A 130331-nucleotide genomic window follows, 5' to 3' on the forward strand; every position below is an offset into this window, starting at 1 on the left:
ATTGCTCGGGTGTATGTGACGATGCGAGAGGTCTGGACAGACATTGAGCGCTCAAAGAGGATGTATGGAAAATGAGAAACCTAAATAGAAAATTGCAGAGTGGTAATGAAAGCAGTGCCACAACTAAATGAAGAATTGAATGAGTGCCAGCAGACGGAAAGTCTATAAATTTATGGAAAAGCAAAGCGCACTGATCCTGACAAAGTTGTGGATGAGCTATGGCAATGCGATTTTGCTACGATTAGTTAGACTGATGTTCCCTTCTACCATTGGGTGCAGGCCTTGAAGGCACACACGAAGAATATGGTTGTTCGTTTTGTTCAAAGTAAACTGGATGAGGTTTCTGCCTTGGCGAGAAAAAAAGAAGACGCTCAATACGTCCGCAATGGGCTATCACTGGACGAACGCTGTACTTGTCAATGAGACCTGACACAGGCAAAGAAGAATGTGATTCCTGCAGAGAAACAGAAAAACTGGTGAAACTTCCGCAAAGCCCTGAGCCACGCAAGCCTTGAAGCAGCGAAAATGTACGATTCTGAAGACTAATGTGGTTTCTTCAAGGTTGTTTTTCGGCCTTAGCTAGGTGATGAGGGTTTTTTCTCGGTTGCTTCCAGGCTGTTGCTAGGCTTTAGCTAGGTGATGCTAGGTTGTTTCTAAGTTGATTCAATGCGCATAGAGGCTCGAGTTAAACCACACGCAGTCACAGACACGACAGGGATATCCAAACTCTAGAGACAAAAACTCTCCCTGAAACCAAGCGTTGTAAGTTGTGGGGTTCGGTGGGTCCCCTTAAGGCAGCTGGATCCCGCGGTCCGCCCGAATGACCGATGTTTCTCAGTGAGGAATACGCTATCTTACATGAAGGAATGTAGCTTTATTAACATAGTTACAAGTGAGAGAGATAGAACAAATGAATCAACTCAAGCCAACGTCTTTGCGGCAAAAAGACTTCGGCTTTTATAGCTTCGAGTATGCCACCCCTGAGCCACTCGAAAACCGGTGTCAGCAGCTTCCGCCAATTCGGCGTCTTGCCACCACAGCGCCCCACCGCCAGAAAAGAGGCAATGGGCCACACAATATATTCGTTGATGAGGGGCAAGGGCGAGAAGTTTCATTGGGGAACACCAGTACACGACACAATGAAGATGTTCACGCACCACGCCCCGACGACTCGAAGCTGGAATGTCGGCGAGGAGGTTGAGTCCGAAGGAGGGGTGGGGCTGAAAGGTCGATGACCTCGGCTACCACTGCCTTGAACACCTGCAAGCGCTGATGGCTGCGTTCAGGTGAAAGCATCACCTGGATCGATTAGAGAGCCTCCAGCGGCGCCGCCCCACGCTGACAAACACCACACAAGAAGGGGGTGTTCCTGAAACTTCCGTCGGGTTCCTCGCAAGTGGACTACGGCGCAATGCATGGCCCCCTTGACCACATGAACGTAAGCACACTTCCAGGACAGGGCGGGGCTCCCTGCCTACATCCAAGCGCCAATACTTGGAGACAGCATTTCGGCAGACAGGAGCCCGCACAATAGCGTTTGCCACGAAGAATTCCAGGGGGAAAGGTAACAGCGTTCGCACCTCTCATACAATTACAGACACGACATGGATGTCCAACCAAAGACCAACACGCAGTGAAACCAAGCTATTACACCTCTCAGAGGTCTATGGGCACGTCGTCGTTGGCATCGACATTCCATCGCTGCGGGGTCTTCTCATAGCCGCCGTTGCATTTCCTGTTCCCTAGTGTTGGGGTAACTGTTGCCGTCTTCGTTTTTAGTGGACCAGTGGCGATTAGTGGGATTTACCATTTTGTGTGGCAAATACTCGTTTATGATGATTCCGGTTTTCTAATAGGCCGCACACATTTCTGTTGCACATAGACAGCAGGTGGGCTGCCTGCTTTCTTCAGTTTTAGTGGACCAGTGGTGAGTAGTGCGATTTACCCAATTTCTGTGGCACATACCCGTTTATTTTTGGAGACAGGGTCGGACACGCTACGGCTAGCTTAGAAAGAGTCGGTGTTAAAAGGGAAATAGAAAGGACGTACGTTTGGACGTCAAAAGGCAAAGTAAGCGCATGAAAGGATGACCACACTACCGTTCGGCGCTTTGCTTAACTCGACGGTCTTTCCGAAATGACGCCAGTAGAAGAGAGGGGCACGGTCTGAGATTTTCATAAGAATAACAATTGTTCCGACTTCACGTCCCAAAATCGCGATATCGTTATGAGAGACGCCGTATTGGAGGGTTCCAGAAAGTTCGACCACCTGGGGTTCTTTAACCTTCCGTTAAATCTAGGCACACAGGCCTCTAGCATTTTGCCCACCTCGAAATGCAGCCGCCGCGGCCACGATTCTATCCGGCGACCTTAGAAGAAACTTTTCTTAAAGGCAGTCGAATAAGATGAGGGTGGATATTGCACGGCATATAGACTTGCCAAAGCAATGAAGAGAATGCTTTCAGAGTGGTACATGGTAACGCAAGGAGCATGATTAATCATATTGGCGATCTGAGCATCTTTTACAGCGACGCTGTAAAACCGAGATGATTGGACCTCAGCGATGTTCGCACTTATGTGCCACAGAAATTGCTTAACTCCATTAGTCACCTCGGGTTCACTAAAAATGAAGAAGCTGTCTATAGCTAGCCTAGCGGATATGTGTGACAGAAATTGCGCAAGCCACACTACTAACCTCCGATTTGCCCACAACGATGTTCGCAGCATAGTACAGTGGGCAGAGGGCAACTGCACAGCGAGGCGAAAGCATAAGATAAGCCAAGTATAGGTCAGAGTGAAGCCTAGGGTACCAAAGAGAGTGAAAGCGAGGCCAGGAGAGAGGAGAAGTGCAGGTGGTCGATCGGAGAGGCGAACCAAGGCAAGGAGGGGAGGAGTGGCGGTAGAGATATGTAAGGCGGAGCCGGGTGAGGGAGAGCCAATGCCCAGCCGCGCCATGCACAGGTAGCATTACGTTGGTGATGATGTCAGGTCTCCTCGGCATTAAGCGAGATGGTGGATGGCGACGTTTGAACATTTGGAACCTTGTTAAACCATAACGTACATTGCCTAGCTTTGCCTCACTTTGCACTCCACTGCTGAGGCTTCCCCTCAGCTGCGCTATGTCCTCGTCTTTACGACGTCAAGTCAGTTAAAGCCATGCGTACTTTTTCTATTCCAAAGTACTAAAATTCTACATTATTTGTATAACTGAAACCAACGAATTTCTCCTAAGATAAGCCAAAACAGCATTGCTGACGCTTTCCACGATCGACAGATTCTGCAATCGGCAGGGGCGTAGCCAGAAATTTTTTTCGGGGGGGGGGGGGGGGGGGTTCAACCATACTTTATGTATGTTCGTGCGTGCGTTTGTATATGTGCGTGTATATATACGGAAGCCAAACTGAAAAATTTCGGGCGGGGGGGGGTTGAACCCCCCAACCCCCCCCCCCCTTGGCTACGCCCCTGGCAATCGGCTCTACGCATGATAGAGACACCCAGTCAGCTCTTCACTCGTTCTGGCTGCTACAAGCACATCATAAAAATATAGCACTACTCCAGGAATTTCGTTCAGAATGTCATTCATGGAGTTTTGAAATATTCCAGGAGCTACACTGACACCAAACTGCAGTTCCTACTTCGATGCAGGAGTAGACAGAAATGCCCCCGGCATAGCCGGCTTGCCAGAAAGGGTGCCTGCCTGGCGGTAATGCCACACAAAAAGGCGATTGCCAGGGTAAGGCTCGGAAAACACATCAGAGGCTATTTTCGGGCAAAATGGCCTTCTACCACTTCCAGACCTGTGTCACCGCACCTTAGCGGTTATTATCCATTCAATACCGTGCCATGTAATAAAGTACAGCTACCTGTTAGCGGGAGAAAGATTGCTCAGGTGAGTCTTCGCAGGTTGTACCGGTGGCGTGACTTGGGGCCAGCCTTCTCATGCTTTTCCTGCGATTGTGTGACCGCCGGCCCCTGTCCCGAATCGCTGCTGTCGGCAACCAAATGTTTGAGGGCGGCTGCATTAGCCCGGGGGCTTGCCCGCACGACACTTCACGCGTTGCCACACATGGAGTGAAGAGCATCACGTTTAATCCTTGGCCAGGTAGTAGCCGCCCAAAGCCGCCCAAACGGAAAAAACATGTCATCGTCCTCTCGTTTATATTTCGTCAGCCACTAATAACGTGACATGAAAAAAAATATAATAAAAATACCAGCTGACGAGCGCAAGGGATTTGTGGCAAAAGCGTGTGATGCTGAAAGCGCCTGCTAGCTACGAACCGCGAATGGGGAGACGGCTGACAGAAGAGAGAGCAAACGCTGGCGCAGGAGGAGGAAAGAGGAGCTGGTGTTACATTTAATATTGCGATATCAATTATATGGACACTCTCTGCTGCTTTTGCTGTCTCCGTTGCCGTTACCGTCATGTCATCGATATGTATACGTATGTATATTGTCACGAGGTCTTGACGTCAGCGAAGGCAGCAGTCGGCGGGTCCAAGATGAAACTTTTAATTTGGCGGAAATTGTGGCCGCGAAAGGAAAAGTCAAACTACAGCAATACACACTGCACACTGATAGCGGCGAACAGAGCGTCGGCCGTCGAGAAACTGAACATCGCTGAGATGCGCCATTTCATTACATCAAGCATCGAACTTTCCAGCCTTATCACTGGTGGTCCCAGAAGATCTGCAATAATCTTGCCTATTCGCGCGACATGTGCGCAACCTTAACAAAATGATTTACTACAATCTGGAATCTTCTCAGACATTCTGGTGCCTTGCGCAACGCACCGGCTACACGTACAATGGGCCGGTAACAGAAAACATAGAAAGAAAAGAGCGTGTGTGTTATTGCCCCCTCTCAAAAGGCATCGTACCGATGGTTGTAACAGAACATGGAAAGGGAAAACAAACGCATACAGAAGTGCAATAATAAAGCAATAACGTACTACAAGCAAAAAGTACAAGCAAAATTACAATAATAAAGCAAAAGGTACAGTCCTCGGGTTCACTAACGCGCATAAAACGGCTTTAGGCGCACGACATGAACGATTTCAGGTCGTGCACGGCGCCTTTGCGAGTTCGTAATGCCGTCCGGGATAAGCTCGTAATCAAAAGTGCCGAGACGTCGAAGCACCTTGTATGGCCCGAACTATCGCTGAAGAAGTTTTTCACTGAGTCCACGTTGGCGTATCGGCGTTCAGTCCCAAACACGGTCGCCGGACTAGTATTCCACGAAGCGACGTCGAAGATTGTAACGGCGGCTGTCGGTCGTCTGCTGATGCTTGATGCGTTGGCGGGCGAGCTGTCGGGCTTCATTGGCGCGCTGAAGGTAAAGAGTTGCGTCGAGGTTTCCTTCGTTGCTGATGTTGCGTAACATGGCGTCGAGCGTCGTTGCCGGGGTCCTTCCGGAGACCAACTTGAAGGGCGTCATCTGCGTCGTTTCTTGCAAGGCCGTATTGTATGCGAAGGTCAATTACGGAAGGATGACATCCCAGGTCTTGCGTTCGACGTCAACGTACATGGCCAGCATGCTATCGATTGTCTTGTTTAGACGCTCAGTGAGGCGATTTGTCTGTGGGTGGTAGGCGGTAGGGCTGGTTGGGCGGCGCTGACTTGTCCAGCTGTATCTCAGAATGGCCTGAGTTAGGTTCGCAGTAAAGGCGGTACCTCTGTCCGTGATGAGGACCAATGGGGCGCCATGACGTAGGACGATGTTCTCAACGAAGACTTTGGCTACCTCGGCGGCACTGCCTTTGGGCAGGGCCCGTGTTTCGGCGTAGCGGGTCAGGTAGTGGATAGCTACGACGATCCACTTTTTACCGCAAGTCCACGTTGGGAACGGCCCCAGGAGCTTCATCCCGATCTGCTGGAACGGTCACCGAGGTGGCTCGATCGAGAAAGCCCGCTGGTTTTGTTGGCGGTGCCTTGCGTCGCTGACAGTCTCTGCACGTCCTTAATTAGCTAGTGACGTCGGCGACAAGGTGCGGCCAGTAGTATTTTTTCTGTATTCTCGCCAGCGTTCGGGAAACACCCAGGTGTCCTGCTGTCGGGTCGTCGTGCAGGGCCTGGAGGACTTCTGGTCGCAATTCTTTCTAACAGGAGGAAACAGGCCCGCCTATGTCTCTTCCACAAAATTTTTTTCATGAATCCTGAAATAAAAGGCACATTGTTCTCGCCACCTTCTTACGTTTCATCTCGCATCGACCATAACTTCAAAGTCCATGTGCCATTCTGCCATACCAACATATACTTCCACTCCTACGTGCCGAAGACTTCATCCGAATGGAACCACCTACCTGCCTCCATCGCCAGCAACCCTGATCCCGCATCATTCAAGACTGCCATCTCTAACTTGTAACCACTCCTCTCTGTAACGCCGCAAATGGCATTGAGAGTATTTAAATAAATAAATAAATAAATTCTGAAGGTACCACGAGAAGGTACTTCGCTCGAAGTGGTGAGAAGTTCTTCTTTTGGAGAACGCAGTTGCGTAAGGAAAACGACGCCAGTGCTCGCTTGAATACTTTCGGAACCACGATGGTCTTCCTTCAAGGTACTTCATAAGGCCCCTGCGTTCCGGGTCAGATCGCTGTCGTTCAGCGAAGTCGTCGGCACTTATGATTCCCAACAAGCATTTATCATCCCGGTCGTCTTGTGGTGGTGGGTCCACGGGGGACGAGACAGGCAGTCGGCGTCAGAGTGTTTCCTTCCGAACTTGTAAACGACCGAAATGCCGAATTCTTGAAGTCTTAGGCTCCACCGTGCAAGGGGACCTGAAGGGCCCTTCTAGTTAGCTAGCCAACACAAGGCGTGGTGGTCGCTCACAACTTTGAAGGGCCTTCCGTAGAGGTAGGTGCGAAACTTGGATGTAGCCCAGATGATGACCAGGCACTACTTTTCTGTTGTGGAATAGTTGATTGCTGCTTTGGATAGCGACCAGCTAGCATAGCTAATAGCCCTATCCAGCCCATCGGTCTTCTGCACAAGGACGGCGCCGAGTCCTACGCTGCTTGCGTCGGTGTGGATTTCCGTATCGGCATGTTCGTCGAAATGCACAAGTATTGGAGGCGTCTGTAGGCATTGTTTCAATTGTTGAAATGCTTGAACTTGCGCCGTTTCCCACCTGAATTCGACGTCGGTCTTCGTAAATTGTGTAAGTGGCTCGGCGATCCGTAAAAATTCCTTGACACACAAGCCCAGAAACGGCGTACGGCCTCCTTGTTGGTGCGCGGCGGGAAGGCAGCAATGGCAGCGGTTTTCCGCGGGTATGGGCGAACTGCGGAGCTGCTGATGACACGGCCCAAGAACAAGAGTTTGTCATGCGCGAAGCGGCACTTTTCTGGGTTTAGAGTGAATCCGGAGGTCTTGATTGCTTGAAGTACAGCTTCAAGGCGCCGGAGGCATTCGTCGAAGTTTCAAGCAAATGCAACGACGTTATCCAAGCACACAAGGCCAGTCTGCCACTCCAATCCTGCGGCAACGGTGTCCTTAACGCGCTGGGCCATCGCAGGTGCCGAGCAAAGACCAAAGGGCATGTCTTTGAACTCGAAAACGCTGTGTGGTGTTGTAAAGGCGGTCTTCTCTCGGTCTCTCTCGCCGACTTTGATTTGCCTGTAGTCGGCCTTGAGGTCCATCGACGTAAAGTACCTCGCGTTGTAGAGTCGATCCAGGGTGTCGTCTATCCGTGGGAGAGGGTAGACGTCCTTCTTCGTGATTTTGTTCAGGCGGCGATAATCGACGCAGAAGCGTAGGGTTCCGTCTTTCTTCTTCACTAACACCACGGGTGACGCCCATGGACTCTACGAGCGCTAGATGATGTCGTCGTGTAGCATTTCTTCGACTTGTTTCTTTGTGGCCTCGCGTTCTCGCGTCGAAACTCTGTACGGGCTCTGGCGGAGTGGTGTGGCACTTTACTGTGTTATGATGCGGTGTTTTGCGACTGGCGTCTGCCGAATTCTTGACGACGACGAAAAGCAGTCCTGGTATTGCAGGATCATGGTTCTGAGCTGTTCTTGCTGATGCTTCGGAAGCCTCGGATTGACGTCAAAAGCCGGTTGAGGAGCTCGGTTCGTCGGAGAAGATTCGGTAGAATCGGTGAGGGCGAAATCACTGGTGGCTTGCATAATTTCTGCAATCTAGGCAACCGTCGTCCCTTTGTTCACGTGTTTGTACTCGTTGCTGAAATTCGTGAGCACCACAGTTGCTTTCTCTCCACGCAGCTCGGCTATTTCTCTTGCGACACAGATCTCGCGGTTGATCAACAAGTGCTGATCTCCTTCAACGACGCCTTCCAGGTTTGCTAGTTTTTGAGTGCCGACGGAAATGATAACGCTTTTTCTGGTAATGCTTTTTCTGTGGTTAGTGTTATCGGCTCGGATCTCAGGTGGATGACTGCACCATGTAAGCTTAAGAAGTCCATACCAAGGATGACGTCTCTGGAGCAAAGGTCATTTTTCGCGCACTACCAACGACGCTTACGTAGACACCGACACCGGAATTTCTGCGAAAGGAGCTTTTAACACCAACGCGTTAAACGAAAAGTTCGGCTGCTCTGCGTTGTCTGTGAAGCGAGTCGAGTACACTTCACCGCCAGCCAACGTTACCGCCAGCATGGCCCCGTCGAATTGAGTGCGTCACGGATTGAAGAAAGAAAGCGACGCCTAGCGCAGAACGCTACATGTAATCACTGGTGCTCTGCAAGCGAGTCAAAAGATATGGCTGCGAAATTGAAAGGACGCGCACGCGCACTCTCCACGTCCGATGGCGCAGCGATGCAGTTTTATCTCAAGCCCCTTGATCTTGAGAAAGTACCGCAATTCATTGTACTCGCCGCCGCGCGCGCGTCCTTCTCTCTCCCTCCTCGCCCCTTTCACGGCCTCCCGTTTTCCGCCGCTTTTTCCGCGCCGACGATTGGTCTCCTTCGCCGTTGCCCTTAGAGGCGCGTGGATCTTGCGTTTTGCTGGTATTTTTCTTTTTCGCTCGCGCCATTTTACGCCGGGGCTCCGCGTAGCGAACGTTGCGCGCGCTTTGTTTTCTGTGCTCTGTGTGGGCGCTATGCCGTGCTGTTGTGCCTATAGGCCTCCAACGCTCAAGTTTGCGCAGCGCCATCCGCCGCCCCAGCGGAGAGAGGGGAAAACTCCGGTAGCTGGGACGGGTCGCTCTTGCTTGGTTTTCCCATCGCGCGCGCGGAGAACGTGCTCCCCGGGGCTTTTATGTCGCATTTTTCACGCTATGGGTGCCGTTCCTTCGTCGTACTCGAAAGCAGGCAGGCAGTCCTGCTGCATTGTGAACTGTCACAAAAGTTTAAAAATGTCGAAGAGCCGAAAACTTCCTGTCATGTTCTACCGTTTCCAATGCAAGCAGTCCGAGGAGCAGAGGCGTCAAGAGTGGATTATGGCAGTTCGCCGCGATGCTTTCGCGGTCTTGTCACCTTGAAGCAGTTTTTGTCGTACACAGTATTACGAACTATTAACGGGGAGAAACGCGATGATCGTGCTCATTTGAAAGGGAAGTGCGTTTGTGAACCGAAGTAGACTAAATAGACAGCCGCTGTACGTTTCGAGATTGCGCGCTGGCTTTCCGAGTCAACCATTTGTAATGTTACAGCAGCGGAGCATTTGGTCTTATTACACCACAGTTTAAATAACGTACCGTGAGTACTAAGTGTTTAATTCAGCTGATTGCGGTACATTTCCCGTCGCCGCTCCCTGTAAACAGAATTAAGCTGTATGTTTGCACTGAGCGTTTATATTGGCCTTGCATGCGACACGCCGTGATTGCTTAGAAGGCTGAAGTGTTGCGCTGCTAAAATCGTGGTCATGGGTTCGATTCACGCATACAGCAGCTGCATTTCGATGGGAGCGAAATGCACTAACACCGGCGTACTTAGATTTACGTACACGTTAAAGAAACCCAGGTGGCCGAAATTAATCCGAATTAATCCACCACGGCGTGCCTCGTATTAATGTCATGCGTTCGGCACGTAATAAAAAGCCTTGCATGCCGCTTTGGAAACGAGCTGAAAAAAGAACCAAGGTGGCAATTAAATTTTCGATGGCTTCGCGAATTCAGATGCGCTTATTATTGGGCACAAATCTCGGCATAATCATAAACATGCGCGATCCCAGTGGGTATTGTATAGTATCAGGAGCGTAGCCAGAAATTTTTTCGGGGGGGGGGGGTCCAACCATACTTTATGTATGTTTGTGCGTGCGTTTGTATGTGTGCGTGTACATATACGCAAGCAAAATTGAAAATTTTCGGGGAGGGTTTGAACCCCCCCCCCCCCCCCCTTGGCTACGCCCCTGTATAGTATGATGCTGACCAAGCGAGCTGTCGAAACAACCAAAGCGACATTCGAATAAGCGAACACGGTGCGTGATCAGACGTCGATATTATTCGAAACGAAACACGCCTCTGCAAGAAACATGCATCGTCGAAGTGGGCATGAAATATCTATTTATTTTTTGTTTCCGTATATTATTATGCTGTCAAAGGGAGCTCTAAAAAAAATCCAAGGCGACAATAAACTTGCGATCCGACGTTGTTATCATTCGATGCAAACCTCGGCAAAAGTGAAACTCCCACGAAACTGAACACTGCGCATTGCGATGCAGCCAGTGACTCAACAGGGCAGATGTAAATTTATGCTCTTCATTCTGAGCTCATAATAAATTTAAAGCCGCACGACAAACTTGGCATCCAAGCAATTGAAAAGTTATCAATAGAAAACGCACGCGAAAGCGTGCTGGATGGTTGCTGACAGCTCCGAGTATACACGACTGCCGCAACGAATGTGCGTTTTACCGGTAACATAATTACAGAACTCGCGCAGTCACCTCCCTACTCATGTCAAAGAAATGTGCCCGTTCAGCATCTGCACGCACGTAGCGCTCGCACAAACAGCATCGCCCTTGACGACCTGCTCGGTCCCGAAAAGGTGGTCGATCAACCGTCCTCCTCTGGTAAGATTCCCACCGTTAAAACGTTTTTTTCCATCTCTGGGATCTTTCTAAACCTTCAGAGCAAGCGACACGTGAAGCTGCACGTGCACGGCGAGCAGAGAACAGCGCGTGCAGGGTGCCTGAACGTGCGGAGACAGCGCAGTCAAAAGGCTGGTGTGGGGACAGGAGCGACCGGTCTTCGCAAGAAAGGCGGCGAAACGCGTGCGACGCAGCGCCCCCTGGCCGAGCTTGGGAGGCCTATAACTGCAACAACGAGAGTGCGAATGGCTATGCACTTTTTACGTTTCCCCAAGGTAAGCGTGATGGCTTGCGCAAGAAGCAGTGGCTGCAAAACATCGGCCGAAGAAACTTTGTTTCGACAAGGAATAGTGTTCTTTGCGAGGTAAAGGTGCCTTTCTTATAGCTTGTGCAAATGCATTGCCAAATGCTGCGTTTTAAATATTCTTCTGGATGCTCATAAACGTTCTTCTTTATCTCGGCTATTTTCACGTTGCATAAAATTGGGGTTGTTCTCACTATGCTGAATAATATGCTGAGACTCCATCACTTCGCATGTCGGCAACTGTTATTCAGTCTGAAATGCGCAACTACAGAAACTGCTTTCCGCTGCGAACAATGCAGCTTCTCGATCGCGCTTGTCGTGATTGTTAGGATCCGCTTAACGTGAATGTTTGGTAAAAAAAAAAACGATTGTACGTTTGTACCATTGTACGATTGTACAATCGTACTATTGTACTGACGTTCGTTTTCATATGAGGATCTTGTTTTCTTTTTCGAGGGGGGGGGGGGGGGGACCACACAGAAAAATTATTTCACAAATGCGATTCGGCGCAAGAAAAAACAAAAGAAAAACAAGCACTGCGCATCACAAAAACATTAACATCATGATAACGAAGGTGAGCGCATGTGAGCCGTTATCTAGCAGGCTGCGGCCGAAATGGCTCGTCTTCTTCACGCCTGCATCAACGCTCTGTCTGTTCACCAAAAAGAAACTACATTATGTTTTGTACCGGCGCCACGCGGGCACTTTTCATTGCGATCAGAGTTAATCCCGATCGAATTTCTTTATCGCAATCAAGAATACGGTACAAACTAATCCGGATTGAGTTTGGCGCAAACGTAAATCACATCGCAATCTGGGAGCCAGATGTCGATGAGTATATCGCGATGGCCTCGAGCCCGATCGCTATTAAAGTGACCGTGTAGCAGCACCTGATCCGGATCGAGCCTAATGCGGGTGCGCCCCGATGACGATCAAAATTGTCCGTGTGACACCTGTATTGATTACGGTGTTGTCTGCTTTATCACCATTCACTTGATGAGTGCCTATGCTTATCGTAAAGGCACTGCAGTTGTCCCTGTTAAGCTGTATACTTTGAATGGACCTCCGAAAACAGCGCTTGTTTGCGTCAAGGGATACCACGTCTACCAATGCTCACCGCATGTATAGACTGTTATTTTCTAAGTGCTTTTTGGGCTGTATCCGACTGTAGAGCTCATAAAAATATTGGCTTGACTGTGAATGCACAGCCAATCTGAACTGCACGAAGCTCCGCATGGAATATTCTTTGCAAAATGTTACGTATCAGCCAACGAGTTGCGCGTTCATGAAAATAAAACGTCCTGCTGATATTGCACTGTGATTTTGGCTCTTATATGTTTTTTGCCTAATGAAAATCATAATTGCAACTCTGTTACGACATATTGCAACGGCATTTTCGTGTGAACTATCATAATACTAAAAAAATAATTAATGTTGGTGTTCCACAAGGCTCAATTCTGGGCCCATTGTTATTTCTACTCTACATTAACGATCTCCCGCAATGTCTAACCACGTCTACTGAATGCATTTTATATGCTGACGACACGACCCTCCTATTTCCAAGTAATTCAATGAGCAACCTAATAACAACCCTTAATGCTGAGCTTCTTAACGTTAGTGCATGGTGTACTAAAAATAGACTTTTGATAAATCCTTCCAAAACTAAGTTTTTAATTTTTAATTCCAGGACAATAAATAATGCCCAAGTTCCTCCGCTTTTTATCGACTCTTATCCCATCCACCTATCAGATCATTGTTCTTTCCTTGGAATTAAACTCGATTCCCGGTTAAAATTCAACTTACACATTCAAGAACTGCAGCGGAAAACATCTTATGGTATTAGGGTATTACTAAAAGCTAGATGTTATTTTGATTTGACTACTTTGATCACTTTATATTATGCATTCATTTACAGTCATCTTAACTATTGCATTGCTTCATGGGGTCAAACTTATAACTGTCATCTATCTTCACTCCAACATGTACAAAATCAAGCCATTCGCATTCTCACCTGGAGCAGCCGACGCTCCAATGTTACTAATTTGTACCATGAACTAAACCTACTTAATATTGACAACCTGAACAAATTTAATGTATACATGTTTGCTTATCGAGTAGTTAAGGACCGCAGACTTCTAAAATTTATTCTCATCCAAAACCTTTCTAATTCGAACATTACCCGTTTTTCCTCAAATAACAACTTTTTACTTCCTAAGGTACGAACTAACTATGGTTCTCAAAGACTAGCTTTTGTTCTAATCAAGCTTTGGAATTCTTTGCCGTATAATATTAAGTGTGCTTTTTCCGTTTCGTCATTCAAACATCAGCTTCGCAAATTCATATTTAATCAATAGCACCATTTACTGAATGTTCTTCAAACAACTTCAATTCTATCGTTATATTTGTTTGCTTCTTATTATGTTATAGTTCTCTAAGCTTATCCTTTTATGTTTTACATTATATTCCTGTTCGCATTGCCGTTTTGTACTATGAATACTTAATACAATGTATGTTCTACCATTTTCATTTCTGCTGTTAAGTAGTGTTATTTTTTTTCTACCATTATAATAAGGTCCCCCTACAGTGTTTACACTATGGGACCTTTTTCTGTACTAAAATGTTTTATTCCGTATATGTACTAAATATTGAATAAACTTCAACTTCAACTTCAAAACTTCAACTTCAACGAAGAAAACCTCGAAAAAAAAAAAAAAACGTTACTAGAGGCGTTTACTTATCCTCAAGGTACGGAATGTCTCCTCTCACAGGTAAACCGAGTGCTAGTTTTTTTTGACACGAAGAAAATGCTATTCTGAACAATCTTTCTACGGCGCTTCTGTTATTGCGGTAGATGCGTTAGCCGACACTGCGCAAGCGTCTTGGTCAGGAGACACCCGCGCAAACCTACTTTCACGTCAAGATAACACATGGATTGACAATGCATTACCCACGAAGTCATTACAAGATGCAACGCTTTAAGCACCTGTGTTGCACATGAGCGCACAGGAAAGCGACAAAAAATCCAGAAACAGGCGGACATGGCGCAAGCAAAACTATATCAGATGCAGATCTAAAGCATGTTATCATGCGGCAGAAACGTCTGCATGATGGAACGCTCCATAAAACTCCTTTTAAATTAGCATGCCCCATTTTCACGGCTTTCGGAAGAAACTAATCTCTTAATGAACGTTGATTTCAGTGTTTTCGATCTTGTTATCACCAATTTGCAAAGTTTTCTACGCCACTGGGGCGCGGAAGTGGTTCGAAATCACGCGCCTCCATTGAATTCTGCGGCGCGTCCGTGGGAGCCCCGGCGTAAAATAGCGCGCGAGAATCGAGGAGGAAACGCGCGCGCGGAGGAGAGTGTCGTTACTTTCCTAGATCAAGGAGCTTTAGTTTTATCTGACTGCGGTCGTCGCTCGCACGTTCCGACTTATTTTGCCGACGGGTGTACGTCAAAATTGCTAAAAATAAGATCCCCTATACTCTGCTTGGCATTCGCGTCTGCTAGATCTAATGAATGTTGTATGTAGCGAAACTCAAACGAGCCCTTGATTTTCGCCTTCTTTCGTGAAAATCGGGCAGAATTTTTTCAAAATAGGTGAATGAGAAAAATAATGAAGCAACGTTCTAAAATAACAAATGCGCAGTCAGTTTGTATGATGTAGCATGCATTGTCTTGTGGTGAGCCACTTGACAAACTTGAGCACACGACACGTGGCGGCGGCCGCTCGTGGCAGCAGGCGGTCACATAAATCCAGTGCCGCTTAGACTTCGAGTGAGCTGGGATTGCTCGTTAAAACGTCGCTCAGAGTGCGAGTGGGATAAAGAATATATATCACTGTGACAAATAAAAGCTCTGAATTGCCAAGGTTGATATTATAGAACTAAAACCGGTGGAACGGGGTTTATTGACGCAAGGAGCACTTGAAGAGGAGGCTTACGGAGGCTAATAGCGGTCGGCGACAATCGACACAACAATAACAGTGCTAGCAAGAACAGCTTGCGCTTGGCTCTTCCAGCTAAGGTAGTGTCTTCATCCTCCTTGCACCGGTAATATTGCGGTGACCGCCTTCTGTAGAGGAGGCATGCATTTGTTCTGCTGTTAGGCCCGAAGCCGCACAATATCGGGAAGCTCACTGGTTATGTTGAATATCATGTCGGCCGGTACAGAAAAGTACAATTCTGTTTCAGAGGTACTTCGACACATTTCGGTTTACGCCCAGCTCAAAACAGCGTTCCGGCACGAGAAGCAGGACAACTGAAGTTTTAGTTGTTTGACCAGCGTGTGTATATATGATCGCTTTCATTAGATGCCACAGGCTCGCTTTCTCTTTCACATGCTGCTGATATAGCCGACCTAATTATGTTTAGGACATCAGAAGAGAGGAAGCAAAACATGCACGCAGCACTGGTGACACTCACTGCAAATTAATGTGGTTAATGTAAGTAACTAAAGTGCTTGGGCGATAGCAAATTTGTATTCCACGTATTATATCAACTATAACAATACCGTGTTTCGCTTGTTTGGTAACGTTCTACTCTTCTTTATTTCTAAAGCGATGTTCGTTATTTCTCTATCTTGTATGTGTATATTAGTCACTACTTCGCCACCTGTGAGATGGGCTACGTCAGTAACATTTATTATGCGGGACCTTTTGGTTCTTCATATACGCCGAAGTCTCGCGTCCACGTACAAGACAGACAAGTCGTGACCTTTTGAAAACTAATTTCTACACCACGAGTTTGTGACGACTGACCTTCCTGTAGCGTCAAGTTAAAGGAAAATATAGACCCCAATGCGAGCAGTTGAAACCTACGCACGTAGTTCCTCTCGATGCCCTATTTATTGAGCAGAATTTATAGCGATGGCAGTCGCCCTCTAGAAAAACATATCGTTAATTGTTCTAGAAGCTACGACATGAGGAGTCCATACATCCTGAGAGTTATTTATTTTGCTTATTTGGCAACTGCGAAAGCGACGTCTAACACGGCTGATTCTGTGCCGGGAGATACTGGTCCTGCGCTTAGCATTAAGCAGGTAACGCGTTCTCTACGATCTGAGTAGTCGTTTCATTTGTTTTATATACAGTACAGCAGTAAGTTATGGCTTTCCATGAATAACTGTGTCTTCTATGAGAGAGAAAATAGGCTAATATTTGATTATTAGCTGTTATGTGCGCATTGAAGGCGTTTTCCTATCATTTTTTGTTTCTTGTTAGGTTTTCTAGAAGATCGAGACAGTAAAAGGTAATTTTTCGACAGTCGTTAATTCGGAAAATTGGAATATTCGGAGGCGTTATCTGGTCCCGGCAAACACATGCTTTGTTCCATGGCATCAAACTCTCTTTTATTCGGATATATTTGGCCCCAACCTGGTTAATTCGGACGATTCTCGGAGCGCGCAGAGCGCGAATCAGCGCAAGTGTGCGACGCAAAGGAGCGGGAGCAGCGTTCGCGCGCTGCGGAACAAAGGCGACGCAGTCTGCATCACCATCGTCATAAGCGCGAACCGTATGGTAACGATGGTCACGACATTTCGGGTTAGTTAAGACTAACCCGAAATTGAACCGCGGTCACTTTGGGACCAAAGTCACGAGTGGCGAAAAATGCGGCTTGTACATCGCTCTTATGCAAGCAAAGCAAGTACAGGACTTACGTATTAATCAAGAAACTAAAAGTGTATTGACATAGTAGACATTTGTTTATTGTGTGCTTGATACTTTTGATAATTAGGAATTCGGTTAACTCGGACATTTTTCCAGGTCCTGTGAAATCCGAATTAACGAGCTTTTACGTTATAGGTGGAGCAACATTTATGAACAGTGGTGCAGTCATCACTCTGCTTCACTAATATTTATTTGTTTTGCCAACCTAAACAAAACTATATTATAAGGCGAGTCACAACCTTATGAGCACTAAAATTTATTTACGCGTATATAACTAAGACTGCATTTTTGGGGGAATAAGGTCACACTTAAAGTGTATCTTGGTTTGTGTATAACCAATTACTTGTTGTGCTTATCGTTTTTCGCGGGTATTCTTAACCAGGACACCTTCCTCTTACTATAAGGGGGTGTCATAGTTTATCATCCACACGTTTCATTGCAGACCCCCGTCAAATGTATGTCGTAGTTTTTCATAGGTAACTCACAGTGACAAGATTAAGGATAGAAGCATGGGACGAGAACTGACTGCAGTGGAAAATTGTTTACCAGAACGCATGCAATATACTACCGTCCGTCGCGCAGTGTGTGGTGGAAGGACAGCAAAGAGCTCGATACACGCCTGTCAGCATATATCACAATACACGAGATTTTTTTTTGTCTAAAAGGAAACCGAGGACTGCGTGGCACATATTTGTGGGGGCGGGGGGGGGGGGTGAATTACGAGCTGCTTCGACAGTTTCTCTTGCTGTGTCTCGTTCCCGAAGGTACTTATGGGAAGCATGCCACGTTGTCCACCTTTCGAGCTTATGTTCTCAAACTGTTTTATACAGCGTAAAGTGCATTCTGCAATGCTATCTCAGCATCCTAATATTGAGAGTTGAAAATTCCTGTAACGGAATGGCCATACCACGTTATGCCTCACGCCAGGCGTCTCAAGCTGACGTCATCGAGCGGGTCGCAGTCACGAAATTCAGTCTTTCGCAAGGGCCCGGTAAGTGAAGATGGTTGGAGTTGGTTGAAGATGGTTGGGGAATTTAGAACAAAATGTCAGGTACAACGTTGGCATTTAAAAGGAGACCTTTCCCATATCTCACACATGTGTCATTTCTGAAGAAAAGATGACGTCATGTTTTGAGAAGCATGTTGATGCCCATCTGAAATGTAGCCGATTCTGAAATAGTTCTGTTCCATGGTTGTTATCAGGGGCGTATGCAGGGGGGGGAGCTTCGGGGGGTTCAACCCCCCCCCCCCCCGATCTTTTTCAGTTTTGCTTGCGTATATATACACGCACGCACGAACGCACGCACGAACGCACGCACGAACATACATAAAGTATGGTTGAACCCCCCCCCCAAAAAAAAAAGAAAATTCTGGCTACCCCCCTGGTTGTTATCACACATGGCGAATACATGGGGTGAATCACGAATAAGAATTCTTTAGAGCAGGGACGTCTGCGCAGCTCACGAACATAATTTTTATGACAATAAAAATGATATATGGCAGAAAGGCAGCCACGTCCTCGCTGGGCTGCTTGGGATACGTGGCAAGCTGAGTTTTAATGCAACACATTGCGCAAAATTGATCGCGTATTGACTATTTCCTGTTATTTGGCATCCCTAGGTTGTGGTCCCCATCACTTATATATGTTTATATGCTGTGGACAAAATGCTGGTCAAAAATCACCCACGATGAGGATGATCCCTAACGCGAAATTGAAGCGCAGCAGGTTTCCGGCATCGGTAGGGCTGAGCTTGTGCTTGAGAAGATCGTTTAGCGGCAGGTGAATGATTTCCACTCGTTGCGCCCAAACTTTGTCTCCACGCGCAGTTTGGGCGCAGGTGAATGATTCCCACTGGTTGCGGCCAAACTTCCTCTCCACGCGAAGTACTGCCAGCTTCAACAATGAAACATTTAAAGTGCAAGGAGACTGCACTTGCAGTACACTCTTAATCATGTCCTGCTTAAAGTGGCAGTCTATAGCCCGGAAACGAGACGAAAAATCTAACGCCTATAGACTGTCTGTTTAGCCGGCACAACCTGTAGGCGGTGCCACCCGTAGCCGTCCCTCGGCGTAGTAGCTTTCTTAGCGGCTCATCTCATAGGCGGGACTCAATATAGGCCGGAGATTTTTCGTCTCGAATCCCGGCTAGTTTAAGGCCGGCTATAGACATCTCCTCGTTCCACGTGACCAGCTGTCCTGGCTACGGAGAGTCCTACCTACGCTGCGTCCCAGCTGCGGCGCGTCCTAGCTATAGGCGGTGTACGAAGCGGCGAAAAAAAAACTTCTATAGGTCACCTTTTAAGCTCCATTTGGGGATTCGGAGGCTTATACCCCTGTCACACTGGACGTTTTAATGTCTTCGAATGGAATGACATTCGCATCTAATGCCATTATGCGGCTGCTACACAGTGATATTTAATGTCATTAGAGTCGAATGACTTAAGCAATCGAATGAGTTCGAAAAACACATTCGCTGTCGAAGTCGAACCGAATGTATAGTCTCTACACCAGAGACTACTTAAAATGTGTCATTTAGTATTCTCAATTCGACACGCATTCGTTCAAACACGCTATTAATGTTGCTTTTTTAAAGGCGTCTGTGATTTTAACGAGCACAGGTGTACGGAAGTCTGTCGCAAAATGTTTTTACTCTCCACCTCAGTGGCGTCTGGCCACCGGCACTGTCGGCCATATTATAAACAAACAGACGCCTGTGTGCATGTGTATCTGCAGCGATGGAATGGACTCCACGAGCGCACTGGACCGAGGTGGAGATGTTTGCTCTCATAAGGCTATGATAAGACAATTGTGCGCAGTTTCGTTGAAAGCTGTTTTCCCTCATGGACGCGTGCTAGACCGCGTTTTGAAAGCGAACAAACGCGTAACGCTCAGAGTTTTCGTCAAATCTCTTCTTCTGGCTTATGCGCGTTCCTTGCAACGCTAAGTACAAAGCAACTAAATGTTTTACTTGCTGCAGCTTAGCGTCGTCGTTCAGCGGTACTACAGTGCCTAGAATAGCGGTACTGCCATGTCAGCCATTCTATCGGCTGTGGCTACTGGCTAAGCGTCGTCTTGGCTTATGGAGGCCAGATATCCTGCGATATGAAATTTTTATCCGTATTTATTGAGCGATGCGACTTCGTACATGCCTTTTGAAATAAAGAACTTCGCTTTCATGCCACTCTACATTTACCTTCCTCAACTTTTCGAGCCATTTTTTTTTCTGAATTATCGACAATGATATCATGAACGAATGACATTACTTTTTCCTGTGTAGCACCGCCACGGATCGAATGGCATTCGTTGCACCGAATGACATTCGAACCTAATGACATTAACACCTCCAGTGTGACAGGGGTATTAGACACACATTTTATGACATACACAATCCATACACACATATTACATTCAGAAGTAAACCACAGAAAATTTCACAGTAAACACACGCGGATTCGAACTCGCGAACACTCGATCGCCAAGCGCGTACGCTACACCACATCACGCTGCGGCCACCGCGGTAAAAGAACGGGGTTTATATGCACCAATGCGTCGCTACGTGCTCTGGCGTATTCGTGCAGTGGAAGTCGTATTAAAATGTAGCGTTCACTGATACGTAAGGAGGCATTTTTTAAAATGACATTCGTGAAAATATATACGGGGTCACTCAAGTTATTTCTGAGAGCATCCTTGAAGCGAATTTGCGTGCTTGGTACAAAAGATAAAACTGTTCCGCATATATTCGCCACTGGCGCCTCAGTGACATTTAAAGAATATTGGTGCGCATAATACCCGAGTTCTATTGATGTTAGCCGTCAGCCTGTTGCCTTTCGTGGATTGAACGAGTTTTCAACGTCAAGATTCGCTTGCCGTGGAACGTGTGCTCGGAATCCATCCGCGGCAACCGCACAGCGATAGCCGATTACCGACGGAGAATCGCCGTGTTCTCAGTAGCGTCGCTGGCCGCTTCACCGCCGACGGTTACCGGGCCGGTAGCCGATATCGTCACTAAGCCTATTCAGTTTATTTCGAAGCCGTAGTCGACCGTGCTTCAGAACAAACCGCTCACGCTCATATGCCAGGATGCTTTACCTGTTACCGTCGTTGGCTCGACCCTCTCCCCGTAATAATTACACACTGAGATGAACATGCGCTGATAATCGTGGTATTGTCAGCCGTATATACAATGTGCGAACACGAACCGCACAGAGACGTAGCCGATTACCGACGGAGAATCGCCGTGTTCTCAGTAACGTCGCTGGCCGCTTCACCGCCGACGGTTACCGGGCCGGTAGCCGATATCGTCACTAAGCCTATTCAGTTTATTTCGAAGCCGTAGTCGACCGTGCTTCAGAACAAACCGCTCACGCTCATATGCCAGGATGCTTTACCTGTTACCGTCGTTGGCTCGACCCTCTCCCCGTAATAATTACACACTGAGATGAACATGCGCCGATAATCGTGGTATTGTCAGCCGTATATACAATATGCGAACACGCCCGAGCAGGTGCGGTACGCCGTGCACGCACTGCAGATGAACTTCACTTGTAAAGGAACTCATCTTGGCTCTAAACGTTGGATAGTGCACGTCGCTACCCCTCAAATGAATGACACTACCAAGTAGACATTATTTTAGCTTCAATAAAAAATGTGGGCGACGTTTCCGTCGATCATGGAAGCGAGGAGCTGGCGCTGATTGCATGCAGCTTCGCAGTCGCTCGGCGGACTGCGCCCCGGAGGAAATGCCGTTTATGTTGGACGCCACTCGCGCGACATACGTGACTCGTGAATTCGGCTGTGCACGCTGGAGACGTGGCTCGCGGTTCGCCGTTCTCAGGCACGCAGTGTGCCGGCAGGAATTTGATGCTAACATAGACTGGATCTTATATCCGGCAGCACTTATCGCAGAAATATTTGTGGCGTTCTGTTAGGACTCTATCAGTGGCCATATTTTTGAGAACATCTGGATTCACGCTGAGCGGTCTCGCCGCGCTATTTAAATCACTTCACACTCATCTCAAAGCTGCTATATTTTTTACATAAGTTTACTGAAACATTTTCTGGAAGCGCGAGTCCATGCAATGTACTAAGTATAGTTTTGGTGCGAAAGGCACTTTCATGGGCATGCAGTGCCTTGTACAAGTTTCACCTTTTGATAAATTTTTGACAAATCTCGCCGTGATTAATATGGCGGAACACGCAAACATTTACGAGCTACATCCACACAGCTGCATTTGCATGCGCACGCGACTGGGCAATGTTTGTTGTGCTAGAGTGCATGGGATAGCCTTCTGGAGTTTTTTACGCATACACGCACCTAATTTTTTATGTGCGGATTACCGAGACGCGTTGCGTACAGCAGCAAACCAGAACGTAGTATTCGCGGCGAGATCGACCTATAGGTGGCAGCACCGTCACCCCGCTAGTGAGGATACTGGTTTCGTGTGGTGTGTGTAGAAGTGCACGGGGCTTCTGTTTTCATATCGTGATTTTGTGTTCCGTACCCGCAGAAAACTCTTCGTTATCGATGGTGAGGTTTCGTTCGGTGCCACAATGCTGCACATACTGCACAGATCCAGGAATAAGCTTCCATTTTTATCCCACCGACGCGGAACGTCGCCGACTGTGGCTCGTTAGGCTTCGTAACGGCAGGACGCCTTCCAAGTACGCGATGGTGTGCAGCAAGCACTTCGACGACGGTGCATTCGCGTTCGCAGACGAGAAAGAATGGTGAGTAGTCAGCGATAACTTCGCTAATGTGTGAATTTATATGCTTGTTGCCGCTGTGCACTATGAGCGTGACGACGGTCGCAGTAAGCGAACGTTCGGGGAAGCTTCCCTGTGCTTTGATTTTCCTACACTTCCGCAGGAACATTAAGCGAGAATCAATCGAGAGAGAAGAAAATTATGGAATTTATTCTTTGTCATTCATGTACCGTCTGCGTTGTGAATGCAAAGTTTGTTCGCGCTTGGCTATGAGTCTGTTTAAACGAGAGTCCCCGAGCCCTTTTGTAGTTCGCGCATGTTCCATTGTGTTTACACGGCCGCGAGAACAGTTCTCAGTATTCCGCAGGGCAAGTACGTGCACCGAAACGCGGCAAGTGTGTATGCATGATCTGGTGCATAGTAAAGGGTATCGTTTTATGAGCCCTCACACGCCACGTATGCGATGAAAATGCGCGAGCGAGTTTATCGCCACTGCTTGTCTTGATGAATATATTTTTCTCGCTCGCTCTCTTTTTTTAAAGGTTGAAGAGATTGAGGCCTGACGCACTTCCAACACTGAACTTGCCACAGCGCAAATTTGACAGGCATAAGCTACCTCGCAAGTACACGGGTGTCTTTGTATACATTTCGCCACAAGTTATAATTGCGCAAGGCAACTCAGTTTTGCGATTTGCGTGTCATTCCATTTTCTGTTCTGTTTAGGGGACAATTTAAGTACCGAAGTGTCAGACGTGACTTGGCAGAAATATTTCTCTGCAGTGGGACCAGGACCGTACACAACTAAAGCTCGTCGCGTAACCTATATACGACAGTCCCGAAGTTGTACACCTAACCACAACGCGCAAGTGCATGAGAGCCTTTTTTTTTACCACCGAGCCGCTAAAAGGCTATATTCACATGAGATTTAATACTTCTCATCTTTAGGACAACGCCAAGTGCACTTTGCAATGCGCTTGAACCACAGAGCGGCACCTACACTGATATGACTCTCGTGAACGGACGGTACGACGATCACACACAGCACTCTCGACAAGTGCACTCAATGATCTTATTACAGTACATATACAGCCGATCAAAGCGAAATGCTTCTTTACATGTTGTTAGGCATACGTACGAGCGGTTAAAGTTGCACCAACGCAACGGAACAAACCGCCTTTTGAGGCCCTGCATGACGTACGCGCACATGCAAACACAACGCGGCTAGCAGACGACGCATGGAGCAATCCACACTAGGCGCGCTTCAGCCAGTAGCCGCCAGGCGGCGACTCCGCTCGATCTCGCGGCCAATAGTGCTGCATTAATAGAAAATTAATTTGCCACCATCGAACAGTAGGTTCTAGTGTTGCAGAGCTATGCGCAGATGCTAAAAGACAAGGTATGGTCTGCGAAGGATGCAACTTTTGGTGCAAGCTGGATTTTTTATTATTTTTTTATTGCGCACATGCAAAGCGGTTGCGCCTCAGTGTGGCAGTCGTCAGGAGGAACTTAAACTGCTCAATTATGACATATCGCAAGAAAGTTAACGTAGACTGGCTATTTGTCGAACATGGAGTGTTTAACGATTTCTGAACTTTTTAAGCCAATGCAGCGATTTTATACGAAGTACACCCACCAGCGTGCGCGCTTCGCCCTGGCACATATGTACGCTTTGATTATGCATTTAATTATGCAAATATTGTTTGCCAGACTTAGGCATTGCTTACCGCGGATTTAGGAGAAAAGGGTGAACGGTTTTGCGAAATCTAGAACACCTCGTGGAAGCTCTACTGCCTGCACTTGATTTCGACAGCATGCCGTTAATAGTAGCAGAACGTTAAATTAGATATGTACATTTCACGGCAAACGATTCAGGCATTTGTCCAAGGAAGCATTTTGTTTTTTATCACTACCAACCTATCTTATGTCCACTTGAGGACGAAGATCTCTACACTAATCCCCCATTGATCCTATCTAGCGTCTTCATTACTATTTTTGTGTGTTTGTGGCATGCACAAGAACGAAGAAAGCAGTCAGGTTGCGGTATCCCTAATGCGGACTCCCTTGACGTCAAGTGGCAGGCCGTGTAGTGGTTGATTGTTGGCTAACAGAGTTTTAGAATTGTGTACGCACACGTTGCGTTGGCTGGGCACGTACGCTATACTGTATTCGGAAAGTAACGTGCGTATACCAGTGTTTAGTCTTTGATAGATGCGCAGTGGCAACAAACACAAGAAATTGTACACACGAAGCTCTGGTTACCGTATGCTAATACTACCTCATTTTAACCACTTGGGATTTTGTTTAACGTGAACCGATTACATCACATAGGAGCGTTTTCGCGCTCAGTTCCCCCTTGATGGGTACCTAGATTAACCATTAAAGGGGCCCTGCAACACCTTTCTTAGCTATATTTGAATAGTCTCATTATTGACGTATGACTCTTCACGAGTCATATGCCGCAAAAGTTTTTCGAATCCGTTAAGTCTAAGTGGTGTTACCAAATTATAGAGATCACGTTCCGCAGCTTTCTCCCTCAACTCAACGCAACGAGCGCGCGGAGGCAGCGAGTCGAGGGAGGGAGCGCAGACGAGCGAGGCTCCGCCCAAGAGCGCCGGCGGAAATTTTTTCTTCATTTTTTTCTCTCTGACGTCTGGGCGCAACCACGTGGTCTGTGCCGCCACTTCCGGTCGGCTTGCGTCGTTCTCGTCGAGCGGAGCCGTATCGCGCGTGCTTGAAAACTGCGCGTCGGTTTGGTAATGTTGGGTGTGCATCACGAACACCGTAGTGTTTTCATCGCTTTGCCAACCATGGAAGCAAAGCTGCGCGCTCGTTTGGAATTAATGACAGCTGAGATCGGTTTCGGCCCATACTCCGATACACCGCCTCGTAAGACGGCACTGGCAGACGACCCCGAAGAGCCGCCATTACCGGACGCCAGCATTGTTATCGGAGACATGCTGCACGGCTGCCTCGGTCGGTCGTGAGAACGTGCCGACGATGCAGTTCCCAGCTGACGAGGCAACACTCGAACGGCTGCCACTCTCAACAGCAACCGGCGATGGTCAAAAGCACAGAAATATTCATGTTTTCGGCACTGCGCATGGCGAAGAAAACGGAACCACGCAACTACGAGCAGACGAGCTGTCGGTGAGACCGGAAGTGCTAATATTAATGTTTGTTCGGTGTTTTTAACGCGATAACAGAATATAAACATACATATTATCTACTTATTGAACTCAAAATTAACAACGAAAGTAATAATGAGGGTGTTATCGTGATTATAACATCAGCCAATGGTGGAACTGCCGACAATCGCGTCATATTTTGCGGACTAATACATCATTTGTCGAGAGAAGAGGGAGCGATTTTCAGCTGACTTTGAGAATTTGTTGTAAATTCCAGGCCGTGCGCATCGCTATAATATTTGGCTCGCGTGTTCTCGGGAGCCTCGACTACCGATCGGCAGCGCTTTTTGAGCATGCTCGAAAAGTGTTGCAGGGCCCCTTTAGCGTGTATCCACACGACGGACTTATCCGCGGAAATCTCGTCCGCGGACGATCGTTCCGCCGCCCGTCCGGCTGCAAAGCACATCCAGACGACGGACGAAGCGAGTAGACGGACGCGCCGCACCAAAAAAACATGGCGGCACTGTCTGAAGTGAGAGCTGCCTGTTTCGAATCTTTAAGCTTTTCGTCGCGCATTGCGCGGGCTGTTAGTCTGAAACTGACGATTGTGTCGGCTTTAGGTTTGTGTCCTCAAGCTTCGCCGGCAACGTATTCATGACAATTTGGTACCGTTTCCGAGCGCCGTACTCGTTTTCTCAGAGCTGTAGGCTTAGCGAGTGCCTCTATTCACAGAACATGAGCTCGGTGATCTGCGGTAGCGCGACTGCTACCAAATCCCAGAGGTCATAATAATGTGCGAATGCTTGCGTGTTCCTCTTTTCTCTAGATGGCGCGAGCAGTCTGAAAGTCGAAAACACATTCATCGCTAGCAAAACTATTGAAGGTTTTTATGTTTCCGTCTATGGCGCAGAGTTTCTTTTAAGTTGAAGATGGAGTTCCATACGAGAAAAAGAAAAAGCAGCGCTTGTTGCCAGACCGATAATGGCACCTTCGGCTAAATCTGTTGTGTTATTCCGCGCGAATCCGAATTCGAAAAAGAGCTTGGCATTTTCCGTCCGCGACGTCCGCGGACGCGGCACGGATGGCACAAATCCGTGACGCGGGTTCACGTGATGCGCCGTCCGCCGCGGAAAAGACGGATTCGGTCCGTCGTGTGGATACACCCTTAACAGTGAGCTTGTAAACGATAGGCATGCAGTGTGTTTAGACACGCGTATAAAAATTCGCATCGTTTTTGTTTTTTTAGTAGCGGCGTTTAAAGCATAGACGCACCGCGTTCCCCATAATGTACCGTTCAGAGGAATCATTTCGGTTGAGAATGACCTCACGGACCAAAGCAGCTTCATAGTTCAAGAGTACCCGCTGTGTCTAGCGTGTATAAGCATGCGAGAAACAGGTACTGCTCAGGTGTAAAAATAATGATTTAGTGTAAGAAAAATTCAAACAGCGCTAAAAGAAATGCTCAGCGCTGAAGGAAACGATAAACGTGCGATCCGATGTTTTTTTGGACAAATATATTTTGGTACTTAACGAATACCTTTCATCTTTTCAATGTGTCTTCAGCAGCTTCCCGCCGGCAAAACACCTGGGAAACAACTGGGTTCATAATACTCTGCACAAGACGAAGTATTGAGCATACCCATTTGGCTATGTGAGGTCCTTAACATAGTACATCGTCAAGCGCCAAAAAAGGGCTTTCTCTAGAAGTGTGCCAACCGAAGGTTTCACATTCCCTTGCACTTGATCGCAGTAGAACGCCTTGTTGTCGTACTCCCTCCAAATTCAGCGGTCAGGTGATGGCCGGGCTGCTGGCATGTCATCCTGACGGAAAAAAAGAAAAGCAGAGGACACATGCGACGTTATGTTCTTAGATCACCTGGTGTTTTCGCCCATCACACAAAAACTTCTACCTAGTAAACGGACGTTTCGAATCTATTATACACCTTGTCGAATTTTGTGTAGACAGCGTCGCAGAAGTTAGAAATAGGAAAGTGTTTTCAGAAGTTGCTAATGAAGCTTTCTAATGGTGTTTTAACCATAATCTTACTACGGTTATGAGAGAAAGCGTAGCATGGTTTCCTCAGATATACTCATCGATCTCCACGAAATACATGCGGGCATTGCACATCTGATCGAGTATGATTTTGACCTTGTTGAACTTCTCCATGAAACTTCCAGTTTTTCTTTAAAATGAAGCTCTGTTTCGAATGTCGGCTGCAAGTCATAACCACAGCACAGCCGCAATTTGATGAGAATCACGTACAAGGAAAGCAGTTTAACAATAGACTCACGATTAATTCGTTAAGTAAATAAAGTGGCAGGTAAACTTGGCTTGAAACTTGGTTGCACACTATTGCACAATATTGCAAACGAATTTACTTTAATACCGGGGGATGCCAGTTACGGCAAATATTTGAATGATAGGAGCCAATGCATGATTAAAAATTAATTCGCTGCGGCAGGTCAATGCTCGGCTTCGATATTTAGATGGGAACGAAACACACACACACAAAAAGAAAATGAATAAAAAACAGAAATGTCGTATGCTCAGTTACGGCATTGTAAAAAACACCACGGCCGGTGTTGCTGCTGCTGCTGCTGCTGGAGACCCTGCAAGGTGTGAGCTCTTGGCCAGTTACTCGATAAAATTGCGCCTGGCTCTTGTGTCAGAAGATTTTGTCGCCTGCAAACGTATTCAAATTCTGTGTATACTAACACGAGGATGAACGAGAATTATATCCCTTATTACGACTGCTGTACGCACTTCACTTCTCTGTAATAACATTTAGAATGAGCAATCCAACATAAATAATAAGCTGCCAACGAAAACAACAGTACTTTTATACAACCACGGTTATATATCGCTGTTGCATCGCATGAAATGATAGATGAGAGAACATAAATGTCATCAATTAGCTAACGCCTAAATTACATATGACGCATTACTTTACCTTCATCGAGATCTGCAGTTTGCACAGGCACCACAGCTGGTGCATGATGCACTGAAGTACTTGCGCACACTTGACTTGGCACTGCATAAGACCAATGGGCAAATGTGACCAGACACCACAGAAATAAGTGAAGGGACACAGTAAATACGCACATGTATTCACGAGCATGAATGAGGCTGGCTTTAAAACTTGTTATAAATTCGGCCGCAAACCGCGTTTTAAAGGCTGTCGCCATTCAGAAAGTGAAATTGCTGATTTTGCCTCCTAAAAACATGACATGTAGCTAGTCGCATCTATGAGCGCCTGATCCAATGAAACCTACTAACGTATTCGGTACTCGTAAGTGCAGTTTCATTACTTTTTGATTGTGGAAAAATTTTTCCGCTTCCCAAAGGTAAAAAAAGAAATGTAAATGCCAAATATAACGACCTACCACGCAAGCAGATCCTAATATCGTTCAACTGCTAGCAAAAATATGCTTCCTTTGATTGATGCACTGTATCATTCACCATAAATGCAGATAACAGTTGCTAGCCGAAAGATAAGAAGCCACGCGAGAGCTAAAATTACACAGCTTGTCAAGCAACACGCATTGATCATCTCGGTGACACCTGTCAAGAGCGACGAAAGCTTCTGAACTGTATGAGAGTTCACAATAAATGCGACCAGCGCGATAACACGTGCGCGACTATAGAGACGGATGACGATTACAACAAAGACAAGCACTCGTATACTCCTAAGTTACTCGTACGCATACTCGTATAGTTATTTCAAAAGCCGTCAAAAGAATATTCTGGCGGTTCAATGCAGTCATTCATATACATAAGCGCAAGCATGCAACAATGTGAACGCTAACAGCACGAACATATATGTGAAGAAAGAACAGCACTCACCCAGGCAGGTATGATGCGCCGGGCTGTGTCCGCAGTGTGCGCACCAGCTAGACAGAAATGGCGCGAAAGCGTCGTGTAATCCTGCGTCAACAGCTTGCGTGCAGCTATTGCACGTCCAAGGGGATGTCGCTATGTCCTCGCAACACCTCCTTAATATTGAGATAAGAGAACTTTTCCATGGCGGCCGAGTACCGGCTCACGCGGCACGCTCAACAAACCACACCAACCTATCAAACATCCGCCGCTGTCGTGGAATGCGCTAGAACTAACCCATGTCGCGCCAAGAATGCAACCCCCTTCCCGTCGCACAATATCTTCGAACTCTCGTTTTTAGCTCCTTCCTTTCTTTTCTCTGCGCAAAACCGCAGAAGCGGAGTGCAACGGAGAGCGTAGCGGCCCGTATTCCCTTTCACGCACGCAAGAGAGAGTGCGTAGTTAGCTCCATGCGTATACCTCCTCGCAGCATTGCTCGCCTTTGCGGCTGACGCTGTCGGCGCATGCGTATACACCGACCTTCGCGCCGACATGTTATAACACGCGGGAGCATACGCTGAGATCACGGTGTAAGATATATATATCTTACACCGTGGCTGAGATGTAGCCAGGATTCTCAATTACGAGGCCCGCACCGACGCGCCACTAATACTGCAGGCCGTCTATAGGCCTGACTGGCTGCCCAGGCGGCGCTGCGAAAACGGTGCTGAAAAGCGCCCCCTACGATAAGTTCTTTGGTTTCGAGTAGTCAGACTGGCGGCCGCATGCAGCACTAAGCTCAGATGCGCAATGGAGCCGCCGCTGTCGGTTGTGCTGCGCTTTCGATCTCGGCCAATTTCTGGCGTGGCTGAGTTCTTCAGGCCAAGCAATCTGCGTAAACGCAAGAAGCTCGTCAACGTCAAGTATGTTTACGACGTGCAGGAGATTGAAGGAACCATTTCGGCTCGCTGCAACTCGCAAGTGCAGCGAATCTCATACGACGTTGAACTCGAGTTAAGTTTTACGAGGCATGCTCGTGCGATTAACGACAGTGCATAAACGAAAAGATTGCTGTTAAGAAAGCCGAATGATTTGCATTACACGACGAAACGGAATCAAGAAAGGTAAAGTGACGAAGGCTAGCCGTCGGCGGCCCGAATGAGCGAATTCGCGCCGTGTGCCGTTTTCTGCCGCATTCAGTCGCAAACACACTTTTTCCCCATGCACGGTCGTAATTTTCAACATTTGCTTCTAGGAATTTCGTCAAATTCTCTCAGCGTGCGGTGGCGGTCGAGAAGCGACGGCGCGCAATGTTTACAGCCGGCCGCTGGAAGCAGCCGGCTGTAAGCTACCGGAAAAATTGTAGGCACATACGCAGGGTGACTCATGGCATCGTTTTTCTCGTTTCCCACGAAATGCCGGCTGCATATCCTCGTGATCGCCGTTGGCAGCCACGGCGTGCCGTGTGGACTGCTCACAGGGAATATATACACATATCCCGTACGAAAAGTAATCAGCACGTTGCGTTGCAAACCACGTTTTGCTCGCGTACTCACTTCACGCGTCGGACGGCACGTATCCAGCGGTTCCGTCGCTCCACTTCGTACGGCTTTCAGGGGAACCAGTAAAACCGCACATCAGGATCCTTACCCCCACTTTCGAGGCAATTAACCACGCAATAACGGCGGCGACCGCGCTTCGGGACCGCGCGCTGCTCAGAGCAGTCGCCCGGACCACCTGCTTTCGGCACGGTTTGTTGAAGCAGGGATCGCTCGTCAAACATGTCAGACTCTGCAGGCATAGCGGACAAGTTCCTGCGTACGTTTTAAGCTCTTTTTGAGCCTGATAACTAGGCGCAAAATTAAGTAAAACGCTCAAAGCAACTGAGAACTGCGTAACTCGCCGGTCAGCGTCCATTTTTGACTACCCAAGCAACTTCGGCGCACGCCACCAGGCTCCGCCACAGTACTCAAAACTCCAGCGCGTCAGCCCTATAAGGCGGCGGTGAAGGGTGCACGTTTTTTATATACACTTGTCACGGCTAATTCCTTTTCGAAGGCCGGGAGTTTTCCTGAGTTTTGAAGCGTCCCGCCTACAGGGCATGCGTTAGCCAGGATTTGATTAAGAGTGTAGTGATCAGGTTCGCAAAGACTCCGCATACCGGATGTCACAGCAGCGCAAGCTCCCGCACCAGGGTCTACTGCATAGAGCTGCAACCACGCCCTGTGTTCGACCAGCTGCGCCCCGTGCTTTTGTCATTGCTACAAGTCTTCGGCAATTGTTCGCTCGCACCCGATCCCACCGCAGGTGCAAGATCTCATGCTCTGCGTTCCCGGAGCTGTGCTGTCCACTCACTGTCTTTCATTTCACCTGTGCTGATTGCTTGTTCCACTACTCACTGGGGCGGCACGAAACTCACTAAAGGGCGCATAAGAGCTCCGTTCTCATATATTACAGTCAAGTTTCAGGTTCAAAGAAATATCAACACAATTTTAGAGGGCAGCTCTTAGGAGCTCGCACCTACGTTGAGCCGCGCCGCCGTCACCATCGCCGTCGGTGGCGTAACCGATAGACATGAAAAAATAAAATCATAAAAATATATGTTCAGGACCACATGGGATTTGAACCCGAGCCATCTGCGTGGCAGTCGAGTATTCTACCACAGAGCTCCTGTGTTTCTTTCTTTATTGCGATATGGACACTCTCGACGGATTTTTGCCGTCCCCGTCATGTCCCGGATATGTATATGTTTGTATATATATAAATAAAAGGCACAAATAAAAATAATTTAGAAGAAAAAATATTCCGAGCACTCGACCTGGGTTTGGAACCTGCGACCGCACGCTGCCTTAGACAATTACGCCATGCCTCATTCGTTATTCAGCATTTTAACGGCAGAACACAAACGCACGTGGCGTAGGGTGAAACGCACGGGACGCCACAAGTGACAAAATTAAAATTATGCGTGACGCGAGCCATGCTACATCGTTGCCCGCGCGGCGCTTGCGTCGTATTGGTGGCGACCCACGCTAGTTTTCCGTTTTGGGGTTGTAGCGCCACGCGACTCGTAGCCAATCGGCTGGGGAAAAAGAAGAGCGTCCCATGGATCGGAACAGAGCGTCCCATGGAACAACGTCATAAACACGTCTCCTTTGGCCGACGGAACCACACTCAACATGACGTCATCTCCGGACCGACTGACTGACTGACTGACTGGCTGCTCGCTGGTCGTCGGTGCACGCTTTTATTCCCTCTCCCGCAGATTCTAGAAGCGGTGGGACTGTTCTTCGGCGTGCAGCACAGCCAAAGCTAGGGAAGGGGCGAGATTGTTCTTGTCGGTTCCAATCGCGGCGGCGTCGCTCGGTGTTGCATCATGCTTTCCTTCGCGATCTCTTGAGGCTTTGCCGGGCGTTTGATCCGAGGCGACTGGTTCTCTACGGCTGCTTCGAGTGGGCAAGGAGGCGCGCCGCGCCGACTCTGTTAATACTTGTTTTTTTTTGTGTTTTTTTTTGTGTGCGCGCTTTTTGAGCGAACGGCTGGCGCCGTGCTTTACCGCTGCCTTTAGGCCGCGCGCGCGCCTTATTGACGCGCTTGTTTGTGACATACACATGCGGCGACTAGCAATTGCTTTATGCTTTCATACGCCAACGTACAGGGTCGTCCACTCTTGGTACGAACACGGCGCCGCGTAGCTGGGCTCCGCGGGGCGCCAGCGCTAACGGTGCGGCCGCGCATCGAAGCTGATCGGCACAGGCGCGCAAGAGCTTGGAGGCGGGGCTTCGTTTCGATTGAAAAGCGCGGGAGCACGCCTTGCGTGTTTTGCCGTGAAGCGAATTTAAAGCACCTGAGGAACCACGACGCGTTGCAGGAAAGCGCGCTTCGCTCAGAGCAACGTGTTATGTATTCACGGTATTTCAGAATTGAGCGGCCCCTCCTTTTGGGAGGGAAGCTCCTTATTCTCTCACGATGCCCGTTGTCGCCGTCGTCGGCGTACGTCCCCGTCGGACCGAAACACAGGTGTTACCAGGCCCGAAGCCAGGGGGGGGGGGGGTTAGCTAGGGGCCCGGGCACCCCACCCCCCCGCAATTTTGGTGAAGTAGGTGTTTTTACCGTAAATAAATAATGAGAATATGTGTTTTTCTGAAATAGTAAACGTTTTCAGCAAGTGCCCCCCCCCCCCCGAAAAAAATTCTTGGCTACGGGCCTGGGTGTTACATATACCGTAGACAGAGCATTCATAGCGCGAATATGGCTTAAAATAGACCGTACTATGTCCGTCCATCTGTCCGTCCAACTGTCCGCGCATCTGTCCGTCCGTTCGTCAATCTGTCCATCTGTCCGTCCGTGCGTCGATGTATACATTAAAAAGGTACTATGGTATTGAAAAAAGAGGGACCGCTCAATTCTCAAATACCGTAACTACACATGTTGCGCTGAGCGAAGCGCGCTTTCCTGCAACGCATCGTGGTTTCTCAGGCGCTTTAAGTTTGCTTCACGGCAAAATACGCACGGCGTGCTCCCGCACTTTTCATTCGAAACGAAGCCCCGCCTCCAAGCTCTTGTGCGCCTGTGCCGATCAGCTTCGATGCGCGGCCGCACCGCTAGCGCCGGCGCCCCGCGGAGCGCAGCCACACGGCGACGTGTTCTTACCAAGAGTGGACGACCCTGTACATTTCAGCCCAACCCAAACTTACCACGCATGCGCACACAACAATTGCTCTAAATCAAAACGTGTAACCAGGATGATAGCGTATTCGATACGTGAAGACATGAAATCATATTAAGATGGGTGCAGGGACGAAGAAGTAAATAAATAAGAAGGACAAAGAAGTGCGTTTGCGCTGCAATTTTAGCATCGGGAATATGTACCAACTAGAGACAAATGAAGTTTTATCTTAGTGACCAGAATCGACACCCTCAGGGAACGCGAGCTGTGGCTCGCGAGCGCCAGGCGCCGTGTTTATTAGATGCGAAGTATCTTAAGGCGGAGCTTGATCCGGTGGTGGTGGTGGTGGTGGTGGTGGTGTGCGGCGTGACCACCCTTACTGCGCATGCGCATACCCTCTCCACACACCTCCTCTCCACTCCTCCTCACCATTCCTCATGTCCTCTACCCCTCTCCCCTTCCCCTTCCCGCTTTCCCTCTCATCTCCCCTCTCCCATACCCCTCTCCCCTCCCCCTCTCCCCTCCCCCTCTCCCCTCCCCTTTCCACTCTTCCTCTGAAACGCGGGCTAGACATGCCGAAATTCTCTCCTGCCCAACGCCGCGATGAGCTCGAGCGCATGCACGTCCCCTCCCCTTCTCTCTCCTCTCCTACGCTGCCCCCCTCTCGCCCGCCTGTCGACCGCGTTCCCCGCTCGCCCTGTGAGAATTAACGGCCAGGCTAGATGGAAGATACGACGCGCGTAGCGTCCCTCTTCGCGTTCCACGACGCCAGGTCGGTAGCATGCCCAACGATCGCCAACGGAACGCGATCGTGCAAGTGCTCCGGCTTCGCATCGCCTCATGGTCCCCTTAGCGGGAGATGGTGGAATTTTTTCCTCTCGTGAGGCCGCGCGCTCTGCGGTTTTGTTTACCGCCCAAAGGAAGGCGCTGCAGCGTGTTGGGACAACGCCAGCACAAGAATCTGAGAGTTGCTTGCATTCTGCGCAGCTGTCTTGCCAGCTTGCAAATTTCTGGGGTCCCCAATTCTAAGTCTATGTAGTGTGTCGCCGGAGTTGGGATGTGCGCTTTCGACTTGTACTTTGACATAAAGGACGTGGTCGACCGTGTTCACGCGATTATCTCTTGTGGGGAAGTTTTGTATGTCTTGTGCTATAACCGCAATGTTTGCGTTGAAGCTATAGACCCCACGAAGGTCACTTTGCTCGCTGCAGCGGCTGCGTTTGCGAAAGGAGTGATCTGCTAGCTAGAAGATTTAAAGTAGAGGCTAGCTGAAGTAACAACTGTGATAGTTAGCGCTCGTCCTATGTATACATGTGCGTTCCCTTCGTGCCTCCATCTTTGTGTTTCAGTAGCGCGATGCAAGTGCCGAGCTTTGACAGTTGTTCGCACTCACCTTGCGTGATTTCTTTTCCGGCGTCGATTGTGCTTGAGCAGCGCAGCAACTTTCTTCTTGCTTGCCGTTCTTGCTGTGACATTCCAATTTCATAATATCGCATTCATTGCTTCGCCTTTGAGGCGAAACATTGACTTTTTTCTTTAATGCGTGGAAAGATGAGATGTTATATCTGTGTACCGCGCACTACATAATTCGTCACATTACAATCACCTTAACATACACAGCACCCACATTGTTCCCTACATTAGGAGGCATTTCAATAGTCAGACAAACAGACATAAGCATAGAATATAACTTATAAGGGTACTTGCTTGGGCCAGTTGGTATATATTAATTGTTACTTATAGCGCACCACTTTGAGGACAAGTTTGCGCTTGTGTTCGTGTGGTTCAGTCTTCGTCCTGAAAGTGGTGCGCAATAAGTAACAATGAACAAGCATAGAGTATTGCGGCCACCCGGGCATTGTACAGGATGTGGAAGTAGTTAACAAGATCCGATGCAGTGACCGTAGAATGGTAAGATCTAGAATTCAACTAGACGTGAAGAAGGAACGGCAAGAAGCCGATACGCAAGAAGACGATTAATGAACTAGCTCTGAGAGGTAAAGTACAGGAATTCAGAGTTTCACTTCAGAATGAGTATGCGGCTTGAACCGAGGAAACCGACCTTAGCGTTGACGCAATAAATGATAATCTGACTAGTATCATTAAGGAGTGTGCAGTGGAAGTCGGGGGTACAGTCGTTAGACAGGACACTGGTAAGCTATCCCAAGAGACGAAAAACCTCATTAAGAAACGTCAAGCTATGAAAGCCTCAAATGCAACAGACAAAATAGAGCTGGCGGAGCTTTCGAAGGTAATCAATAGGCGTAAAGTAGCCGACATAAGAAAGTATATTATGGAGAGAATTGAGCATGCTCTAAAGAACGGAAGAAGTGTCAAAGCTATGAAGACAAAACTGTGCGTAGGCAAAAATCAGATGTATGCATTAAGGGGCAAGGAAGGCAAGGTCACAAACAATATGGATAGAATAGTTGAGGTAGCGGAAGAGTTGTACAGAGATCTGTACAGCAGCCGAGACAGTCAGGATGATAACGTAAGAAGCAGTAATAGCGCAGAGGAATCCGACATCCCACCAGTATTGACAGGAGAAGCAAAGAAAGCCCTAGAGGGAATGCAAAGAGGCAAAGCAGCTGGTGAGGATCAGGTAACATCAGACCTGTTGAAAGACGGTGGAGAGGTTATGTTAGGAAAACTGGCCACCCTGTATACAAAGTGTCTCTCGAGGGGGAGGGTACCAGAATCTTGGAAGAATGTCAACATCATCTTGATCCATAAGAAAGGGGACGTCAAGGACCTGAAAAATTACAGGCCCATAAGCTTACTGTCCGTTGTCTACAAGCTATTTACAAAAGTAATTGCTAACAGAATTAATACGACATTAGAGTTCAATCAACCAAGGGACCAGGCAGGATTTCCTACAGGCTGCTAAACAATAGACCATATTGGTACTATCAATCAGGTGATAGAGAAATGCGCGGAATACAACCAACCCCTATACTTAGCCTTCATAGATTACGAGAAGGCATTTGATTCGGTGGAGACATCAGCAGTCATGCAGGCACTGCGGAATCGGGGCATCGACGAAGCCTATATAAACATAATGGAAGAAATCTACAGCGGATCCACAGCCATCCTTCATAAAGAAAGCGACAGAATCCCAATAAAGAAGGGCGTACGGCAGGAAGACACGATCTCTCCAATGCTATTCACCGTGTGTTTACAGGAGGTTTTCAGGGCCCTAGATTGGGAAGAATTAGGGATAAGAGTTCATGGAGAGTATCTCAGTAACCTGCGATTCGCTGATGACATTGCATTGATGAGTAACGCAGGAGACGAATTACAGCTCATGATTACTCAACTGGATACGGAAAGTAGAAGAGTAGGTCTGAACATTAATATGCATAAAACTAAAGTAATGTGGAACAATCTTGGCAGAGAACAGCGCTTTGCGATAGGTGGCGAGACAGTGGAAGTTGTAAAGGAGTACGTCTACTTAGGACAGGTAGTAACCGCGGAGCCGAACCATGAGAGTGAAATAACTAGAAGAATAAGGATGGGATGGGGCTCATTCGGCAAGCATTATCAAATCATGAATGGTAATCTACCACTGTCCCTCAAGAGTAAGGTATATAACAACTGCATCTTGCCGGTACTTACCTACGGAGCAGAAACCTGGAGACTTACAAAGAGGGTTCAACTTAAATTGAGGACGACGCAGCGAGCGATGGAAAGGAAAATGATAGGTGTAACCTTAAGAGACAGGAAGAGAGCAGAGTGGGTCAGGGAACAAACGGGGGTTAAGGACACCATAGTTGAAATCAAGAAGAAGAAATGGATATGGGCCGGGCATGTAGCACGTCGGCAGGATAACGGGTGGTCATTAAGGGTAACTGACTGGATTCCAAGAGATGGCAAACGCGTGAGGGGGCGACAGAAAATTATGCGGGTAGATGAGATTAAGAAGTTTGTAGGTATAACGTGGCAGCAGAAAGCACAGGACCGGGTTGATTGGCGGAACATGGGAGAGGCCTTTGCCCTGCAGTGGGCGTAGACAGGCTGATGATGATGATGATGATGATGATGATGATGATGATGATTGCAAGCCACTCCGTAACAGGCTCAAAAATCTCAACAACACTGCGCACTTAAGCTGCTTCTTCTCAGAAGACAAACCTCGTCGATCGTGGCTGCTCGGCGTGTCTGTCGATCATGCGACTTTTCCATAACGAATAAAGTCCTAATTACATAAACAAATATTATGGTGTATTATTGGTGGGGATCTTTTCGAAAGCGAGGAACCTAATATCACGAGATGTAACAGGAAGGTCTTTTCTGATTCTTCTCTTTAGAATGTTCCAGAAATAATATGCGTCGCGTCAATGGATAAAACAATGCTCTATCCTCTCAGCTTGATTTCACAGTCTACAATTTACAGCCCAGAGCACATATATTGCTTTTTTATTGAGCCATGTCTTCACTGGGAGAGTGGATGTGTGCAGTTTAGAAAACAACGTTTTCACCATTGGCGATATACACACTCTACGTACACGGAATAATATATCATGACCAGGCAAAATCAAATATGGCAGTCGGTAAACAGGTTCTGGGGAAAGGTTGTTCACAAGAGCTGCGGTTAGCATTGTTCTGTGAATATTATGTAAATACACTAATGTAAATTTGTCTTTCAAAATGTTGTCAGCATTAACAATTTCTTTTAAGAACCCCAACAACTGTAATTCCTCAGGAACACATGCCGGGAAATAAAGAAAAAGAATTAGGTAACTAAGGCGCTTTCGAAACACATTCGCAAGAAAAGCCAATACAGGCGTGATGTCGGGCAAGGAATCGCGTTGACCAAGTTAATATAGCGTGGTAGAAAAGCAAAATAACCTCTCATCACACAATGTTAATTGCGCAACGAGTGTATAGTTCAGTGCTTCCCACCCACTGCAAAGTGCTCAGTCATAATTGTCCACCGTCATCAGCTTAATGCAGCAGGGACCTCGCTCATCCGCAGATAGACGAATAATGGCGTAGTGGATGCTGTCGCACTTAACAAAAATTATTATTTATGGCATAGTGGATAGCTTGCATGTGTAACTGTATTAGCCTCCCCAAGAGAGCTTAGAACGGGCTATAGAAAGGCCGGTCTTCCAGCTTTCGATAGGACTGTGCTGCGCGTTCTGCGCAGGCCTGGCGTTTTAAAGCGCAGTTCTTAGGCGCCCGTTCCTGTGTTAAGCGGCGTCGCCGTCGACGTCGGCGTAACCGATAAAGCCAACGAGGACGAAAAAGAGTGAACGCGTAGCACTCAAGCGCTGGAAGTTTTTGTGGCGAGATGTAACAAATGTTACATTGCTACGATTGCGGAAACCCTAAACTTTAAGCACAGTTGACATGGCCCCAACACGAAGCTGCGCTAGGAATTCGCATTAGGTAGTATCGTAATCATCGGTGAATTTTTTTATCACAAAGTATATCGAATACACAAGGAAGTACCAAAGTAAGAACTGCCAGGGGGACCTCCTCTTATTACAAGTGTGGAGATGCAAAAATCGGTGAAAATGAAGGACTCGAAAAAAAGACTTCACTGAATTTAGATGCACTTGTTTTGACAATGTTGCTGTTCAGCGAATGAAATGCTTGAGTATTATTTTATCACTGTGGTAGAGAAGGAAGGAACAGGAGAGAAAGGAAAGGCGGGGATGTTAAGCACTGTAGAAACACTGATATGGTATGCTGAGGAAAGTAATGGGTGAGCTTGAAAGCCAAAGAAGGAGAGAAATAGAGAGGGGGGTGCACACAGGCTCAAACTCGCACTCCGCACAGTCACGGTATCACCATTGCTGTATAACCGCCGATGCAAGTCCAGTGTCTTCAAGAATTTGAGCACCGCCTGCGTCGATGGTACAATCAGTGCGGCAAGATTTGCTAAGAATCTAGCACGCTATTTTATCTGGTCAGCGTCCAGTAAGGTTAATGATTTCTCTTACGCGTCGGTATTTGTTGGTGGACCTGCCTTTTCGGCATTACAGCACACTGTTCTACTTCTATTTCGTCAATTCCAGTTCTTCCGACGTTGCAACAATATCGTCAAGCTTCGCAGCGTTGTGCATTATAAGTGCTTTGCAAAATTCACTGGGCCTGCAATTACCATATAAGCATGCATCTAGTCATAGCGTATTATAACTTTAATTTTTATTTGCTTTAAGTTATCTCCAAAGAGATCATTTTCGTCGCTATTTTGAAGGAACAAGAATACGCAAGGTGAAGAACTCTGTTGCCTTATCTTAAACTGCAACCGCTTTCCGCCATAGTGCCTACTAGTCGGCCAATCGTCAGCGCCAACATTATGACGGACCAGCATACCTAGGTCAGAAGGCTGCTGACAACAACTCTAATGTAATACGAGGAGCTACAATTACGGCGAACAGAAAACAAAATGTACGGGACAAGTGCTATTAGCAACTGCATTATTAGGCCACCTAGTTTTCACCTGCACATACTGCATAGTACAAAGAAGAAATGAGAACAACCGCAGCGAGGAATGAGAAGCAAAGAAACAAAATAGTGTTTTCGATTTCGATTGCATGCGACTACATTCGTCAAAGCGCTTTTTGACGTGTGTTAGGCGTAAAATGTTTCATTGACACAAGTCTTATCATTTGTTTAGGTGGAAGACCTCTAAACTTTTCCTTGTAATGGGATTCAGAATTAGCGCTCCTCACTATCCTTTTAGTGGTCGAAATTATAGAATGCAATCCAAGTTTCCGAGTATTTAAGCTCCGACTGATACATTGTTTCTTTCATCAAAACACATTCATTATACATACCTATCTGCACTATATCCGCTGTTAAGAAAAAGCTCATCTTTCCTAAAGTAACAATTACGACACACGAACAATACGTCTGATAGCTTTCTTTCCATATTTCAGTGCATTTCTTTTTTAAGTAATGATACTAGACTAATTTACTAAAGAATTAAAAAAAGATATAGCCCACTAATCTAACTATATGTAACAAATTGTGCATGATCTACTTTTGTATTGTGGTCTCTAACTGATTCACTAGTTATATAATTGCTCATTTGGTTATGAAACGGTTGAAACAAACCATAGTTGGGTTGGATTTTTCACATTTATGTATGTGGCCGATTGTGCGCATTTTTTTACTGTGATTATATCGACCATATCTAAATTATCGCGTAGTACTTTAGTCTTCGGCCAAATTACCTTGTTTTCTATGCTATTTTTTGTAAGGACAAGCTTCTTTTACAATCAAATTTGATTCTGGGTTAAACTGATGTTCCAGCGCTTGCGCTGCATGCGTCACCGTTAAGACGCATTGAAGCAATTGAGTGGCCTATTAAGTTTACTCTGCCGCTTAAGGAAGAGCAGAGGGAGGTTATCAACGTGATCTTCATGACAAGCCTCGGGACGAGGGGAACAGCTGGGGGCACATGCTCCATAGAAACATTTGTAAGATACTTCAAAGCGAGAAAAAAAGAAGGATTTCGGGTGAAATGGGGCACGGGCCTTTCGATTGCCCTCCTGAGATAGGCTCCAGCGTCACTAACTGTCTGGTCTTCATAAAAAATTCTAGTCTACTGACAATAATTCATCATACCCAGACGTTGTTTGAGTTCAATTGAGTTGTTGCATTGCACGGGAGCCTGGATCCTAGTATTTTCTGTAGTTTTCAATTAGCAGACGCATGTGTTCCCATGAAGTAAATAAATATTCCCAGGGTCACTTACACTGTCGCGGAGGCGACTATAAGGAGAAAGCCTGGAAACCCTTCCATTAAAAAAATGAAATGCCAGCCAGAATACGAAGAGCTGTTTAGCTCGCCATGCCTGATTTTGTATTTGTCGAGTCTTCACTGCCGTTGTATACTTTGTCCAATCAGATATTCCCTAAGCCCTGCCTCAGCACCTTCCATAACAGCCAGTATACCGCGATATGCGTAGCTTTTTATACTCTCCATGCAGCCGGCGTCGCATTGTGGAAGCTTTCCATGACATCATATGCTGCTAGCCGAACGTCGCGTTTTTCGTCTCGGTTTCACTCTTTCGCAAACAAGAAGCGAGCGTCCGTCTCGCGTGCTCACCAGATATTTTTGGGCTGTTTCGTCTCGTTGCCGAGCTTTTCGTTCAAGGCCACGTTTGCGCAAGACCTCTAAGGCTTTCGCCTTGAAAATGACGATAGAATGTTGCAGGCGAAATCTCTCGATAGAAGTGCATTACCTTTCAAGGCATCACGCGACTGGGTCATTCGTCCGAGAGAGTAATGACGCCCACTACACAATGAATTTCCACACCGGTTGCCTCCTGTTCACATCTGTCGTATACAGAGTGGGTACTTCAAAAAATGACAAATATTCCACCTGAAGTGCGTAACTAGTAAACGCATTATTAAGAGGCTGATTAGAGTCCGTATCGCGCGTACCGACGCGTCTGTGGAAGGACTTCTAGTCAGCAGCTGGCCCCCCGAGCGGCGGCGCTGTGGCGGGCGCGCAACGAGCTAGGACCGCGTCACCGTTTCGGCGCAACGCAGCTCGCCGCGCCTTTATTTTATTTATCAACCGTGCCATGGCACTCGTGCGCGTTCCTTATTTTGGTCATCATATCTATAAACGCCAAGACGGAAATTATAAGTATTGCGCACTAGCCTGATGCTTCTACAGGTACACTTGTCCGCGTTTTCAAACTTCAAGCTAAATCGATGTCGTAAGTTCCTAGAAAACTTTGGATTATGTGTTTTTTAATACAGGTTGAAATCGCACAAGCTATACTCTTATGCGAAGCATTAACATTATAAAGGCGTTTCTATACTAAAGCCATAGGCGCATCTACCGGGGGGGGGGGGGCAAGGCGGGTGCTAACCCCCCCCCCCCCCCTACCCCGCTGAGAAATGTTGGGGAGGCGGAGCCCCCGACTTTCGACAGTGGTTATTGTCGGCTGCACACTGGGAAACTAACACGTCAGGCAAAATTTTACTTGAACGCAGCAATAACATGGTTTTGTAATAAAATTTGTCCTACGATTTTGCTGGGACGACTGTCCTCCGTATGTCATGACCACGCACTGTAGGCTACCTGCGGTGCAGGCTCCCTATTCCACGCTTGTGCGTCTTGCGCTCGAGCATTGCGGAGCAGGCTATCGCTCAGCAGGGGTTCTATAATATTACAGCAATCTGTCATGACTTCATTTTGTCCTGCCTGGCCTGAAATTTTTGTAATGCGCGACGCAAATAAGGCCGAGAACCAGCAAACGTCTTATAGCCCGATCAAGCGCTCTCCTTTTTCACGAAATTCAGTTTCTTTCTTTGAAAACGAATAGCATCGCCACTGCTCCATATTCTAGTTGCTGTGAGTTGATCAGTGTGCAGGAGTGTCCAGTATTTTAGTTGTGCCTACCCAGGACAGCTAAAATAGATTCCCATTTCAGTCTCCGATTAGGGTGCTTCACTTGGCTTATCATACGGTAGCTTGCAGCGGTCGTGGCGGCTTGTAACAAGGCAGTGAACTCGAGCACATTGAGAAGCCTAGCGTTCAAGTTTGCCCCGTTACTTGATCTACCTCACCAAGGAGATGATCAGCGTCCACGGTTTTATGGACTAAGAAGGCTGCCTACCTGCAAAGGCTTGTGTCTGTTCCTAATATTGTTTATTTCTCTCTCTACCTCTTTGTCAGCAACGATGAGTTCACAGAGAGTTGTACACGCGCAAAAACGGCTCAGCATCGTTATACTACAAGTGAAAGTATCTATCATCCACATATGAATCCATCTTGCCCGCTGCTAAAAGCAGCCGCTGCCAATCAGATTGGCGGGCAGCCTTCTCAAATTACGTTCAGAAAGAGACACTGTCTGGCTATTCCGAAAAAAAATGAGTTATTGTTCAGCACAGTAACGTGCTGCTTATTGTGCACACTTCATTTTAACGCCGCAAGCTTTCGCAGACTTGTGACGTCGCGTAACAGGGAGGCGATTGTATGGCACATTGAAAATTTTTGACGAATTGTGAAGAACCAATGACAAACAATACGCCGTATTGAAAATAGTTCATTATTATTATGTTTTTAAGCACTCATGCGTACGTGGTAATTACGCGGTGGATCATTTACGCGTCATTTGTTGAGTCGTTTTACGAGCAGGTGTTGTGAGCATGCCCCAGAAAATTTCGACCAATCATTAACAGCTAACAACCTATACAGAAGGACACAATGCGGGGTAGTTTAACGATATAATCGCCCACATTTTTTCACGGAAAATTTGGGCTTACATATTTTAAGTAGGCGATTTACTTAGAGGAACCGGATGGGAGTAGTGGGGCCGCTTCATCGCTTTTCGGTCTACCCCCCACCCAAGCTGGAAAAAGTAGGAGGGCAAGGAACGACACCCAGCATATAAATTCGTAGTCATTTATAATCTTATAACTACACACAACCAGCTCAATGTGGTTTGCTTAAGTATTAATCGACTGAACTTGGTCTTCTTCTTAAGAAATTAAGAATTCATATTAGAGCCGTATTTACTCAACTTCAGCATTTCCATCAGCCTTATGTCGGCTCACGTTTATACTCACGTATACTCACACATGCTTCAACGCGCTATCGTTCATACGTCAACTCAATATTTATTGGTCAGAGGCGTGAGTTGCGGAGAGGAAGGGGGAGGAGGTGCCTTGACCTTCCTCGCAAACCTTTTTGTGGGAAGTTATTGATTAAAATACATCGTGTGAGTCACCTTTCAATAAAAAGGTCCTTATTAAACTGAAAACTCTGATAACGGGTATTTGAGGGTACGAGGTCAAAAGGGGCTAATATGTAGAGGACCAATTATGCGATACATTGGTGTTAAAGAATACTGACACAATGGCAGAAAAAGCTAATTATAGGCTAACGGACTCATGAGTCGACTCACTCAGACCCAGACTCACGGCTCAATCTGAGTCTGAGTGAGTCCGAGTGAATTATATTTTGGTGAGTCTGAGTCCGAGTGAGTCCGGATGAGGAAAAGTTTGGTGAGTCTGAGTGAGCCCTAAGGGCAAGATATGTTTCGTGAGTGAGTCTGAGTGATCTGCACATTTTTTGCCGACCCATGATTAGAGGGCTCTAACAGCAAAGAAATTGGCACTCGGCTTATCCTGAAACACTTCTGCGAAGTACCTTGCTTTGTCAGCCACATGTTTTGTTTAATAAGTGAGAATTTAAGGCATTAGAGTCACAGCAGGTTCCTCATACTGATCGTATCTGCAATGCCAAACTAAGACTGGGAAGTTTTCTGATGGAATGCTCAGGTTAAATGGATCAGGTTAAATTTGGGCGTATTTTTTAAACTTCACAGTAATATTTCAAAAATGTTATTAAACACTGCTTTGTTGTCGCGGTATAGGGCGGCCCAGCCTGTACAATCTGTCTGTGCAGATTCTTTCTTGATTTAAAACAAAGTCATCTGATCAGCTCTATGAATATGATAAATCGCCTCAAATCAATTATATATATATATATATATATATATATATATATATATATATATATATATATATATATATATATATATATAGTTGAAAAAAATCAAGCACGTAGGAAAAATTGTTCAGTAAAGGACTGACGTTTCGGCCGCGGGACCGGCCTTCGTCGGAGTGATGCGAACATGCGACGGTACCGCAATATAAAATGCGCAGTGACGTATCATAGCGCTGTTATTGGCTGACAAGCGGTTGTTAAAAGCACGTGGGGAAACGGTGCGCGTGATAGGACAAGAAAAAACGAGAATACACGCGTACGTACTTGCGCAAGACAAAACGAATAAAAGAGTAAAAAATGATTAACAATGAGTAAAACATGATGAAGCCACATAACGCGTGAGTCACCGGCACAAACATCAATAGCACGTCATAGGTACAACTGCGAGCAAGTTATCGATGAACATAAACGCGGGTGTAACATCTTGTCATGATCCGACAAAGCTCAAACAGGGAACTAATCTATCTGCGTGAAAGCATAGCGGCAATAATAGCGGGGGTAGTCAAGAATGTTTAGGAAACTAAATGGGTAAAAATGAAAGTTTGCCAGCGCTTTCATTCATACCACACGTGACGGCTTTAAACTTATAGATTAAATACGATTCTCGAAGCTCTCTTTCGTGGTGGGAACGGAAACCAGATTGAAGGATTGTAGCTGTAATATTATCAAATGAGTGGCCCGGAATGTGCACGTGTTTTGATAGCGGAAGGTTAGGAATGGTGGCAGCATGACACTTGTGGTTGTTGAACCGATATCTGAAGGGCGTTTCGGTTTGTCCAATGTACTGTAATTTGCAGACGGAACATTCGAGCAAATAGATGCAATTGTAAGTGTCACACGTAAAATTTCCTTTAATTTTATAGAAGAAATCAGAAGCAGTGCTTTTAGCAATGTGTGACGTCGTCATATGCGCGCAAACCTTGCATCGTGGTTTTTTGCAAGGTTGGCAACCGACATTATCGGGAACCCTTGTTTTAGATGAAGTTAGGATGTCATGCAGATTGCGAGACCGTCTGAAGACTACCCGAGGTGGCAATGGAAAGATTACTTTAAGATGGGCACTCTGCGCTAGTATGTTGAAATGTTTTTTGAGTATTGAGGAAACGTTTGGCACCGATGCTGAGTGTGTTAGAACTAAATTACTTTGTGCCTGAACGGATGGTTGCTTTTTAGCGCTGAACAAATCCTTGCGATTCAGCGCATCGGCTCTTCTGACGGCATCCTCAACAATGCGGGGTGGGTATTGCTGCTGAATCAAAGATTCACGGAGTTGTACGCAGTTTGCATAAAAGTCTGACTGCTCAGAGCAAATTCTCTTAAAGCGGAGCGCCTGACTGTACGGTATACTGGTTTTCCAATGTTTTACATGCGAACGTTTAAAGTGAAGATAACGGTGCCTATCTGTAGGTTTCCTGTAAAGCCTAGTGGTTAGCTTGTTGTCAGAGATGCAAACTGTGACGTCCAGAAAGTTAACGGTAGAACGAGAGTAATCATGCGAAAACGAAATAGATTGGTGAACAGTGTTGAAATCAGCTATAAAAGATAAAAGTTCATTTTCACCATGGGGCCAGATCAAAAAGATGTCATCTATAAATCGCTTATAATAAAGAGGCTTTAACGCGCGATTTCTTAAAAAGTCATTTTCCAGAACAGACATGAAAAGGCTAGCGTAATTAGGTCCAATGCGAGTGCCCATTGATGTTCCACTTACTTGAAGGTAGTGGGAGCCATCAAATTCAAAATTATTAAGCTGTAAGATTAATTTCAATAAGGTAGCTAATGTATCACTTCCAATGGGCTTTTCATCAGACAGTTCTTCGTACGCTTGAATTACTGCCTTGATGCCATCGCTATGGGGTATATTGGTATACAGTGAAACCACATCTAATGTCACGAGCACGGAATTGTCTGGTATCACGAGTTCATCAATGTCCAACAAAAAATGATTTGTGTCTTTAAGATAGGACGAGAATTTACATGGAAGGCTACTGATTATTACATCAACGTAGCGGGAAAGTTGCTCCGTGACAGTGCCAATGCCCGAAACAATGGGGCGTCCAGGACAGTTTTCTTTATGTATTTTGGGCAGCAAGTAGAACCTGCCAGGGACGGGACTGAGCGGGACGAGGGAGCGTACTGCCTTGTCGCCTAATTGATTATCTTTTACGAGATCGTTGACGGTATCTTGGACAACTGCTTTAAACTCTTCAGTGGGATCATAGTCTAAGTGCTTATAAAAAAGCGGATTGTTAAGCTGTCTATGGGCTTCGCTTATATAATCCGTTTTATTCATAATAACAAACCGTCACGTGTGGTATGAATGAAAGCGCTGGCAAACTTTCATTTTTACCCATTTAGTTTCCTAAACATTCTTGACTACCCCCGCTATTATTGCCGCTATGCTTTCACGCAGATAGATTAGTTCCCTGTTTGAGCTTTGTCGGATCATGACAAGATGTTACACCCGCGTTTATGTTCATCGATAACTTGCTCGCAGTTGTACCTATGACGTGCTATTGATGTTTGTGCCGGTGACTCACGCGTTATGTGGCTTCATCATGTTTTACTCATTGTTAATCATTTTTTACTCTTTTATTCGTTTTGTCTTGCGCAAGTACGTACGCGTGTATTCTCGTTTTTTCTTGTCCTATCACGCGCACCGTTTCCCCACGTGCTTTTAACAACCGCTTGTCAGCCAATAACAGCGCTATGATACGTCACTGCGCATTTTATATTGCGGTACCGTCGCATGTTCGCATCACTCCGACGAAGGCCGGTCCCGCGGCCGAAACGTCAGTCCTTTACTGAACAATTTTTCCTACGTGCTTGATTTTTTTCAACTTTTACTTCCGGGTCCTTTGTTAGCATTTTATTGTTTATATATATATATATATATATATATATATATATATATATATATATATATATATACGGCGGACAGTGTGAGCCACGCCAGCCCCCGACTCGCGAACGAGTTAGTACGCCACTGACTAAAGCCGTTGTTCAGGGTGGCTTCCTTTGTACGCTAAATGGAACAGAAGGTTCTGTTTTCGAAACCCTTTTTTTCCGTGTTGTTTATTGACAGTATACCTTCATTCGCGATTGGGTGACACCTCCTTTTACAGCGAAAGCTGTTATGAGATCAATTCAACGGCCGTTTTTAGCGCCGTAGTGGTCCGCCGCCGCCGCCGGTCTCCGCAACCAGTATCGCTAGAAATAAGAAAAAAAAACGAAATAACAAAACATTTCCATGCCGGTGCTTGGAACTGCCTTGCAAGAAGACGCTATACAGGCTTCATGTCCACAAGGAACCACATTAAAATATATATTTTAGTGTGGTAGAAGAGTGAAATAACAACCACGCACCACACAACGCGAATTCTGTAACCAGGCGTCACACAATGCGCATTGCGCAATATGTGGGCTGTTGGATGCTTCCAATCCATTACAAGGGGCTCTGCAATAATTCTTCATCGTCACCAAGCACAACACAAATAAGGTGCTCATAATGCCTTACATATGTTTAGCGGGTACCACGGCTCTCCGTTGAATGACGAAAGATGGCATAGTGGCTGTTTCCCTACTTCACAGCAATTATGATGAGTTATAGCGTAGGGGATTCCTCGCAAGTGCACTTGCATTGGTTGTCAAGGAAGCCCATAAGCCCATCATCCATTTCCTCAGGGTCTCAATAAAGTTGTTCTCTCCTCTCTCTGTCTCTCATTCTCACGTCAACGTATGTTGTATTGCATGGTGGGAGAGTGAAATAGCGACCGGGCGTCACATAATGCGAATTACGTAACTGGGAAGCCGTTTAAAGCTTCCAACCCATTACAAAGGGCTGAGCCACAATTCTTCATCGTCATTAGTCGTCACTTAAACAAAGTGCACATAATGCCTTACAGATGCGTAGCTGGAACTTCGCTTCTGCGCACAATGATGAATAATGGCGTTGTAGGTGCTTCCCAACTTCACAAATATTGTGATTTATAGCGTAGTTAGTACCTTAGTGTACTTGTATTAGTAGCCCCAAGAGAGTTTACAACGGGCTCTAGAAATGCCGCTCTTCCAGCTTTCGCTGTGACGGTGCAGCGCTTTCCGCGCAGGCCTGGCGTTTTTTTTTGGGAGCAGGTGTAGTATGGCAAGCATACTTTTATCGTTTCCTGCTTCTATTTCGGAAGTCATAAATGACCAGACGAAAGTAAGCTTTATTTCAATTTGTTGCTTTAATGTATTTCGCTTTAATACAGTCTCGTCCACACAGACTGTATTTATTCACTTCATATACTGCATAAACAACCCAGAACGCGCGCATCGGACAATCGTTCGTGAATTCGAAGCATTTTAGCGAATCAAATGCACCTTGCCCATTCCTATCTATCTATCTATCTATCTATCTATCTATCTATCTATCTATCTATCTATCTATCTATCTATCTATCTATCTATCTATCTATCTATCTATCTATCTATCTATCTATCTATCTATCTATCTATCTATCTATCTATCTATCTATCTATCTATCTATCTATCTAAACTGGCCGCTCTACTGGTCGTCTTCTTAACCTTAACTTCGTATGTACCAAAATTCGCTTATGAAAAATTTAGTGAATGACTAACACAAATAACAGGTTACGACATTATTAACGGGGCACACCTGTCACGTACGTCACGATGCTCTTTCCCTCAGTGACGTGTGGCGAATACCAGACTAGCACGGCCCGTGTAATGCGGCTGTGCCACAATTATTTCATACTGTATTAACTCTGGAACGCCTAGAATAAACTTTGACATCGTTATAGCGATATAATTAGGGAACACGTGTCGCAGAAACTCCTGTGCCGTCGACACTGGCGTTGTTGGTGAGCCAAAAATCGTCATGGATGGAATGAATAATCCTGCTTTGCATGAACTCGACTCCCACAAATTCTAACGGATAGACGGTGAATAATACAATATGACGTGATTAAGGATTGTATCATAATTGCTTCTGTTTGCAATTGGTTGCAGTTTGTAAACACAACCGATCCAATATGGACATATAATTCAACAGAGAATACAACAATACTGTGCAAGGTAGACCAGAAGCAGGAGCTAACGGAGGAAAATTATTCATTCAATCGGTCGTACTACGTCGGTTATCACAAGTAAGTATTTCGCTTTTTTCCATGCACTGAGAAGAACCGGAGTCATTTTCAGCAGTGAGCCAGGATTCTATTGAAGATGAAAACATATGAAAAGCAAGGAGGAACCGCTGGCATACAAATAAAGAAATACATATATTTGCACTCGGGTAACCGATAAAGCAATAGCGAAATGTTTTCATTAAAAAAACTGAGAGGGTCCCTTACGGACTCACCTAAGGCGAATGGAAGGCGGAAATCAACTTCTTTTTGTCGTCAGTCGATGTATTGTTCCTGCCCCGCAACCCCGCAAAAGCTTTCTGCACATAATTAGTGTGGATTGCCTCCGGGATCGGAGACACCTTACCTGGTTTTGCACTGTCTCCGTGATCGCACCGCCATGGACAAGGCTGCGATGTCATGTGACGACGTCATCATCTGACGTCACGTCACATGACGTCACTGTGACGTTACGATGACGTCATAAGAACGTCACTAATAAAGTTTGGTGATCTCTGACGTAATTATTACGTCATGTGGTGAGGTCATTCCGTGATGATTTTTTGTGTCACTCATGCTGACGCCGATGCGGGACGCCGGTGGGTTTTGCGTCCGATGAGGCATCTAAGGCTTTCGCCTTAATGGCGCTGTTAGACCAGGTAAAACCTAAATCTTATCTAGGCTCGAATAAGCTTAGCTCAATAAAAGCTGGAAACTCCGACACCATAGAGAAAATAGTAGGTGACTCATCACCAACTTCATATTAATTGCTATGAAATTCTTAGGTCGCATACAGTATTAACGTTCATCCCATATTTGATTCAAGACGCAGTTACGCCACGATCATGTTAAATAAGCCTGTGCGTCACTGAAAGGTACACCAGAATCACCACAAAATTTTTTCCGCTTTATGTACTGCTTAGACAATCAAAAGGTGCGACTGGGCGACCCAACTTCGCAGATGACACAGCCGCAACCTAAAGTCTAGTATAAATAAAGCTAGATGTTAAAATTGATCAGCGAGCCACTGATAATTATAATTTTCTATGATAATTCAAACTCTCGAATGTTGACACACTTGCGAAGCACGCCCGGCCTAAGCTGCTTAAGCAGGAGGAGCAGCTTTCATAGAAACCTCTGTAAATTCTCCTAGGACCCTGCTGCAAGTACTACTGCCAGGCATCCACTACACCATAAACCATCAACTTATGAAGTGGCGAACTACCTACTGCGGATCTGTAAACGAATACGAGCACCTACGTAGCTGCATACTTTGTTGTTGTTGTGGCTGGCCGAGCTCTTTGTAACGGCTCAGAAGCATTAAGCCGCCCACACTTTGGGAAAATTCTCGTAGTGTGACGCCTGGTGCGACTTTACTCTCCAGACCTGCAATACTACAGCTGCTATTTTGAGTCCTGGACTGACGTGACGTGTGTTTTGTGTTTTCTTTATCGGTTTATTTTTTCTAGTTCTTCTCGATAGTTGCGACTGTCGTTCAATAGCTTGAAGTGTAATAGGGCTGATATCCGGGCTACTTGGTGGTTGACCATCATACCTTATATGTGAAGTAGCGCACTTTTGACGACTACAAATGACGACTACAAACCTAGACAACTTAGACTTTTGACGACTCCATACTTAGACGAATGTTTAAGTCGCGCCGTCAATTCATGCATTCGTGTGAGTGCATTCGCCCGAGTATGTGACAACTCGCACAAGCCTAGGTATTATTGAATTTTGGTTCTGTGTCGGATGCATGTAGTTGTATTCCCTCCAGCGGAATAATCATCATGTACTAAGTCGGAAGGGGGTGTGCAGATGTTTATTGGAAATTACAGCAATGAAAACATATACATTTCTATATACATAGCTTCGTCGCCACCTCAGTGGTAAGCGCACGATACATACTCAGGTTTGCTTATATATCAGGTCATTTGTCGTCAGTCTTTCCAATTATCTCTTCAAATTCTTTACGGATATTTTGCTGGGCTGATAGAGCACAAATTAAAGAAAAGTGTCAATAGAAAGATGAAATGAAATTTATCCCTTGTCCTTTTCATTTAGATAATATTACTTTGTATCAGGTATTAACTGAATAAATGCCGACGATACGCCTCTTTAGCCAACTCTCCCTTGCCACAAATTCCTATAGTGGCTTGTATGAGGGAGAAGAAAACAAGTACCTTATGATTATTCTCTATGGCATTGAGACAAAAATATGTATTTCAAGCTTGGGAGTATGGCCAGGACAAATCTGGCAAATGGAAACCATTTGTGAGCTTCTTTGTGCTGCCAAATAAATTCGGATCTGAGTCTTAACCTAAGACTATAAGCATTCTCGACGTAACGCTACGTGTTCACACTGGTGAAGGGTCTGTCCTAAAAGTAATGCTACCAAGGCCATTAAAAATCATTTATTGAACTTATCGTTACAATTGTCTAAAAATCTTCAAAACAGTCTGCTTTTGCGTCGATACATCGACTCCAACGAGACTTCCAGCTCTCGAATACGTTGCGGTGGTCCTTCTCCGGAATGGTATTTAATGCTGCGGTGCACGCTACATTGATCCCGTTCACTGTCCCAAAATGCTTGCCTTTCAGGGGTGTTTTGGGGCTTGTAAAGAGAAACAGTCGGGGAGAATGGGGGGGGGGGGGGCGGCAAGTCCGGGCAGTACAGGGGCTGGGGGATCGTTCGCACTCCTGCTTCAACCAGGTAGTCGGTGATGCTGAAGGTGCTCTTGGCCGGCGCATTTCTGTGGTGCAACTTACAGTTGTCTGCGGTGTCCGGCCTGATGCGTTGAACCCTGCATTTACGTCTTTTGAGGAGATCCGCATAAAGTTTTTGGAATGTTTACCATGTTGGCCATTACACGAACACCTAATCATCGTTCTCAGTTCAACAGTTCCCTTACTCGCGTCACATTGTCAACCGTGGTAGTTGTGGACGGCAGTCTGGCGCGGTCCTCGTCGTGGACCTCTTCCCCGCCTTCAAAAAATGCCTTGTGCCGATCCGACAGGGCATGTTCTTCATAAGAAGTCTTGATCGTAGTAACAGTTTCTGCAGCAGTCTTGTCAAGGATCGCGCAAAACTTGATCGGAAATCTTTGTTTTAACGAGTGCTCCACAAGAATAAAAAAAACACGCCATATCCACGAAGTTCATGAAGGATGATTGAGGAGCTGGCTCGGAGGAGACCGGGCAATCCCGTGAATCTTCCGTACAAGTCATCTACCATCATATGAAGACGTGACACACGTTTTCATATATACATACCGTAAAATGCCGAGGAAGCGCCTCGCCTACGGTGAAGGGTAATCCGACCAGATTTGGAGGGTGGGGGGCGCTTGCTCGGTCCAGGACCGATATTTAAGACAGAGACGGGAGAGCCGCTAAAAATTTAAAAAATGCCCGTCCATGTTTTTAAATGCGAAACATTTCTTAGCGAACTTCTGCGACTTCGAGCGTATCTATCTATCTATCTATCTATCTATCTATCTATCTATCTATCTATCTATCTATCTATCTATCTATCTATCTATCTATCTATCTATCTATCTATCTATCTATCTATCTATCTATCTATCTATCTATCTATCTATCTATCTATCTATCCATCTATCTATCTATCTATCTATCTATCTATCTATCCAGCCGCCTACGACTTTTCTAATGAAATGCTTTATTTATTTACTGTTTTTATCCCCCCCCCCCCCGCCACTGTCAAACCACTGAAGCAGCGACCGGTTTATCCAATATACGACCGGCCACATGACAGCGGAATTTCATAAACAACATTAAATACGCATTGAGTGTACTCATTCTTGTGGTTCTTTTTACACAAGCGATCCTCGTCCTGAAAAAAAAAAAAATCACAGCATATCCACGGGGTGAATGATGATGAGTGGGGCGAAGCTACGGAGGGAATCATCTGTAAACCGTGAAACTCTTCCGTGAAATGCGCCCAGTACATAATATAAAGAGTGTGAAACATCGTGTATATATTAAACATCAAACTTTTATTGTACTGTTGGTTTACGTGGTCCCTTCATTATCACTTGTGATCGGTGAAATGCAAGGAAGAAGTCCGCTCCCGAGCGAAAGAGTGCCAAGAGCGACCGCATTCCCCGCTCGCCCTGTGCGAATTAAAGGCAAGGCTAGAGGGAAGACAGGACGCGCGTTCCACGACGCGAGGTCGGTAGCATGCCCAACGAAAGCCAACGGAACGCGATCGTGCAAGTGCTCCGGCTTCGCATCGCCTCATGGTTCCATTTAGCGTCCCAAAACCAAACATATTGCTCAAGGTGTGCCTTGCGTTTTTCGTAGAAATAATTTCTTTATCTTGTACATTAAGACGAAAAGTTGAAAGCTCACTAGAGTGTATCGCCCGCAAAGTATGTCTTTTAGTGTGATTTAACTCTCGTACGGCAGGGTCCTCGCGCCGTTGCCGGTCCACCTCGTCCGTTGACGATCGGGCGAGGTGGCTACATACAACTACTACTACTACACTTTAAGAAAAACATCTGGCGTTCTTTCGTTCTGCTTTTACAAAACATCTGGCGTCTTTCGTTGGTTTATTTCATCAATCAACGGCGTTTTGAACAAAATTTTTATTGTTTAATCACGCACAGGAGAAATCTCACCAGGCACTACCTTGGAGGTAAACAATGGCTGCTAATGGTAATGAGAGACAGAAGAAGTCGGCTTTTAGCTAACACTTACACTTCTACTTCTACTAACGTTTCCTACTGGAACATGCCAATGGCTGCTAATGGGGAATGAGAGACAGGAGAATTCGGCTTTTAGTTAACGCGCACGCTGCGAATTTTTTATTGTTCAACAACGCACAGGAGAAATCTCCCACCGGCACCACCTTGGAGGTCAAAGCGTAAGACTTGTTACTCACTACTACGACCACGACGACTACGAGGGACGAACGGGTGCCGCCTTAAGGAGCTTCGCCCCTAAAAAGTGGCCGCTGGGGAGGAGCGCGAGGGGGGGGGGGGACGCTTGCTCGGTCACTGGCGCCCATTTCAGATCTCCCGAAATGGGAGGGGGACGCTTAATTGTTCGGCATTTTACGGTATGTACGCATTCTTTTATTAATATACAATTTTGATGAGCAATATACACAATTTACACTTATATACACATTGATGAAGTATATATACAAGAAATATTTAAAAGCGTCTGATTCTCTATTGTCCACACTTGCAGAAGCAACGCTCCTAATGTTCTTTCAATTTGAAGACTGCCCTCGAGACGCGCACGACAAAGTTGCCCTAACTATAGCTTTCCGACGCTCGCCTGGCTGTAGACCGCGTTTTCTGCTCGTCCTGTGAGAATTAACGGCCAGGCTAGAGGGAAGACAAGACACGCGTCGCGTTCCTCTTTGCGTTCCACGATGCTTTGAATGGATGGATGCAGGTTACGGCGCGGGACTTCGCCCCAGGTTAAGAACATGGCGATCCAGCTCCTAAAAACAACTCTAATGGACAGACCCATCCTACACTCTCCGATGCTCGGAGCACACTAACGGACAGAGCGCTGCTTAGCGGCGTTCCCCCACTATCACTTTCAGCCGGTTAGACCACACTCTGACGTGCAGTCGCGTCACAATAAATTCACAGACATTAGTTTCGGGACCGACCTTGTATACTGAAGAGATCTGTTCATCAACATATCTTAGTAAATAAGCGCACTGAACGTCTGCCTATGCTCACAGATTGCAAACATGGCATCCTTAAGGATAATTCGACAAGGACACGTCGTAATACACTGACCACCACAGGATTTCGGCTGATGTACATGTCGCGCCACCTCTCGCATGCTTGCGGCGGCGCTCCCTGTCGCTCTATGGGAATGGAGAACAGAACTTTAATAACTCCTCTTCCTTACATGTTTTCTGAAAGCATTCAAGCCTACAAGCAATGCACAAATATTTCCTTCACTAGAGTTACATTCGAGTGGTCGCAATACTTCGAGTTCATTTGAATCACTATAGACAGAAGCACGGCGCCTAGGAGAGCTCTCTAAATAATTGGCCGTTTTTTCGTATGTGATTCGCTACTGTGGCGATGTTCTTGCAAATATCTAAATGCATTCTAGGGTTCAGGTGCTGCGATGTCTTTGGTTCAAGACGGTGCAAAGCATGTTTTGATCGCGTGGTAAAAAACTTCAACTGCCAGATTTCGTTAAGCTGCGACTGTCGTAAAGCACTCGTAGCTCCCTCTCGGGATGAAACTGTGTACTTTACGGTGCCAAGGAAACTTTGATATAGGGTACGTGTCTTCAGTGAGGGTTCCTATTCACGATACTATTTTGATCCCACGACACAATTTATGGTTCGCTGCGGCAAATATCGACTTTTTGCGTTAGAATCGCGCATCTGTCAGGTTATTGGTAATATAAAGGGCGAAATATGCGTTTGCGAACATTCAGCGTGCGTACGTATACTCCTGTATTTACTGCGCATTCTCGAGTTTCACAGGTTACATTACGAAATAACTCTAGCCAACATTCAAATTTACTTTGTGTATATTAGTGGGAAAGAACTATATATATTTATTCACTTTAAAACTGTGGTGGATACTCTTACATTATTAGCCGCAAAATTGTAGGAAAGGAAGGATGTGTCTGTTGCGTCCGTAAATACTTTAAGCTAATCTTTAAACCTTATAGATAAGTGTATTTGGGTCAATTAGAACGGTGATAAAGCCACCAGTTCACATTCTTTACATTTAGGAATGTAAATATAAATGGAGAACACATATAACATAGACAAAATAGTGGGTGAGTCGTCACCATAATAATATTTGCCATGAGCTGTAAATCACATGCACGAGGAACGTTTTTTCTTCCTCGAACACGTAACTAACCATTCTTATTTTCTCTGAGAAGTCATGATTTTGGACGACGTCACATTAGGCTAGGCTAATAAATGTAATGAAGAAGCAACTATGATGATCATAGAAGCGCTGGAAAAGCTTGTAGCCTTATCTTCATTTCTATGCTCTAATTTGCCACTTACTTCGCAAGCGATTCTGGCAAGCATACAGTAAACAGCCCAATGGTGAGTGCTCCATAGGCTCCCCTTCATTCTCTTTTGTTGCTTCTTCATCCACTGCCGCCAGTGCCCCCACAATGCATACCACTGTGTCTGTAATGTTCATGTACAGTACTGTGTTCTACTGTTAGGTATACCGTTCGCAGAACGCTGTAACTTATGGACACTGAGTAACTTCTACCGATAACGTGAGAACTTCATTCGGAAATGAATGAGTCCTAATGGCGGCACCCAAAAAATTGTAGTGGCTTAGCTCGGTTATGCTAGGATATACGTAGCATGAGCTAAGCTTCGGCTGATTATTCTATAACCCGCGCCACGGTGCACCCCACTCAGGCACAGTCGCTAAACGCAACGCTTCACGCATGGCACTACTTACCGGCGTCAAGTCTTTCATGTGCCACAATCTTTCACGCACGTCGCACACGTATCCAAACGGATTGTTTACGAAGTCCATCTCGGAGGTCCGAGCCCCACTGGCGCTTTCGCTAAGTTTCACCGTATAGTCACTCGATCGGCGAGCCTTGACGTCATCGGCGTCGTCTTGTTGCTGCTGCTGCAGAGATGGTCGAGCACGTCGCTCAGCCTCCTGGCGACGCTACTTTGCTAGACGTTCCTCCCTGTGCTGCAGTGTCTCCGCAGCACGTTTAGCCTTCTGCCCTTCGTTGTTCCTACGCTCAACCGCTTATTGCCAGGCAACGACTTCGGGATCCGATGAGTTAAGATTATCTGCTCTTCTGCGCCCGTGAGCAGCATTTGCGCTCTCCTTCTCCATGGCTATACCACACTGGCAAATGCCAGCCAGAGGCGCTATCAAGCGGCTCCAGCGCAGTGTCAAAACTGCACAGCAAAGGCGCAAAGCTGCGCGCGCGGTCTGCAGCGGCTATGACGTCACACCTCTGAAATGCGCAGACTGGCGAGTCGCGCGCGGCGGCGGCGAAGTGCGCAGATGTGGCGGCTCCGGTGCGCCAGCTGTGTATCACTGCTCCTCGCGCATGCACAGCACGGCTCTTGTACGTGCATCTGAAACCACTCCGGTTCGGCCAGTGTAGACAACGGCGTTGGAAGACAACGACGAAGTACGCACGTGAATGCACTGGCGCTTGGCACGACTGCGACTGTTGAGTCAAACATCGGCCAGTTTTGACTCCAACAACTGAGCTACGCTCTCTTCATGTTCATGACTTTTGTGCAAAATAAATCGTCGCCAGCCACAAGCGGCTGCCCGGACATAACTATTGGAGACGAGGAAGGCGCTTCACGCAGTTCTAGGGCGCTTCACGCAGTTCTAGGAACAGAACGCAAGCGCCTGACTTTGGTCATCTGCCGGAACTCAGTGGCAGCTCTAGCTCCAATAGATCGTGGTATAGGAGGCTACAGTTCTTCGAAGCCGACGACATGACGGATGCTTCAAACAAATGTGCTCATCTGCTACAGTTGTGCGGGGAATAGACCTAAGACGTCGTCTATGACCTCGTAGGTCTCTTCAGAGGCCCGGCAAAGTGAGCTACGAGGACGTACTCGAAATGCTCAAGGCTCACTTTGATCGATAACCTCCTCAAGTCTTCTGTAGGACACCTTTCAAGGACGTGGCGAAAGACACGAAGAAACGGTCAATGATTGCGTTACAAAGCCCAAGAAGCTAGCAGCAGATTGCAGAGTGCAGACAATACAGCGAATCCGACAATGCTGGCTTTTGGTGTAATGTTGCGTGATCGTTTCGCCTGCGGTCTTCGGAACGAGCAGGTCCAGCAAAGGCTTTTCCTAACAAGTTGCTTGCTTTGCGAACGCGTGCATTCCGGCGAGCGATTTTGTTCCTCGGTCAGCTAAACTTGCAATGGAGCCATTTCAGCTTCCTCAACTTGGAATTGAAACTGAACGATTTGCAGTGGCTGAAACTTTGGCAAAAGGCGGCTCTGTTCCGTGCAGCACATGACATCACACACGCCATGGCAAAATGGCAGTCGCCGGCGGTGGGCGGGATTTACAGCCGGCAAATTCTAGGGCACATTTTACAATGAAAGAATTCTTTACAGCCCATTTTCATATAAGTACAGACGCAATATACCCTCTGCTTCTATTTTTCGCCGAAAACCGCTATTTGTTAGGTGACTGTGTCGTGGCCCCGCTAACTAACCTTCCTTCGCAGCGGCTTATTGCTGCCGGAGACGTACGGCTTTCAGCGAGATATGGAAGGAGCGCCTGCTTGGGTAGGGTATTGTTAGGTGTGTGCGAATAGTGAAATTTAATCTCGAATTGAATTTAAATAGAATAGTGCCGAATAGTGGCCAAGAATATCGAATATTGAATCGAATATCGAATAGTATATTTACACGAAATGTGTACCACCACTTGTGGCAAGACAAAAGAACAATCGCGGCCGCTACGGCGTGCTGACACCTTCATTACGCACTTGTTCGGGAGTGGCTTTTGTTTCAGCTTTCTTGGGCGCGCAGGCATGTTGATAGGAGAGCCACCATTCCAGTCAGCAGCGGCACGCCTCATCTCCTAACAGAGGGGGGTACGGTAGCTTGTTTTGTTTCCTCATTGTCGAGCAACAAGGCTCATCTGACAACGGTAATGGTGTGCTTCATCGCCATGGGCGCTCCGGGCCCAAAAGTCTTCGGGCTCCCGTTCACAGCAGTGTTTTTACTGCGCGCCGGAACGTCGACCGTTTCTGAATTAGTGGTGTGGTGTGGCAGTTGCTACTGCCCAGCGTGAACAAATTTTTACACGCAGAGCCAATCACCGAGAGCTTCGCATGCCAAAGTCAGGTAGTTTTAGGGCGCTTGCGGCATATGCGACCAACCTACGCAAGAAGTCCGTGCCTTCGTTTCGGGAGCGAAGTTGTGAAGGACCTCACAGTTTTATCACGTGCTTTTCTACGTGCGGAAATAACATAATCTCCTTTATGATCAACCTGCGCTCGCTTCCGAACGAGGATGTCAGCGAAAGTTTAACGAACGGCGACTTTAGCGTTAGTTTGGCGTTTGTCACGTTTTAGATAATCGTCCTGTCGAATTATTCGAAACTTCGAATACTAGCTATTCGGAAGTCGAATCGAATTATTCGACTAGGAACTATTCGATTCGAATTCAAAACTCAAATATTCACACACCCCTAGTTAAGTTGATTATGAGACTAATACTGATGTCATATTGTGTTGCCAATGATATGTTCTTTCGATGCTTTCGAGTGTCTTGAGTTAAGTTAAATGAACTAAATTCAAGACACCCGATCACGCACTTCAGAAAAATGCGCGATTTATACATGCTTGTCTTACCGCCTTACCGCACACGTACGTCCGTCGCCTAGTTAAAGCTAAAACTACTAAACTTTCAGACACAAAATAGATGATAATTTTGAAAACATTCCATAAACAATACGCTGGACATCTTGCGAGCTAGTATCAAATGTTATACCAAGTACACCCCGCGCTCCCAGTTTGCGCCAGTGTGCCGCCACTGTTCCCAGTGCGCGGACAGACACTGTACAGTGCCCTCGCTGCCTCAGTGCGCTTTAACACGCTGAGCCATACTGTCCAGTATTCGCAGTGCCTTTCAGCGCATAGAACGGCACTGGCCACGCTGTACAGTGTATTCCGGTGCCTCCCAGCGCACTGTAGTACACTGTCGCACAGTGCGCTGAAAGGCACTGTAACACATTGTACGAATTTCAAATCATTATTTCTATATTAGACAGGGAAAACAGAACGGTAGGTCTGAAAATATTATGGCTAAAACTAAAGCAATGTGCAACATTCCCGGGAAGCAGCAACGATTTGCAATACCTAGTGAGCCGCTGGAAATGTTAAAAGAATACGTATAGTTAAGGTAGGTATTGACCACAGATCCGACCTATAATTCTGAAGCAAATAGAAGAAAGAAAAAAAAGGGTGGAGCACATTCGGCAGGCATTGTCATCATGAATAATATATCATTATCCCTCACGAGGAAAAAAATATAACAGCTGTATGTTACCGTTGCTTACCTACGGCGCAGAAACCTGGAGGCTTACAGAAAGGGTTTAACTAAACTGAGGATTGACGGCGACGCTGTGAGCCATGAAAGAAAAATGATAGGAGCAACCTTGAGGGGAAAAGTCAGAGCAGAGTGGGAGGGGAATCAAGGACATCGTAGTCGAAACAAGGAAATTAGCATGAGCAGAGCATTTAACATGAAGGCAAGATAACCGCTGTTCATTGCGAGTAGCCGACTGGCTTCGAATAGAAGGCAAGCACGCGAGGTTGAGGCAGAAAGTTAGATTAGCAAGTGTGATTAGGAAGTTTGCCGGGCCAACGTGGCCGCAGCGAGCGCACGACGGAGCGTATTCGTGAAACATGGGAAGAGCCTTTGCCCTCAAACGGGCGTTGTAAGCCTGATGATGTTGATGATCCCTAGTAGGCAGAATTTAGGTGAAGCTTAAGAAAGCCGCTTCATCTAAATTTTGAAGCGCATTGCAAAGGCGATGTGTCACTGTGGGTTAACGTTCACGGACAACTCCTGCCGCTTGTGGCAACGCTTGTGACAGAACTTGTCTTGTTGCACTCTCATCCTTCTCGTTAGTATTAGCGTGTTAACCTTGAATTTTATGGCAGAGAGAGAGAATAAGAATAAAATAAAGGCGGGGAGGTTAACCAGGGCTGAGCCCTGTAGGCTACCCTGCACTGGGGAAGGGGGGAGGGGGAAGGAAAGTTAGAGAGGAGGAGAGAAAAGTCACTCTTTCAGCCGACGTAAGAGTTCCGCGTCTGACAGCGCAAACGGCGAATCAGTCCGGTATCCTTGAGAAAACGCAACAGTGCTTCCGTTGCCTTTCGGAACTGTGATGGGCAGCCCCATGGTCCCAATATTTTCGCGACAGTGAAAGCGCTTCCGTCCATTTGATTTAGTGCAGTGCACCGCTTAAGTGTTGTCATATTGTCGCTCTTACCCGCAGCTATAACGGGCCTTCCTTAACATAGGATGCCGCGCCGTTAAAAAAAAATTCGGCAGATCGCACGCGTTGTGGGAATTGTTTTCATGCCAAGCAGTCAGGGAGTACTTCTATGCTGTATTTTATGGCTTTGAGACAAGCGTTACGAGGTAGATTCGCGTGTTTTTGTAAGTGTAGTAGCTGTGTGCACATCGTGGGCTTACCAGGCACGTCGAAAACACTGGCGTGTAAGGGGTTACTTATTGCGCGACATAATGTCAGCCCTCATGTTAGACTACATAATCATAGGAATACAAATGTAATCTTTATTAGACTGCTATAAAAGCGGAGCCAACACTGATACGTTAATCTGATATGACGCCTGTGTCGTAGGAGTACATATGTAATGTTTATTGCTTTCTTGTAAAATTAGATAGCCAGCCCCACAACCTCAATCGACGTTGCACCGCCATTAAGCCTGCATAGGTTGTATTTCCAAACCAGTTTATAGACCTGACGTGGCTCTGTGATAGAATACCTGATTGCCACGCAGAATGCTTGGGTTCGATTCCTGCTGCGATCCTAATTTTTATTCTTTCCATTCGTCGGGTCAACGCTGCCGATGTTGGTTTTCCTAACGCTCTCGCATTTCAATTACGAAGGTCTGCGGCCGTATAACGAACCGCTGTTCCGTGTTCCGTATTCCGTTTTGGCCGCCATTAGCGCCCCGTGATTGGTCGTTTCACCTGTCACTCAAGTGACGTGTCGGAAGCCCAAATTTTGTTGACGTCAAAATGACGAGTACGCGCTCATTATGCTAAAATATACGGAATCGGTTCCGTCCAAGCGCGGAACAATCTGCGAGTGGCCCCGTTTCGACGGAATAGCAAACATGGCGGTGCCGGCGAGCTTTTTCGTGTTGTTGGCGGCGATCGCTCGGCGGCTCGGCAGCACCGTGGGCGCCGTGAGCGCCCGACGACGCGTTCGACATGCCAGTCGATGAAAGAGTTCGCCGTCACTTTCGCCCGAAGAAAGGAAGGTGCGGCGTTTGTGCGACGAAGTGGCCGAGGAAGGCGCGCGACGGCGCGACCGACTTCACTGTCGGTGCAGCCTGTGGGTGTTGTGCGGCCTTCGGTTTTTCGCGAGTGGCAGCTTTCAAGCCTCGTTTGGAAGCGAGGATACATGCAAGCTGCGGTGAGCAGACTGTGTGCGATGTTGTGGCGGAGGTAATCGTGCACGCCGGGATCCGTAACAAGTGGGTTCACTTCCCGTGGACGCCGGATGAAAAGGCGGCCTTGAATGTTTCCTACGGCTGCCGGCGTCATCGGATGCGTTGCCGTCATCATTGCACCGAAGGGTGACCATCACAAGGCGGCATTTTATCCCCGCAAAGGACATTATGCCCACATCGTCATGCTAGTAAGTATCGGTCTTCCCATCCTTTCGAGCGCATGTCCGCGTAGCGAAATGTGGCTCACAGTGGTTCATGCTTTCGTCAGATCTGCGACGCAGACATCGGAATCCTGCCGTGAACCACTGAGTCTGGGATCAGACTACGACGCCCACGTCTGGCGGACAACGCGGCTGCGTGAGCGCATCGAAGGGGCCCGGATTGCCGCGGCCGTACCTTCTGGCTTCTAGGTGAACAGAACAAAAAGTTGGGATATTCACAGTTTGAGCTAACAGAATATTTGCTCGCGCTATGGTTAATGCCCTGTTTGATTAGCTCCAGATACTTGGTAACTGTGACAACTGACAGATGTCGCTCACTGCATGTGTGTCATCTTGCAGCTATTGGTTATCCGCTCCATAATATCGACAAATGACTCACATTGTCATAACAGCCCATTTGTAGTAGTCATGCTTCGCGTAGTACGGGTAAGTCAGACTGGTGAGGTGTATAGCATTAGATCATGTAGATGATGCTATCATTGCTCTCTTTGTGTGGCTCAGCCTTGTGGATCTCTTACATTGAAGCAGTATTTACAGCACACCACTTGTATTTGTGCAGGTGACAGAGGCTACAAACCAGGACCATGGTTCCTGACACCTCTCCGAGGCTGTCCTCTCTGAAACGGTGTTAAAAAGGCAAGTGCTACACCGCACATGCTGCAATGCAGTCTGTAATGAAGTGTTGTGCTGGGCGTTTGAAAAGCTGCTTCCGCTGCGTTCAGCAGTGCAGTTGTACCCTCCATTAAGAATCAGAATGTGCATCTCACATTGCTGCAGCATGTGCAGTGTTGCACTTGCCTTTACATTGCAGAAGGTGACAGAAATGTTCATGATTTCAGCGAGCGATGATTCCAATAGTGAGCATGGCAGTGTTGTCAGGGATGACCCCGAACCACTGCTTAGACAAGGAAGGTCATCACGCTCCTCATGTATTCCTGGACAAGCTGTCCGCAGTGGTAATCCGCTATTTGGCTAACTGCACCACTGACAACAGCACTAGGCAAGTGTCATTTCAGTGAGAAACATGTGCCTAAGAAGTAACAATAATATATGTGGTTTTCCGTGCCAAAACCATGATACGAGTGTGAGCCACACTGCAGTGGAGGACTGAATTTATCTTGACCACCTGTGGCTCTTTAACGTGAATCTCAATGCAAGTACAGCAGTGATCCTGCATGTTACCCTCATGGAGATGTGTTCGCTGTCAGCAGGAACCGACCCATGTGCTGAATGAAGTTCAGCAGCGCGACTTCTTACCTGCTAAGATGTTACCTAACAAGTAGAAGAAAACGTTTCGAAGTTAAATTTCCTGGTAATATTAAATCGCTGCTGGGTTTCATCATATGCTGTATGACCAGGTCTTTCGCAGAACTTGACTACACGTGACTGGGTCATTTTTATATGGCCGTAGATAGGAACTTTTCATTTAGCAACTCTCAATATAACGCACTGTACTCGGCAGCTGAGTGCTATAGCTAATTCTCTGGAAAGCAAGGGTTTGTTATTGTTTTTGTTACTGCTGACCATCTTCTAATCACGAACACTGTGACCGTTATCTGCTCTATGACTGGGAGTGCACACCAAGTCTTTGTCTCCTCACTTCGTGTATAACAACACAGGGCTTGCCTTTTACTTCACGCACAACTTGCGGGCACTGTGCTCATTTGTTGCACATCCACCACACTGTTCTTTTTGAAAGGGCCAACTGATGTTGAAACAGATCGTCTGGCATTTCAAGTAGCTTTTCTCATTCAGAAGTGTGCTCATTTGTGAATGAAGAAGTAATGTGAAAGAATATGTAAGCAGTCTCTTCAAGACAGAAGCTTGTAAAAAAAAAGAATTTATTCGTGTTCACACCAATGCAAAGACGGCACATACTTTCTGTAAATAAACGTACATTGTGAAACTGTGGTGTCATGTTTTTAAAGCATTACTGACATTTATTACATGCACAAGTTACAAGAAACATCATGCTGAAGGAAGCACAGTGTGACATTGTACTGCATGGGTAATTAATGACTACTATAATGCAAATATAGATAACATCAGCATGCCTTTCTACTATGGACATATTACGTTGCTAAAAGCGTTATATGCGTTTCAAGGAGCACCTTTGTGGTCGTGTGTGGCAGGGACCAATACTGTAACCATGTCTGCGAACCTCAAATTTTGGTTTAAGTTCGGCACATGTTGTCTCTGTTTATTGCTGCGTCCCATCCTACCGCATGAAAAAAAAAGAGGGACACACGAAATGTGCACAGTATACGAATCACAAGGTACGTGGGCAATTGTGTGCACAGCTATGCATTTCAGATATATTACAGAGTAGTATAGTACCCCTCACAAGATGGTGGTTTGTCAATGTTTATAAGAAAGGACAGTTACATAACAATGGTATTACATGAAGCAGCAAGACAAAGCAATGTATACAGTGTGCAAAACACGCCTGTGCAATTGACGGGATGCTTTCCTGAATAGGCAATAGCAAAGTTTTTTCTTACAGATATAGCGTCAACATTACATAAATGTAAAATGTATGTTGCAATGTAACTGGCCTAATTTGTTTGCAAAAAAAGTATATGTTTGGTTTTCGAGGACATAACTTTGCAAAAGGATTGATAGCTGTGACCCATGCAAAAGTCAACTGCAGTTTCAAAAAGGACACAGATAGTAGCCTGTGTGATTATTTTGCTCAGTGTAAAAGCACCTCCTGTGAGTGGCAAACAGGCATATCATCCTTTAGTGCAACTTGTAAAAACACTTGTGTCATATACATTTCAACTTCAAGTGACATCATGAAACTACAGTCTTTTGGTGTACAGTCAAGCATGGTCTTCAATTCATTTCAGATAGCTCACTAGCACATGTCAAAAAACTTATGAAGAGCAAGCACTGCCACAAAATCTTGCACTGTGAGTTTCACTGGAGGGAAAGGCTATGCTTACAGGCTTGCCGCATGAAATGACGCCACATGATATGTGTTGTGTGCATCATTTCAGAAGGCTGACGATCACATGTCAAAGCAACTTGTGAAGACGTGCTCACACTACCACAAGAAAGTGGAGTATCGATTTAAAAACACTTATGCACTACACTTGTCACACCAAAAAGATGACACGCAAGTAAAGAAACATGAAACAAAGAACACAAAAATGAAGACATGTTAAAACGGAAATAAAGTCTTAATGTTCATGGCCGACAAGGTGGCTACAGCAGCAGTGAAGACTGGGGAACTCCAGGCCCAATGGCAGCCAGGAGATGTTAGAGGGTGCCTGCGATGCATTGGGTAGCCGAACGCATGCCCCTCACTCCATCGACCAGCTCGGGATGCTGCAGCTAGAGAAATTCACAATGTATTACAGGCCACTTAATGCAAGAACACACAGGATACCAAACTAATGCTCCATCGGTTTGATTCGGATAGTCAGCGATGACAAGGCATTTGTCATTGAGCTGGAGAAAAAATCCAACCGTTTTTTGTTATACGTTTAAACCAGGGCCCAACCACAAGAACTCAAATAGATTTGAAGTGTTGGTTTCACTTATTTTCGTTCCATGAAAATGTGACCCTGAATTGACTCCGCTTCTTCTTAACCTCGGTACAAGCACTCCAATGTAGCATCGTTAAGTCTTGACACTTGAGCCTCCTTTACGTGGCAAAAAAACCTCGGAACTTGGCGAAACACTCGTAGCACTTCTAGCCACACACACACCAAAAACAGGCCCGCCGCTGCTGGAATAGCCTGAGAGGTGGCTCCGTAAGCTCCCCCCCCCCCCTTTTTTTTTTCAGAGTTCTCGCCGCAACGCGGTAAACCAATGCAGCATATATCATACAGTTCTTTGCAGGCTACAACAATTATACTTATCAAATCTATTCGTTATATCATCACAAATGAAACACCGTGGTGTGCATGTTAACACAAATGTTTTACGCAACAAGTTTCTTCTGTGCAAGTTCGATTCATCAGAAATGTACGTAAAATGCACAGGGGAAAAAACTGAATGTGCACGTCCATGTACGCTGTAACTACGCTCGCTCACGCACTATCGTTCACGAAATCAAAAGGTGAAGCTTACTAGATATCAGACGATAGAAATACAGGCTTCCCCAGTTCATAACGATTTTTTTTTCGCTACCTGTAAGAACCAAAGCAAAGTAAACATAACGCGGTAACAGCATTGTTTACTCACCTTGCGGCTAGAATTCCATGTTTTCCTTGTTCTTCGCAGCTTCCGATATTCCTCTGCGACGAAAATACTCCCCAGTGGTCGTGATCACATTCTTTTCGCAGCATTATAGGTGACAGAACAGAAAACACGGCTCGCAGAGACGATCAGCTGTTTTTCTCGCAACGGCCGCCTTAAGCGACTTGGATTGGATGCAAAAGCAACACCCATGTGGCTACGACTCTCAAAATAGGTTTTGCGTTTACTTCGCAATACGCTTCATTAACCTTAGCACCAGAAGCTCATAAAACAAATTTATTTTCATTTACGTACAATTGTTCTTTTGTCACACGCTCGCGGACGAAATAAAAGAGTTATACGGCCCCTTTGCGGCCCTCAGCCAAAAAGTCACTAAAGCCCCTAGATTTTCCCCCCGAAAATACCTACAAAATACTAGGGATTTCCCCAGAATTCCTACGTAAAAAACGCCAACTGCCGCACTTGTCTTGCTCAACAAGCTATGGGCGGATACGAGCGCTTTTTATTGGCCAAATTCGAAAAACGTCGCGGCTTCCGCCGTGGGCGGTGCCTCAAGCGTGACGTAACAGGGAAAACGGAATACGGAACACGGAATAAAAGTACATTATACGGCCGCTGTTCTCGCCGTTTCTTGGTAGATATAAACTGTCAATCACCTGTGGCGCATACCCGTGCAACGGGGCACGTGGTAACCGGATATGTGCCACACGTGTCTGGAGGAAAGGGTTTGACGACGTACGCAACCGGATTGTAACGGTATTCATGTCATGACCCGACAGTCATATTCGTCAAATCATCTTACCCTCCCATGCCAATTCTGGTCTACACCAAGTTAAGGAGGTGATCATGAGAGCATCCAGACGTAGCCGGCTAGATAGATAAATAGATACGTAGATAGAAACGCTCAAAGTGGCAAAGGTTCTTTAAGAAATGCTTCGCATTTAAAATTAGCACTAATGATTCGACCAACCTTTTTTGTCAATGCAACTTGGGGAAAAGATTGTGCAGTTCCTCTTTTACTTTTCCAAGTGACAAATATTTCAACCTTTTACAGTTGGACAACCTTAAACGGCAAAGGAACGTTTGATTTAGGAAACACCACGATATTGAATGTTCAGCTTCAAGGTAAGTGGGATTACCTACATATGAATAAATGTGCGACACCTGGCGATACTTAGTGGCATGAATTCATAACTATACAGTGTGACTTTTCGAACTGCGTCAATTTTACATATTTGCCATAGCAAATAATAGCGACTGTTGCCATCTGAGCATCAGTTAAGAGCAAAAACTTTTAACACGGAAATGTTTACGCCGGATCCACCAAGACTTTCATAACGTATTTCCATCACGGAAACACGTCAGCAAAATGAACGCCATCAGATGGCAAAGAAAAAAAAAGCTATAAGAAAACGGTCTCTTGTCAGGAGTCGAACCTACGACCTCTCGGTCCGCGATGCCGGATTGCGGGCGTTTAGCCCACTGAGCTACCGTGAAACACACAACGGTGGCTACAAGAGTGCGCCTTTTATCTTTCACACTTTCCTTTCACAGTGCTCTCGGATGGATGGATGGATGCTATGAGCGTCGCCTTTATAAAGGGGCGGTGACATGTGTGCCACCACGGTCGAAAACAAACGAGCCATTTACTATGTTACTCTAGGAACAAACTTCGTTGCCTCCGCTATTAGCTCCTGCAACGCGCCGTTGCTACAACCGTCCCATTCGGCGCGTTTCCAATGTCGTCAAAGCTTTAACACACCCCGAGGTGGCGGCCTTAGCCCAAGCGTCACTCATAGCAGCCATCTACGTCGAAAAATAGCTCTCCGATGCTCGTCTGGCTGTCGGACCGCGTTCCCTGCTCACCATGTGAGAATTAACGGCCAGGCTAGAGGGAAGACTCGACGCCCGTCGCGTTTCTCTTCGCGTAACGCTTTGAAGGAGTGGACATCGAGTATCAGTGTTTACTATGTGCTTGTTATGCCATCTTAGCGCGAGATTCAACATATGCGGTGTCTAGGTATATCTTGAAAACTTCAGTTACCGCAAGGGATAAATCATGATCATGGGCGTTATTCGTCGGTACGGAGATGTGCCACTAGGCGTCAACGTGGGTGCATCCACAACACGCGGTAACAGCAATAGACATTGTACAAGCTCTCATATACCAATGCACCATAAACAATGAACTACTTCTGTGACGACACGCTTCACTTTCGTGTTGTACCGATTCCTATGACGGAGGGATCAGCCATCTTTTTACACACAGGATAGGACAGCCGACTTCCATTTATACTGAAAAACATAATTCGGTGTAACCTAGCTGTATACGATTGTAACAGTGAAATGGCACGCAAGGCACGGTAAAAGACTGACATGTACAGTAAAACATGGCATTGTAAGTGTTTAGGTTATTTTAAAGAGGAAATCCTTATGGAAGTTGAAAACATTAAACCCTCTATTCATTCATACGAGGAGCGCGAAACCTAAGACAAGAACAAAGAGAAGAAAGAAACAACAGAAGCGCTTCTTTCGCTTAGCTGCTCTTATTCTCTTTGCATTCGTATACAGTTGGCGCTACAGCAACAAGAACAAGATGATGTTGAATGACATGGAGAAGAGGTCGGCCTGGAAAGCGGGTTTATAGTCTGCTACTTCTCACAGGGTTAAGGGGAAAAGGGAAAGAAAGAGAAAAAGGGAGGCTTTCTGCTATGGGTTCATTCCACAGCCTACGGAGAGGCGACTCATCGCAAAAGAATATGGATTGCAAGGAATCTTAATCGCGGAAATGTTAGTAATGAAACACATTAGCATGCACAAGCATCAATTTCTTATATAATAGGTGACGCAATAACAAAAACAAGGTGTGTGACCGGGCTAGTTGGTATTCCATAGTGACGTCAACAGCGTGTGAAACACACAATCACGAGTAACTGACGAGGACCTTCAGTTGGAAGTCAGTTTGTGTGTTTCAGTTTGTATGTTTCAGGCGCTGTTCACGTCATAATAACAAAAACGAAGTACGTCAGCAGATTTATGGAACGCATCACACAAGGTTCAAGAATTTCACCTGTCTGTACACATGCAACTCAGCTGTCTTAGGTATTGTGGTCGTCCATGCTGTTTAAATAAAGAGATAAAGTGGAGGAATTCGCGGCAATTTTTTGTGAGAGTGGTCGTTTTCAAACTTAAAATAATTGCCTTTTTGCTGAATGTAACCCCATTGTATTCTGAAAATTACACCTCAACAATAGCGTAATTACCTAAAACTGGTAATGTGACAGTTTCAAAGAACTCGATAAGTTTTATTGTCCAAAAGATGATTTAGTAGGAACGAAACTACATTCGCACACAAATTTCTAAAGTGGGCCAAATATTGCCCCGAGACAATTTCGTCCTTGTCACATGCTAGGAGTGGCAGCGGGTCTTTAAAATGCTGAAAAATTTGTAAACAAGAAAACATACACCACTTCAGCTAAGTGCGTAATTATTTGTTTTTGCATATTTATTTTCTCTTAAATATGCTTACAAGTTCACATATGCTGAGACAGCATGAGACAGCTGAGACAGCATGCAACTGAGGAGTTCACACTCCTCAGTTGCATGCTGTCTTGTGTAATGTACTCAGCCGTGCTTATATATATATGTTTACTATGTGCCCACATATATATATATATATATATATATATATATATATATATATATATATATATATATATATATATATATATATATATATATATATATATATATATATATATATATATATATATATGGGTCATTTCATATCAAGTGTACCAGATAAATTTTCGACCATTTCCAATCACGCTGAAATAGATTGGGCTGGTATGTGTTAAAATCCGAAGTAGTTATTGAGGCTTTATATTTCGGGAAAAAAATTGTGTTGCCTAGAGGGCGCTTCGAACTTGGAGCACGGAAGTGAAACTCTGTCGTACATAACAATTTATATAAGTTTACTGGTTTGAGCCATTACTACGCAACATTTTTTTTTCTTAATTTCAAGGCGCTGCTCTTTCATGGCTATGTTAGTTTATTCATTTTCATTTCAACTTTTATTATTTTTGGCCTTAATTTGGCATTATTTTTGGTCGCAAAATGCTGTATGTTTAGCATTTCTTGGAAAGAGCAGCGACTTTTTCGCGAGTAATATATTAACATTGAGGGCTTTGTTGGTTCCTATAGTAAGTGATAAAAATACTGCGGGATCGAAAGAAGAAACGTTGCCACAATACTGTGACAAATTTGGGAAAAATAGCGTTTTGTCCCATAGTGCGGCTTCATTTTCACAATGTAGCGTTTCAAGTAAAAGTATGACTTTTGCATCGTGGTGCAATATGCTTTGTGGGTATGACGTGCTGGAAGTTTGAAAACAGTAGTTTTTGTTTTAAGCAAGAAAAAAATGTTCTAACCGAACAACCACAAGGTCCTACGAAGTTTTCCTTTGCCTGGCATTCACTGCATAGCACGTCACCGCAGGATTCCAGCGGGGGCTTTTTTGCAGCAAATAATGCAAGTCATACAACTGCTTGCCATTTCTTTTAGTGATACTGCTGTAGATAAGGTCAGAAATGGCAATAGTGCTAAACTTATGGTATGGTACTACCCCCTTGGACCATCGAAGGCCAGGTAATATTCAATCGCTTCATCGTCCAAACGGGCAGAATTATAATGTAGTCAATGGTCTGCAGAGCTGTTCTAGGGCGTCGTGTTTGGCTCCTGGTAATTAGGATACATGGTCTTACTTGATAATTAACGGCATGCGTTAAATATTACATAAATGCATTGGTGTATTACCAGAAATGCGTTGGTGTATTTGGTTCACTCGGTCAGTTTACCTGGCACGGCATGCAGCTTCTGACTAGCTCTTCTATCTTTCTGTCCATATAAGGCCACCACACGTGCGACCAAGCAATTGCCTTCATGGCCGTCACTCCCGAATGGTTAGCGTGCATAAGACAACACTGCTTTCTGCAATGCCTCAAGACTTACTACGCGGCTTCCCCAGAGCACAGAGTCGCGATGCACAGACAACTCGTTTTGTCTCATACACAGAATACTTCGGGGCTACTCGCTCACATGGCTAGCACTCAAGGATCCATTGCTTCACTTCGGACAGTTAGGGATCACTGCTGGTGTACGCTGCCACTTCTCGTACGCTCACTGGAGGGTACTCCACAGCTTCCAGTAGGAGTGTCACCCGGTAATTCAGTCTCTTGTCGGGTTAGGGGAGCCGGCAACCTACTCAGGCAATGTGCGTTTCCATGGTCCCCGCTTTTTCCGTAATCGAGCACGTATTCGTAGGCTGATAGCATTAGAGTCCACCGTAACATGCGAGGCGAAAGAACCGCCGGAATTTGCTTTTTCCGCTGAAAGATTCCTAGCAAGGGCTCGTGATCCGCGAGAATGAGAAAATTTCGCCCACACAGGTATTGGTGGAAATATCGCACCCCAACACCACGGCAATAGCTTCACAGTCGATCTGAGCATAATTACGCTCGGCCTTAGATAATGTTCTAGACGCATACGCCACAGGCTGCTCATTTCCTTCGTTGTCGCGATGAGCCAAAACTGCCCCCAGTCCCACAGATGACGCGTCGCGTGACAACACTAACTGGGCGTCTAGTTTAAAATGCACCAGTAACGAGTAAGAGGTCAGCTACTTCTTCAGGCTCTCAAACGCTTCCATGTGCTCTGAAACCCAGTTTCATGGTACGTTGTTATCCAAAAAACAATACAAATTTTCCACTACTTCTGCCCTGCCCTTCAAAAAATGAGCATAAACATTGATAATACCCAAAAATGCTTGCAGTTCCTTTTTGTGCTTCGGGGCAGGAGCCTGGTGGATGGCCTCGACCTTGGCCTTCCAGGGGCAGATGCCCTTAGCGTCAATCCGATGCCCTAGAAACTCAAGGCTCTCCTTAAAAAATTCGCACTTCCCAGCTTGAACTCTGAGCTCAGTTTCGGACGATTGGCTGAGGACCTCGGCAAGGATCTGTTCATGTTCCTCGATAGACTGGCCGGCAATCAGGATGTCATCCAGGTCATACTTGTGGCATTCCGGCCAGCACCACGTCCATCGTTCTTTGGAAACCCCAGGAGCAACGGATACGCCGAACGGCAGCCGACAAACCTTGTACAGCCCTTGCACGGTATTTATCGTGAGTAACTCCGCCGTTTCTTCATCCACTAATAGTTGCTCATAGGCCTGCGTCAGGTCGAGCTTGGAAAGAACACGCCCCCTTCCTAATCTGACAAACAGTTCTTTGCTTGTTGGTAACGGGTATACATTACGTTTTGCGGACTGGTTCACCCTGCTTCTATAATCCCCGCATATTCGCAGGGAGTCGTCCTTTCGCACCACGACGATTGGCGTTGCCCAGTCTGAATATTGAGTGGGTTTTAGAATTCGCAGTTCTTCCAAGCAATTTAACTCAGGAACGACTTCATCCTGCATGGCAAACGGAATGCTGCGGCATTTCAGTAACCGGGCTTCGGCGGCCTCCTTTAGTTCGATGTGGATGCGTGGCAGATTAGCGATTAGGAAATGTCTGACTGAACACGTCTGCGAATTTTTCCACAATCGCTTGAGGTCCGACATTTATGCTATGAAGACCTGTTAGGCTGATTCCCAAGAGCTGGAACGAATTGCGGCCCAGTTCCGTGTTCCCGTCGTTCTTCAGTAGTAGTAGCGGCAGCTGAAATTATCGGTCTGTGAACTTCACGGGCACAGACGCTTTTCCCAGCACGTCCGGGCCTTCCTTTGTCCAGGTCACAAGTTGCATGTCGCACTTGTCCAGCTTGATCCGCTTCACCACATTCAGCATCCGAATTTCGTTCACACTGATAATCGACCTGGCAGCTCCAGAATCTACTTCCATCGGTACGACTTCATTTCCAATCTCTACGTACTTTGGCGTCCCGCTTTTTACTTGCCTGATACTGAACAACTCGTCATACTCACCCTTTGCGGAATTTTTTCTGTCCTCGAGCTGCGCTTCCACCTCTATTGGATATTTTCGGCATGCTTTTGCTAAATTCCCCTTTCCGCCGCAGTTGAAACACACCGAATCTCCCAAATAGTGAAAACAACCCCGCTGCCTCTCTGGTTGCTTCTTGTTGGCTCCATTCTTACTTTCGACGTCAACTCCTGCTGGAATTCGAGCTCCTGTGCATTGCTCCGTATTACTTTTTGCTGCTTGGCAGCTGCTTCTGCCGTGATTGCCAATTCATAGGCCCTGTCGAACGTCAGAATATTTTCCGCCAACAATTGTTGTTGAACCACATTGTCAGAGACTCAAAAAACCAACTGGTCGCACAATATTTCCTCTAATGGCAATTTTGTTCCGCCAAATCCCTAGTTCTCGGATAACTTGCGCAGAGCAGTGATATAATCGGCTCCGCCCTCCCCCTCTTGCTGGTCTCGGTTAGAAAAGACGTACGTACCTCGCATATAGTTCGAACGGCTTCGGGTTGACGTGCTTCTTTACTGCATCCACGATGACTTGGTAGTCCACGTTTGGTGGTCGCGACGGCTTCACGGAGAATGTCTATGAGGGAGTACGTCTCGGGCCCACAGCAGCTGAGCAACACAGCTCGCTTGTCCTCATTCGTTGTGAGCGCTCTGTGTGCGTCGCCTTTCTTGTCCTCGTCTTCTCTTGCGCTGTTTCCCCTCCGATGTCTAACCAACACGCCCAAGCTTCGGTACTAAGTTGTGAGCTTGTTCGCAGCACAATAAAACTCACTGCGCTCGACATATTCTAGCCACGGCGAATTTTCACTGAGGTCGAACCCTCGAATGTGACTACCGATCGCCATGCTGCCGGAAAACCCCGGCCCACGCACGGGTAAGACCGTGCATCGTCGCCTCTGTAATGAACTGAGGCGTGAGTCGCAACGACACGGAACAAAAATGCCTTTATTACAAAAAGGACACTGTTTTATATAGCTAAGGCGCTGATAGGTATTGGCACACTTGGTGATAACAGAAAACAGGCACAAAACTGGCGCACGCTCTCTCGTTGCACACTGACGTCACTTCGCGTGATTTCACAATCTATCACAACGTGCCACTGCCAGGCGCCGTTTTTATTTTCTTCTCTTGAGGCCGCGCTCTCTCCGGTTTTGCTCGCAGCCCAAAAGAGGGCGTTGCGAGGTCTTGGGACAATGCCAACGCAAGAGTCCGAGAGTGGTTTGCGTTCTACGCATGTGCCCTGGGTGCTCGGAAATTTCTTGGGCCACCAATTATTAAGCTTTCTAGTGTTTCGGTGGAGAAGGAATGTGCGCCTTCCACCTGTACTCTGACCCATAGGGCGTGGTCGGCCATGTTCGCGCGCTTACCTCTTGAGGGGGAGCTTTGTACGTCCTGTGCTTTCACCGCAAAGCTTTCGTTGAAGCTATAGACCGCACGGAGCTCACTTTGCTCGCGACAGCGGCGGCGTTTGCTAAAGGAGTGAGCTTCTAGCTAGAATAGCCAAAGTATGGGCTAGTTGAAGTAACAACTATGACAGTTCGCGCTCGTCCTTTGTACACCTGTGCGTTCTTTTCGTGCGTCCTTCTTTGTGTTTGAGCAGCGCGCTGGAAGTGTCGAGCTGTGGTAGTTCTTAGTTCATGCTCGCCTTGTGTGATTTCTTTTCCTGCGTCCTTGAGCAGCGCGCAGCAAGTTTCTAGCTCTGCCTTTCTTCATGTTACGTTCCAATTTCTCGCTATCACATTCATGGCTTCGCCGTTGAAGCAAAATGGTGTCATTTTTAATATAGAAATGATATTTCTCTGGTTTGCCATTATGCAAGGAAAGCGGATAACAATGATAACGTTTTCAAGCCTTTTTAGTACACAACTAAAGCACCTAATACGAATTCAGTGCTTGGAGCGTATACGCCACACACACGTGAATACTTGTTTGTATATTTTTGCTGACTGTACTGACATTTGGTGCAAATATAGAACAAGGCGGTGATATAGAAATATTCCAGATAATAGAGTGGAATTGCATAGACTTCGATTGGCCACTACTGGTGTCAACAACACCTTTTATGGAACATACCTAATGACTATCTTTGAAGAAGAACTTGCACTTACTGTGTAAGGTGCAGGGCATGGTAATATAAGTAAATATGTACCTGCGAATGAAGGACTTATCATCATAAAGATAATAAACTAAGCTACTGCTTTAGGGTACAGCAGGAAGTGTACTCACAGTCCTCAAAGAAGTCTTTGATGTAAATACAACGCTTAAAATTTTATGAGACAGGCATCATGAAGTGTCACCAGTGAGCACTTCGGCCTGTATTAGTGGAAGCCACAGTATTGGGGAGCCACGAACGTTTAGGTGGCGTCATTGTATCAACTCTGTCATTTCATCATCACTGTAGAGACAAGAATAGGTGGGCCTGACTCAAATGGAAATGCGCTGACTCCAGCAACCACAACGCTAGCTTTTCAAGTTAGTTAATACCTCCAAACAAAAGGACGGGAATGAACCGAGGGGCACAATTTCCTCAGGATATATAAAAAATATACTGAAAATCCATATTTGTTCCTATTTTTGCTTTAAAAGAATTTTATTATTTATTGCACTAAAGCAATGCCAAATAAAGCGGGTGAAAATGCTCATTTCCGGTACCGAGTGAGCCCAAAATATTCTCATCGGGCGTACTTGCACTACCCCTCATGCTACAATTGCGTCTGTTCCCCAGTCCACTTTATCGGTAATTTTACGTGCAACCCTAGATGTGCCAGCCAAGGCGATTCGTTGGCGTATCGTTGAACGTTGAGCATTTCTTTGTTGCCGGATGGTGTAATGTATTGCTTACCTTACGACACGGCAGCTGACGAATGAAACTTTGCATGCTGCCTACGAGAAGCAAACCTGCCGAGTAGAGGCCATTGAAAATATGATTGAAAAAAGGCGCATCAATGAAGAGATACGTCAATTCTTCTTCCTCTGCTGATGCATTCATCAGCCCGTGCGCCGGTAGGTGCATCAACGCAGAACATTCACGGCTGCACAAAGTGATCAATGTCGTGCGCGCATTGCGAATGGTTAAATAATGTTGGTGCCGTTGAACTTGCCAATCGCTACTCCCTACAGTTACACATACCACAAACTCTGTCCAAATATCGTCACTCTGTCAAAGTTTTACAGCAATCATTTTTAGTCAGTGTAGGCAGCTCTCTTGCAGTGTTTGGCTTTTGGGTTGCATTGACAATCGTCGTCGGCGGTTACCGTAAATGCATGCGCAGGTACCCTCCATGAGGAATCACTTCAATATCAAAGAAATGTAGACCAGTTTCTGAACTCTGTAATAATCTTGATATTAAGCCCTTAAGAATGAGTATTTGTATACAGTTAACCTCACTTCTAAAATATCACTCGATTAGGCTCTAACACAACAGACACCCTCATTGAAGATCATGTTGCGCTATTTCAAGAAGCCCTGCGTGATACATTAGAGAACTCCTTAGTCAAACTTGAGTTACGAGTGTATAAACAGAACACCATGTTTTTAGGTTGATTACCTATAGCGATATTGCTCCCATATTTTGAAATACATAGTTGTGCAATGTTGGTAAGAAATATAATTAGCACTTCCAAGATAGCGATGCCTAAATGTTTCGAGTGTTCCCCAGCACGAACGAACACGAGCTCTTCGTGACCGGTTCTGTTTCTGATCAAATTTTGCTTTAGGCCCAGATTTGGGCCCGAAACAATGATTTCGAAGTTGGTTTTGTGAAAAAAGCTTTCTTCGCCAAAATAAATTTTAAAAATTGGCCTCCAAACAGAGTTTCTCGATAATATGGCAATTTCTTAATTTTGAGCGCACCTAGTTGAAATGCGGTACACAATTTGATCACAGAAATAATTTTCAACAAATAAAAAGTCCACATGACTATCTTGTATCTTCTGTTTCCCTTTGCTGTAGAAGGAGTTTTCTGAAAAAAAAAGATCACAAATTCGGTAAAACGCTTTGTAATTTAGGAATTTATTGCTTTGGATTAGTTACCCTAAGGATAAAAAAGGTCAGTAGATATTGACTTTGCTATCCAGGTGTTTTTAATGATATTTTCATGATATTCCAGCGCACTGTTTGCTTCAACTTTGTGCTGGAAGATTTCAGAACCTTACTGGTGATTTGCAAAACCACGAAAATTGCCCCAAGAAAAAGCCGAGATTCTAGTCTATATCTACTGAGTTTTATGATGCTTAGTCTAACTCGCCTACGACAATAAATTCCTGAATTACAGGTGCTTTGCGCTAATTACTATGCTCATGATTTATTTTCTCAAAGTTCCTTCCAAAGTGAAGATAAAGAAAAACACTCATTATATTGAATTCCAGTGCTTCTTCGTCGGCAATGAATACCGTGACTTCACGGTGTTTTGTTTTTCACTTGGTGCGCACAATATTCGAAGTTCTAAATTTGGCAGAAAAGTGTCGTGACCAGAAGATGGCCATCTTTTTAGGAGATGCAATTTTTTTTCAAAAAGAAACAACAACATAAGAATCGTTTTCCTTGGCGTAAAATCTGCGCATAAAGTAAGATTCATCAAAATCTAGAAAGGAACCAGAGCGTCGTGTTGGTTGTTCTTAGAATTCACCCTTTCCTGACTGCTCAATTTTGTGTGTTATTTTTATATTAGTCTTCCAAGATATTATTTACTACATGTATTGCGTGAGAGATGGTATGACTCTCGATCATCTGAAATAACTAAATGTAAATGATCCAGATTGTACTATAATAAATTTCCTTGCACCTGCCTTTTCAGAATACAACTACACTGAGACATTGTTATACAGTGATAATTACAACACCTGTGCTATCGTTCATGTCACGCCAATGAACAATGGTAAGTTTCCGTTGCCTATTGTCGAACATTTGTGTAGAGCATCAAACCGTGGTTTTATTAGGTGTTTCTTCCTTAGCTTCATGAAATTTATCATCCCCCATTTTTCTTAACTCCCCTACATATAGCCAGCAGTGAGTAGAACGCAGATATCTAGAAAATAGTTTCCATCTCTGCTATATTGACTTTTGCTCCTGGGATAAACAACGGTTCTATTTGTCACAAAGTTATATATTAGAGTCACTATATCAATGAAATATGAGTATTAAATAAAAATTTCTCTCGAGGTGTTCATGTAAAAATATGGCAGATGTCAAGTGAAGGCTTGAAAAGTGAAAAAATAAATAAATAAATATGTGAATTTGAAATGAAGCCAACAAGATCTTGCCGTTTTCTGTGTGCAGGCCAGTGGCTCTTGTCTTCTGGTAGTGACTAGACACGAAAACAACGCGATGCTGCCTCAAATTGGTGCATTCCATTGAGTCCTAGCGAAACCGGATTCCTAATCACGTAGTCTTTCTGTGATCGTAATTTACGTCATTTTATGTTCGCCAAGCTATCGTTAAAATGGTGTGGTTGCAAATCCATCGTTAATACAAGCAGTCGCAACTCTGTCATTATGGCGTTTTCATCAGGCCACCGTTTACGAAATCAGCATTAGGGCGTAGTCAGTCGTTGATTTCCCATTAGCGCAACGCATTGCTAGGTGAAGCGTCCATTGAATTTTGCTGGACTGTTCCTGCAACAAATGAATTCCAGTGCCACACTAGTCTGCGCACATGAACGTGAACAAACATAAAAAAAGTGCTGAGAAGTAACTGAGAAGCTGAGAAGTCAAGGGGAGAAGAAGAAGCAACTTTTTAGAGCTTTACATAAATTAGGTCGGAAAGAAAGAATGCAGATGTACTGTGTACATAATGCAGTACATATTTTCATGCGAAAGGTTGATAGGCGACTCTGCGAAATCGTGCAGTAAACCGACAAATGCCACCCGCAGCTCCTCTGTTCAAACATTACTCGCGACACATAAAATAAACTGTTGCCTTACTATGGGTAACGTGTATGGAAGCCTTTTACCTAATGCTTCATCGATTTTTGCCCCCAAAGTTCTAGTTTTATTCCCCAAAGTCGGTGCGCCGAACATACAGAGATCATTGCAGCCCAGAAGGTCGAATCTGGAACAACTATAATGAATGTCACCCTGGTCACGTGCCCAGTTGCCCACCTAATCGTCTTGCCTGAAAGACGCGTTTATTTTTTATGCGAAAAATTTTACACGTTCTAAAATCGACTCGCCGTGTGGCAATTCTCCAGTTTAGAGCTTCCCCGGATATTTGGCCACCCACCGTTGTTACTATTTTGTAGTCAACAGTAGCCACAGCCTACTTGAATACACTGTCATGAAGGGCGCATCATTCAATCTACAAATAAAAGCAGAGCGCGAAAAAGACGGGACACAAGAGACAAGAAGACGGGAGTCTTCTTGTCTCTTGTGTCCCGTCTTTTTCGCGCTCTGCTTTTATTTGTAGACAATGCACCAACTCGCCCAGCAACGCGTTCTATTAAGCATCATTCAATCTTCATGAATATAGCACTGCTTCGAAGTAGTTCACTTAGCTGTACACTTCACACATCAATTCAAGTACTTCAGTAGTAACTACGTTGTCGTTATTCGTGCATTGTCTCTTAATTGTCGTTTTGCATCTGTGCTCACGCAGTTCTCTCTATTGGAACGTCGTTACTTCAATCTGATAGAGCTTCAGGAGCTTTGATTGTTCAAAATTCACACGTTAACTTTGACTGTGACGTGTGACTTCAAAATGTTTCCAACTTCGCGACGCTTAGTTGAAAATGACAGCTTAAGAGCAGCAGTGTCAAAAGCCGTGAATGCTTCGCGTAAACTGCTTTACACGACGAATATATTACGCAGTAGTGTTCATTCTAAAAGTAAATAACGAAGTGTTGTGTCGCATATCGTGGCCTAATTATTCACGACAACTGTGAGATCAGGACAACCTCTGAACAACCTATGAAGCCGTAAGACATAATCTGTAAAGTACAGGTATATCTGCAAAATTTCCAGCAGTTCGAGAATTTCTATATTTTACGGAGTTCCTGCTATATGTTTACTATATTTCCTCTTTACAGCTATACTAGTGCACTGACAGCGAAGCAGTAAACGGCACCCCTGCTTAATTGGCAGCGTCCTTTCGCGTTCGCCCGCGTCCGTCTGCGAATAGAAAAAAATTCGGCAGATCCCACGTACGTACCGTGGGAATCGACGTAATGCAAAGCATGCTGCGGGAAGGTGACCGTGGAGGAATTTTTTTACATTTGGCGAGGCACTACAAAATGACGCTAAAGATAGGCGTAACTGGCATACGCACTGTGATGAGTGAGTGCGCGAACAATGCGCGCGTCATGTATTCGGTGCTGTGTCTTGGTGTTGGTGGCGCAAGGGTTCCAAACGCGGTGGGTGATGCTACAGAAGCACCGCGCAACGGACACGTGCGACACGTCAAAGAGGAAGACGTCGGCGGGGCATGGCACGTGTGGCCGCCGCCAATAGGAATATGGTACGGCGGATGGATGAGAAGAGGAAGAGGAGGAGATAGAAGGCAGCAGTCTGACTCGGACAGCTCGGACGAGACGCTGGTGTCAGGGTCTGTGCCGTCGGGTTTCGGACTCGAGCACAAAGGGCCCGACAGCGTCTGCCTCCAGACGTCCTCGGAGACGGGCAATTCTGGAAATTGGTCGCTCCCATCGTCCGAGCAGCGGATCCGGGCAGCTGAGCCTCCGTGGAGCGCAGAAATCACTGTCCCGGCTGCTTAGAGGACTCCTGCTGCCAGTTGCCAGCCACGGGACGAGCCCGGGTGCCTGCCGCCAGGTTCCACGCTAGGTGCGTGGGCAGGAAGGTGGCCAGCCGCTTTGCCAAGGCCGCCCCCTCCGGTAACCTCTGCGCCGACTCAACCCGTCGTCCGCTCCACGAGCGCCGTCACCGTCAACGTGTCAGCGACGACTCCGCCGCCCGAGCCACCACCAGCGACTCAAAACCGGTGACTTGCTTCTTTCGAACGTCCCCTGAAACTTAAATACATTTGATAGCACCGGACACCATGATGTTGCTTTAAGCATAGCTTGACTTTATTTGGTGCTGTTGTGTTTTTTTTTTGTTTTTTCTCTTTCCTTTGTGCGCTGTAAAGTTATTTTTTTGTGTGAGTTCGAAAATGGCGCCTTCCATTTCCGGTCAGAGGCCTTGCCTCAATTAAAACAACCTGAGGACACTAAACCTGCATAACAAATTGGCGTCCGCGACAGGACGCTTCTCGTGATGACCGGGGACTTTCTTGTGATGAGTGAGTGCGCGAACAATGCGCGCGTCATGTATTCGGTGCTGTGTCTTGGTGTTGGTGGCGCAAGGGTTCCAAACGCGGTGTGTGAGGCTACAGAAGCACCGCGCAACGGACACGTGCGACACGTCAAAGAGGAAGACGTCGGCGGGGCATGGCACGTGTGGCCGCCGCCAATAGGAAGATGGCACGGCGGACGGGTGAGAAGAGGAAGAGGAGGAGATAGAAGGCAGCAGTCGGACTCGGAGAGCCCGGAAGGGGGACACGCTGGTGCCAGGGTCAGTGTCGTCGGCTTACGGAGCCGAACACGAAGGCTCCGACAGCGTCGAAGGGTCTCCGGACGTCCTCGGAAACGGGCATTCGTGGGTACGAGGCGTTCCCGCTGTCCGACCAGCTGGTTCCGGTTCGTGTGGAGCAGACGTCGCCGTCCTGGTTGGGGGAGTGGGTTCCTGCGGCCGGTTGCCTGCCACGGGACGAGCGCGAGTGTCTACCACCAACCTTCATGCCGCGTACGTGGACCGGGAGGTCATCGGCATCCTGTGCCTGAGAGTGTTGCCTGCTCCGACATCTGCGACGACTTCACTCCTCGTCCGCTCTACGAGGGCCCTCGCCGCCAACGCAAGCGCCTACCAACGAGACCGCCGCTCACGTCCACTCAAGCGTCGCTATAACCGGTGACTGTCATCCTTTCTTTGAACGGTCCGCGGAACCGTCTTTGATTAGTGCACCGGTCGCTATAGCGTTGACGTAGGCTGGTCTTGACTCTATTGGTTACAGTTACTTGTATTTTTTTCCTTCTCTTTTTCGTGAGTGATAAAGTTATTTTTGTTGTGTGTGCGTTGAAAAAAATGGCTCCTTCTATTCCCGGTCAGAGGCATGGCCTCAACTGAAAGAAACCGCAACCCAGAAAACCTGCATAACACGCACACACATGTCTTGAAGTGTCGCACATGTGTTATATAGCAGGCTGTTTACAGTTGCGTAACGATGCTAACACCAACATAGGTATTACCAACACCAGACACAGCAAGCCGATATATAGCGCTTACACTTGTCCGGTATGATGAAGAACTCACGCACGTTTCATGAAAGCGTGTGCATGTGCTGAAGGGGTTCTTGACAGCTCTCACGTAGATGGCGACGAGCGCAATGTCTTTGTTATTCTGATCGATATGCACAACCCAGACCCCGCCGATTCCTCTGCTTGTCTGTGTGTGTTCTGTGTCTGGCGGGTGGCGAAGTGGGATGTAGGCTACGTTGAAGTTACGCATCGCCGTGTTCCTCTATGTGCCCACGCCGCCGCACCTGCAATGACGCATCTTGCTGCGGATCACACAGTAGAACCCCATGATTTCAGTGGGCTCGTCGCTCCAGGTTTCAGAAAGTGCTAACCCGCCAAGTTCTGTGAGCAGAGCGCATTTTGCGAGGTCGCGAGCACGTGCGCGTGCACAGACTGTACGTTGAGATCGCAAAGCGTGAAGCGATTGTTGTGGTTGTAGCACCGAATGAAGGTGGTAGTGTAGCCCTATCCCACACTATGTCTCGAGGCCTGTTTGGCAGCCGGGTTATGTCGTCGACAGACTGTGTTGATAGAGCCGGCTACATGTAGTAACCTGAAGTCACCTTTTGCGTTGGTTAGGTATAGGCCGTGCGATGTAGACCAACATTAGAGGATGGCGAATCCAACTTCAGTGGATGAGGAAAGTGCTACGTAGACCAACTTCAGTGGATGGCGCTTATCGCATCCGAAGACCACGTGGGTGTATGTGGCCCTTTGTGACATATATAGTTATGGCGTTTGCTTGCGCAAGGGAAACTGTGCGCTCTTACAGGAGTTTTTTTTTCTGGCGTATGTCGTGGTTGTGATGTGTCCTCTTACAACCGATATTTTTCTGGCGTATATCGTGGTTGTGGTGGTTAGCAATACCGCGGGCACCCACTTCAGTTTCATTAAGGGTGGGCGGTAGTGACGTGCTTCGTCCTAGCGGGGACGACAATGCCTACCGTGGACGTTGGAAATTCAAGCCCCACTCGCAAGAAATTGCCGGTTCGTCGCACTCGATTTACCACAAGGTGCCCATGTTTCCATTAAGGAGGCCATCGCTTAGGTCGATGTTGGCCGTAACCACGTACGGCTTGCCGATGCTCAGGTATATTGATGCCGGCAGGCTACCGATGTCGCTTGGGGTCATCTTGGTCACCTTGGTCAGGGCATCCCTGTGTACCTCCTCGTTCTTATAACCAGTAATGTTATCGCATGCGGGATGACATAACAGGTTGTCCGCAGCGTCGAAGCAACGTGCGTTATAGTGGTCGATGCCCGCATTGCTTTAGTATAGCCGTATAGCACCAGGGCACTTAGCGGCGGCTTCTTCGCATGTCACAAAGTGGCTCTTAATCAATCTGACGTCATCGGCGGTCAGCATGAGGCCACCGCCTAGCCTCATATGAAATAAAGAGAACACTGCGTCATTCTGGCGGATCACGTGAACGAATAGATGGCAGTCGAGCGACTGCCAGGGGTGTTTTGCCTTCAGCTCCCTCACTTGCCTTGCGTTTCCAAGTGTATGTTCGCGGTTACTGTGTTGATTGACACTGTGTAGTCACCTGTGAAACATACATACCCGCATAACGTGAACTGTGGTATGCGGATGTGTGATACGCGTCACAGAAGGATAGGATTTCATGACGTACGTGACAGGCGTTTTGAGTTTGTCATGTCATGACCACTGAATCGTGTTCGTCATGCGCTAATCCCCTGCTATGCCAATTTTGGTCCATTACAAGTGATAGAGACGACTAGGAGAGCGCCCATATGTAGACGGATAGATAGATAGATAGATAGATAGATAGATAGATAGATAGATAGATAGATAGATAGATAGATAAGATAGATAGATAGATAGATAGATAGATAGATAGATAGATAGATAGATACATAGATAGATAGATAGATAGATAGATAGATAGATAGATAGATAGATAGATAGATAGAAATGGCCAATGTGCGTGAGCTTCGCTAAGAAATTCATCGCATTTAAAAAACCACGTGACCTTCTCGGCTCGGGGGCTATCACTTTAAAACATGGATCGGTCAAAGGTTGGTCATGCAGGCGGTGGTGCAAAGCCAATTGAACTGTGAACTGCAGAAAGGTGCAGTAGCGCAGCGCGCTTTTCGTACGTCTTTCACTACGTCAGTCGAGTATAGACGCTGTGCCGGCGTGGTTATGCGTGGCAGGTGTGGGTGAAGGCCAGAGAAGCACGCCCGGGAGAACGCCCAAGGAGCAGAGAGCTAATGAAGAAGCCGGACGAGTGCAGCGGCGGAAGCGCGCTCATCAGCCCCGCTGGTCACTTACCTTCAGAGACTAGAATTGCTCCAACATTTTTGGTGACGGTCATTTTGAATGGGTTATATGTGCGTTGTTCGTTGTTTGCTATTAACTTTATCGTTGGTTTTCGTGGTTGTATGCTGCACTGAAATCTATTTTATTGTGAAATTCGCTTACCTCTACTGAAAGAAGATCGCGAGGGAGGATTCGAATCCTGTAGAGTTAGCTCACACTCTAGTAGAACATCTGCAAATGCCTCCGGCAAAAACGAAAACGCTTCAATATCGTCATAGGCATACATAGGAGTGTCCTTGTTCGCCAAGGCGACTGTCTTCGCAGGCCGCAGCACACATCATTCTTTTCTGAACTGCTCAGGAAGAATCATATGTGGCGTATCGTCTGTTTCATTATGCCTGCAGCCGTCGTTACGTAGCCTTGCTTAGCTTTCATCAAGGAGTCACGACATCTCCTATTCAACCAGTAAAGTCCGGCTTTCTTCAAGAATAAATTAGTTTACCTCACTCTTTAGAATGGCAGGGGCTCATCTGTGTGTCTTAGTGGCTGTAGTAGTCTGAGGCTGAGAAGAAGAGGATGCGTTCAATTCCTGCACTCTGTTGCCACCGAGCAGTGGAAGCGGATTAAATAAGAGATCATGCCAAAAACATACACGCTGAAAGAAATTAGCAAGTTTTAAAGAACCCCACAGCCTTCAATGATGAAATCTCTCTGCGTGGACTGTACTTGGATAGTGCAACCCGTGGTTTAGTCTTTTTACTGAGCTGGTCGCAATAATGGGAGCATGGAGTGTCAAGCTTGCCAATACACCAGTACGCACATGAAATTAGGCATTGTTCTAAAAGGACTTCGAATATTTCTAGCGTTTTTGCATTGGTGAAACAATTCATTCGCTCTTAACAATATCATTCAAATATTCGAAGAAAGTAATGAAATGCTCCAATTCTGTAACCACACCCCGAAAAGCACTTAAAAATGCCTAAGTGGAGACTGGAATAAAGCAACCATGGATGCATCAGTTCCTTCGGTAAGAGTTTGTAAAGACCATAGTGTTTTTTTTGCTTTCAAAAGAGTTAGCCGACATTTGTACTTACAACTATACCGCCAAGTTAACACATGTGTGAGCAAGTGTTTCACCTATATGGAGCATTACTTGTATCTACAATTCTGCAAATTAGTTCCACGTTGAGTTATCCTGTGTACAAGAGCTCGCATATATGTTCATGTCAGCGTCTGAATACACTGTGCCAAATATTTCAGTCACACTATATGTTCCAGGAAGAATTCTTGCTGCAGAATGGGCAACATTTAACATAATTCTGGTATTTCAGGTGGGAATTCGTGGTACGAACATTTGGTGAAGAATTCCTCAATAACGAGGAGAAAGAACAAGAATTGTACAAACTTCTTCAAGAACTTGACAAGGCATGGGCGAAAAGTATTTAGGCCACAGTGTCTGCATATGTTAAGGATTGGTAACGCAACGTACAGCCGATGGGAGCTTCACTAGACAAAAATGACCAGCCTGGATTCATTGTAAAAACAATATGAATAAAATTTAGATGAATGATAATTTTTATACATTATAAAACTACAAAATTTGCGTCTCTTGCTGAAGGTAACAACAGGACGAATATACCTGACCTTAAACTACAAGAAAAACGCCGTTTGAATATGTATGCGTGTATTGAAATGAAAAGTCATTTGAAGAATCTTAGAAATTGAGACTACCTACGGCCCTTTTAAATTATAATCCCACTCATATCAAGTAGATGGCGCGGGAGGTGGTTCCCAAGCTCGGCGATGCAGGAAAAAATGAATTATATCATTTAGTAAAGGAAATAGTGCCGCACTGGCGAATGATTGCAGCGAGCAGATCAGCAGCCTTTCCTGAAGAAGGCGCCTAATGAACAGGTCACATAGCCTGCGCATGCTGAGAGTTGATAACGTAACGTACAGCAGATGGGAGTTTAACTAGGCAAGAGTGGTCCATAAACAAGGTATGAATAAAACTTACTTCACTTGGCAAGATATGAATACAAATTAAGTGGTTCTGTTTTTACTATAGGGGAAAACAGCGGTGACCCGGTATTTATAGCTTGTGTGGTAAAGCTTACATTCTAAAAGAAAAAAAGGGTACGTGTCACTGTTGTCGGTGAGTCCTTACCTGCCACGTATATGACTCTCTTTAGAGAGAAATGTTAACTCTCTTTAGGATCACATGACTCTACGAGGAGCGTATACTGATCTCCAAAAAGAGTTCACGTGGCTCTTTTAGGAGAGTCATATACGTGGCAGGTCAGGACTCACAGAGAATAGTCAAAGGGCTCTTTTTTTGCGGGTGTGGATACTCAGTATTGGCTGGCTCTGGTACATTAGGCGTAAACGACAACTGGCTTGGCGTCGCTTTAACCAAATCTACTGCATTATGAATCGGCATGGAAGACACTGCTGCTTGCACTGTCTTCCATGCCGAAAGGAAGAAACTACAGAACCCGTTTGTAGACGTCCAGGGCGTTGGTTGCGTGATGATATTGCGTGTTCACAAGTAAAGAAAGACAAAGGCACGTCTACAATAAGAACTCGTATATTTAAGCAAAGCGCTGCGAGGTGAACGAGGCAGCAGCGACGGGGCGACTGGCGCAGCTTCGGCCCGGCGGCTATGTTTACAACACCCTGCCGACCCGGACGCCGTCGCTCGAGTTCCCAGGCCACACTCCGTGCCCGCACAGTAAACACAACACGATGCGAACGTGGACTCCGAGCGCCGAGCACGCTCGCACGGCGCGGTTGCTATATAGGCCCCCCGCTACTGAAGGAGCCCGCAGAAAGGAGGGAGCCTGAACGATACAGAGCGACGCTCCCTGGTTGCAGCGGTGGGAGGGGGCGAAGAGTGCGATGAAGTGGTGGAAACGGAGGCGTTAGGTGTGGCGCAATCTGCAATACCACGGGGCAGTGGGTCCTCGACGATGGCTGCTTTAAGGCGGTCGATAGACACGGTATCATGACGACCGTTCAAATCAAGCGTGTAGAGCTTCTCATGGCGCTTGATGACGCGGTAACGTCCATCGTAAGGGCGCTGCAATGGCTTTCGGACTGCGTCGCGGCGCACAAACACGTGTGTCACCGTTTCCAAGTCAGGAGAGATGTAGGTAGGAACACGGTGTTTTACGCGAGGTTGTGGGGCACAAAGACTGCGCATAGCGGAGCGCACCTGCACCACCTACTCGGTCGGATCAGGGCAAGGCGTTGTAGTTGAAGCATCGAAAAATTCTCCAGGAAGGCGGAGCGGTGAACCATAGGTCAGTTCGGCAGGTGTATACTTCATATCTTGCTTTAACGTCGTCCTAAGGCTAAGCAAAGCAAGTGGCAGTGAAACTGTCCAGTTGACCGTGTCGGGTTGCGCCTTCAAGGATGCTTTCAGGGTCCGGTGAAAACGCTCGACCATGCCGTTAGCGATGGGGTGGTATGCTGTTGTGCGAATCCGCGAACTTCCCAGCAGAACCATGAGCTTCTTGAAAAGAGCAGACTTGAACTGTCGACCGCGATCGGTGGTGATTGTAGAGGGAACGCCAAAGCGTGACACCCAACCCGATACAAAAGCTTTAGCGATTGTTTCGCTTCTTATGTCGGGAATGGGAAACACCTCTGGCCACCGAGTAAAATGGTCAATGCATGTCAGCAGGTAGGTGTTTCCATCCGATGGAGGCCATGGTCCGAGGATGTCCAGATGAACTTTATCGAAACGTTCTGAAGGCGGTGTGAAGGTGCCGTACGGAGAGCACGTATGACGATAAACCTTGGACTGCTGGCACTGCAAACAACTACGGGTCCAAGCACGAACGTCTTTGTTAATTCCCGGCCAGACAAAACGCTGGGTGATAAGGTGTTGAGTAGCGCGGATGCCAGGATGAGAAAGGGTATGCAAGGAGTCAAAAACAGCCCGACGGAAATCGCTCGGAACAACTGGTCGAGGGTTGCCGGTAGACATGTCGCACAAGATAGGAACGGTGCAGGACGGAAGGGTAACTTCACGAAACCTGAGTGTCCCAGGGGATAGGCGAAGTTTAGCGATTTCTTCGTCTTGTGCTTGCGCTGACGCTAGGGCGCTGAAATCGACAGTTGCCGGCGCGGCGGCGCAAGATACGGCAGCCGTCACGCGAGAAAGCGCATCGGCTGCAGCATTCGCATATCCCTGCACATGCCGGAGATCGGTTGTGAGTTCCGCGATGTAAGCGAGGTGACGACCCTCACAGGGCGAAAACTTGCTGCTTGCAGACTTGATCGAAAACGTGAACGGCTTGTGATCCGTGGCGATGAAAAAACATCGGGCTTCAAGGAAACGCCTGAAGTGGCGCACACCCATATAAGCAGCAAGGACATCATATTTTTTTTTAGCGCAAACAGGAAGAAATAGAACGAACTGGCTGAGAAGAGAAGAAGACAGTGCACAGGGCAAGCGCTAGACATCAACTGGTTTTATTTAGAAAAAAAAACACGGAAAAGGCAGATCTCCAAAAGCGCATGCGCGCAGTCGTAGCATAGCTAATCAAACATCGACATGAATAATCTGAACTCGTTACCGTACAAATGTATAGACGTATCACTAATACACTCTGTGACCTTGCTCCTAATATGGAAAGCTTCCAGCAAATCCCTTCCCAAGGTATCACCACCCTTACCCAGAATCTTGATCTCGCTTAGCCGCGGTGCACACGTGCAGGCTGCGCAATGAACCGGTAAATGCGCATTACTACCATTTTTCAAGGACAGCTCATGTTCCCGCGCACGATCGTTGATGCACCTCCCGGTCTGACCTATGTAGGTTTTCCCACATGATAGTGGTATGGCATACACCACGCCTATTGCGCACCTCACGTACGGCCTGGCATGGTTCTTTTTGCATCCATGCTTGTCTTTTTCATCGCATACGCGTGCGCACAGGCCACCCAGTTTCCGAGGGGCGCAGAACACGACAGAAACGCCATGCTTGCTGGCGACCTTCTTAAGGTTGTGGGACATCCTGCGGATGTACGGTACCACTTCAGGTCCCCGCCTCACTTGTGCGTCACTGGGAATTTTCGGTTTCATGCCTCTCATCTTCTTCAAGATGTTTTGGGAAACTGCACCAACAACCGCGCACGGATAACCAGCTGCCCGTAGCCTTGCTAATTGAACTTGAAAGCTGTCCTGCATAGTGTGCGTACACGACTTCACCAGAGCAGACTCGAGGCAAAGCTTCGCAATACCCCTTTTCACTAGCTTAGAGTGCGCCGAATCATAAGGCAACAAATCTTTTTGCGCACGTGGGTTATACTGCCAACAAACATGGTCTTCTCTAAGATGTAATTTCAAATCTAAAAACTGTATGGAACCATCTGATGGCAGTTCATGAGTGAAGTTCAAGCCTTGCCCATGTTGGTGAAAAAGTGATAAAATGTGGTCAACGCAGTTATGCAGGGAAGAATCCGTGTTAGTCTTTAAAATGATCAAGAAGTCATCAACGTATCTAAAACCCTTCAGGAATACCTTGTCGTCAAGTACACTAAGAACATTGTTATCAAAAGCCGCCAAAAAAATGTTGCAGAGCACAGGTGCCACACAAGAACCGATGCAAACACCTTGGCGTTGTACATAAAGTTTCTCTTTAAAAGATACAAACGTTGATTTCAGGTAAAACTCTAATAAATTCATAAAATTGAGCACAGACATCCCTGCGGAATTCTGAAATTGGACCACGCCGTTGTTATCAATACAACCTTGAACAGCAGCAAGCACTTCTCTTTGGGGCACAGAGTAAAACAAATCTTCTACATCTACTGAAAAACACTGACCTATTGCCTCCCCACCCTGGATGAAGGCAATGACATCTTGAGAACTTCTTGTTAAAAAAGGGTCGTCGATAACTAGGGAACTTAACTGCTTCTGCAAAAACCGGCTGACGAGCTGTTGCCACGAGCCACGTTCGCTTACAACCGTTCGGAATGGAATTGCCGGTTTGTGCGATTTCGCGGTGAAAAACACAGATAACACGCCACACTTACTGTCCTTTACACCTTTAGCTAGCTTGGTCAACCCAAGGTCCTCGCACAACACGGCCGCCTTCTTCTTGACCTTTGTCGCCTTCTGTTTCACTGATATGAAGTTCTTTTCAATGGCCCCTAGTGCCTTTTCGTCGTAGGCACCTGCTGAAAACACGACGAAACGGCCTTCTTCGTCGGACTGGACCAGACGCAGGTCGTTACCCTTGAAGAAGGTCACCACACAAGCCGTAAGGTCTTTCCTGGTTTTCAGTCCACCGCCCCTGGCTACTCCTGTAATCACGTCCACACCCTCTAATAGGCAGCTCTCCTGGTCTTCCTTTACAGCCTTTCCGGAAATGCGTCTATTCATTGCCAGTAGTTCCTGAGGCCGAAGGCTTGGTTCGTGGCTGAATTTCGGCCCTTTGTTAAGTACTTCGGAAATCTTCTCCGGGATCCTGATCCGTGTTTCTGGTACGAGCACTCCATTCTTCCGCGGAGGCCTCTTCTCGACATTTTTAATTCGGAGGAGCCCTTTTAACCAGCTCGCCCACAAGAATTCTGTCGCCTGGGCAGCTTTACGCTTCAGGTCTCGGACCAATTGTTCAGCAACCATAGGCGGATGCGACACGTAGCACAAGGCGCGCAGTCTTTCCCAGCTGAGTCTCACTTGGTTCCATAATTCTGACCTCAAAATTTTACAAATCCGCTTCACATGCCCTGTCGTAGCTATGAACGTCCCAAAAAGGGCACTCACCTCCGCCGGTACACAGCTATTTCGGAGACAGAACCCGATGAGTCTTGACCTACACACCGACTGCACGACATGACACAGGAGGCCTGTCTGTAGGTTCGTAGAAGTCGCGTCAAAGAAAGGGCCCACTGTACTAGAAATATGCTTCAATAAAACTTCCTCTCGGGCTAGTTGGTGTTGTATCCCAGACATCATATTTTTTTTAGCGCAAACAGGAAGAAATAGAACGAACTGGCTGAGAAGAGAAGAAGACAGTGCACAGGGCAAGCGCAGGACATCAACTGGTTTTATTTAGAAAAAAAACACGGAAAAGACAGATCTCCTAAAGCGCATGCGCGCAGTCGTAGCATAGCTAATCAAACATCGACATGAATAATCTGAACTCCTTACCGTACAAATGTATAGACGTATCACTAATACACTCTGTGCCCTTGCTCCTAATATGGAAAGCTTCCAGCAACTCCCTTCCCAAGGTATCACCACCCTTACCCAGAATCTTGATCATTGCCTTCATCCAGGGTGGGGAGGCAATAGGTCAGTGTTTTTCAGTAGATGTAGAAGATTTGTTTTACTCTGTGCCCCAAAGAGAAGTGCTTGCTGCTGTTCAAGGTTGTATTGATAACAACGGCGTGGTCCAATTTCAGAATTCCGCAGGGATGTCTGTGCTCAATTTTATGAATTTATTAGAGTTTTACCTGAAATCAACGTTTGTATCTTTTAAAGAGAAACTTTATGTACAACGCCAAGGTGTTTGCATCGGTTCTTGTGTGGCACCTGTGCTCTGCAACATTTTTTTTGCGGCTTTTGATAACAATGTTCTTAGTGTACTTGACGACAAGGTATTCCTGAAGGGTTTTAGATACGTTGATGACTTCTTGATCATTTTAAAGACTAACACGGATTCTTCCCTGCATAACTGCGTTGACCACATTTTATCACTTTTTCACCAACATGGGCAAGGCTTGAACTTCACTCATGAACTGCCATCAGATGGTTCCATACAGTTTTTAGATTTGAAATTACATCTTAGAGAAGACCATGTTTGTTGGCAGTATAACCCACGTGCGCAAAAAGATTTGTTGCCTTATGATTCGGCGCACTCTAAGCTAGTGAAAAGGGGTATTGCGAAGCTTTGCCTCGAGTCTGCTCTGGTGAAGTCGTGTACGCACACTATGCAGGACAGCTTTCAAGTTCAATTAGCAAGGCTACGGGCAGCTGGTTATCCGTGCGCGGTCGTTGGTGCAGTTTCCCAAAACATCTTGAAGAACATGAGAGGCATGAAACCGAAAATTCCCAGTGACGCACGAGTGAGGCGGGGACCTGAAGTGGTACCGTACATCCACAGGATGTCCCACAACCTTAAGAAGGTCGCCAGCAAGCACGGCGTTTCTGTCGTGTTCTGCGCCCCTCGGAAACTGGGTGGCCTGTGCGCACGCGTATGCGATGAAAAAGACAAGCATGGATGCAAAAAGAACCATGCCAGGCCGTACGTGAGGTGCGCAATAGGCGTGGTGTATGCCATACCACTATCATGTGGGAAAACCTACATAGGTCAGACCGGGAGGTGCATCAACGATCGTTCGCGGGAACATGAGCTGTCCTTGAAAAATGGTAGTAATGCGCATTTACCGGTTCATTGCGCAGCCTGCACGTGTGCACCGCGGCTAAGCGAGATCAAGATTCTGGGTAAGGGTGGTGATACCTTGGGAAGGGAGTTGCTGGAAGCTTTCCATATTAGGAGCAAGGGCACAGAGTGTATTAGTGATACGTCTATACATTTGTACGGTAACGAGTTCAGATTATTCATGTCGATGTTTGATTAGCTATGCTACGACTGCGCGCATGCGCTTTAGGAGATCTGTCTTTTCCGTGTTTTTTTTTTCTAAATAAAACCAGTTGATGTCTAGCGCTTGCCCTGTGCACTGTCTTCTTCTCTTCTCAGCCAGTTCGTTCTATTTCTTCCTGTTTGCGCTAAAAAAAATATGATGTCTGGGATACAACACCAACTAGCCCGAGAGGAAGTTTTATTGAAGCAGCAAGGAGTTCACGTCCGAAAGTGCTGTAGCGGCTTTCTTTGGGTGACAACTTGCGCGAGAAGAATGCCAACGGCTGCCACGATCCGTCAACGAACTGTTGTAAGGCGGCTCCAACTGCCACATCCGACGCGTCGGTCATGAGGCAGAGTGGAGCGTCTGGTGTTGGGTGAACAAGCAGGGTGGCGTCTGTGAGCTCTGTCTTAACTGCTTCAAAGGAGCTTGATGCATTCTCAGACCACATAATGGGAGTACACTTCTTCTTCTTACCCTCAAGCAGGTCAGTAAGGGGTCTAATCAGGTAAGCACAGCGGGGAATGAAACGCCGATAGAAATTGATCAGTCCCAGGAACTCGCGCAGTTGACGCAAAGAAGTTGTCTTTGGGAAGTCTCGAACAACTTGCACTTTGGAAGGGAGTGGCCGGATTCCATGACAATCAACGTGGTGTCCGAGAAAGTCCAGTTCAGGCATCCGAACGCACACTTGGTTTTGTTGACGATGAGGCCGTATTCAGCAAGGCGTTCGAAGAGCTGTCGAAGATGGGAAAGGTGTTCGTCTGCGTTGCGGCTAAAGATGAGCAGATCATCGATGTATGCAAAGCAGAACGGCAGGCCTCGTGTGACTGTGTTCACAAACCGCTGGAATGTTTGAGCGGCGTTACGGAGTTCGAAGGGCATCCTCAGGTATTCAAAAAGGCCGAAAGGTGTTATGACAGCAGTCTTGGGAATGTCCGAGGGTTCGACAGGTATCTGATGATGCGCCTTGACCAGGTGAATCTTCGAAAAATGGTTGCTCCATGCAGTGCTGCTGTGAAGTCCGCGATGTTAGGCAGTGGGTAGCGATCAGGAACGGTGGCGTTGTTCAAAGCGCGGTAGTCGCCGCAGGGTCGCCAGTCACCTGGGGACTTCTTGGGCACCGTGTGCAGCGGAGAAGCCCAAGGACTTGATGACGGTTGCACAATGCCAAGCTCGAGCATGTGATCAAATTCAGCTCGGGAAACCTTGAGTCGATCTGGCGCGAGGCGTCGTGAACGACCATGGACAGGTGGCCTTGAGGTAACAATGTAGTGGGTAACATCGTGCTTGACAGGGCGCAGAAAATTGGACGGGCGAAGCAACCTTGGAAAGTCGTCGAGTAACTCTTCGTACACTGACGAAGATGGCTTGTTGATAGCTGCGGTGATGCCGGTTGTTGACGCTACACCTTGCACCGTTAGGTGTGTCTTAACATCGACAAGGCGCTTGCGGGAGATGTCCACGAGCAGGTCGAAATGACGAAGGAAGTCCGCTCCGAGAATTGGGTAAGAAACGTCCGCTACTAGGAATACCCAACGGAAAACGCGACAGAGTCCAATGTTCAGCGTGAGCGCGCGCTCACCGTAAGTCATGATGGTGGTCTTGTTGGCCGCTTGCAGCGTAAGTGCAGATCGGCGATTCTTCGCGAATGCGGGTGAGGGTGGAAGAATGCTAACTTCGGCTCCCGTGTCCACGAGGAAACGGAGCCCAGAGGCCTTGTCCAAAACGAAGAACAAGCGGCTGCTTGCTGGACCGCCACCACTCGCCGCTTCTAGTGGTGAGTCGGAGCGTTTCCCGAGAAAGTGCAGGGAGATGAGCACTTTCAGGCGGCTGCACCGAAGGTCCGGTGATACCAACACTCGCCGGGATGCGGAGACCGTGATGAGGAGCGCCGGCGGGAAGAGGAGCGGCGGCGTGACGAGGATCGAGAGCCCGCAGACAGGGTAGCTATCTGAGTGGATAGCTGTTCGATCTGGCTGCGAATGTCGTCGCGTAGGGCTTGCAGGTCTGGTGGCGAAGGGCGAGATGCCTCACTTGTTGTGGAAGTGGTCGCGATCGCTGACATGGTTGGGGAGTCGAATTCCATCACGGAGTCGGCAAGCTGCGCGAGCTTTTCCAGCGACAAGTCCGCTGCAGCGGCGAGCACTATGCGGACGGTCGAAGGCAGGCGCTGTAGGAAGAGCTCTCGTAGCAGGTCCTGATCGAACGAGGTGGCCTTGTCACCAAGAAGCTGCTGAAGAAGGCGCAAAAGCTCTGAAGTCTTACGGTCGCCTAGTTCTTCAGCAGAAAGCAGCTGTTGGAGACGCTGCCTCTCTGAAGACGAAGTGCGTTTCAGGAGCTCGGCCGACAACTTCTCGTAGGGGTTCGTCTCCGGCGGGGCCAGAATGAGGTCTCTGATTTCGCTGGCGATCTCCGGTGGAAGCGCAGACACCACGTGGTGGAATTTTGATGTCTGAGTCGTTACCCGGGCCGTGACAAACTGGCTGTTTACTTGCGCCAGCCAGAGAGACGGATCAGCAGGCCAGAATTGCGGAAGCCGAAAAGAGACGGCGGAAACTGCTTGCGTCGCTGCAGGGTCGGGGGATGCTTGTCTGGATTCGCCGGTGGTTTCTATCGTCGTCGCAGCCAGGAAAATGCTTGTAAAAATTTCGATAGTCCGTGGTCACCAATTTGTAGACGTGCAGGGCGTTGGTTGCGTGATGATATTGCGTGTTCACAAGTAAAAAAAAGACAAAGGCACGTCTACAATAAGAACTCGTATATTAAAGCAAAAGCGCTGCGAGGTGAACGAGGCAGCAGCGACGGGGCGACTGGCGCAGCTTCGGCCCGGCGGCTGTGTTTACAACACCCGGCCGACCCGGCCGCCGTAACTCGAGTTCCCAGGCAACACTCCGTGCCCGCACAGTAAACACAACACGATGCGAACGTGGACTCCGAGCGCCGAGCATGCTCGCTCGGCGCGGTTGCTATACGTTCTTTATCGCTGTCCTCGCTACAGCGTGCCCTGACTGCTGCAGGCTGCGGTGTTAGGCCGCCTTGACACGCCCCTGTCAGAACAGTCAGTAGTTGAGTGGTGACCTGAACTCTCCTCACACCGAAAGTCTGCGAAGGCCTTATTGAACTTTTTGCATGGCAGTGGCCTATTAGATCGGTTGTAGTAGTCCTGCTTTGCACATTCCTTTTCTTTTAAATTCGAAACATTTCTTAGCGCACGAAAGCCAGCTTGAGCATTTCTGTCTGCCTGTATATCTATCTAGTTTCCTACTTGTTGGTCTGTGTCCGCTACGCATGATATGCAAATCACCTCGCCGTATCGCTCACATTTGGCGATAAAACTGACGTCTCTGCTCTAACGTGAGTGCCGACGTTATATCGAACTATGAGCTACCCTTTACATGCCAATGTACTACGCGTGCCTGGGAAGCATATGATATGTCACAACTACTGAAATAACACGAATACATCCAGCCACCTCGTAATTTAGAAGCAATTGGTTGGAGCGTGAACTCGACACAAGGACAAAAGAAAGCACGAAGAAGACACACAGGCAGCGCTCATAACACTTGGCTCAAAGCGAAACATCCGGCAAAGGTTGCTGCCGCCTTAAGGCTTCGTATGAAATGATTCGCACACTCCGTAGGATCTGCAGTGTTTCTTTTTTGTTTTTATTATTTTCGCGCCTGTTCTTCTCTCCGCTCTTCTTTTAATCTTTTCCCCTTCCTTCTCACCATAGCGTAGGGTAGCAGACCGGACGTTGTAATTTTGGTTGACTTGCCGGTGTTTCCCTCATTTTTGTCTCTCTCTCTCGCTAGACCACAACAATTGCCTTGTAACACTTGGCTCAAAGCGAAACATCCGGCAAAGGTTGCTGCCGCCTTAAGGCTTCGTATGAAATGATTCCCACACTCCGTAGGATCTGCAGTGTTTCTTTTTTGTTTTTATTATTTTCGCGCCTGTTCTTCTCTCCGCTCTTCTTTTAATCTTTTCCCCTTCCTTCTCACCATAGCGTAGGGTAGCAGACCGGACGTTGTAATTTTGGTTGACTTGCCGGTGTTTCCCTCATTTTTGTCTCTCTCTCTCGCTAGACCACAACAATTGCCTTGTAACACTTGGCTCAAAGCGATACATCCGGCAAAGGTTGCTGCCGCCTTAAGGCTTCGTATGAAATGATTCCCACACTCCGTAGGATCTGCAGTGTTTCTTTTTTGTTTTTATTATTTTCGCGCCTGTTCTTCTCTCCGCTCTTCTTTTAATCTTTTCCCCTTCCTTCTCACCATAGCGTAGCGTGTTCGGACCAGCACTAACATATTTTACCCTACAGCACGTGGAAAATAATTACAGAGCTCACCGTCATATTTACACTGATGGCTCTGTTACACCTACATCGTCTGCAATTGGTGTCTGGATTCCATCTGCCAATGTCACCATCTCTGCCACTCTTAGTCACCGCACTTCATCTACAGCGACTGAACTGGCTGCACTACGGGCTGCTTTTAATTACATTGTAGATCAGACAGCTGAGTCTTGGGTCATCTTCACCGACTCAAGAGCGGCGCTGCAGTCTCTGAAGTCTCCACGCACGCAAGACCAACTCGTCATGGACATCAAATATCTATGCAACAAAGCCTGTGGCCTCCATCACCGCATTGCTCTGCAGTGGATACCTGCCCACTGTGGAATACAAGGCAACGTCCATGCTGATGACGCTGCCAAAGCTGGACATGACGCCTCGAGAGAAATCATCAAGATACCTTTCTCGAGAAAAGATGCCGCGACAATCGTATCGGCACACGCTTGGCGGCTCCAGCGATCCCTCTGGACAGATGCTAATCACCAGTATGGACCACTTTACAAGATTGACCCATCGTGTAACTTTGATATGCCGCGAGACCTAAACAGGCAAGATGAAACATGCTTGCACCGCATCAGACTGAACGTCGCATACACCAACTACTTCAGGAGCAAGATTAATCTTCATCAGGATGAAATTTACCAGGCTTCGGTGCGCTTTTATATCATCGCTCTCCGAGCCGAGAGAAAGAGAAAAAGGTTAAGAAAAAGTACATACAGAAAAAAAAAGAAAAAAGAAAGAAAAGAAAGAAAAAAAAAGAGAGAGGTAAGAAACCTGCCGAAATAAGTCGCGAATACGCTTGTGCACATACTTTGACTGACATAAGAATAACACGTGTTTCTTGAGAGAAAAGAAAAAAAAGAAAAAAGAAAAAAATCGTCAACACCCCACGTGCACATACTTTGGCCTACGAAAGTCGCGAATACGCTTGTGCACATACTTTGACTGACATAAGAATAACACGTGTTTCTTGAAAAAAAAGAAAAAAAGAAAAAAAATCGTCAACACCACACGTGCACATACTTTGGCCTACGAAACACACGTGTTTCCTGAATAAAAGAAAAAAAGAGAAAAGAAGAGAAAAGAAAGAAAACAAAAACTTCGCTGATATCCAAAGATCGTCCAGGTGAGGTACATTCCTTAGTCACTAGTCGAGTTCGAATGCTTTGAAGCCCCAACACAACATGGGTGCATTCCTCCAGCCCATTGTCACACCTCACGTCTTCGGTTCCCCCCCTCCACATTTGCTCCTGAAGCCTGTGAGGGGATGAAGCTTCACAAGAAGGGATAAGCGCTTAAAGGCAGTCAACTCAAAAAGCTTAGTAAAAGTCCGGGAAGAGTGTACAAAGGCACATTTACTAAAAAACAGGTGGTCACGATCTCCGGTTTGTGGCTCCAGTTAATGCTTATGAAGAAAATGGAGAATACCTTAAGATTGGAATGCGTGTGAGCCTGCTGTATGTCCGACAGCGTGCTCCTGAAGCGATGTCCGAAAAAATAATAAAATAATAAATAAAAAAAGAGAGACCTTCAGTTAAGATTATTATTAACTTGAATCTTCCAGAGCACGAATTGAAGACAGTATGCCCGGATTGATGTTTAGGCCAGCCTTCAATGTATTAAATTTATAAATCATATAGGATTCGCGCTGTTCACGCTCCCTTGTACTGGAGAAACCACTTTGCAGGAGTGTAACCTTGATGGAATCAAATGGGTGGTTTTCGGAATTTATATGCTGAGACAGAGGAAGATGCGGAAACGAATTAACATGGGAACGATGGTTATTAAAGCGGGTGCGGAAGGCCGTGTCTATCTGACCTATGTATTGAATACTGCATACTCCGCACTCGAGGAGGTATACTACATTAGAGCTGTCACAGTTAAGGTTTGAGTGAAGAGAGTGTTTGAAATTGGAATGCGTGCTTTCAACGAATTTAGTTGTCTGTATGTGTTTGCACACCTTGCAACGAGCCTTGCCGCATGGCTGGCATCCAGTTACAGGTGCCTTATCGGTTTTCGAACGTACAAGGTAATCCTTAATGTTTTTGGGGCGTCTATAAACGACTCGCGGAGGGGAAGGGAAAATTCTTGATAGTCGTTTACTCTGTTGTAAGATGTTATAGTGTCTTTTTAGAATTTTGTTTACGTTAGGGGGGTTGCTTCCAAATGTTAGAACCAAGTTTTTCCGTCCCTCTTGGTTTAATTCTTTCTGCTGATAAAGTAGTTGTTGGCGATCTAGGTTTGCCCCTTTACGTATGGCGTCGTTGACTATAGAAGGAGGATAGTGTTGCTTCGCAAGTGCGTTGCGCAAGTTATTTGCGTTGGCCTCAAAGTCTTCGGGGCGGGAGCAAATTCTCCTGAATCGGTGGGCTTGCGAGTACGGGATGCTCGTCTTGCAGTGACGAGGGTGGCAACTATCGAAGTGAAGGTACTGCTGTCCAGGGGCGTAGCCAGGGGGGGGGGGTTGGGGGGGTTCAAACCCCCCCCGAAACTTTTGAGTTTTGCTTGCGTATATATACACGCGCACATACAAACGCACGCACGAACATACATAAAGTATGGTTGAACCCCCCCGAAAAAAATTTCTGGCTACGCCCCTGCTGCTGTCTGTCTGTAGGCTTTTTGTAAACGGTACTAGTCAAGGACCCGTCTTTTACTTTTACGTGGACGTCGAGGAAATTGATTTCAGTTCTTGAGTATGTGTGAGTGAAAGTTATGTCTGGATGAGCTTTGTTGAAGGATTCTATAAAATTAATTAAGTTCTCTTGTGTATCCGTCCAAATGATAAAGATATCATCTAAGAAGCGTTTGTAAAGAAGGGGCTTAATTTTGTGGGTTGACAAGAACTTAGTTTCAAGATCATTCATAAAAATATTAGCGTAGTTGGGTGCCATTCGAGTCCCCATAGCAGTGCCATTTATTTGTAGATAGTATTGGTTATGAAACTCAAAGCTATTGAGTTGAAGTACCAGCTTCGCAAGGGTTTCAATTACTGTTGGACTTGGCGAGTCATCACATTTGTGCTCACTATAGGACTCTACTAATGTTTTGATGCCGTCTTTATGGGGAATATTAGTGTAAAGGGAAGTTACATCAAGAGTTACAAGAAAGGCACCATCAGGCATTTTTATATCGTTGATGATCCGTATGAAGTGGTTGGTATCACGTAGGTAGGAGGAGTGTGTAGGCGGAATGTCCTTAATTAGGGAGTCTATGTAGCTTGATATTGGTTCGGTGAGGGTACCTCTTCCCGAAATAATTGGTCTGCCGGGGTTTCCTTTCTTGTGTATTTTCGGAAGCATATAAAACCGTCCTGGTGTAGCACGTGCTACAGTAAGGGCCTTAGAAATTTTAGGATCTAACTCTCCGAGCTCCACGAGATCATGGAGTGCGGTGTTTATTATTGCTTGATGTTCTAGAGTTGGGTCTTTATAAAGTGGTTTGTAAAAAGAGGTGTTAGTTAATTGGCGGTTGCCCTCTTGGATATAGTCCGATTTATTTAATGTTACAATCCCTCCCCCTTTATCCGCTGGTTTTATGACGATATCCGTTCGTTCACTTAGTGCCTTAAGTGAGTCATACTCCTTTCTTGAGAGATTTTTAGCTGATGCCGGTCTGTGTGTGTTATATTCCCGAAGTATGTCTTTTTGGACGGCTTCTATGTAGGTATCTAGATGCTTCTCCCGCTGAGAGCTTGGTGTCTGTGCGTAATTTTTCACATTGAGCGAAAATTTACGGAATGATTTACGGAATGATTTACGGAAGAGCCGCATATGTAATATATAGCCAGTTATTTACAGTTTCGTAAAGATGGCAACACCAACATCGGTGTTACGAACCCCAGACGCGATAAACTGATATGTAGTGCTTGTATTCTTCAATACTCGATACTGTACGAACAGGACAAAGAAGGAACACAGATGCACAGCAAAGGCGTTACTCGCTACTAAGCTTCATTCAGAAAAGTTTCCCTAGATATATTGTCACGTGGTCGTGACGTCGACGAAGGCAGCAGTCAGCACGTCCGAGATGAAACTCTTTATTAGGCCGAACTTGTGGCCGGGAAAATGAAACTCCAGCTACAGCAATAAACTGATAGCGGCGAACAGAGCGTCGACCATCGATCAACTGGCTAGCGGTCAAGCGTGTCGGCTTTTATACAGGCGCTATCGAACTTTCCAGCGATATCGCTGGTGGCGGCGTTATCTCTCGACAAAGCTGGAACATTCGCGTGCGGCGCGCAATCTCAACAAAACGATCTACAATGATCGGGAAGCTTCGCGAACAATGTGGCGCGGTTTGCGCTGAGCGTTGCTGACAGTCTTGGAGCATGTAGCTTCAACTAGTGAAACATAAGACGCGCGGCAATGCCCCCCTCTGAAAAAGCATCGTACCGATGCTTGAAAACAGAACATGAATAAATGCAATACTAAAGAAAACTAATAAAGAAAGCAAACATTAGAGTCCTCTGGTGCGTTAGCGTGCATAGTACGGTTTAAGGCGCACCACATGCACGACCTCGAGTCGAGCTCGGCGCCTCTGAGAGTTCGTGATGCCGTCGAGGACAACCTCGTAGTCGAGTGCGCCGAGACGTCGAAGTACCCTGTACGGTCCGAAGTATCGTCGCAGAAGCTTCTCGCTCAGTCCGCGTCGTCGTATTGGCGTCCAGACCCAAACACGGTCGCCGGGCTGGTACTCCACGAAGCGTCGTCGAAGATTGTAGCGACGGCTGTCGGTGTGGGCGGGCGAGCTGTCGAGCTTCTTCGGCACGTTGTAAGTAAGCGGCGGCGTCGAGATTTTCTTCGTCGGTCACGTTCGGTAGCATGGCGTCGAGCGTCGTCGCCGCGCTCCTTCCGTAGACCAACTTGTACGGCGTCATCTGCGTCGTTTCCTGGACGGCCGTGTTGTAAGCGAAGGTCACGTACGGAAGGACGGCGTCCCACGTCTTGTGCTCAACGTCGACGTACATGGCCAGCTTGTCGGCGATGGTCTTATTTAGACGTTCGGTGAGGCCATTGGTCTGTGGATGGTAGGCGGTGGTGCGGCGGTGGCTCGTCTCGCTGTATTTGAAGATCGCCTGAGTTAAGTCAGCAGTAAAGGCGGTACCTCTGTCTGTGATGAGGACCTCTGGGGCGCCATGACGCAAGACGATGTTCTCCACGAAGAACTTGGCTACCTCGGCGGCACTGCCTTTGGGCAAGGCCTTTGTCTCGGCGTAGCGAGTGAGGTAGTCAGTTGCTACGACGATCCACTTGTTGCCGGAAGTCGACGTCTGGAACGGCCCCAGTAGGTCCATCCCGATTTGCTGGAACGGCCGGTGAGGTGGTTCGATTGGCTGCAGAAGTCCAGCTGGCCTAGTCGGCGGTGTCTTCCGTCGCTGGCAATCTCGGCAAGTCTTAACGTAGTGGGCGACGTAGAGTCGGTTCGAAGGGGCGAGAAGTTCTTCTTCAGGAGAACGCCGTTCCGTAAGAAAAACGACGGCAGTCCTCGCTTGAATACCTTCGGAACAACGGTGGTCTTGCACTCGAGGTACTCAATAAGGCCCCCCAGTTCCGCGTCGGCCCGTTGCCTTTCGGCGAAGTCGTCGGCACTTATAGTTCCGAGGAAGCAGTCATCGTCGTCGTCTTGCGGCGGCCCGTCGACAGGGGCACGAGACAGGCAGTCGGCGTCAGAGTGTTTTCGTCCGGACTTGTACACGACGGTAATATCGAATTCTTGAAGCCTCGGACTCCATCGTGCGAGACGACCTGAAGGGTCCTTCAAGTTAGCTAGCCAACATAATGCGTGATGGCCACTGACAACTTTGAAGGGCCTGCCATAGAGGTAGGGGCGAAACTTTGACGTAGCCCAGAGGATGGCAAGGCATTCCTTTTCTGTTGTGGAATAGTTTGCTTCTGCCTTGGATAGTGACCGGCTAGCATAAATGATAACCCTTTCAAGCTCGTCAGTCTTTTGCACAAGGACGGCACCGAGTCCTACGCTGCTTGCGTCGGTGTGTATTTCCGTATCGGCGCAATCGTCGAAATGCGCAAATATGGGTGGCGTCTTCAGGCGTCGTTTAAGTTCTTGAAAGGCTTGCACTTGCGCCGTTTCCCACCTGAATTCCACGTTATTCTTCGTGAGAAGCGTCAGTGGTTCGGCGAAACGTGAAAAGTTTTTGATGAAGCGTCTGTAATAGGCGCATAGGCCGAGAAATCGGCGCATGGCCTTCTTGTCGGTGGGTGGCAGCTGGGATGGGCGATGGCAGCTGTTTTCCGCGGGTCTGGGCGCACTCCAGACTTGCTGATCACATGACCCAGAAACAACAGCTCGTCGTACGCGAATCGGCACTTTTCTGGCTTCAGGGTCAGTCCAGAGGCCTTGATTGCTTGAAGTACTGGCTCAAGCCGCCGGAGATGCTCGTCGAAGGTCGAGGAAAACACGACGACGTCGTCCAAATACACTAGGCACGTCTGCCACTTCAATCCGGCCAGTACGGTGTCCATGACACGCTGGAACGTCGCAGGTGCCGAGCAAAGACCGAAAGGCATGACCTTGAACTCAAACAGGCCGTCGGGTGTTATAAAGGCAGCCTTTTCTCGGTCTCTCTCGTCGACTTCGATTTGCCAGTAGCCGGTCTTGAGGTCCATCGACGAAAAGTACGTCGCGTTGTTAAGTCGATCCAGGGTGTCGTCTATTCGTGGGAGGGGGTACACGTCCTTCGTCGTGATTTTGTTCAGGCGCCGATAATCAACGTAGAAGCGCAGTGTCCCGTCCTTCTTCTTCACTAACACCACGGGTGACGCCCACGGACTCTTGGACGGCTGGATGATGTTGTCGCGTAACATCTCGTCGACTTGTTTCTTTATCGCGTCGCGCTCTCGAGTAGAAACTCTGTAGGGGCTCTGACGGAGTGGTCGAGAATTTTCTTCTGTTATAATGCGGTGCTTCGCAAGGGGCGTTTGTTGGACCCGCGATGACGACGAGAAACACTCCTTGTATTGTAGGAGCAGGCTTTTGAGCTGGTCTGCTTGGCCTTCGGAAGGCTCGGGTTGACGTCAAAATCCGGTTCGGGACCTCTATTCGTCGAAGCAGGTTCGGCAGTATCGAAGAGGGCGAAAGCATCGCTGGCGGCTACACATTCGTCGATGTAGGCAACCGTCGTACCAAGGTTGACGTGCCTATATTCGTGGCTGAAGTTTGTCAGCACTACCTTTGCTTTACCGTCACGCAGCTCGGCTATGCCTCGTGCAACGCAAATTTGACGGTTCAGGAGTAGGTGCTGATCGCCCTCGATGACGCCTTCAAGGTTCGCAGATTTTTCGGTGCCGACGGAAATAATGACGCTGGAGCGCGGCGGAATGGTCACCTGCTCTTCTATCACATTCAATGCATGGTTGCCCGGCATCGCGTGGGGCGGGAGCGCTTTGTCTGAGGTCAGTGTTATCGACTCAGACCTCAGGTCGATGACGGCGCCATGGTCACTTAGGAAGTCCATTCCAAGTATCACATCCCTGGAGCAGTTTTGTATGATTACAAAGCTCGCAGGATAAGTTCGGTTATTGATGGTGACTCTCGCCGTGCAGACACCAATCGGCGTTATCAGGTGGCCTCCAGCTGTCCGGATTTCGGGTCCACTCCAAGCGGTCTTTACTTTCTTCAGCTTGGTGGCGAATGACCCACTGATGACGGAATAGTCGTCCCCAGTGTCGACGAGAGCGGTGACGTTGTGGCCGTCGATGATAACGTCGAGGTCGCTAGTTCGTCGTCTTGCGTTGCGGTTGGGTCGCGGCGTCGGGTCACGGCTGCGTCGGTATGTTCCGCTGCTTCTATGTTGCGTCGTCGGGTCTTCTTCAATCCGCGAGGTTTCGTCGGCAGGGCTTCGTCTGCTTCGCGTCGTGTTCTGCAGGTCTCGTCGCGTTGTCGTCGTCGGCGGCCGCGGAGGATCTTCGGCATTTCGTCGTGCAGCAACCGCACCTCCATCGGTTGCTGCCCTTAGTTTCCCGGATACGGGCTAGGCGACCGGCCCCGGTTTGGGCCAGTGTACTGCCGGCGGTGCGGTGACATGTAACGGCCGGGCGACGGCGAGCGGGAAGGTCGTCGTTCTTGCCACTGTTTTCCGGTGAGGTAGTCGTCGATGTCGCGAGGCCGTTCGCCTGGCTACGGGCGCGGCGCGTTGACGGCGAATCCGCGTAGCCCCATCTGACGGTACTGGCAGCGGCGGTACGTGTGGCCGGCCTCCCCGCAGTGGTAGCAGAGCGGGCGGTTGTCAGGGGCGCGCCAGACATCGGTCTTCCTCGGGGTGTGGCGCTGGCCGCCAGGTGGGCGGTAGGGCGTCGGTGGCGGCGCCGGCGTCTGGCCGACAGGTGGACGGTAGGGCGTCGGTGGTGGCGGCGGCGGCGGCGGCGTCTGGCGACGGTACTGCGGCGGTGTGTCGTCTTGGCGTGGGCGTGGAGGAGGAGCATGACGGCGGGCTGCAGCAGCATAGCTCATAGCTTGCGGCTGCGGCTCTACTAGCTGAGGCGCACCGAGTGAATGCTGGATCTCCTGGCGCACGACGTCGGCGATGGAATCTACTTGAGGTTGCGACGAAGGCAGAAGTTTTCGCAGCTCCTCTTGCACGACTGCTCGAATCGTCTCACGCAGGTCGGTGGATCCTAGCGCTTGAACGTCGGAGTAGCTTGTGGTCGAGAAGCTGCGGTTGTATTGCCGGGTGCGCATTTCCAACGTGCTCGCGATTGTTGTGGCCTCGGAGACAAATTCCTGGACTGTCTTGGGTGGGTTCCGCGTGAGCCCAGCGAAGAGCTCTTGCCTTACTCCTCGCATGAGAAAACGTACCTTCTTCTCCTCGGTCATGTTAGGGTCGGTGTGGCGGAAGTGTCTAGCCATTTCTTCCGCGAAGATTGTCACGTTTTCATTCGGGAGCTGGACCCGTGTCTCCAGTAAAGCGGCGGCCCTTTCTTTTCGTACGACGCTTGTGAACGCTGCGAGGAAGCTGGTCCGGAAGATGTCCCACGTTGTCAGCGTAGACTCCCTGTTCTCGAACCAGGTCCTGGCGCTGTCTTCCAAAGAGAAGTACACGTAGCGTAACTTGTCGCTGAGGTCCCAGTTGTTGAAGGCCGCAGTCCTCTCGTACGACTCGAGCCACGTTTCTGGGTCCTCACATGATGATCCCCGAAAGATCGGGCGCTCCCTTGGCTGCTGCATCATGATCGCGGGCGGTGGCGCAGTGTCTGTCATCGTTGCCGCAGTCGTGGTCCTGGCCTTCCTGTTCCGAGTGTTGTCGGGTAGAGGCCCGTACTCCGGTGCTAGGCCTTGGTGCCTACGGCTAGCTCGCTGGTCGTGGTTGGCGTCGATGTCTTCGCGCTGGGGGCTGGGTTCACGGCTTGACGGGGGCGTTCGGATCATGAAGGAACAGCACCTCCACCAGATGTCACGTGGTCGTGACGTTGACGAATGCAGCAGTCAGCACGTCCGAGATGAAACTCTTTATTAGGCCGAACTTGTGGCCGGGAAAATGAAACTCCAGCTACAGCAATAAACTGATAGCGGCGAACACAGCGTCGACCGTCGATCAACTGGCAAGCGGTCAAGCGTGTCGGCTTTTATACAGGGGCTATCGAACTTTCCAGCGATATCACTGGTGGCGGCGTTATCTCTCGACAAAGCTGGAACATTCGCGTGCGGCGCGCAATATTAACAAAACGACCTACAATGATCGGGAAGCTTCCAGAACAATGTGGCGCGGTTTGCGCTGAGCGTTGCTGACAGTCTTGGAGCGTGTAGCTTCAACTCATGAAACATAAGACGCGCTGCAATATACACAGCCGAGTGGCACGCGCAGGCGCACTGCGCGTACTTTACAGTCACAGTTGTTATGCCTATAGGCACCGTACAGTCGAGTTTTCCAGTGCGACTGCAGCGCCAGAACGCAAAACCTGGCGGACAAAAAACGCAATAATGAGACGGGGTTGCTCAAAATGGAACGCGATGTGCGCGTCTCCCTCTCTGAATGAGTGGGCGGACTGCGGCCGGGATACACGGGGGACGCGTTCGCGCATCTGTTTTCTGCGTGCCCCTAACGGCCAATGCCAGCGAACTTGGGACGGGCCAGTGTGAGCAACGCAGCTCCCTCTGGTCAGTGTACGGTGCCTATAACTGTCCGTTATGACGGAGAACTTATGCACGTGTCGCGAACCCGTGTGCATGTGTAGAAGGGATTCTTGACAGTGCTTGAATAAGGTCATCATCACCGTGATCAGTGAGCACCAGCAGCTGGACCGGACTTGTTAATCGGATCCGTTCGTGCTCGCGGTTATGAGGAGTCTAACCCCCGTATTTCGAAACGCTCCTTGACTTGAACTTGACTTCCCACCGCCTTCAAGGCGTTTCGAACGCGCTGCTTTTAGGCTGTGCCGAGGCAGCACAAACGCGTTTCGAACGCGCTGCCCAAGGCGGTGGCAAGTCAAGTTCAAGTCGAGGAGCGTTTCTGAGTACGGGTTTACCCCCGTATCCAAAAACTTCAGAAATTACAGAAACGCTCCTTGACTTGAACTTGACTTGCCACCGTCTAGGAGCGTTTCTGAATATGGGGGTTACCCCCGTATTGAGAAACGCTCCTTGACTTGAACTTGACTTGCCACCGTCTTGGACAGCGCGTTCGAAACGCGTTTGTGATGCCTTGGCACAGCCTAAAAGCAGCGCGTTCTAAACGCGCTGAAGGCGGTGGCAAGTCAAGTTCAAGTGAAGGAGCGTTTCTGAATACGGGGGTAAGTGTAGTGAAGTGCGATGTATAGTGCAGCTGGTGGAAATCCTGGATGACTGTTACGATGAAATGACCCATGATGCCTCCTGTCATGGACGCGGCAGTGAGGTCTTTTGATGCCCTCTCCACATCCAATCCGTCTTTCACGCAGTATAAGGACCAAGCGTTGTTGAGTCTTGATAAATGAATGTTGATGTCATCGGTAATGATGAGAGGCCTAGTTCTCTGAGCAGATTTATAGTAGAGAGCATTGACCCCAGTTTTTGCGTAATCCACGTAGTCCGTGTTGCAGAGCACGTGGACGAGTGGATGGTAGTTGAGCGTCCTCCAGGGGTGTTCTGTCTTCAATTTCCTCACCTTCCGTGCGTCCGCCGCGGTGGTGTAGCGGTTAAGGTGCTCGGTTGCTGACCCAGAGGTCGCGGGTTCGATCCCGGCCGCGGCGGTCGCATTTCAGTGGAGGCAAAATGCTAGATGCCCGTGTTCTGTGCGATCTCGGTACATTTTAAAGAATACTCGATGCTCAAAATTTCCGGAGCCCTTCGCTAAGGCGTCTGTCATAATCATATCGTTGTTTCGGGACATAAAACCCCAACAATGATTATTATTAGCACTTTCCTTGCGTGACAATGTGTGTTTTCACGGTTGCTGTGTTGGTTGAGACTCTGTATCACCTGTGGCACATACCCGCATAACATTAACTCTGGTTTACGGGTATGTGCCACACGTGACTGAGAGAAAGGATTTTATGACGTACGCGACAGGTATTTTGCGTTATTCATGTCATGACCAGTGAATCGTGTTCGTCGTACACTGATCTCATGCTATGCCAATTTTGGTATACTACAAGTTATGGAGACGACCAGGAGAGCACTCAGACGTAGGCGGCTAGATAGATAGATAGATAGATAGATAGATACGTAGATAGAAACGGCCAAAGTGCCTGAGGTTCGCTAAGAAATGCTTCGCATTTAAAACTATGTACACGAGATAGTACACACCCCCATGCCACAACACGATAGACGTCAACACAGTGTATGATAACCCGCAAAGCTACGAGGAACGCAACAATCATCCTAACCCAGACAAGAACGCATCCGTAATTTGAGAAATGCCAGCTCTTTTTGTCTTAACGAAGTTGACGGCCTGCTAACCGAGTTGCCTTCCCCAGTTTTTGTTGCGATAACGACAGCGTATTTATTTGCGTATTTTAAGACAACTTCTTTTTGGGCGAGTTGAGTGTTTACAGAGAATATTGTAGCAGCGCGAAGTTCGTAAAAGAAACGGAACAGAGTAGCGCCTCTCTGTCTTTGCTCTGCTTCTTCTGTTTCCTTTCATTTACGAACGTTGCTCTACTACAATATGCTCAGTTATTTATATATATTCGCAGCTTCGGGCAACCGGGAAGAAGTGAAAGTTTCAAAGAACTCATGTCATCTGATACCTGCTTCATGTTTAGAGCGAGAAACATTACTGGATCAAGAAATCAATCTACGAGTATTCTTCCGGGCGTATACCTAAAGAGGAATTTTGTATACATGTCATACATTTGCGAATGACGCAAGTAGTTTACTTATGGTGCTCCCCCAATCATCGTTCATGAAGTCGTTAGATGCTTTTTCTTACCGCACTTCGTTATGTTTCGCGAGGAAATATGCACTGACATGCAGGTGTGCAGCTGAATGTTGTCGTGTGATTGCGAGAGTAGCTTCGTACATCTCTACGCATTTCTTGTCAGGTCCTGCTTCTTACCAATCATAGAGACCTGAAAGAAAGCACAGCCACGGCCGCTCGATCCCCCCCCCTTTGGTGCGGCCCGCCGAATGCTCCTTTCCGCCTGTGAAAGCGATAGTTCCCTTTTAACCCGCTGCGTCGGCTATGGCGCTCGCTATCGGCGAAGCGGGGGTTTCTCCCGAAGCTCCCTTCAGCCAGTTGTGAGCTATCTGCACGGGCAGTTTCATGTTGTTCTGCTCAGTATTTTGTCATGCTTCACTAGAGACGTTCTCATGAACAGGCAGCGCTCACTTTAGCTGGAATAGAGGCACATGACTGGCTGAGGCATATTATCGCAAGGAATAAAACGGCGAACACAGGAAAGAAGACGAAGACACGCGTTACTCGCAACTGTTTTTTAGCAGGGAAGAGTTCCTCATATATATTCTTTCGCCACGCATGCGCATACAGGAATAAAATAACGCGTATAAATCACAGGCGTTGGCGCATACATTCAAACTAGGGGTCCAGCAAAGCGATAGACGGCTTACTTATAATTCGGCTCGATTTACTGGACTCCTAATTTGAATTAATGCGCAACCGCCTAAAATGTGCACGTGTTGCTTTATTCCTGTATGCGCATGCGTGATGAAAGTATATGTATATGAGGAACCCTTTCCTGCTAATAAAACTGTTGTGTGTAAAGTTTGTCTTCGTCTTGTTTTTTTTTATTGCGACATCGACTTTTCAGGCATAATATTTTGTGTGCATATGTATGACGTTTTTTGTATTTCTTTTTCTAAAAGTGCCAACTCCAGAAACCAAAACTGGGCTAAATTTCACGGGAGCGTTAAGCAAGTCTATGTGTCTTTCAATTTTAAAGCAATTGCAATCAAAGTGGGGCAATTCCTGATCGTAACGTTAACTCAACAAGGCAGTTTCGAATAAAAAATGAGCCAAATGCTACACCTGTTTGAATAAAACTGGGCCTGATCCACCAGCGCTGCCTCAACAATCGTGACCAAAACGACCAACATGGCAGCATCCAACCTGTTTCATTTGTGTTCTAGTTTGCTATCGTGCGTTCGTTCCAGAATTAGTTTTTCTTGGGCGAGTTCGTACTGACTCAAGAACGATGCTGTTGGGCAAAACTTGAATAAAGGAGTAAGAGGCCGACTTTCCTACTTCTTTTTGCCTCTTGGCGTTTCTTTTCGAGTTTTCCTCAACAGTATCATGTCCTTCTTTCATTCCTTCTCTTCAAGATGGTACCCTTGAAATATAAGACAGCTGAAATGGAGATATTGGTTTAGCAGAGCGGCTTCTTGGCCTAGTTGATTGGTATGTCATAATGATTGCTATACTAGGACAAGAAGACACACGAGCGCTAACTTCCAATGGAGTTTATTGTGCAGAATAAGAAAATATATGCTACAAAAACCACAAATAACAAAAACACGCGACAAATGACGAGCAATGCAAAAGTACATGGAGAACCGATCTATTCCTTGAGAAGAAGTGATCCGAAATGGCGGTCGGGGCATAAAACGAGCTAAGCAGGAGAGCTGAAGCATTTTGCAAGGCCTTGAATAGATGCCAAGAACAAGAAAACGCTGCCGACAGTCCAGAATGGTGCGCCTTTTGCCTGGAAGGACCACTCGCTATACAAGTCTAGTCATCAGCATTACGCCCATGCAACAAAGAACGGCACCGACGGAAGCACGAGGATGGTGTTAATTTTGTCGCAAAATATTGCTATATCATTCATTCGCAGCGATTTAGACCTTTTTATGAGGTAATTCAAGCCCAAATGAAATGTTCCAATCTATACCAGCCATGGTGTCCTTGTGCTGCAGATGACGAGACGAGGACGGTAGGTCGATACAGGGACACAGGACAGGTGGTGCACCTGTCCTGTGTCCCTGTATCGACCTACCGTCCTCGCATCGTCATCTGCAGCACAACAAGGAAACCATGAACGACCACCAACTAGCCCAATTCATCGCTCTTCTAAACTATACCAGCCAAATCCAAATTTACTCCTGAATACCGATGATACGGATTTTAGCCGCAGTATAGATTTGAGCTATTTTGGTGACATGGGCACACTGGCAAAGAATTGTTGGAGCAGGGCCGACGATGTTGTTATGCGAAAAACTGCGTTTTTCTTAGTTTGCGTAAACATGCACGCGGATTTATTTACGCGTCGTGACGTACTTATTTCCGCGACACGCATCTCGGTGTACTATGAATCGGGCAATTATCGGGAATGATTCTTCATAAATAGCGTCAGATACGCAGGACTTGTTACACAAATGTTGCAAGGTTTCACAAGCGGATGCCTTTGCGGGAAAGTTGTGTCCGAGAACGCCCGAGTATGTTTTCCAGCGAGCTGCTAAGATCTCCACCAGCCGAGTTGGCCAAGAATGGACTCAGTAGCTTTTTTGATAGACAGCTCGGCTTTAAACATAACAACAGTCCAGAAGAACAAAACTGCATCGCATGCTGACCGCACAACGGCAGGATACGATTGTCACAAAATAGGGATTAGTGGGATTACAGCTTCGCTCGACGCAGTGCAAGCAGGTGCAAGGGCGATTGCCTCGCCGATATGCAGCGCCCTCACCTCCCGTCGTGGCCAGTCAGTCAACTTCTCCATTCACGCGCGCTCTTTTGTTCGGGAAACGAATCGGCAGGCCGCACCAAACGATCGAGCGGCCGTGGTACAGCACATCGCATTTGTCACTGACAAAGGTGTTTCACCTGAAATGCGCAATTGTGATGGACAGATATTGCTGATTAAGAAGATAGGAAGAACCTTGTCCGCTCAATAATGTTCGTACGAACATTCGTGCAATTAAATATGCATCTTCAGTGATCATGTAGCATTTGGGTCGATTTTCGCAATTGTAAAAGACATTTTCTTCATCTTTTCTTTTGGTACGCGTAGAATACGGCAGTGGACCTTTAGGGAAGCATAAGTAGCTTGAAATTTTAGATACCAGACAATTACATGTGCTCTAGAGTTTCAGTGAAACCTTTCTGCCTCTCCTTCGAGAAATTTTTGTCGAGCATAGCCAAGGAAGCCGCAAATTACAGCCCTACGTTGGCTTTAGCTTTGCTATTGAAAACACAGGAAGGGGTGCCGAAGTAAAGATTGAACGCCTCACTCTTAGTAGTATATAACGGTGCCCTTGGTACCATGGTGAAAAGCGTATTGATGTTGTTTCTTTCCCGACTGCTTTGAAAACAAACGACCTTATCTAGGGGTCAAGATATAGCACTTGTGTTCATTACAAATCATAGATTATACTTGTAGAGATAACTTTTGCTTAACAAACACCTTGTATCTCCTATCATTTCATAAAAACCTAAATATATTAGCGTTGCGTGAGTGTGCATTTTGTTGCGATACCAATTATAAGGACACCCTCGGCGGATTTCTGCCGTCGCCGTCATGTCGCAGATATGTATACGTATGTATATATAGATAAAAGCCAGGAATAAAAATAATTCAGAAGAAAAAAATCCTAAGCGCTCGACCGGCGTTTTGAACCTGGGACCACTGGCCTCGCAGCTCGCTGCCTTAGACAATTGCGCCATGCCTCATCCGTTTTCGAGGATACTAACGGCAGGACACAAACGCACGCAGCGTTGAATGAAACGCACGGGACGCCACACGTGGTGAAATTAAAATTATGCGAGACGCGGGTCATGCTGAATCGTTGACCGCGCTGCGTTTTCGTCGTATCGCTGGCAACACGCTCTAGTTTTCCGTTTTGGCGTTGTAGCGCCAAGCCACTCGTGACCAGTCGGCCAAGGAAAAAGAAGAGTGTCTCGTGGCTCGTGGTGGCACGAACTAGTGGGAGCGCTCTGGCTGTTGTAGACTTATGCCACAGGAAGGGAGATATGAGACGGCTGAACCAGAATCGCAGTATATATGGTAGAACGCGACCACAACCCTAAGCCTAAAATTACAGCGCAAATGCACAAGACACCCCAGTAGAAAAGAAACGTACCACACAAGCGCTAACAACTGCTGTATCCTTTTATACGCCAATGCATATATAAGTAAACAACTAAAACTTTTTGTTGGGCTAGTTGGTGCATTTCAGAGCGGTGAATAAACGGCGTCAACGAAACAACCACAAGAAGAGACAAGGACGTACGCCTACTAACAACTGGTTTTATTCGAGGCACACGGGGCTCAAATCTTGTCAGCTCTGATCACATGGTAACCATAAAATCGATAAACGTTGTACGTGATGACGTATGTTTAACAAAAAATTGAATAGTGATTTGTGAAACGTGGTTTAAACAACTAAAGTAAAATGAACACGTGACAAAAGATGTATGACTAACAGAAAATTTCAATGCGCCAACATACTTCAACGAGCCAACATACGAACACCCATTAACAGGCATTTCTTTTCCTTAATCCCGACCATGCGCAGTTGTCTCCAAATAAGGCGGGGGTTAACTAAGCGCTTCTAAAAACGATACCTCGCATTTATACAATGTTTTAGATGGATCACTAACACATTCCAGGTCCGTTTTCTTAATGAAGAAGGCTTCAGCGCACCTGCAGACGCCTTTGACAACTCCCGCGTCGTCGACTTCAACGTAAATTACCTCAAACGACTTTTTTGTGGAATCCTGGCCCATTCAGGCAACACCCGGCAACGTGAACCGGTCTGCAGGTGCGCTGCCGAGTGTGTATTTCAATGGACTACGGCACGTCAATCAAACCAAGCGTGACCCCTCGACTTAAAGAGAGGAAGGCTCTTTCCTTTTTAAACTCTGTTGCTCTCTGGCGCCCCACAGTCACCCTTGAGGAAGGGTCCGAGTTGGACCCGAAACGTCGGGTTTTTAAAGTAAAAGAGGTTTTTTACTTTTATTACTTCGTTGGTTGGGGTAACTTTTTCAATTATATTTTCTTCCCAACCAGACAGAACGCTGTCAAATGTTCACCTTTAAGGATGATAGTGTTGTTACGACTGGCAGTCGGTGCCGACGCGCTGGCCATCAGAATCGGTGGGCGAGGCGTTCTCACACTGCTAGAACACCTGCATCCTTCCTGGAAACGGAGTTCCCGGGGCGGCAAGTGACCGACAATGGGCAGAATCTCGACCTCAAAGTCGGGGACAGCAAAGCCGGAGACAATGGGCCACCTGGGCTTGTATTGGTGTGCTGCGAAGACGACCTGACCTGTATGTTTAGACAGGAGTCGCCGCAAACCCTCTTCTGCCCTTCGGGGAAAAGAAGAGTACGAGGAACGAGCCCGAGGAACCTGTCGCCTTGCTTCTCCCACAAGCGTGCCGTCGACCACCTGACCCTTGCTGTTTTAAGAGTGCAACGACCCCTCAGCGACAGTGAAATGCACTGTGCCATGGTGGGTGGGGTCGTGTGTGTGATTGGTGGTCATCAAGAAGGAGGAGCCAGCCTGAAGGGTTAAAACGACGGTGCTAAGTGAGAAATGGGGCTGTGAGCCCTCGGTAACAGGCTCATCCAATTCGCTCGTCGCTGAACTCTGACCTTGTCACGATGTAAATTGAGTGTTCAAAAAGTGCCAGTAAACTTGTTATTGTTTTCCGAACTTGCTAGTATCAGTTCCTCAACCCGGAGACTCGACTACGCTACCAAACAGAGTCCGGGTACGACGCTGCCCTATCGTAGCAACAACTTGGTTGTCGAGGAGGGATGGATCCAAATACCCAGGCACGACAACTGGTGATCAGCGCTGGGATCTGAAGCTACAAGCGACAAAAACAGTCGGCCTAAGGGAATGCAGCTGTCTCGAGACATCGATCACGTGTGGGTGAGTGCTTGGCTTTTCTTTTGATGTGGACCAGGTTCTAAACGAGGGTTTTAGATCTGGTAGATATCTTTGCCGAGAGACTCAAGGTTATGTACTCTCGGATATTTGTTTTGGAAGTAGCGGGCACTCAGGACGATCATGGATTTACAGAAGCTGCAGGAGCCGGACTTTTTGCTGTTGTGTAAGGAATTGGGGCTCGATACAAAGGGTTTGGCAGGAAAATCCTTAATAATACAGGCAATCATTGATTTGGGGGTCGATGATGAGGAGCTCTGTGAAGAATGGGAATACGCCAACCAAAATAAGGAAGAGCGGCTCAGACACTGGGAAAGGTAGGAACGCCGCGCAGAACGTGAGCGAGAAAGAGAGGAAAGGTGGCGTGAGCGCGAGATTGAGCTCCGCAAACTAGAAGTCAAGGTAGAACTCCTGGAGTTGAGTAAGATGTCGGGCAGTTGTCCCCAGCGAGTGGTACCTCTACTCAACAAGAAGGCAGAGTTCAAGATGTCGAGGTATATGCAGTCATATGTGGTGTCAGGGGATATCGGCCTATATGGTGCTGAATTTGAACTAATGTGTGAGGAACTGTCTTTTGAGCGAGACACTTGGTCTCAGGGGTTAATGTCAGTTCTGCCCAGTGAGGCTGTTGAGGTTGTCGCGCGACTCAGTGAGAAGGACGCGAACAACTACGATGTAATTAAGGCATCTTTATTCCGGAGATTTGGAACTTCAGCCAGGAGAGAGGAAAGCAAGAATGGTATGCAAAGGGATCCTTCTCCTGAGAACGAGCAACATGTCGCCGTTTTCGAGATCGCGCCAGAGAAAGGCCCGCCGTTTCAAAAGAGCATGAAAGCAGAGCAGGTTGACAATGAGGCCTTGGCCGGTCTAGAGTTAGGGATAATTCCGGAAGACGTTCCTTCCGTGGACGAGGTTGGTACCAGCCGCCCTGATGGGCTCAAGGAGAAGCTGGAAACCTTCCTCGTGCCTCGAAAGGACGTTTCGGAATCGTCAAACTTAAACACTTATAGCGTAGTGGCTGACAATAGCAAGGGCGCGACGCTTAAAGGGTTCGGCGATACCGTCGGTGAGGGCCCAGGTTCAGATTTTGTCAGCGCTGACGCAGATAATTTGGCCCGACAGTCCGACGTGGCTGAGAATTCGAGAGGTGTGAGCGAGATAGAAGGTGTAGCAGAAACACCAGCGAGGTGCACAACTCCGCATGTCGCGACCCCAAGCGATGATGAAGGCGTCGTGGGAAAGGATGTTTGCCGAAAGCACAGGAAAAGAAAGAGGCGAGTGCGTTCGGTGGACGTTTCAGAACCGTCAAAAGTAGATACGGTTAGCGGGGCGGCCGACCATAGTAAAGACGCGACGTTCCAGGAGTGCAGCGATACCATCGGAGAGGGCCCAGTTTCAGCATTTGTTAGTGTTGACACAGATAATTTAGCCCGACAGTCCGACATGGTGGAGGAATCGGAAAGCTTGCGCGAGAAAGAAGGTGTAGCAGAAGCACCAACGAGCTGCACACCTCCGCATGTCGCGACCCGAAGCGATGATCGAGGCATCGAGAGAAAGGAGGTCCGCCGACATCGTAGAAAAGGAAAGCGGCGGAAGCATTCGGCTCCGCGTAAGCTTAAGAAAGGTCCCACCCCGACGCTAGAAAGACGCAAGCGTAGGCCAATGGACAGTTTGCGGAAACGTAAATTGATGCGTTCATTCAGCCGCAAGCAGCGAGAGGGGCACAGAGGGAGAAAGCAAGGTGCGCTCCCACGACGGAAGGCGAGGTTGAGGACAGCTTCGGGAGAGCAGCTGGGTCCGAGTCGTCAGAGTCGAAAGGCCAGTGTACGGCGGGTACCAAAGCACCGCGCGGAGGCGAGCACAAAGGGAGAATGGACACGGTTTCCCCCCCGTTTCTGGCATTCCATTCGACTTCCTGAGGGGAGCCAGCCGAGGTGCCGAATGAAGCGTGACTGTAGAATGCCGCTGATAGCTCGTGCATGTTGTAGCCTCTGGCGATCTAGAAAGCCGGCAGGACCGCGACCCCATCGGGTACGATTCAAGCGAATCTAATTGAGAAAGGGGGAACGGTCAGTTCGAGTAATTTTGCACGTGCGGGCAAACTAGGATTACTCATTGTTTTGTTAGGAAGGTAGAATTCAGCCAGTTTAATTTTGTGTGTTACGAGATGTGGTGTAAAGTTTTAAGAAGAAAACCCGCACAGTAGTAAAGGCTGAAGAGAGCGTCGAAGTTCTTTAATCATTAGGATGAACTTCTGATGAAGGTGTTTTTAGCGCGAAAACTGTAATTTTTCTAGTTTTAAAAGGTTTATGTGCGATATCGCATGCGTTCACTTTCATGTCGATTTGGGGTGAATAAGCATTTGAGGAGAGATATCTGCATCAGTTTGCGAAATGAGTTTGGCACTGAGCGGTGCAGTTTTCGTTACGCGCTATTGGAATTGGCAGGAATTTGGTGCAAGGTTTTAGCATAAAACCAATGCAAATGTTTGAGGTGCTTTTGAAGTGTATTGCACCTGGGGTTATTTTTTTGTTGTTGTTGTGCAATGTGCGTTGTAATGTAACGTAAGGATCAGCTATTAGAAGAACTTAGAGGGATTAGGGGGGTGGTTAATAGTACCTTTTGTTTTGCGACGCTACAGGAATGTGAGTAATTGAAGCGCTCAGGAGAGCTATGTCGTTTTTATCTGAAGCGTTGTCATGGGCAGGTAACTTTAACCGAAAGAACCTGGTAGAAAGCAGTGTTTATCCCGTTGGGTTTTGTTCTTTTTCTTTGAATGAGTTATCATTGATCACATGAGCGGATCATTAAGGTTTTCCGAACGTTACGGTGGGAGCGATCGTTCAGAGGTATGTGCCGTGGTCGAACCTTTTGTTAGGGTTCTGACTGTAAAGGATAAGAATGTTGTTTTGCAAGAGCAAACAGACTATTAGGTCACAGCGTAGGTCATGGTTTCAGAAAACGTGGCGAGCTTAAGAGCTCAGCAGTAGCAGAGTAACCGCGGCCCAAAACAAAGGAGGACGAAATGGCGTTTTGGGGCTCGCTGGAATGCAGTCATTGCATCCTAGTTTCTTAATCGTTGGCCACACCTTGACCGATGTTCTTCGCGGGACAGAACAGGCGAAAGTAGTTTAAGATGAAAAGAAGGAAGCTGCCTTCTTAAGCGCGAAGGCGGTACTGATTAACCGTCCGGTTTTGCGAGCTCCTGATTACGACCGAGAATTCACGGTCCAGAGTTATGTAAGTGATCGAGGCCTAGGTGCCGTTTTTTTTGTCAGAGGGATGACGAAGGTAATGAACATTCCGTGCTCTACTTGAGCCGAAAATTGAGCTCTAGTGAGATGGCATACTGCGCTTCGGAAAAGGGGTGCGCTTGCATTGTGTGGGCCATTCATTAGTTGCAGTGTTATCTCAGAGGCGTCAAATTCAGCGTAGAGACGGACCATTATCCCCTTGCCGGGCTGCAAACCGCGACATCAAAGAACAGTCACCTTCTGAGGTGGAGTTTGATTTTTAGGCAATATCTTTTCGACATGAACGATAAGAAGGGCAAAATTTCAATGGAAACGCTGACGCGCTTAGCCGCTCTTTCTAAGCGATTCTGGGGTGCTCCTCCCAATGTTCCGAAATTGACATTTGAGTTTTTGTTTCGTGCAACTATTTGTTTGATTGAGCAAAGTAGCACGTTTGGTTTCTCAGCATAAGTGAGTCCTGAGAGTTTTGAGTGTCAGCTTTTCGTAAAAGCTAGTAATGAAAGTTTGTTTGCCAACCCTCTTTTGGCCTGTTTTATTCGGAGGTGGCCGAGTACTTGCTCTGCATGTGGTTGAGTTTCAGAGAGGCCGAAGAATTTGGGCTGCAACTGACCAGACAATGCTTCAAGCGAAGACGAGCTTTGGGCATTCAGCGGTGGCGAATTCCGTCAACCCTTCGAGCAGCAGCGGTGGCTGCTACCCTCCGTTTCTCCACTGGCGAGGGAGGCTGTTATGACGGGCAGTCGGTGCCGACGCGCCGGCCATCAGAATCGGCGGGCAAGGCGTTCTCATACTGCTAGAACACCTGCATCCTTCCTGGAAACGGAGTTCCCGGGGCGGCAAGCGACCGACAATGGGCAGAATCTCGACCTCAAAGTCGGGGACGGCAAAGCCGGAGACAATGGGCCACTTGGGCTTGTATTGGTGTGCTGCGAAGACGACCTGACCTGTATGTTTAGACAGGAGTCGCCGCAAACCCTCTTCTGCCCTTCGGGGAAAAGAAGAGTACGAGGAACGAGCCCGAGGAACCTGTCGCCTTGCTTCCCCCACAAGCGTGCCGTCGACCACCTGACCCTTGCTGTTTCAAGAGTGCAACGACCCCTCAGCGACAGTGAAATGGACTATGCCATGGTGGGTGGGGTCGTGTGTGTGATTGGTGGTCATCAAGAAGGAGGAGCCAGCCTGAGGGGTTAAAACGACGGTGCTAAGTGAGAAATGGGGCTTTGAGCCCTCGGTAACAGGCTCATCCAATTCGCTCGTCGCTGAACTCTGACCTTGTCACGATGTAAATTGAGTGTTCAAAAAGTGCCAGTAAACTTGTTATTGTTTTCCGAACTTGCTAGTATCAGTTCCTCAACCCGGAGACTCGACTACGCTACCAAACGGAGTCCGGGTACGACGCGGCCCTATCGTAGCAACAACTTGGTTGTCGAGGAGGGATGGATCCAAATACCCAGGCACGACAGTGTATTGATACGCGAAGGCATCAAATTACATCCAGGTGGGTGCAGGGACAAAGAAGTAAAGAATAAGTAAGATGGGCAAGGAAGTGCGTTTGCGCTGTAGTTTTAGCCTCACGAATATGTGCCTACCAGACCCAAATGAATTTAGTGACCAGAATCGACGCCCGCAGGGAACGTAATCCTTGGGTTCACGTGTCACGGCCAAGGGCAGTCTTTATTTTCTTCTCTTAGGGTTGCGTGCTCTCTGTATTTGTGTGCCGCCCAAAGGAAGGCGCTGCCGGGTCTTTGGACAACGCGAGCGCAAGAGTCTGAAAGTGACTTGCGTTCTGCGCATGCGTCCTGGCTGCTTGCAAATCTCTTGTACTTTGATATACAGGGCGTGGTCGACCCTGCTCGCACGATTATATCTTGAGGTGGAGTTTTGTACGTCTTGCGGTTTCACCACAATGTGTGCGTTGAAGCTATAGACCACACGAAGGTTACTTCGCTCGATGCAGCGGCCGCGTTTGCGAAAGGAGTGATCTGCAAGTTGTTCGTACTCGCCTTGTGTGTTTTCTTTTCCTGTGCTCTTTGTGCTTGAGCAGCGCGCAGCAAGTTTCTAGGTGCTTGCCGTTCTTCCTGTGACACTGTAATTTCTTGTTGTCGCATTCTTGCTTCGGAAACCGTGACATTTTCTTCATCAACCAAGCAACCTGTTTATTAGACTAAAATGAAAAAGTAGTAGACATTATAGTTCAGTTGCAGTACGCACTTCCTCTCCACCCTTACTTTTATTTGCGCAGATATTGATTGTGTTCGAAATAGTGTTTTATGAAGCCGGGGTGTCCATACGGTCATCTGTGACGCGATTTTGCACGTGTTCCTAAAACGGACGGAGGCGGTCCGTTCTATCCAGCCGCACGCCATTGGTCAATGTAGGGCTATGACGTCTGCCACGGTTCGCATTGACCATTCGCGTGCGGCTGGATAGAACGGACCAGAGGTAGGCCTAGCGACGACATCGGCTGAATCCGTTGCCGGTGGCCGGAACGGACTACTGCTCATCCGCCTTATTGTGTGCGACGCCAGAACATCTACTGACTGATCCATCTCTTTTGCAGTAGGAAATATTTTGCCGCTCGCAAGACTTCCGTGACGTTAAACTTTTGCAAACGGCATCCGTCCAGCCGCCGTCCCGCGGACGCATTTTTAAGCTGCTTCACGGCTACTCATTCATATTCGTTCACGTGTAACGCATCACTATGATTGAAGTCCTGCGTTGATAACACAGTGTACATAGAAAGTGTTGCTTCGACAAAAAAGAAGCGCGAAAAGCGTTTTCGTCCCGTCAGTTTGTTTTTTCCCGTCTTCGTAGCCGCGAGGAGCTCTAGATTGGGCAAGTTATTTTCAGCACACTGTAACTTGTATCGCTCGCGTGCTCACGTTCACTAAATAAGATTATTGCTCTCATGACAACAGGAGCATGATTTCTCGTTTTTTTATTATTATGTACTCAGCGAAGCGACACAAGCGCATCAACACGCCGAGACGCCCTGGCCACATGTAAGCAGTGTCGACTCTGCTTTTTTTTCTTAACGCTAGGATATGCAGTGTAACCTGAAATACAATAACATGCATTGGAGGTCCGCACACAGTTTCCCACCACGTCCAATCGTCTTATATGCCGCGGATTCGTGCCAAACGCCAATATACCCGAAGCACGCAGCAAGCAGCCGCACCAGCACCGGTCAGAACTCCAACTAAGATGGCGGCACTCCCGCTGTCGGAAATTCGCGCATGCGCAGATCGTCTGGTGAGATAGGTCCATTCCTTTGAAATAGAGTGTGTAATTGTAGCGAAGTGTTCGAACTTGGTAATGGGTCGTCCTCTCGAGCACCTTCTAGTGGGTCGCCCTCTTCGGCTCTTTTCGAAGAGAACGCAGATTGCGCTGAGAGCCGGCCCCGCCTTGACTGTCGCTGTATCGTCGAGTATCGTCGCCGCTAATAAACCTCTTTATAATTGATTATCAAGACCCAACAACGCCTGGTCTTTATACTGCGTGAAAGACGGCTTGAATGTGGATAGGGCATCAGGAAACCTCGCTGCCACGTCCAGGACAGGAGGCATCATAGATCATTTCATCGTATGAGGCAACAGGATTTCCACCAGCTATGCTATACCTCGCACTTCACTATACACATAGACCCATCGTAGCCACGATCACAAAAGGATCCGATTAACAAGTCCGGTCCAGCTGCTGGTGCTCACTGAGCACGGTGATGATGACCTTGTTCAAGAACTATCAAGAATCCCTTGTACACATACACACGGATTCGTGAAACGTGCGTGCGTGTCCTTCATAACGGACATGTATAAGCATAACAACTGTAACTACGACTATAACGTACGTGCAGTGCGCCTGCGCATTCCACTCGGTTGTGTGTATATCTTGGGAAACTTTCCTGAATGAAGCTTAGTGTCAAGTAACGGCTGTCCTGGGCATCTTTGTTCCTTCTTTGTCCTGTTCGGATTCGCGCTTTCCAGTATTGCAGATTATAAGCACTACATATCAGCTTACCGCGTCCGGTGTTGGTAACATCCATGTTGGCATCGTTCGCAACAGTAAACAACTGGTTATATAATACATATACTCTTCAACATATGAGTGTGCGTATACCGCTTCCACATTTGTCTAGCGTCATTCCGTAACGTTTCGCTCAATGTGAAAAATTACGCCAGTCACCATCACGCGCATGCTTCGCATGACATCGATTCCCATGGTACCTGGGATCTGCCCAATTTTTTTTCTCTCTCTCTGTACTAGTTCTCTCTAACCCGTGAGGGATAATGCAGGCAACGCCGGGGAATTCGGCGCAAGTGTTGTGTGAGCGAAGCAGAAGATTAAGAAGGGTACTGAGAGGAAGAAGAGAGTGCGTGCCGGTGCATGGTGATGATAGTTTCTGTTCGCACTACCCGGCGCAACGAAAAGCTTGAAGAGCTCCGCTCTTAAAAACCGAGACAGATGCAATTAAACATATGTGCGAATCCTTGGAACTCAGTAATGGGTTGCGCTCTCCAGCGTCTTCTACTGGGGCGTCCTCTTCGGCTGAAAGAACGCCACTCGCACTGAGAGTCCGTGCTTTGACCTGTTTCGCCATTGCGTGTTGTCGCTGAGTGACGTCAAATAAACGCCTTAACAAAAATAACAATCTTCGGTTAGAGCGGGAGTCGAACCCAGGTCTCCAGCTGGTGAAGAAGATGTTCTACTACAGAGCCATGCCAGTGGAAAAAGCCTCTATAGAAATGTTATGGAGTGCGAGGAGATTCTTTAAAGGGAAGTTGATTTGTTTTTACGATTCCATAACACTTTGTGGTTAACGGGGACCGACTGTGTAGTCGACGATGCTGCTTTTAGGGGCGAAGCTCCTTAAGGCGGCACCCGTTCGTCCCTCGTCGTGCTCGTAGTAGTGAGTAACAAGTCTTACCCTTTGACCTCCAAGGTGGTGCCGGTGGGAGATTTCTCCTGTGCGTTGTTGAACAATAAAAAATTCGCAGCGTGCGCGTTAACTAAAAGCCGAATTCTTCTGTCTCTGTAGAAGTGTAAGTGTTAGCTAAAAGCCGACTTCTTCTGTCTCTCATTCCCATTAGCAGCCATTGTTTACCTCCAAGGTAGTGCCTGGTGAGATTTCTCCTGTGCGTGATTAAACAATAAAAATTTTGTTCAAAACGCCGTTGATTGATGAAATAAACCAACGAAAGACGCCAGATGTTTTGTAAAAACAAAACGAAAGAACGCCAGATGTTTCTAAAGCAAAACGAAAAAGACGCCAGCTGCTTAACGAAAGACGCAAGGTGTTTTTTAAAGCAATGGTTTTCTAAACAATGAAAATTCACAGCGTACATGTAAAATTAAAGTGAGCTGCAAGTCGTCATAACTCATCGAACCTTTAGTATAAACGCGCCCGATCTCACGTCGGTGATGATGTACTGGGCAGAATTCACGGAAGATTCACGGTTTACCGATGAACCTCCGCAGCTTCGCCCACTCATCATCATTCACTCCGTGGATATGCTGTGATTTTTTTTCTATTGTTGTTGCTGGAGGAACCTTAAAATAGTCAAAGAGAGGTATGCCTTGCTCCACTCACGCGTGCGCGGCGAAAATGTGGAAGTGGAAACGAACCCAACGAAATTGCGTAATATTCGGTAACTTTCGCGTACCTGTGCTGCACTCCGATGGAAGGTTCCGGCCACTCACTGATCTGAACTGACTGCGAGCGCGCTGATTCTGTACCCGAGGCTCAGGTATACAGACGCTGAATGTTCTGCATCTGGATTACGATATCTGCATACCGACAAACAGCCTAGCTCAATTAAACAAGCGAATCTGGTATCTTCAACCATGGCTGAATCGCTGAGGCCATGCTTTGACAATGCGTCTCCTGCAGATGGCACGGCACCCCGAACACGACGTCACCATGTTCGCTCCGCATCCCAAGAAGCCCTGCGGCTGTATCCGCTGCTTTCCTTTTTTTTGAAAAAAATGCTATTTTTGTTCGCTTTTGAGAAGTCACACATCGGTTTTCGAATTCACAAGGGATCAAACTGTGATGACCCACTCCAAGTTAATTTTTTAAGTGTTTCAGCATCCCTTTAAATCATGCATTCTGTGGTAGAAGCGTAGAATCGCACCAGGCGTCAAATCATGTGAATTACGCGACGAGGTAGTGGCCTAAAGGCCCACCCATATACAAAGCGCTAAGGCGTTATTGATCATCATCAACAGCAGAAACAGCATCAGCAACGTGTGCAGGTGCGCGTGTTGCCTGGCGACGTGTAACATTCTTCCCAACAGCCATTGCAGTAGACATTCTAGGATAGCTTGAAACGGCCAACGTCAGTGGCACAGACATATCCTTGAGTGACCTGTCACAGCAGCTCAGATGGCAGTAGCTCCGGATGCTCTCGCGTCGAAGTGGGCAGTCCAGCGAAGTAGGCAGTCCACAAGAATGGGCAGTCCAGCGGGCCCGCGAGGCGGCGTTGAGGCAAGGCCTCGAAGTCCCCTCATGGGAGACCTGAGCCCGGGTTATTAAACATCGCCGGACTTTCAATAAAGTTGTTTCCATCCATACTTGTGACAGGGTTGAGGTGTCCACCGAGAAGGGAAGCCATGCTACTGATAGAGAACGCTGTGCGAACGGAGCCAGATTACCCTGTCCTGTTGTACTCGTGAAGGCGAAGCTCAAGGGTCCTCGAATTTCTTTTCATTTTTCAATGGTGGATATGCTGTGGTCATTTGCAATAAACCATCAATTGATAGAAGCGCTGTGTTTTCGTCTGCTTTTTCGTCTCCTCGGTTTCCATTGACACGGACTCGGCATATGACTCGTCGTTTGGATTTTTTTATTTCCGCCGGCAAGAAAACCGAACGCCCAATTAAGGCGTAGTGTGCACTTAACAACTGTACTTGCAGAAGGCATTCTAGTATAGTTTTAAGCGGCCAATGTTTCGCACACTGAGGCATGCACCGAGAACCCAATCGAGGCTATCAATTGCGAAGGCGATGCGCACGGGACCCGATTATGCTATCGCGTTCCACTCTTGAAGGCGAAGCTCAAGGGTCCTCCAAGTCTTTCCTTAATTATCGTTATCTTTGCATTCCAGTTAACTTGCCGCTCTCTGCCATCAAGAAATTCATAGACAAAAGCTTCACCACATCGTGGTTGATGGTGGAAGGGGTCTACGAGGCCAATCATGTAGTAGCATGAAACGCCAAGAAAAAAAAAAGAAAATAGTGTAACGTTTCCCGGACTTCTGCAGACGTCGGCCCGTGAAAAAGAACCCACACGAACTTGAAATAGCGGCGAAAAAAAAAGTTAGTGCAGCAACCTGCTGATACAAGGCAGAGTAGCAACAACGCGTAAAGAGTAAAGTGAAAAATTTTACCGCGCCGCGTTATTTCCCGAGTTGCCCAGCTATTTTGACGGCATGTTGTGTCTAACGCATACAGCGCGGCTTATATCCCACATAAGTTAGGCTCGAAGAATATACATAGAGTTGGAGAGGCCCAACTTGAGTTTGAGAGTGTCACAAATAAATTTGAACATTTTAGCACGTAGTGTTTGCGTCCGGAGAACGCAAGCTTTTTATCGCAAGCTTGCGTTGGCAATGTTATCTCCAAAATAAATGCAGCACACATTTGCAGCAGCCTTTCACTCGCTCGCTATGTACATCCACCAGCAAATGTCATGTAGCTTACGAAGGCGAAAGCCTTGGATGCCTCATTAAACGGGAAGATTCACCGTCGCTGCCGATGAGAGACACCGACGGTGAATCCTCCCGTTTAATGAGGCATCCAAGGCTTTCGCCTTCGTAAGCTACATTCAGCTGATGACGCCACCACATAAAGTCATCATGACGTCACAGATCGTCAAAATGTGTTACGTAATTATGATGTCAACATGACGCCTCATAACGTGACGTCATATGATGACGCATTCACATGACATGGTCGCTTTGCACAGCCTCCGTGATCGGAGCGCCGATCACGGAGGCAGTGCAAAACCCCGTCAGGTGCAGAACGCTTTTTGGAGGGGGGCGGAGAGATTCAATACATGGACTGACAAGAAGAAGAAGATGGCTTTCTCCTTCCCGTCATCTTAGGGGAATTTATTACGGACCCTGTAAGTTTTTTTTTTATCCAACCTATCTAAAGAATGACTTAAGTATCTGCAGCCGATTTTGGGGACGCTGAGCACGGGGCTGACAGTCGAGAGGTCGCACGGGGAGGCACTGAGACGGTATCGCACCTGGTTAAGGGTAGTGCCTTTTCCATCCTCCGGCAGATAAGCACCATTAGCCGGCGGGAAGCGCGGGAAAAATCCTCTCAGTGCAAGCTTTCTGCTACTCACCTAACATCGCGGCCTTGACGCAGTAGCGAAAGTCTTGTTCGCGGAAGTGCTCGTTGCACACAAGACTATAGACGATGGCTACTTGCCGGTTCTCAGCTTCACAACCCACGCTTCAAGTTGTTTCTTGTCACACGGGTTCCGGTGCAGGCTGACACCGGGCTCCGTTGCGTACGTCCGGCACTGCGGCACCGAGCAGTAGTGCAGCATGTTCGTCGCCTTCGGAGGCAGCAACTCCTATTTCAATGGTTTCAATTGTGTTCAAAGTGCTAGAAAACCTCTGCATTTGAACACACCGCAGCGTAGGTGGAACTTGAAATTCTTTTTCAAAGCGCAAGGCAGCGCACACGGCAGCACGTGATCCTGCCAAGCACGTCATGCCGACTGCGCCACCGGCGTTTCTAGTGGTAGGCCTCGCGCCTAAT

The 130331-nt window shown here is 47.3% G+C and overlaps 1 protein-coding gene and 1 long non-coding RNA gene across 2 annotated transcripts; both read left to right on the forward strand.

Annotated features, from left to right (window-relative positions):
- The first annotated feature begins 16178 nt into the window (after positions 1-16178).
- On the forward strand, positions 16179-88634 carry LOC119373941 (uncharacterized). The gene is made up of 5 exons (XM_037644003.2): positions 16179-16328; positions 50764-50900; positions 69563-69633; positions 80296-80376; positions 88399-88634. Exons 1-5 carry the CDS (start codon positions 16209-16211, stop codon positions 88575-88577), a joined length of 588 nt encoding a protein of 195 aa, XP_037499931.1. The 5' UTR covers positions 16179-16208; the 3' UTR covers positions 88578-88634.
- Positions 63955-64890, forward strand: LOC125756357 (uncharacterized). Its single transcript, XR_007414435.1, has 3 exons — positions 63955-64269; positions 64350-64491; positions 64862-64890. It is a non-coding gene; the product is annotated as an uncharacterized LOC125756357 (long non-coding RNA).
- Positions 88635-130331: the final 41697 nt, after the last annotated feature.

This window comes from Rhipicephalus sanguineus, chromosome 11, assembly GCF_013339695.2.
Source record: "Rhipicephalus sanguineus isolate Rsan-2018 chromosome 11, BIME_Rsan_1.4, whole genome shotgun sequence".
NCBI lineage: Eukaryota > Metazoa > Arthropoda > Arachnida > Ixodida > Ixodidae > Rhipicephalus > Rhipicephalus sanguineus.

What these genes read in the sequence shown, in the direction of transcription:
- LOC119373941 (XM_037644003.2), top strand. Translation starts at nt 16,209, where the DNA reads ATGAGGAGTCCATACATCCTGAGAGTTATTTATTTTGCTTATTTGGCA. An exon ending in TACTACGTCGGTTATCACAA is followed by an intron (nt 50,901 to 69,562) that starts GTAAGTATTTCG and finishes AACCTTTTACAG; the next exon opens with TTGGACAACCTTAAACGGCA. An exon ending in TGTCACGCCAATGAACAATG is followed by an intron (nt 80,377 to 88,398) that starts GTAAGTTTCCGT and finishes CTGGTATTTCAG; the next exon opens with GTGGGAATTCGTGGTACGAA.